The sequence below is a fragment of the Mustela nigripes genome, chromosome 2, assembly GCF_022355385.1.
Source record: "Mustela nigripes isolate SB6536 chromosome 2, MUSNIG.SB6536, whole genome shotgun sequence".
Lineage (NCBI taxonomy): Eukaryota > Metazoa > Chordata > Mammalia > Carnivora > Mustelidae > Mustela > Mustela nigripes.
Window position 1 is genome coordinate 144,503,629 of NC_081558.1, and position 101,587 is coordinate 144,605,215.

At 38.6% G+C, this 101,587-nt stretch overlaps 2 protein-coding genes across 8 annotated transcripts; one reads left to right on the top strand and one right to left on the bottom strand.

Annotated features, from left to right (window-relative positions):
• The first annotated feature begins 13,051 nt into the window (after positions 1-13,051).
• On the top strand, positions 13,052-69,696 carry LOC132012140 (ceruloplasmin). 4 transcript variants are annotated; one of them, XM_059391759.1, is made up of 20 exons: positions 13,052-13,375; positions 20,824-21,071; positions 22,679-22,891; positions 23,650-23,823; positions 25,664-25,918; positions 26,945-27,116; positions 30,172-30,311; positions 31,904-32,056; positions 33,568-33,782; positions 42,692-42,842; positions 44,130-44,342; positions 45,552-45,759; positions 47,331-47,470; positions 48,602-48,730; positions 51,481-51,587; positions 53,034-53,250; positions 53,647-53,786; positions 54,874-55,036; positions 66,237-66,341; positions 69,608-69,696. In XM_059391759.1, the coding sequence occupies exons 1-19, from the start codon at positions 13,233-13,235 to the stop codon at positions 66,338-66,340; spliced, it is 3,285 nt and encodes a 1,094-aa protein (XP_059247742.1). In that variant the 5' UTR covers positions 13,052-13,232; the 3' UTR covers position 66,341; positions 69,608-69,696. The 4 variants fall into 4 exon arrangements, with proteins under 4 accessions (XP_059247742.1, XP_059247743.1, XP_059247745.1 ...); XM_059391762.1 differs by lacking the exons at positions 66,237-66,341; positions 69,608-69,696 and adding exons at positions 58,894-58,955; positions 59,761-60,186 and having other exon boundaries at positions 13,054-13,375; XM_059391760.1 differs by lacking the exons at positions 66,237-66,341; positions 69,608-69,696 and adding an exon at positions 59,761-60,186 and having other exon boundaries at positions 13,053-13,375.
• Positions 59,723-98,992, bottom strand: HPS3 (HPS3 biogenesis of lysosomal organelles complex 2 subunit 1). Of its 4 annotated transcripts, none has more exons than XM_059391763.1 (17): positions 98,519-98,963; positions 90,631-91,122; positions 89,652-89,823; positions 89,461-89,546; positions 87,090-87,282; positions 81,616-81,697; positions 78,869-79,023; positions 76,524-76,632; positions 73,841-74,022; positions 72,797-72,977; positions 71,615-71,848; positions 70,169-70,354; positions 69,616-69,804; positions 68,970-69,077; positions 65,012-65,218; positions 64,246-64,336; positions 59,723-60,560 (listed from the first exon to the last, which is right to left on the bottom strand). In XM_059391763.1, exons 1-17 carry the CDS (start codon positions 98,733-98,735, stop codon positions 60,433-60,435), a joined length of 3,012 nt encoding a protein of 1,003 aa, XP_059247746.1. In that variant the 5' UTR covers positions 98,736-98,963; the 3' UTR covers positions 59,723-60,432. The 4 variants fall into 4 exon arrangements, 2 of the variants coding, with proteins under 2 accessions (XP_059247746.1, XP_059247748.1); XR_009402535.1 differs by having other exon boundaries at positions 60,471-60,560; positions 64,246-64,340; positions 98,519-98,985; XR_009402536.1 differs by lacking the exon at positions 65,012-65,218 and having other exon boundaries at positions 60,471-60,560; positions 64,246-64,340; positions 98,519-98,987.
• Positions 98,993-101,587: the final 2,595 nt, after the last annotated feature.

Genomic DNA, 101,587 nt, shown 5'->3' on the forward strand with positions numbered 1-101,587 from the left:
AGTACTTCTAAAAATTAATATGCTAATAATGCTATGATAACACTGGACAAAATTAACAATACTACTTCACTCTATGCTATTGAAACTAATAAGAACCTGCAAAATATGGATGAAACTAGCCACCCCTTTTTCCCATGAGAAGCATCCCTTTCTGAGAATTTTAAAGGTGCGCCTGATAAAACTACACCATTGTGTAAGAAATTGCTAAAGCTGTTGTCCAAATCTCACCAAAAGTAATACTTAACTTCATCTACTCATTCACTTATGAACACAATCTTAGACTCTGGGATTCAGAGATGGACAGGAGTCATTGTGTTGTAAAATGTACCCTAATTTAATGGATACATGAAGTACGATTTGATGAATGGAGTTGTATGGAAAGGTAGTCAATGGCATACATCTTAACAGGAACAGTTGAAGACGAAGAATGCATCAGTGGGATGTTTCTTCTGCACAACTATTGGAAGGTCCTCTCATTGTAATGATGAGTACCCATCATTTCAACAGAAATATTGTTAGTGCAAAAATTTTTTTAAAAAGGAATATGCTTTAGGAATATACACTTTCTTGGCCAAATTCTATACTTACCAAGAAAATTTTGTTCCATAACTTGATTTTCTAAGAAGATCTATAACCAAATTTTTTAAAAGATCAATAATATATGGCACATCTGATTGGCTCAGGTGGTAGAGTATGCAACTCTTGATCTCATGAGGGTCAAGTTCCATGTTGAGTATAGAGATCACTAAAAAAAAAAAAAAATGAAATTAAAAAAATAAAAGACAGATAATAAAAATGTATTCTCCTTTACTTTTAAATGAATACATTACTATATTGACTAATTACTCAAGTTGGCAAAATTATCCAAAGTGAGCCCTCTAAACCTAGTCATCTTTTTGTGAACTGACAAAATGAAGGCTCTGAATCTTCCAACTGCCAGCCAGACCCTGGCCTGAATCCTTCCACAGCACAGAGAGACTGGGAAGCTCAGCCCAACATGGTCTCAAGCCATGTTCTAATGCCCTCAGCCCAACATGGTCTCAAGCCTTGTTCTAATGCCCTCAGGATCATAGTGCATCTCTGGGTCATGGAGGCCAAACCTGAATTCCAACCACTCTACTCACTAGCTACTCACAAGGTATAAAAACTCTCTTATCCATAGTTTCCTCACCTATAAAATGAAGATAATAATAATAATACCTATTCATGATATTCTGTATGCAAAATAATGGCCTCCCCCAAAGCTATCCTCATCCTAATCCTCAGAACCTATGGCTATGTTACTATTAATGGCAAAGGTAAATGAAGGTTGCAGATGGAATTAAGACTTCTCATCAACAAACCTTAAGATAGGGAGATTATTCAGGGTTATCATGATGAGTCCTTAACAGTAGAAGGAGGCAGAAGGGGAGGCCAGAGTGATACAATGTCAGGACTCAACCTGCCATTGTTGGCTTTGAAAATAAAAGGGGGCCACATAAGCCAAGGAAAGTGGGCATCCCCTAAGAACTGGAGCAGGCTAGGAAATGGATTCTACTCTAGAGCCTCCAAAAAGGAATGCAGCCCCACTGACACCTTGATTTTAGGCTAGTGATGCAAGGGTCAGAATTCTGACATATAGAACTATAAAATACTAAATTTATGTTGTTTTAAGCCACTGAGTTGCTGGTGATTTGCTAAAGCAGCAGTAAAAAAATTTATTTTTAAAAAGGAAAACTAATGCATCTGCCCAATTGGTTATTGTTAAGATAAAATGAAATAAAATTTATAAAGCTCTTGGCACTGCTCTGGCATACTATAAAGCTCTACTTGATGTTAGTGACTATTCTTATAGTTAGTATTTACTCACTCTCTTTTTTAAATTAACATATAATGTATTATTTGCTTCAGGGGTACACAGATCTGTGATTCATCAGTCTTACACAATTCACAGCACTTACCATAGCACATGCCCCCTCCAATGTCCATCACCCAGTCACCCCATCACTCCCACCCTCTTCCCCTCCAGCAACTCAATTTGTTTCCTGAGATTAAGAATCTCTTATGGTTTGTCTTCCTCCCTGGTCCCATCTTGTCTTATTTTTTCCTCCCTTCCTTTATGGTCCTCTTTCTTGTTTTTAATAATCCTCATATCAGTGAGATCATATGATAACTATCTTTCTGTGATTGAATTATTTCATTTAGCATAGTGCCCTCTACTTCCATCCACATCATTGCAAATGGCAAATTTGGGGGTCTTTTGATGGCTGCATAGTATTCCATAATATTCAATAGTATTCCATTGTGTGTGTGTGTGTGTACCACCTCTTCTTTATCCATTCGTCTGTTGATGGACATCTAGATTCTTTCCATAGTTTGGCTATTGTGGACATTGCTGCTATAAACATTTGGGTGCATGTGCCCCTTCAGATCACTACATTCATATCCTTAGGGTGAATATCCAGTAGTGCAATTGTTGGGTCAAAAGGTAGCTCTATTTTCAACTTTTTGAGGAACCTCCATACTGTTTTCCAGAGTGGCTGTACCAGCTTGCATTCCCACCAACAGTGTAGGAGGGTTCCCTCTTTCTCTGCATCCTTGTCAACATCTGTCATTTCCTGACTTGTTAATTTCAGCCATTCTGACTGGGGTGAGGTGGTATCTCACTGTGGTTTTGATTCGTATTTCCCTGATGCCATGTGATGTTGAGCACTTTTTCATATGTCTGTTGGCCATTTGGATATCTTCTTTGCAGAAATGTCTGTTCATGTCTTCTGCCCATTTCTTGATTGGATTATTTGTTCTTTGGGTATTGAGTTTGATGAGTTCTTTACAGATTTTAGATACTATCCTTTGATCTGATATGTCATTTGCAAATATCTTCTCCCATTCTTTTGGTTGTCTTTTGGTCTTGTTGACTGTTCCCTTTGCTGTGCAAAAGTTTTTTATCTTGTTGAAATCCCAGTAGTTCATTTCTGTTTTTGTTTCCATTGTCTTTGGAGATGTGTCTAGCAAGAATTTGCTGTGGCTGAGGGCAAAGAGGTTGCTGCCTGTGTTCTCCTCAAGGATTTGATGGATTCCCATCTCACATTTAGGTCTTTCATCAATTTTGATTGATGTGTATCAATTTTTATGTATGGTGTAAGGAAGTGGTCCAGTTTCATTCTTCTGCATGTTGTTGTCCAATATTCCCAGTAACATTTCTTGAAGAGACTGTCTTTTTTCCATTGAATATTCTTTCCTTCTTTGTTGACCATAGAGTTGAAGGTTCATTTCTGGGTTCTCCATTCTGTCCCATTGATCTATGTGTCTGTTCTATGCCGGTACCATACTGTCTTGATGACTAGAGCTTTGTAATAGAGCTTGATGTCTGGAATTGTGATGACACCAACTTTGGTTTTCTTTTTCAACATTCCCTGGGTATTCTGGATCTTTTCTGGTCCATATAAATTTTAGGATTATTTGTCCCATTCCTTTTGTTGGTTTGTTTTTCTTTTTTTGTTTATTTGTTCTTTTTTATTGTTGTTCTTTGTTGTTGTTGTTGTTGTTGTTGTTGTTGTTTCATCTCTTTGAAAAAAGTTGATGGTATTTTGATAGGGATTACATTAAATGTGTAGATTGTTCTAGGGAGCATAGACGTTTTCATAATATTTTTTCTTCCAATCTGTGAGCATGGAATGCTTTTCCATTTCTTTGTGTCTTCTTCAATTTCTTTCATGAATACTCTACAATTTTCTGAGTACAGATTCTTTGTCTCTTTGGTTAGATTTATTCCTAGGTATCTTATGGTTTTTGGTAAAATTGTAAATGGGATAGACTCCTGAATTTCTCTTTTTTCTATCTTGCTGTTAGTATATAGAAATGTAACTGATTTCTGTGTATTGATTTTATATTCTGACACTTTACTGAAATCTTGTATGAGTTCTAGCAGATTTGGAGTGGAGTCTTTTGGGTTTTCCACAGAAAGTGTATCATCTGCAAAGAGTGAGTTTGACTTCTTTGCCAATTTGTAATTCCTTTTATTTCTTTTTGTTGTCTGATTCCTGAGGCTACAACTTCTAGTACTATGTTGAATAGCAGTGGTGATAGTGGACAGCCTTGGGGTGTTCCTGACCTTAGGGGAAAAGCTCTCAGTTTTTCCCCAATGAGAAGGATATTTGCTGTGTGTTTTTCATAGGTGGCTTTTATGATATTGAGGTATGTACCCTCTATCCCTACACTGTGAAGAGTTTTGATCAAGAAAGGATGCTGATGTACTTTGTCAAATGCTTTTTCAGCATCTATTGAGAGTATCATATGGTTCTTTTCCTTTCTTTTATTAATGTAGTGTAATCAGATTGATTGATTTGCAGATGTTGAACCAAACTTGTAGCCCAGGAATAAATCCAGCTTGGTCATGGTGAATAATCCTTTTAATGTGCTTTTGGATCTTATTGGTTAATATTTTGCTGAGAATTTTTGCATCCATGTTCATTAGGGATATTGGTCTGTAATTCTCCTTTTTGATGGGTTCTTTTTCTGGTTTGAGGATCAAGGTCATTCTAGCCTCATAAAATGAGTTTGGAAATCTTACTTCCGTTTCTATTTTTTGGAACAGTTTCAGAAGAATAGGTATTAATTCTTCTTTAAATGTTTAGTAGAATTCCCCTGGGAAGCTCTCTGGCCCTGGGCTGTTGTTTTTTAGGAGATTTTTGGCGACTACTTCAATCTCTTTACTGGTTATAGGTCTCTTCAAGTTTTCTATTTCTTCCTGGTTCAGTTTTGGTCGTTTATAGTCTGTAGGAATGCATCCATTTCTTCTAGATTGTCAAATTTGTTGGTGTATAGTTGCTCATAATATGTTCTTATAACTGTATTTCTTTGGTGTTGGTTGTGATCTCTCCTCTTACATTCATGATTTTATTAATTTGGGTCCTTTCTCTTTTCTTTTTGTAAGTCTGGCCATGGGTTTATCAATCTTACTAATTCTTTCAAAGAACCAGCTCCTAGTTTTGATGATCTATTCTACTGTTCTTTTGGTTTCTATTTCACTGATTACTCCTCTGATCTTTATTATTTCTCTTCTGCTGTGTTTAGGCTTTATTTGCTGTTCTTTCTCCAGCTCCTTTAGGTGTAGGGTTAGATTGTGTATTTGAGACCTTTCTTGTTTCTTGACAAAGGCTTGTATTACTATATATTTTCCTCTCAGGACCACCTTTGCCATATCCCAAAGATTTTGAACATTGTGTTTGTGTTTTGAACATTGTTGTGTTTTCATTTTCATTTGTCTCCATGATTTTTTTCAATTCTTCTTTAATTTCCTGGCTGACCCATTCATTCTTTAGTAAGATGCTCTTTAGCCTCCATGAATTTAAGTTCTTTTCAACTTTCCTCTTGTAATTGGGTCCTAGCTTCAAAGCATTGTGATCTAAAAATATGCAGGGAGTATTCCCAATCTTTGGGTACCGGTTGAGACCTGATTTGTGAACCAGGATGTGATCTATTCTGCACATTTTCCATGTGCACTGAAGAAGAATGTGTGTTCTGATGCTTTGGGATGAAATGTTCTGAATATATCTGTGATGTCCATCTGATCCATTGTGTCATTTAAAGCTTTATTTCCTTGTTCATCTTTTGCTTAGATAAGCTGTCCATTTCAGTGAGGGGGTGTCAAAGTCCCCTACTATTATTGTATTATTGTCAATGTGTTTCTTTGATTTTGTTATTCATTGGTTTATATAGTTGGCTGCTCCCATGTTAGGGACATAGATATTTAAAACTGTTAGGTCTTCTTGTTGGACAGAACCTGTAAGTATGATAAAGTGTCCTTCCTCATCTCTTATTTCAGTCTTTGGCTTAAAATCTAATTTGTGTGATATAAGGATTGCCACACCAACTCTTTTTTGGATGTCCATTAGCATGGTAAATTGTTTTCCACTGCCTCATGTGAAATCTGGAGGTGTTTTGGGGTCTAAAATGAGTTTCTTTAAGACAGCATATCAATGGGTCTTGTTTTTATCCAATCTGATACCCTGTGTCCTTTGATTGGGGCAGTTAGCCCATTTACATTCAGGATAACAATTGACAGATCTGAATTTAGTGTCATTGTATTGCCTATAAGGTGACTGTTACTGTATATTGTCTCTATTCCTTTCTGGTCTGTTACTTTTAGGCCCTCTCTTTGCTTAGACTACCCCTTTCAATATTTCCTGTAGGGCTGGTGTGATGTTTGCAAATCCATTTAGTCTTTGTTTGCCCGGGAAGCTTTTTATTTCTCTTCTATTTTCAATGAGAGCCTAGCTGGATGCAGTATTCTTGGCTGCATATTTTTCTCTTTTAGTACTCTGAATATATCATGCCAGTCCTTTCTGGCCGTCCAGGGTTCTGTGGATAGGTCTGGTGGCAATCTAATATTTCTGCCATTGTGGGTCAGAAACCTCTTGTCCCAATCTGCTTTCAGGATTTTCTCTTTGTCACTGAGACTTATAAGTTTTACTATTAAATGGTGGGGTGTGGACCTATTTTTATTGATTTTGAGGGGGTTCTCTGTGCCTCCTGGCTTTTGATGTTTGTTTCCTTTCCCAAATTAAGGAAGTTTTCTGCTATAATTTGCTCCAATATACCTTCTGCCCATCTTTCTCTTTCTTCTGGAGTCCCGATTTTTCTAATATTGTTTCATCTTATGGTATCACTTATCTCTTAAATTCTCCCTTCATGTTCCCGTAGTTGTTTATCTCTCTTTTCTCAGCTTTTTTATTTTCCATCATTTGGTCTTCTATATCACTAATTCTTACTTCTGCCTCATTTATCCTAGCAGGAAGAGCCTCCATTTTCTATTGCACCTCATTGATAGCTTTTTTATTTCATCTTGATAAGATTTTAGTACTTTTATTTCTCCAGAAAGGATTATCTAGTATCTTTTATGCTTTTTTCAAGCCCAGCTAACATCTTCGTAATCATCATTCTGAACTCTAGTTCTGACTTCTTACTAATGTCCTTATTGATCCCCAGCAGTAGGTACTACCTCTTGTTCTTTTTGGGGGGGTAAGTTTTTATGCCTTGTCATTTTGTCCAGAGAAGAATAGATGAATGAAAGAACAAAATGCTAAAAGGGTAACAATGATCCCACAAAAATATACATTAACCAAATTAGAAGAGACCCAAAATTAGGGGGCAGAAGAAAGGGGGAAAAAAAAAATATATATATATATGATTAGGCTAGTGAATAAAATGAGCCACACACTAGATTTTGTGTGTATTTTGGTCTGTTAGAAGAAACTCCCAAAATTTTAAAGAAAGAAAATACGTATATGTATATATATATATATGTACATATATATATATATATATATATATATGGATAAACATGATGAAGGTATGTAATATGACTGTGAAGATGAAAACTAAAAAAGATTTTAAAGAAGGAATTGATAAGATAGAAGTTGGTTGAAAAAGGAAAGGGAAAAAAAAGGAGAGAATGTGATCAGGAGGGAGAGTAAAACAAAGCCATATGCTAGATTTAGGGTATATTTTGGTCTGTTAGAAGAAACTGTATTCCAAAATTTTAAAGAAAGGCATATATATATATATATATATATATATATATATATATAACAATGAAGGGAGAGAATATGACTATAAAAATGAAAATTAAAAAACATATTTTAAAAAGTTATTGATAAGATAAAATAGTTAAATAGGTTAATATAGGAAAGAGGAAATTTTCAAGAAAAAGAAAAAATAACAAAAACTTTAAAATGTTTGACTTTGAAATACTAAAGAATCATGGGGGGAAAAGCCATAAATTCTATGGGGTGTATTCCCCTAGCACTGAAGTTTTGCCATTCTCATTGATTGGTAAAGTTAGTCTTGGCTGGATGTTCTTGCTGATCTGGCAGAAGGGCCTATTGCAATGATTCTCAAATGTCTTTGTCTGAGGTGGAATTGCACCTCCCTTGCCAGGGGCGAGGCTAAGCAATCTGCTCAGGTTTGCTCTCTGTAGCTTTTGTTCCCAGAACGCTTTCCAAAGAGCTTTGGAGGAGGAGAATGAAAATGGTGGCTTCCCAATCTCCAATCCTGAGAAGCTGAGAGCTTGGCACCCCACTCCTCAGTGCACCCTTAGAGAAAAGCAGTCAATCCCTCCTATCTCCCTGGTCTCCAGCTGTGCTCTGTACTCACCTGGCATGTGATTGAGTGTTTCTACCTCTGGCTCACTCACCCATTTGGGGTCTCCAAACCCAGCAGATTCCTGCAGCACACTCCCGCACCACTGTCCCAGGGGAGTAAAGAGGGGAGGTCTCTGGATCTGCCACCTCTGGCATCCCTGCTTGAGGAGCAGTGGCCCAACTGTGGCTTGGATCATGGTTTAAGGTAACCTGAGCTGAAAATCCCTCCTCGACTCTGTCTCTGCAGACTGCTTCCCAACTCTGATATCTGGGAGCTCTGCCACACTCAGATACCTCCAGTCTTTCTGTGGCCTCTCAGGTTCTGAGACCACACTGTCCCTGTGAGGATTCTGCCCCTCACTTAGCCACTGGAGTGACGCCCTCCATGGAGTAGACTTCTAAAAGTTTCGAATTTTGTACTCCACTGCTCTACTGTTTGCAGGGTGCCAACCCCTCCCCCCATGGTCTATCTTCCCATGTATTGCCTCAGATTCACGTCTCCTCATGTCCTACCTTCCAGTAAGTGGTCCCTTTTCTTTTCATAGAATTGCTGCTATTCTTCTCTTTGTTTTCCTGTTCAGTTTGTAAGTGTTCAGAATGGTTTGATAACTATTTAGCTGAATTCCTGGGACCAGATGAAATATAGGTCTCTTACTCCTCTGCCATCTTGCTCCTCCAACATTTATTCATTCTTTCAATTTTTATTCAGCTGTGTGTTAAGTACTATGCTAAGTGCCAGGGATTCAAGACAAAGTAAGGTATAGTCATTGGCCCCAAGAAAGCCCAGTCTAATTGAGTGGACAGTCATGTAAACAGATAATTCTGATATGAAATTTTTAATTTTCAGTATTTTATCATGTCGTGACATCTTTGGGGACCTTGCTAACTGGGAAAAGACTGCCCCTCCCAGAGCTAGTTAATTCCTAGAGATAGTGAACAGCTTTCCAATGAACCAGTCTTTCATATGTGAAACAACCAATCCCTGATTTCATACTCCCAAACACCTCCTCTACATAACCCACACACCAAGTCATTAGTTCTTCTGTCCTAAATCAATCTGAACCTACTATGAAACATCTAGAGACTGTTTCTGTGCCCCAAAGCCTGCTGAGATGATTCACACTAGCCAGTCATAAGCTATTTACTCTACCCTGCCTTGTTTTTCATACACAAACCCCAACAAAGGCTGTGGCCTGTGCTTTCTCTTTATCTGCCTCTGCCTTCTGAACAACTCTGGTCCTGCATGACATGTGTGTCTCTTGTGTCTAGGGGAATTGTGACTTTTCTTTCAATGGTATTGGCCTCTGTGTGTCATCACAGAGTCATTTTTTATAAATTAAGACCCAGACACAAATCAAAGTGTTAAGACCTACACAGTATATATTGCCCCAACATGGAACAGAAGGCAAGAAGGAATGAGGTTAAACATAACAAGAGAGGAACATGTTTCAGGAAGCCTGCACAATATGTGTGCTTGGGTGGCTCAGTCTCTTACGTAGTTACACATCTGCCTTCTGCTCAGGTCATGATAGCAGGGTCCTGAGAAAAGGCCCCCATCAGGCTCTCTGCTCAGCGGTGAGTCTGCTTCTCCCTCTGCCCCTCCTCCTCATCCCCCCCCCCCACAGTCTCTCTCTTTCTTTCAAATAAATAAACAAAATCTGTTTTTTTTTTTAAAGTCACACATTGAAGTTGTATGTTATCAAAACTTGTGAATAAATTATTCTTTTATAAAAATAAGTCTACTATTCTGGTTCTCTCTTATTGTTAACAAATCCTATGTTTTGATTTCGACATTGTTCACCACGTAAGAAAATAAAAACAGAGTAATTGAAATCCTTATGCCATTAAAAAAAAAAATCTCTTTTCTCATTGTAATGTAGACTTCAACACCATCAAGTTTTTTGCTAATGAGAGTCTACGCTATTCTCTTCCGCTGTCTATGACAGCTGTCCCTGTGAGTATGTGCTGGAGAGAACCTTGACCAGCCAAAGGGGATGGAACAACCAAAGCCCAGTTTGTGTGATCATTCCCTAAATAGCCATGAACTGAGCAGTAGAGAACAGGATCAGCCAGGTTTGTGCTAAACTAGTTCACATCAAGGGACTTGTTATCAGAGTTCCATATGGAACCACACTCACTGATAAAATTCCAGAGTTGCACAATTTCCTGTGAAAAAGATAGCTTCGTGGTGGTCTGACTGGTCCTCTACAGAATGACCTGGGATTTTATACTGTTTCCTGCTGTCACAAAGGGAGATACTGTCCTTAGTGGTCTGTTTCTTAGTAATCCTTCTATCTTACCTTAAAAGGCAGTTTTCATGGATCAACCAAAAAGAAGCTAGAGGGTACAAGCAGGAATAGTGGAGATAAGGAGAGATTGAATCTTGCCAGACAGAAATAAGCTAAGCTAAACTTCCTTGATTTTAGCCATTATCAGGCCCAGGATATCTTTCTTAACTCTTTTTTTTTTTTTTTTTTTTTTTTTTTTTTTTTTTTTTTAAGATTTTGTTTATTTGAGAGAAAGAGAAAGAGAGAGAGTGCATGAGTTGGGAGGGGAGGGGCAGAGAGGGAAGCAGGTTCTCCACTGAGTGGGGAGCTCAATGCGGGGCTCTAGCCCAGGACACTGAAACCATCATCTGGGTTGAAAGCAGACTCTTAACTGACTGAGCCACCCGGGCACCTCAAGGCCTAAGATCTTAATTGCTAAATGCAGGTAAGACTCACCCTATCCAGAAATCTTTAAGAGAACAAAAAAAGAAATTATGGAAAATGATTAAAACTTGTGCTATGTCTCTACTTAGGTCACTAAGCAGTTAACCTGGCTGTGCAGTAATTATTTATAACAAACTATAAAGGGGTACCTCAGGGTTCTGAGGTTACAGCTTTCTAACAGACACAGGTAAGTGGATGAGCTATTTGGTCCCATCCAGGTTCCTCTCTTCTTTCTTGCGATGCTCTAAGTCTGCTGAGACGCTCCTGTGGGCGCCCCACTCTTCTTGTCTCTCCCCAGTTTATGCTGCTGTGACACATTTCTTGAGCGCAGAAGATCTCAGTTGCAACATTATGCAAAGTTCACTTTTGAGGTCCAACCTTGGATTCCCTATAAGGAGATTTGCAGTAAATGACCTGTCAGTGGCCTGTCAGTGGCCTCTCTTGTTTAGACAGTACCGGGGCTCAGAGCATTCTCCCCACTTCCCGCCATTCAGCAGCTGTATGCCTTTTAACGGGAAGGGTAACTGTCACAAAACAGGACAGAAATATGGACTTTGTGACCCTTCCTGCATTGCAACATAAAATATTTACTCCCACTGGGCAGGGTGTTACTGTTTAACCATTTCATTTTGTCCCCAGTGTATGGGATGCTACCGATATACATTCTGAAGCCCTCAGTAACTACCTGAGCTGTTTTTTTTGTTTGGGGAGTTTTTTTGGGGTGGGAGTGGGGTAGACCAGCTGAAAGAAGGACAGGACACTTGCTGTGATCTGATCACTGTCCTCACGTCCCTCAGGGCTGAGTTTGAGCATGGAGTAGAGGATGAGAAAGAAGCAAATGTCCAGAAAGCTGCTGGCTCATATAGTGGCTTTGTGCCATTCTCCCTTTGGAAAGAATGCTAAAAGATGTCCCCTCTGAGTAGACCATTTGGAAATAGGAACCTCCCCGAGGCTCTAGTATTTAAAAGGAACAGTGTCTTACAAGGCACAGATTTGGGCCAGGGGTCCTCTCAGTGGGCATGAAGGCACTACAGTTAAAGGTAGCTCTGGAAGGAGGTCTTGGGACATGCTGGGCAATGTGACTCGGTTTTCTCTATCAGGGCAGTTAGGTAAGATACTATGACCCGGTGAGAGCAGCATCTCTGTGTGATTTAACATGGTGGGTCATTTCAATTACCCTGTCGTCAACAGTCCTCTGAGACTGAGATTTTACAGGTGAGGAAACTGAGTCCAGGGTTAAATATCATGCCTGATGTGACGTGATGTGCCATTGGATTTTGATCTTCATCCTGCTCTCTTCCCTGGCACTCATCATTGTCCTCTGGTTTATTTTTCTCCCTAGCATTTGCTGCTCATACTAGCTGTTTCACTCTTCATTTGTACATTATCAGTCTTTCACAATTAAAATGTAGGCTGATGAAAGTAGGAATTCATGTCTGCTGTACCCCCAGTGCTTAGAACAGGACCTGGTGCACAGCAGACTCTCTCGGGAACACCTATTAAATTAATGGATTGTACAAACATCAGGGTCCTTTCTCCTATACCAGTCTATTTCTATAAACAACTTTAGACAAAGAATAATGAATTGAAGATTCTAGAGGAAAAGGCTATATTAATACAAAATGTGCAGTGTTACAACCAGAATTTTCTGTTAATAAACTTCTATTTACTTCTGATAATAAACTTCTGTTTACTAAGAGCAACCTTTGCTTTTGCAAACAGATTTACTTATGTCTGATTTCTTTGATGATAAAACAGAATTATCAACCCCTATTATGCTCTATTATTTATTTGCATATAGCAATGCAGAATAATATGGTAAACTTCCTATGTAGATGAGTGCAGAGCATCCAAAATAGATAAATCCTTAAATCCTTCAAAATAAGATTCTTATTGTGGGGTACTTAAATTTGGCACACGAAATATCATGTTTTGTATCACCAAGTTGCAACTAAGTATTGTTAGCTGTTTCAAAAGTGAAGAGTGATATGTTTTAAACTGTTTTTGCATAATTTCCTCCTGATTTTTTAGAGTTCACTGCGTGCAGGGCACTGTACTGTGGCTTATTGTTCGAGGAACAAAGGGAACATTTAGCGATGTTTTTTGCCCTCCTGGAATTTACACAATAAATGGAAGAAAGCAGAGTTATGCACACTCTAGCGGCTCCAACAATAACTGTTGACTTTTTATTTGTAATCAGAGAAGCCTGGCAACGGAAAACTTTTCTTTCTGAGTTTACCAGAACTGAGCTGAAGTGGGAAACGTTATTTGCTTTGACGAAACAATTTACTTTTGTGCAACATTAAGCTGTGTCAATCAAGCAAACAAAGGAAGAAAGCATAAAATTGCCGGCTTCTGATTTCACCTCATTGCTTCTTAGGCTCCAAGAGGAAAAAAAATGAAGACTTTGTGGCTGGGTATTTTTCTATTTTTCTATAGTAACTCAGCCTGGGCAAAAGAGAAGCATTATTACATTGGAATTATTGAAACAACTTGGGACTATGCCTCTGACAGTGAGAAGAAACTTATTTCAGTTGACAAGTAAGTCACTATTTTTCTTGTTCGTTTGTTTAAGACCAAATTTATAAACTATCAATTAAAAAATAAAGGCAATAAGATAAAATATTTTATTAATTTGTAGTGTATAGAAACTTCAAAATGTGGACTGGAAATCCAGGAAACTTTAATAAATCTCTAAATTCCTGGGCATTTTTGGCTGGGGGAAAGTCTGCCTAACTCCTTTCCCCTCAGTTCTGAGGGGATCTCCGGGCACTTCTTCTTATCTCCTCTGGTTATTATTTTGTCTCTCATCAGGATTCAGTCTTATTTTCTGTTTATGCAAAAGTTCCTTAATTTAAATAATGGCAGTATAAAATGTTATGTTTATCATACCACTTATTGATTACTAGTAGGTAAGAATAAAATGTTTTTTAATCCTTTAAAACATCATTTATAGAAATCAAACACTGTTTTAACAAATATGGTGTTACTGTGCTCAGTACTTGTTGGATGACACCGGACATTTAATTCAATTTGTCTCTCTCAGCCTCAGCCTGCTAATCTGTAAAATGGGGATAAAAAATACCTCATAGGGTTCTTTGAAGAGTGGCTGCATATAAAGCTCTTAGTATAGTGCTTGGTCCATCACACAGGTACAAAACATGTGAGATATTTATAGTGATCCCCCCCCTCAAAAAAAACCGTGTAACTTAAAGGTTTTCATGTTTTAGGTGAACCTTCCCCCCCTTATTTCAAGCAAAAGTCACCCTACAGAAATGCAAGAGTATCATTCTTGATGTTTTAATAATGGAAATTTATACTGAGGTCATCACTTTTAATGATGCTAATTAAATATTTATTACCATAACCAATGCTCACTACTTTTAAAAATGTATTGTAATGGTGACAAAGCACAAATGAACCCAATGACCATCAGGTCCTAAGATTATATCTTTAAAAATAGCTAAGCAAGTATACTAATTTTCATAATTGGTGTATAATCAATTTCATTGATTCTGTTGACAGGCATATGCTATTCTCATTCATTTTATGCATGTTTGAAATTGTTCACAATAAAAGATAATGCATAGCTGATGATAATATTTAATCATTATGTTATTAATTTAGTAATGTACGGTACGGTAAGAAAAGTTTCTGACCTAAAAATAACCGATTGCAAACAAAACTAATACACCTTTCAATAATTTCATTAAGTCTGGTTTTTAGGTAGTGGTTTCTTCTTGGGAATGTGACCTGATTTCATGACTTCACCAAACTATTTTGTATAGTGGCAGTATTTTCCCTGATTAAATACAATGTAAATTATATGCAGTTTCTATAGGGAAACAAAACACATTAAAAAAAAAAAGTACTGCTATACTCCATGCTCCCACCCACCATTCTTCTGCTCTTATTCATGATCAAAAATCAAATCAGCTTCACTAGACATAAACTAAATGCAAAACATTGCCCCAAGCATACTTCCATAAAGAAGTCTGTGATTCCAGAAGTGAGGGAAGAGAGAGGGAGTTTATTGAGAATGGTGGGGGAGGGGGGTTGGGGGACAGAGAATTCCTTTGGTTTTAAATACTCTTGTGTCTCCTCTGTGCTTAGGGAAGTTGCACAACATAGGTCTGATAATCTGTGGCTTCAGCAACAGCCTAGAGTCATGTGAACTCTAAAGGGCACTGGTCACTCTGCCTGTGATCTTTTTTTAAAATAAATCTGAGCAGTGACTACTGAATAGAGCTTTAGCCATTTCACCAGTACTATACTAAACTTTTTGTAAAGATGAGTTTAGGTAACAATTTGTCTTTCCCTTCGTTGTCTCTGATTACCAGCATGTCCAGCAGTCTTTGTTCAGGCTGTCGGAACAAAATATCACAGACTGGGTAGCTTATTAACAACAGAAATCTATTTTTCTAGAGGCTGAGAAGTTCAAAGTCAAGGTACCAACAAGAGCTCTCTTCCTGGTTCATAGCCTTTTCATTGCATCCTCACATGGTGGAAGAAGCTAGGAATCTCTCTGGAACCTCTTTCATGAGACACTAATCTCATTTATGAGGGCTCCATTCTCATGACCTAGGCATATCACCAAAGGCCCCATCTCCTTATCCATCACATTGGAGGTGGCCCTAACCCTCCAGAACCTGTACGTATGAAGAGCTATCACTCTCATGGTCTATATGATATTCGATGGTACAGTTGACTTTAAAATAAGGTGATGACCCAGCAAAGGAAACAGTCAACAAAACTAAAAGGCAACCTATGAAATGGGGGAAGATATTTTCAAATGTCTTAGCAGATAAAGGGCTACTATCCAAAATCTGTAAGGGTCTTATCAAACTCAACACCCAAAACACAAAAAAATCCAATCAAGAAATGGGCAGAAGACATAAACAGACATTTCTTCAGAGAAGTCATACAAATAGTCAAGCAGACACGTGAAAAAATACATCACTCATCATCAGGGAAACACAAATCCAAACCACAATGAGATTCCACCTAACAACAGTCAGAATGGCTGAAATCAACAAGTCAGGAAACAACAGATGTTGGCAAGGATGGGGAGAAAAGGGAACCCTCTTAAACTGTTGGTGGGAATGCAAACTGCTACAGCCACTCTGGAAAACAGTATCGAGATTCCTCTAAAAGTTCAAAATAGAGCTACCTTATGAGCCAGCAATTGCACTACTAGATATTTATGCAAAGGATACAAACATAGTGATTCAGAGGGGGCACATGCACCCCAATGTTTATAGCAGCAATGTCCACAATAGCCAGACTATGGAAAGAGCCCAGATATCTATCGACAGAGGAATGGAGAAACAGGTGGTATTGTATATAATGGAATACCACTGAGCCATCAAAAAGAATAAAGTCTTGCCTTTTCCAATGTGGATGGAGCTAGAGGGTATTATGCTAAATGAAATAAGGCAGTCAGAGAAAGACAATACCATACATACCACTTCACTCATGTGGAATTTAAGAAAAAAAAAAAAACAGATGAACATAAGGGAAAGGAAGGAAAAATAAAATAAGATGAAAACAGAGAGGGAGGCAAGCCATCAGAGACTCTGAACTCTAGGAAACTAAAGGCTGCTGGAGGGGCAGTGGGTGTAGGGGTAACTGGGAGATTAAGAAGGACACTTGGGGGCACCTGGGTGGCTCAGTGGGTTAAGCCGCTGCCTTCGGCTCAGGTCATGATCTCAGGGTCCTGGGATCGAGTCCCGCATTGGGCTCTCTGCTCAGCAGGGAGCCTGCTTCCTTATCTCTCTCTCTGCCTGCCTCTCTGCCTGCTTGTGATCTCTCTCTGTCAAATAAATAAATAAAAATCTTTACAAAAAAAAAAAAAAAAAAAAAGAAGGACACTTGATGTAATGAACCCTGGGTATTGTATGCAAATGATAAATCACTAAATTCTCTCCCTGAAAGTAATAATATAGTATATGTTAACTACATTTAATTTAAATAAATAAACAAGCAAATAAATAAATAAAACTAAATAAAAATAAAATAGGATAATGATCTGGGTGCACCTAATCTATACCAGAGAATCCCTAGTGAAAGAAGAGAAAGAGAAGAGATTTGAGGTGATTCAAGAAAATACTGCTGACTTGCATTTGGAAAAGGTCACTTGAGAAGGAGTACAGTGGCTATGAGGAGCTGGGTCAGGTCCTCAGCTTACATCCAGCCTGGTTACATCCAGCCCGGAAGTGGGGGTGTCAATCCTACAACCGCAGTGAACTGAATTCTGTCAATAACCTGACTGAGTTTGGAAGTGGATTTCTCCAGCACCTCCAGATGAGAAAGCACTTTGATGTCAGCCTTGTGATAACCTGAGCAGAGAAGTCAGTCACGCTGTGCCAGACTTCCAACCCACGGAACTGTGATATAATCAGAGGGTGTTGTTTGAAGTTGCTATGTGATAATTTGTTATTTGGCAATAGAAAACTAATGTTCTGTGTCTCGACTGATGAAGCCAAGAATCCAGAAAGTTTTCCCATATATTACCCACAGTTTAGTAATTATGCCTAAACATAAACCAAGACCACTCAAGTGCATTCTGAATTTATGGAAGGATGTAGCATTATTATCATCTTACTAAGGCAGTATAAAATTTTTTTTTAATTCCACTACCATTAAAAACTCACTTCTGAGTGTGAATCTACCAGAAACTGTATTGTTATAGGATTCTAGAAGCTGAGGGGATAAAAAAGAAGGAAGTGATTACTGACAGGGAGGTAGCATCTAGTGGTTGTAATGAGCAAAAAAGAGCCTGTTAAAATTGTCAACAGGAAGAACTACAATTAATATGAATTATCTGGTTCAAAGATCAACTACAATGGATTCTTTTGACTGAATATCTGACTGGCAAACTTCCTGCAGGCTTCTAGTAACTAACTCTTGTCCCTAAGCTGTGCTCTTGAAATTAAATAGACATCTTCTAATGATCCTTTGATGTTCTTTTGGAGACAGAACATAATCAAATAGACCTCCCTCAGAATATCATATCATATGATATGAAATATTTCCCAATTTGGTTAAGTTAATTTTATTCAAAAAGAAAAGAAGGGAAACATATTTCACATATTGCTGTGTATATAAAAGAAATTCCAAATGTCAAAAACCCTGAAAATGTTATAACTTCTGATCAATTAGTTCAAAAGCAGTTTTTGCCTCCCCCAAATCTCTGGGTACAAAGAGTGAATCCCAAGGCTTAGGCCATGCTCCTCCTGTATCAGGAGGGGATTAAGACAGGGGAACTTCCATGCAACAAAGGCATTCCGACAAAACCCACTGCATTTTATTGAAATGGGGTGTGACATGTTCTCACGTGTTTCACAGTCACGCTCAGAAAATACAAGTACACAGTGTATTTGAGTGAAGCCCGAAGAATTTAAGGGCCTTCGTAAAATGTGAATCAAGAGGGCATTTTAGAACACGGATTAGAATCTGAATTTAAATATCAGGACCAATCTCCTACCACTAGGAGACACTGGAGAAAGTTTACCCTCAGACCTGGATGGGCTTGTGTAAGACTGAGTGTGCCAGGGCCTGCTGGGGCGACCAGAGAGGAACTCCATCTCTGCACCGTGAGCCGTGCTTTCACTGTGTGCCTCACGGAAATCGTACTCTAGTGAACCTTCTCACGGCAGTCCCGACTGGATGAATCTGCTTTTAATCTCAGTAGCCTGCAGTGCCTCAGAATTTTGCTGTTGTTAAAACATCTGCTTATGAGAACTCCCCCGTTCATGCTAATGCTGCAGTGTTAGAGGGAGAATTCACCCCCTCTGTCCTGCTGTTTTCCCATGCATTTTGATGTTCTCGAAATCCCTCTGAGCCTTCCTGAATTCGTTTTTCTATTTTATTCTAATGAAATGGAAACTCAAACAATTAGAAAATGAAAACAATTAGGAGAAACTCAGCAAAAGAGGTCACTTCTTTGTTTTCTAACGCCCAGGGTGGCGCCCTTCCCATCAAAAAGGGTTCATTTCTCAGTGAGAGATTTGAGAATCCCGCAGTTCCCGCAATCTGGGAGATACGGCATTGTCATTTTACAGTGACATACTCTTCGTCGTCAGAGTCCTCTGGTCAACCCAAGGCATGGTGCTCTGCTGTTTTCTGCACCTGCTGCTGCTGCCGGAACTCAGCCCCTGGAGCCCCAAGCAGCTCCGCTCACTGGATCCCGTTCTCAGAAGTACTCAGATGTCCTCATGCAACTATACCACTGGCCTGGCCACTACCATGGTAGGTTCTGGAAACAGAGCCTGCACCTTTCTGTCTCGCCTTCCCAAGAAATCCCACTGCATCTGGGATTAGGCAGCTCTCTTCCCCTTCACTTTGGAGTCTTCAATATTCAGGTTACCCACGGCCCAGTGCTGAATGCCTGCAACACAACACACCGGGGTGTTTCTTAATAACTTTGAATGCCTGAGCCCCTGCCCAGATGCACACCATCAGAAACAATGGCGCTGGGGCTCAGGAGTTTGCCTTGCATTAAGGTCTTCAGTAGATCCCCAGGCACATTAAAACTTAAGAAATATCAGGCTGCGGGGAGCCTGGGTGGCTCAGTGGGTTAAAACCTCTGCCTTCAGCTCAGATCATGATTTTCAGGGTCCTGGGATCGAGCCCCGCATCCATGCTGTGCTCAGCAGGGAGCCTGCGTTCTCCTCTCTCTCTGCCTGCCTCTCTCTGCCTACTTGTGATCTCTGTCTGTCAAATAAATTTAAAAGAAAAAGAAAAAGAAATATTAGGCTGCAACCCTGGAATTTTGAACAACTAGGCCTTTAAACTCTGTAGCAACAGTAGTCCAGAGCTCCCAGACAAGCCCTCCTCTTCTCCTGAAGAAAAGAAGGAAACCTCTCTCTCACTCTCTCCGATGAGCTTACAGCTGTGGAAATAAGACGAAGTTTATTCTCCATTCAGACTTCCGGCGCCACGGGGGTTGAGTAGCAACCGTAAGAATCAAAGGTCACTGTGGTGAATGTTGGCAAGACACACACACACACACACACTCATAGGAAGAAACACAAACCTCAGATCATTAGCTTGAGTGTTAGCGGTTTTTATTCTCCTGGAGGAGTTCCTGTTTGTGGCGGGGCTTGCCAAAGTCCAGGTTTTAAGTGCGTCCTCCTCAATGGGTAACACTAATCACTCTCCCTGAGCAATCCCGAACCTTCTGTTAAGGACAACGTAAGCATCACTTTAATGTTTGAATACCAAACTCACTTTCTTTTCCTTTCTTGTCTTTCTTTCTCCTCCTCTTCCTGCCCGGTTATAATTTAATTTGCTAATATTTTTAGAAGAGTTTTGAGCAACTATGAGTCAGCCACTAAGCAGAATGTAAATATTCAGTGTTCAAGTATTTTCAGTAGCAAGGGATTAAAAGAACATAAGGGTAATTTGAATCCAAAGGTAATTTTAAAACCCACACATATTGCATGCATCAATGCTAATCTTGGTTTAGTGATGCTAAAAGAAATACAAATACAAATAAAACTAATTTAGCATCATAAATTTTATTTATATAGGAAAACAAAACATATGCATACACCAAAGTCTCAAATATCCAGATTAACTGCTTATAAACTCGTTTTTTTCTAGTAGCTGAAAGAGGCATACCGTGAGTAAACTCTCAACTGCTTTATCTTAATATTTCGCTTTAATTTTGTATTCTTTTTCATAACACCTCTGGGTTTTAACATAAAAATCCTGTAGAAAAATACTCTGGTAAGATATACCATATTTTATGGTGCCTTCACACATGATTCTCTGCTACACACCTGAGGTGGGACGCCTCACAGTTAAAATAACAGGATGAGTACCCTCTCTCCTCTCCATTTTTTGGGAAGCGTCCATACAACAATAGGCAAACATTTCATGTGATGTGGTTATTAATTTCTCTTTAATCAGATGAGATGTTATAATTATAACGTTATCCCCTGAAATGATGGCTTCTGATAGAGTTGTCTTCTTTTCCTTTGCAGGGAGCATTCCGATGTCTATCTTCAAAATGGCCCAAATAGAATTGGAAGGATCTATAAGAAGGCTCTTTATCTTCAGTACACAGACAAAACCTTTACAACGGTTTTAGAAAAACCCATCTGGCTAGGGTTTTTAGGCCCTATTATCAAAGCTGAAACTGGAGATAATGTTTATGTACACTTAAAAAACTTTGCCTCTAGACCCTACACTTTTCATCCTCACGGAATAACTTACCGTAAGGAACATGAGGGTAAGTTCAGCTCATACTCTAGCTGGAATTTCCTCTAGCTTCTCTGTAGGAGCACTTTTTTAACTTGTAAATTATGGTTTCCCCTCTGGGATAAGACCTATCACTGTGTCAATTAGCTTTAAGCGATTTTATTAACAAGTATTTTGGTTCATCATAATAAGGCTGTTTCCCTCGATTGCGCTTGCATTTTCAAGTGTGAACATAAGGGGACTTCTGGGCAGACTGATAGAATGAGTGAGTCAGTGAGAATGAGGACTTCCCTCCCAGCCAAAGAGAATGAGAGAACTAGGCAATGGGCATTAAGGCCTAGAAAAGGCAAACATCCAGAGGGAGGAAACAGGACTTGAAAGAGGGATTGTCTCACCTCTGAAGTTCCTATGTGTGAACATACTGTGGCCTTTGTCCCATACCCTTCTAACTTGGGATAAACTCATTTTTAGTACTCAATGATGGTAATGATGAGTGAAAGAGGTGGTGTTTTGTCGTGGATAAGAGCAAGGGCTCTGAAAGTAATAGACCAAGTTTCAAGTGCAGCTTTGACTTTTATTGGCTGAGTGATCTTAAGCAAGTTCTTAAATTCTCTTAAATTCTCTGTGCTTCAATGTCCTCATATATAAAATAGTGACAATAGTACATAATAATAACTCAATGAACATCAGATATTATCATAAGCAAAAATGCGGAGGCCATGCTAACTGAAATTACAAGGATTAAGTCTAGAAATGAAAATAAAATTAGATTTTTTTATTATTAATTTTCTTTTTTAAAGAGGTATTGCTTTAGAAGGTGATTGTTTTGACCATATATCTTTGTTTGTTCTTCTGAAACAAACAAATATGTTCCTAACATGGAGGTTGACTGCTGTCTTATTTCTTTTTTTATGATTTAATGGTATATTAGGGCATTACTCATTTTTAAGTTATGGTAGTTATATTGTGTTGCTGTGAGAAGAAAAAAGAGCTCTTATCCTTTAGAGGTACATATTCAAGTATTTATGAATGAAATTATATGATGCCTGGAATTTGCTTTAGAATAATTCGATGGTGATGGAGATAAGAGTAGGTGAGGGTATAGGGATAAGGATTGGCCTTGAGTTATCATTGTTAAAGTTCAATTGACAGGTACGTGGAAGTTCATTATATTATTTTCTCGGCTTTTACATGTTTCTGGAAATTTCCAAAATTTAAAGTACAAAATTTTTAAAAATCTGTAGTTACTTCATGGGCATAAATTTGATATCATATAAGATGTTCCAAATTATAATAGAGAGTAGCCATTTTGCTCATGCTTCCATACCATGACCCCAAAGCAAAAGTCGTTCTTTAAATTGTAAACCAAAAGTCACTATTCTCTATTACTACTCCCTTAAGATTCAGTGAGTATAAAAAATAATAATGACCAAATTTTCTGTGAAGCTTCCAGACCCCTTAGTCATTAGCCTCTCACTCCTTCACTCCTCTGTGTCCAAACAGGACATCACCAGATACACAAGAGGGCACATACTAGAAATTGTATAAATGTTTGCTGAAAAAATTAATGGAGCATCTATTCTCTCATTTAAGTTCAAATACATTCACATTGTAACTTTATTGCATATTGCTTCCCAGGGGCCATCTATCCTGACAACACGACAGATTTTCACAAAGCAGATGACAAAGTGTATCCAGGCGAGCAGTACACATACGTATTGGATGCCACCGAAGACCAGAGTCCTGGTGAGGAAGATAGCAATTGTGTGACCAGGATTTACCATTCCCACATTGATGCTCCAAAAGATATTGCCTCAGGACTCATCGGACCCTTAATAATCTGTAAAAAAGGTACATTTTTTTCATTGTTGATCACAATGTATGACCAAAAGGCAAGAGATGGGGCAGTTTGTTTTTTTTAATTATAAGTCAACTCTTCTGTGTTATGATTGAGTAGGTAAGGTTGAGTGGGGGGGGGGGGTGAATCCAGAAAAAAAGGAAAGAAACAGCAAGACAGGAAAAAAAGAAGGGATAAATGGAACAAGCATTCACACACATTGCTAAACAGTAAGAAACATGCTTTCCTGGAAGATAGGTTTTGCTCTATGTAATTTCCAACAGTGATGTTGAAGAGATGTATGACTTTACTGAAAGTGACCCCCTTAGCAGCACTCCGTGGTGATAGTTCTATAGCTATCTGTACTGTGTTGGTCAATACAGGATCACAGTATCTATTTCTAGCATCATGACAAAGATGACATAATTCAGTAGCTTGAAACCTAATTCTTACTGGGATAATGAGTTACCTGAAAAGACTTACTGTCTCAGCTTATGGGACCAGAACATATACACACAACTTTAAATTCCAACCTTTACATCTGCCAAAGAGTATTGAATAATTATGTGGTCAGTGGATATTCAGATATATGAGGATCTCCATGCCCTGGACACTGACCATAAAATTTCCTGGTGTTTTCATGTTTGTAAAACAGAAGTGACTAATCCAGATTTGTGCTTTATAAGAAAAATAAATCTTTAAAGCTATAAATCACCTGCTAAAAATACATGTTAAAGATTAACTTCTACTAAAATAGTAATTTTCACTTCAGATTCTCTGGATAATGAAAAAGAAAAAAATATTGACCAAGAATTTGTGGTGATGTTTTCTGTGGTGGATGAAAATCTCAGCTGGTACCTAGATGACAACATTAAAAACTATTGCTCTGAACCAGAGAAAGTTGACAAAGATGATGAAGACTTCCAGGAGAGTAACAGGATGTATTGTAAGATTATAGAAGATGTTTTAATTTTGGTCTTATTTTTCTTGATCTATTAGGTCTGCTAGGTTTATCCTTCACATGAATAGGTAGTGTGCTTCTTTATTTTTTTTTTTTTAAGATTTTTACTTATTTACTTGTCAGAGAGAGAGAGAGAGAACATAAGCAGGGGAAGCCGCAGGCAGAGAGAGAAGCAGACTGCCTGTTGAGCAAGCAGCCTGATGCTTGGGATCCAAGCAGGCTGGATCCCAAGACCCTAGGATCATGACCTGATATGAAGAGAGATGCTTAACAAATTGAGCCACCCAGGCATCACTAAGTTGTGTGTTTCTAGTATGGCCTTGATAAAAAGGCATATTAAATGTGCAACTTTATATTCAGCTAGATCAAATCAAAACTCTGTGCTTAGTAAAACTGGATACACCAAATTATTCCCAAACTAATAAGTAGAAAACATCGTCAATTATGGTTTAATGTATATGCATTTTATATTTATTTATATATTTGTTTAACCTCCAAACTCATCCCAAAAATTATTTGAGGCAGCCTAAAATTATTAAACTAAATGCTTAAAATTATACTTATATCATAAAGCATTGAACTGTATTTAGGAAAATAGTTCAAACCACTACTTCTACAAGGTATTTCTTTTACTCATACATTTTTCATCTGCATCATTTTTCTTCTAACTTTTAATTCACTTTATTTCTTCTAGAAATGCTTTGTTTATTGCCTACGTTTCTCCTTAGCTCTTAATTGTGCCCCCAGACACAAAATAATGAGCTTAGTAAAGTTTTCTATCACTCAGAATTTGCATTAAAAAAATCACGTCTCTTAACATCAACTAGACCAAGAAGTATAGATTTTGTTTGTGTTTAGCTTCTTCAAAATAATCTTTACTCAAATCGGTAATACAAAAAATAACTACCAAAGCAGAAAAATAACTGACTAACAAAGTACAGAATTTTTTCACCAACTTTTGCTTATTTCTGGCTGGAAGGCCCTCTTTCTATACTTCAATCCTGCCTCTGTTCTGCAGTAATCAAAAATAGATGTTAGAAAAAGATACTCAAACATCTAGTTTGGGTCAGTCTGGTTGTACCGCTGTTGTATAATTCATGGTGCTACTGAGAAGCAATTTTCACCGTACTTCTAGGACCACCGAGTTTGAATAGTGATCCTAAATTTCTTCAAAAGGCTTTACATCACCCTGCCTTTGGACTTAGGGCTTTGTGGCTCTGGTACGGGTGCCTACAATCCTTCCCCAGCATTTCTTCTTTCCTCCTCCACATCTCTTCTAATTTTTTCTGCCAATCTTTTAAAAAAAGAAAAGAAAAGAAAAAAGCTTTCCTCGTGTTATTACACAAGTAATTCATATTCACTGTAGAAAATTGGCAGAGTTCTGATAGGCAGAAAGAAAACATTAAAGCCATTCATATTACCCCTGTCAATATGATACATGATTGATTACTAAATAAGCTTCAGTCTTTTAAAAAATTTATGTGTAGACATTTTGTATGTGTATGAATATAAACACATATTTGTATTTATAAATACACATATTAATGAGGATAGCTCCTAATGGAGAAAGAAAACAGGTTTCATCTTCAGTGTTATGTTCATCTACTAATGCTGTGTTGACAAAATTCCTGAGGCTGAATTCAGGTCTAAAATAAGAGCGCTGTGATTGATTAGTGATGTCTGATGTGGGTACAGGAGGGAGGAATAGCAACAGGATATATGTCATGTATTTTCCATCCCAAATTCATTCTGTTTCTATAGAGATAACTATTACTGTCCCAGGCACCAATGTCTGTGAGTCACAATCTCTGTTCTTGGCTTACAGCTGTGAATGGATATGTTTTCGGAAGTCTCCCAGGACTCTCCATGTGTGCAGAGGACAGAGTCAGATGGTACCTTTTTGGTATGGGTAATGAAGTGGATGTGCATGCAGCCTTCTTCCACGGCCAGGTGTTGACTAATAAGAACTACCGAATTGATACAGTCAATCTCTTTCCTGCTACCCTCTTCGAAGCTTTCATGGTGGCCCAGAATCCTGGAGAATGGATGCTTAGCTGTCAGAATCTTAACCACCTGAAAGGTAAGGCATCTTTACCCAAAATGAGCTGTCAGCTAAAATAGCATCATGTCTCAGTTACACCACTAATGAGGTAATTATGGGGAATCAGGAATAATCTGAACCTTGAACTGGTAATGTAATTTCATTCCTATGACAGTATGCATCATAATGTAATAAAAGGGACTGAAAGACTAGAATTTTATAAAGTAATAAAATGTGAAATTGTACTAATTTGGGGAAAATAACAACTGGTTCTGATTGTGTACTCCTGTCCTAAAAGTTTAATTCCCTATATAACTTCTCAGCTTTGTAAAATACACATTATCGTAAATGCCAGAAGATTTGCATGTGGTGCTGAAAGATAGTTTTTTTTTCTTGGTTCTATCAAATATAACCAACTTTGTTCTTTGAAGTCCAGCTGTTCCTTGGTTTAACTAGCTAAATTCCTCCTCTATCTCTTCAATATAAGAACATTCTTAGTTCTTAAAAAAATACTAGTTTGTAATATTGATCTACTGAAGAAATTAAATTTAACCTGGGTCTTTTGGTATGTTAACTCTGACCTTCAGACATAACCTCACCTATTAAATATGACCTTGGCCTCAGAAGACCCAACACACTGGGAACATAACCATTTTGATATTGTCTGAGAACAATAATCATATATGCTCGTTCTATTCCTCCTCCTCCACTCCACCTTGGCCCTTAAAATATGAAGTGAGGCCAAACCTCTCTTCATTAATTATCTATTAATGTGTCCCAAATTTCCCACCAAAAGACCTCCCAAGTGAAACCACAAAGATTGGTACCACATTTTTAATAATACTAGTGTTTAATATCTCTTTTCTGTGCCATATAGAGAAGTTTTACTGCTTGAATTTTCCACCAGTAATTTAGTTACTGCAGTTTACTCTAATTTTCAGTGTTGTTTCTAGCTGTCTATTTCTTCAATTCCCTTCTGTTATTTCACCGGCAGTATTTACAAGGCAATAGGAGGGAAAAACCACTGGCTCCATTAACCAATGTCTCCTTCCATGTGGCTTTCAGCTGGTCTCCAGGCCTTTTTCCAGGTCCAAGACTGTAACAAGCCTTCATCAGAGGACAATATTCGTGGGAAACATGTTAGACATTACTACATCGCTGCTGAGGAAATTGTCTGGAACTATGCACCTTCTGGAATAGACATCTTCACCAAAGAAAACTTAACAGCCCCTGGAAGGTAATTCAGGAAAAAGACTATTATTTCAAAATAGGACTCGAAAGAAAGAAAGAAAGTAGAAAGAAAGAGAGAAAGAAAGAGAGAGAGAGAGAAAGAGAAAGAAAGATCCACAAAAGATGGAATCAGGAATTAACATTATAACTGGTACCTGAAACTGAGTAACTACACTGCTAAATATTTATTAAAGTGTTTGGTATGAGTTTCCCTTTAGAAATATGACTTTTGAGTTCATGAAAGAAAACGATTTTAAAAATTATCAGATACTTAACAAATTCCTTAGAAAATACCAAGTATAATGAGACTGATCAATGCATTAGCTTTCCTTTCATGAAAATACAGCACTATACTTTCGCTAATTGAAGTCAAATAAAAATTAGTTAGTTAATTAATTGGCTAATTAATTAATTTTTTTAAATAAGAGAAAATACAGCATTGTGCAATCCGGCAGTATTAAATACGTTCACAAAATTGTACCATCATCCACACTATCCATTTCTAGAACTTTGCCATCATTCTAAATAGAAAGACTGCATCCATTAAATAGTAGCTTTCTAATCCCTGATAACTTCTACTTCCTATCTCTATGAATTTGCCTATTCTGGGCACTTAATACCAGTGGGATGATGGGAGTATTTGTCCTTTTTTGTCTGGCTTATTTCACTTAGCATAATGTTTTCATGGTTCATCCATGTCGTAGCATTTGTTCTTCTTCAAGGCTCAGTAATATTCCATTTTACACATGTATCACATTTTATTTATCCATCTGTCTGTTGATGAAAATTTGGGTTGTTTCCATTTTTGGCTATTGTGAATAATGCAGCTATGAACATGGAAGGATGAGCATATTGTTTACATCTCTGCTTTCAATTCTTTTGTGTACATCCCAGGAATGGAATTGCTCAATCATGTGACAATTGCATTTTTAATTTTTTGAGGAACAGCCATATTGTTTTCTACAGTGGCTGTACCAGTTTACATTTCCCCCAGTAATGTACAAGAGCTCCAATTTCTCTACTTCCTTGCCAATATTTATTTCACATTTTTTTATAATAGGCATCTTATTGGTTGTGAAGTTGTATCTTATTGTGGTTTTGACTTGTATTTTACTGATGATTAGTGAAGTTGAACATCTTTTCATGTTCTTGTTGATGATTCAGAGAAACATCTCTTCAAGTCCTCAAGTCCCATTGTTGAATTGGGTCGTTTGTTTTTGTTCTTGTTGGTCGTGGTTGTTAAAGCCTATGACTTCCTTACATATTTTGGATATTAACCTCTTACCAGATATATGGTTTGCAAATATTTTCTCCCGTTCTATAGGTTTTCTTTTCACTCTCATGACAGTATCCTTAGATTCACAGAAACTACTGTCCATTTCTAATAACTTCCACAGCCTCCCAGCTGTTCTTCCCTGCTTAGACTTCTTTCCTACTATCCATTCTCTATAAAGCACCTAAAGTAAGCTTTCCAAAACGTTGATGAGATTATGCCACACCCCTGCTTCAAGTCCCTGCTCAAACATCACCTCCTAAGGGGAGCTTTATTTGCCCCCAAGCTCCTTGGAAATGTTAAGTAGCTTACTCAATGACACATGCCATGTCCATGGCCAGGCCTGCCTCCACCCAGGTCTGTGATTCCTGAAGCAGATGTTTAGGTCCCAGTCTACACTGACATCCAGATGCAATGACTCCAAAGCTGCATCTTGTAAATTGTAGATTTGCATTTAAAATTGTTTAAAAGACACCCCACTTGGATGAGGTCCCTTCAAATCAGTATGTCCAATCTGAACCTATTGTCTTCCCCGTATGTCTGAGCTTCCTCCTCTGTGTGAATAGTATCAATCACTGTGCATCCCTCAGTCAAGCCTGAAACCTGAGCACCATCCCTGTCTCCCCACGTTACCACTCCCTCCTTCTCTCTTCATTATGTACTGCCTCGGTGTATCCTAAATGTCTCCAACAGTTGTCTACTTTTCCCCGACCTGAGGGATCCTCTTAAAATACTACTCCTGAATGCTCACATCTTTCAGAGCTTTCCCACTGCTCTGGGATGGAGTACTGAAACTTTAACTGGGTCCTGCTACCCACTCCTTTTCTCTCCAAGTTTCACTTTCTCTCTTCTGCCTCTTTCTCTCTCTTTTGCCCTGCTCCGTTCACCATGCTCCGGTCATATTTCATAAAACATGCCGCATTCACTCTTTCCTCTGAACCTTCCACAGTGTGTTGCTTCTTTGTAAACACCCACCCCATTCTCCCCACCACATATATTTCATCTTTCTAACTTGACTCTCTCTCTTCTAGATCATTTTGAAAAATCACTTTCTTTGGAAAGTTTTTGGGGCCTTTTCCCAACGCTTCCCTTAAGCCCAGGAGAATGTTCCATAACACCCTGTGCTTATTGCTTGTTATTATGTTGATCAGTTCATAGTCTGTCTTCTCTGATCAGTATAAAGTCCCTGTGGACAGGGCTGGGTCCAGCTTGCTTCTGGTTATACCATCAGCACATAACAAGTTTCCTGGTAAAAAGCAGGTGTCCAATACATTCATCAAATGGGAGAAGAGAGGAATGGGTTGACTCTGGCAAGTCAGATGCCTTTCTGAAATTTAATTTCTTCATTTATAAGAATGAAGGGGAGAATAATACCAACTTTGTTGCCATATTGTGTGAGTGTCAGATAATAAATGAAAGTTCCTAAGTACCTGGCTTGTGCTAATATGCAATGAACAGTAGATCCTGAATTTTAAACATTTTGTAACTTGTTTTAAAGATTCCATTATAGAACAATTAATGACTATTAGGGGTTGATGTGGGTCATCCTAAAATTTTCCACTTCACTTGAAAAAAAGGAAAACTCTACACCATGATACCCCACCCATTAATTGAACAGCCTTCTACGAGGTGCCTAGTACCAGCTGCTTCTGTCTGAATATTTAGCAAATCATAAATAAGCCTTGCCTCTGAGCACTGGTCATAATTTTGCTTTGCAATTTCTCCTATGTGAATGCCTGCTGTTTGTTCTGCTCTCAACTCCAGTGTAAAACCCTTTTTCTTTTGGCAGTGCTTCAGAGGTATTTTTTGAACAGGGCACTACAAGAATTGGAGGATCTTATAAAAAGCTGGTTTATCGTGAGTACACAGATGCCTCCTTCACAAATCGAAAGAGGAGAGGCCCTGAAGAGGAACATCTTGGCATCCTGGGTGAGTCCATGCAGAATATCTGTGACTGTTGGACTCTTGTCCTGGACTACCTACCCAGTCTCAGAAAGAACAGAAACTTCAGGACCCACAGTATGATTTCTACATATAAACTAAGGATGTGGAGGGTCATTCAATAATTAAAGGATAGCAGCTAATTACTTTTCCAATGTAAATTACCAATAGTAAATCTTCATCATTAAAAGCTCTGCTGACTTCAAATGATGATTTTTTGTTTCCTTCAAGAGGTAAGGAGAGTGGCACCTGGGTGGCTCAGTTGATTAGCCTTCAGCTCAGGTCATGATCCCAGGGTCATGGGATCAAGTCCCGCTTTGGGCTCTCTGCTCAGTGGGGTGTCTGCTTCTCCCTTTCCTCCCCGCTCATGCTCTCTGTTGCCATTCTTCTCTCAAATAAGTATATAAAGATTTTTTAAAAAGGGCAAGGAGAAATGTGTGTTTATGACTTGGTTTAAATTAACAACAACAAAAATAAAATAAATTGACAACAAAGCCATTAGCCTCTATTCTTAACTGAAAGTACATTCCTCTAGAATTAAAGTCCAGGCTACTAATGAAAAAGGCAGAGTCTGTCTTAGAACCTTGGGCACAACCCAGAGACCTGTTCTTGCTCAAACCTTCAGGCAGAATATAGTGGGTGAGCACACAGAGTCTGAATTCAGACTGTCCTCATGCCTCGCCTATGGGCTATGTGACCTCTGAAAGTACTGTTTACTCTGCCTGCTCTCTTTGTGTAAAATGGGAACAATAATAACAATAATAGTCCTGGGCCACCTTTGTGGTTCAGGCAGTTAAGCGTCTGACTCTTGGTTTCAGCTCAGGTCATGATCTCAGGGTCCTGGGATTGAGCCCCGCATCCACCTCTGCACTCAGCGGGGAATCGGCTTCTCTTTCTCTCTCTGCTCCCCGGCAGGCATTCGCAGTCTATCTCTCAAATAAATAAATAAATCTTTAAAAAATTAACAATAACAGTTCTTATCTCATAAAGATGCTGTAAGGATTAAATGAGAAGCACATGAGAAGCTCTCAATAAATACTATTTTATGTATTGCATAAAATATCTACTATATATGTTTTTATTCTATATTTGGTAACAATATTGATTTTGGTGAAAGAAAATCCATAAAAATGTTACTCTTCACATCCAAGACAATTTAACTTACCCTATTTGGGTGGTCAAGGTTTAACTAGCAGTCCCCCTGACTCTTAGGACAAATATCACACATCTGGCCAGCAGAAGGCTAGGATGAGGAATATAGACTCCTAATAATTTCTTGTCGATGTATAAAGCTGGTGAACCAACTTGGATGAAAATGATAACAAATTTCCTTAACCTGAAGATAAATCAGAAAGCCCTTCTTCTTTCTAGCCTCACCATGTCAAGTTGATAACAGACTTTAAAACAAAAAACAAAAACAAAACAAAACCAAAAAAAAAGCAGGTGTTCCATTTGCCAGAAACAAGATGTTGCTGCCAGCAGTTCCTGCCAGAGGACAAGCCAAAATAAACAACTGTGTTACGTATTCTGTTTGTTATACGCCAAGGAAGACTAACAATGCTCTCTTTGTCCCTACCTAGGTCCTGTCATTTGGGCAGAGGTGGACGATACCATCAGAGTCACTTTCCATAACAAAGGAGCATATCCCCTCAGTATTGAGCCGGTTGGGGTGAGGGTCGGCAAGAACAACGAAGGCACATACTATACCTCACTTCACAACTCCCTGAGTGAAAGTGAGTACGACATTCTGTAACCCAACTACATTTAACAACCTACTGTGCTGGTCGGCCCGGGAAAACTGCCCAGCAAAAACTCTAGGCAGAAACCTCCAAGGAAGCCGCTCATATATCATTCTTAGGCATCGTGCCAGGAAGCAAGTTAACCTCTTCTTCCATTTCCAACTGGCATATGGAATTTTGTCCTGCCTGAATTGGATGATTTTTGACAATGCTGGTAGGAACTTATTGAGATTATATCAATTATACATTTCCGGGGTACAGTTTGGGTGAATTTTAGATTTGAAAAATGTTCTTAAAATTGTAAGATTAGATGCTCATTAGAATATTTGAAAAATAGAAAAAGTACAGCCAAAAATATTATCTATAGTTCTATGGATAACCACTATGATATTCTTATGTAACCCCCCAGTCTTTCATCTGTGTACATATAATATATATTTGAATGTAGTTGAAATCATAGTATATAAATACTTGTCATTGTATTTTTATACTGTTTGTTTCCTTAGCATTATAAGCATTTTAATATAACTTTAATAATACAAATATTCCATTTTATGCATGCATTTGGGTATTTCTATATATCAGGCTGACAAATGAAGACAAGTGCTTTTGCCACCTCTTACAGTGTGACTGTGGGCAAGTTATTCAGTCCTTCTGACCTCAGTTTCCCCAAGTGTAAAATCAGGATATTTGAACATGATCATCTGCAGTTACCTTTCAGTTCTGAAGTTATTTTTAATTCAGTTTTGTTCAATAGAACATGTATGGATTATACCCTCTTTTCAGGTGTTGTTCTAGCAAAGGAAATATAGAGACACTGCTTCCTTCAGGGCACATTCCTTCAGGTACATTCTGTTTGTGGGGGAAATACACATAACCTAGCATGAAAGGTACTGGGGACATCATCAGAGGCTTTGAGAGCAGCCCTGTCTTAGTCCGTTCAGGCTGCTGTAACTAAATTCCACAGACTGGGTGGCTTATAAACAACAGGACTTCATTTCTCACAGTTCTGCAAACAGGAAGTCCAAGATCAGGGGGCCAGCGTGGTTGGATAAGGACCTTTTTCTGGGTCTTACACTTCTTGCTGTGTTCCCATGTGGTAACAGGGGCTAGGGAGTTCTGTGGGATCTCTCTTTAAGGGCACTAATCCAATTTAGGGGGTGCTCTAGTCTCATGGTTTAATCATCCACCAAAGTCCCCACCTTCTAGGACTACCTCATTGGGCATTAAGATTCCAATATGTGAATTCTAGGAGGACACAAACATTCAGACCATAGCAGGCACCAGTCACAGACCGGTTAAGAGGAGGCTTCCTGAAGGAAATCACACCCATCCGTGACCTGACACAGGAACACAAGTGGGACACCATTCAAGTAGGATTTCATTCTAATTCGTAATAAGGAACTGAGAAGTGGGTTGTCTTGGACTAAACCCGGTCTACTTGGTAGCTCAAATGACCACATTAGAAAGCATACTTAACCTCTCCAATGTGATGTTTCTCACAGGTGTGCCTCCTCCTCCAGCTTCACATGTAGCACCCAAACAAACATTCACCTACGAATGGACTGTCCCCAAAGAAGTGGGACCCACTTACAAAGATCCCATCTGCCTATCTAAGATGTATTACTCTGCTGTGGATCCCACCAAAGATATATTCACTGGGCTTATTGGGCCAATGAAAATATGTAGGAAAGGAAGTTTACATGCAAACGGGAGACTGGTGAGTCCAATGAGGGAAAATTTAAAGGACTTCCCAACCCCTTTGAATTATCATTATTATAAGAAAAATTGTGGGTTTTGAGACAGTGAGGATTTAATACATAATATTTATTACAAATTTTTCTCCAGCTCATAAGAGCTCTCCTATGCATAAATTCTCCGGCTAACATGATTATTTCAAGATGAGTTGGAAACAGACTTTTCTTAGAATCGAGGCTCTTTTATGATACTTTTAGACTTCAACACACAAATAAAAAATGATAATTGGTCACTCAGCATTCACTGAGGAAAGTACTGCTTAAAGCATTTTTAAAAAGGAGGAAATGACCATTTGACCAGGAAAGAGAAATACCTAACTCCATCATGTTTTTATCTCTAAGTATTATAATATGAACCTATAAAAGATAAGGACTCTTTAAAAAATAGCCCCCAATATAATGATCATAACTTAGAATCATCATAATAATGTTAGTATCATCAATTTTTAATCAAATTTTTTCATCACATTTCTAATCAGTGTTCCCGTTTTTCCAGCTGCCTCTTAATTGTTTCAAGTTTGTTGTTTGAATCAGTATGCAAATAATGACACACATTGTAATCAGTTGTTGTGTTTCTCAAGGTTTCTCAAGGTTGTATTTTTTTCCTGTCACAAGGGTCATTTATCTTATGGAAGTTTCCCTTGCCTGGATTCACTGCTCATACTCCTATGGTGTCATTCAGCATGTTTTTTTCTCTTTCCCTCAATTTCTTATAAATCAGTGGCTAGATCTACAGATTTGATCAAATACAGGTTAGATTTTTTTTCCCTCAGTACTGCCTCATGTGTTCTACTGGGTACTTCCATCAGCTGGGAATGTTGTCGGCCTCTGAGAACCATTTCTTAGATTCATAAACTAATCAGGGATTGTACAATAGTAACATCCTGATCCCATCATTCTTTATTTATTAGCCAGTATGTTTCCATAAACAGAAACTTCCCTTCATGGATTGTTTGGTTAGCCTGAGGTACATGTTCTATAAGAAAGGAGTGACAAATGCTTGATTCTTTCCCTTTATTTACAAGTTTTCAAAGTAATAGTTCTCCTCTAACATACTTCAAAGATTCTTAATAATTTTTTCTTGTTAAGTGCTATTGTGAACTCATGGATTTAAGAATATATGGTATGTTTAAAATCACTAATATTATCACTAGAGATGCCCCCCAAATTCTATTTCTTGCCATGGAGGAGATTTGTTCTGGTTGATTCCTTCATTTTCAGATGAACTTAGTAGTCCTTGAAGCTTCCTTGATTTTTAGTATAAAAAGCTATTTTAGGTTCATATTATACACTTTCTGAGTCAGACCTAGAATCAAAAAGCCCTAGTTCTTTTCAGTAAGAAATTATATTCAGAACCACAATCTGGGCACTATGGGTATTCATTTCTATTGGCTTAATCATTGTTCCTAGCCCTTTTCTATGGGCAGAACTAGAAAACGTACTTTTTTAAGAGAAAATTTATCATGAGTTCATACTGATACTTTCTATTCAAATTCAGGTCTAAGGATTCTTATTGTTTTTTACTTAACTTTATTTATCTTACATCAGTACTCCCTTCAGCTGCACTGAAAAATCTTAGTTCTCAATGATACCAACATAAACATTTACTCAATTCATTCCACACTATGCATACAATAGCCTCAGAATCATAATTACAATACTACAGCCAGAATATAATTACTGAAAACAATTTAAGATTTGTTTGCTGCCCTTTTGGTCCTTAGAGTAGATCCCACTGGGGATGTTCTGTCAAATTACAAAGTTAAAGTCATCTGGAATAGTTCCTCGCTGTGTAGTTTTGCTATCCACCAGATACACAGGTTTATTGAATTTTACTTCTGTTTCTTTTAGGGATTGCCTTTAAAATTGTAATATTATTTATAATAATGTAAAATATTTCCTGGTTCCACATCAAATCTACAAAAAGAGACATATTCAAAGAAGTCTAGCTCCTATCCTTTCTCCCCTCTTATTTATTCTCTTATTATAAGCACCTTTTATTTTTAGCTTTAGAGTTTTTTATTTTTCCACTATTATTTTTGTCAACTTAACTTTTCAGCGCACTTTAAGGTTAACAGCAAAATTAAGAAGAAAATGCAGATTTCCCATATATCCCCTACCCACTCCCCCACCCGCCCCCATACACACAGCCTCCCTCAGGATCAACATTTCCAACAGAGGGCACCTGTGTTACAATTGATGAACCTACACTGATACATTGTTATCATCCAAAGTCCATAGTTTACTTTAGAATTCACTCTCCGTGTTTACATCCTGTGGGTGTAGACAAATGTATAATGGAAATGTCCACCATTATGGAATCATATAGAATATTTTCACTGCCGTAAAAATCCTTTTCCACTTATTTATCTCTTATTACCAATCCCCAACCCCTGGTAACCACTGGTCTTTTTAATAATTTATAGTTTTGCCTTTTTCCAGAATGCTGTAGTTAGAATCATACAGTATATAGCCTTTTCAGACTGGCCTCTTTCACTTGGTAATACACATTTAAGTTTCTTCCAAGTCTTTTCATGGCTCAGTAGTTCATTCCTTTTTAGTGCTGAATCATGTTCCATTGCCTGAATGTACCAGATTTTTTATCCATTCACCTGCTGAAGACCATCCCGGTTACTTCCAAGTTTTGGCAATTGTGCATACAGCTGCCATAAATATCCATGTGCAGGTTTTTGTGTAGACATAAGTTTTCAGCCACTTTGGGTAAATACCAAGGAGTCCAGTTGCTGGACTGTATGGTAAAAATGCATTTCGTTTTGTAAGAATACCAAACTGTCTTCCAAAAATGGCTATACCATTTTGCATTCCCACTAGACATGAACAGGAGTTCCTGTTGTGCCACATCTTTGCCAGTATCTGGTGTGGTCAGTGTTCCAAATTTGGTCATTCCAATAGGTGTGTAGTGGTAACTCGTTTTTGTTTTAATGTTTGTTTCTCTAATGATATAGGAAGTAGAACATTTTTTCAAATGCTTGTTTTCCATCTGTTTATCTTCTTTGGTGAGGTATCTGTTAAGGTCTTTGCCTATTGGTTAATAGTGTTGTTTGTTTTCTTAATATTGAGTTTTAAAACTTCTTTGATATCTTGGATAATTGTTCTTTATCAGATGTGTCTTTTGCAAATATTCTCTCCCAGTCTGTGGATTGTCTTCTCACTTATCTGGACATTATCTTATATAGAGCATAAACCGTGATTTTGATGAAGTCCACCTGATCTATTATTTATTTCATAGTTTGTGCCTTTAGGTATTATATCTCAAAAGTTCTAGCCAAGGTCATCTGGATTTTTCTTATGTTGTCTTTTAGGAGCCTTATTTATTTTACATTTAGGTCTGTGATCCATTTTGAGTTAATTTTTGTAAAGAGTGTAAGATCTGTGTCTAGATTCTTCTTTTTTTTTTCCCGCTTGTAAAAGAGCAGTTGTTACATCACCATTTGTTGAAAAGACTATCTTTGTTCCTATGTATTGCCTTCGCTCCTTTGTCAGAGATCAGTTGACTAAATTTATGTGAGTCTACTTCTGGTCTCTCAATTCTTCCCATTGATGTTTTGGTCTATTCTTTCACCAGTAGCATAGTGTCTTGATTGCTGCAGTGTTATAGTAAGTTCTGAAGTTGGGAAATGTCCAGTCTTCTGAGTTTGTTTTTCTTCAGTATTATGTTGGTTATTCTGGGCCTTTTGCCTCTGTACAAACTTCAAAGTCACTTTGTTGATATACACAAATAATTTTCTGGTATTTTTATTGGGACTGCATTGAATCTATAGATTGAATTGGGAAGAACTGACAGCTTGACAGTATTGAGTCTTCCTATCCATGAACATGGAATTTCTACTTAGGGTAAGGTAATAGTAAACAGAAATTCTAGTTTAGATAAGGTGAATATAATATTTGAGGTGAGATCTAAATTTCAAGAAGGAAGTCTTGCAAAGATCTCGGGGAAAGTGAAGGGAATAGCTAGTCCCAAATGTATAATTTTATTTAAAAATTATATTTAAAACATTTTTATTTAAAAATTTGCTATGTATCTTTTTTCCTTTGATCTGTAAGCATGATGAAATACATTAAGGATTTCCTAATGTTGAACCAGTCTTGCCCTTCTCAGGAAAAACATTATTTGAACACTGTGAGTTTTTTTGTTTGTTTGCAAATTTTCATTTAAGCTCTAGTTAGTTATCATACGGGCAATACTAGTTTCAGGAATAGAATTCAGTGGTTTGTCACTTATAACAACACTCAGTGTTCATCATAACAAGTGCCCTCCTTAATACCCATCATCCTTCTAGTTAATCCCCTGCCCACCTCCCTCCAGCAACTCTCAGTTTGCTCTATAGAGTCTCTTATGGTTTCTTTCCCTCTCTATTTAGCTCCTCCCATATGTTCATATGTTTTGTTTCTTAAATTCCACATGTGAGGAAGTCATATGGCATTTGTATTTCTCTGACTGACTTATTTCACTTAGCATAATACCCTCTAGTTCCACCCACATCATTGCAAATGGCAAGATTTCATTCTTTTAATGGCTGAGTATTAGACACACACACACACACACACACACATATGTAGGTATATATACGTATACATATATATATATACCACCTCTTCTTCATCCATCCATCTCTTGATGGACATGTGAGCTCTTTCCATAGTTTGGCTATCATTAATAGTGCTGCTATAAACACTGGGATGCATGTACCCCTTTGGATCTGTATTTTTATATCCTTTGGGTAAACATCTAGTAGTTCAATTGCTGGATAGAACAGTAGTTCTATTTTTAGCTTTTTGAGGAACCTCCATACTGTTTTCCAGAGTGACTGCTCCAGTTTGTATTACCACCAGCAGTGTAAGAGGGTTCCCCTTTCTCTGCATCCTTGTCAACACCTGTTGTTTCTTGTGTTGTTGATTTTAGCCATACTGACAGGTGGGATCTCATTGTGGTTTGGTTTGTATTTCCCTGGTGATGAATGATGTTGAGGGTCTTTTCAAGTGTCTCTTAGCCATCTCTATGTCTTCTTTGGAAAAATGTCTGTTCATGTCTTTTGCCCATTTCTTAACTGGATTATTTGTTTCTTGGGTGTTGAGTTTCATAAGTTCATTATAGATTTATCAGATATGTCATTTGCAAATATCTTTTCCCATTCTTTAGGTTACTGTTTTGTTGACTGTTTCCTTCTCTGTGCAGAAACTTTTTATCTTGATGAAGTCCCAATAGTTCATGTTTGCTTTTGTTTCCCTTGCTTTTAGAGACATGTCTTTCTTGTAAAAAGTTTCTGTGGCCAATGTCAGAGGGGTTGTTGTCTATATTCTCCTCTAAGATTTTGATGGTTTCCTGTCTCACATTTAGGTCTTTCATCCATTTTTGAATTTATTTTTTTTGTGTATGGTGTAAGAAAGTGGCCAAGTTTCATTCTTCCACATGTTTCTCTCCAGTTTTCCCAACACCATTTGTTGAAGGGACTGTCTTTTATCCACTGGATATTCTCTCCTGCTTTGTTGAAGATTACTTGACTGTATAGTTGTGGATACATTTCTGGGTTTTCTATTCTGTTATATTGATCCATGTGTCTGGGGTGTTTTTTGTTTGTTTGTTTTTTGTTTTCTGTTTTTTGCCAGTACAATACTGTCTTAAGGATTACAGCTTTGTAATAATAGCTTTAAGTCTGGAATTGTGATGCCTCCAGCTTTGTTTTTCTTGATCAGGGTTGCTTTGGCTATTTGGGGTATTTTGTGGTTCCATACAGATTTTAGGGTTGTTTGTTCTAGATCTGTGAAAAATGCTGGTGGTATGAGCACTGTGGCTTTTTAATTTTTTTCCAATATATTTCTGTGCAGAATTTGATAGTGTTTTATTTAGAATTTCTCATTTAAACTGTAAGCAATATTATTTTAGATTTTGTGTGTGCTTTTTTAGATATTAAATCATGGTTTTACTATCTTCATCAAACAAATTGAGAAGATTTATAATTCCCAATTAAGTAAATTGGGAAGATTTGAATACTTTGGAACTGTTTAAATAGATAGGAATCATCTGCTCCTTGGAGATTTGAAAGAGATATCTGTAAAATTATTTTAACTGTGTGACTTAAAAAGAAGTAGTTAGGGTTTCTTTCTTTCTGTCTGTCTATCATAATATGTTTTAATCACATTTTCATTTCACCTATGGATATTGGTCTATTCAGGTACCTTCCTCTAAGTCAGCTTATCACACTTATTGTACATAATGATATTTTGTTCCTTCCCCATACATGTGGTTATATCCTTTTCTCTGTTTTATTGTGGTATATTTGGGTTATCTCTTTTTTTTTTTTTAATTAGACTTGCCAGAGATTTGGGTATTTCATCGGTCTTTTCAAATAATACATTTTTAGGTTTAGCCATTTAAATTTGTGCTCTAATTTATTAAACAGTTTCTCTTTTGCCTGTATTAATTCTTTTCTCCTTTTTTCATTTCACTTTTCTAAAATTTTCAGATACTTACAAACATTTATTTTTATTTGGTTTTACTTTAAATAAAAAGTATTTCAGGGGTGCCTGGGTGGCTCAACTGGCTAAGCATCCAACTATTGATTTTAGCTCAGATCATGATATCAGGGTCATGAGATCGAGCCCTGTGTCAGACTCCACACTGGGAGAGCAGCCTGCTTAAGATTCTCTCTCTGTGGGGAACCTGGGTGGCTCAGTAATTAAGCATCTTCTTTTGGCTCCAGTCATGATCCCAGGGTCCTGGGATTAAGCCCCCATCGGGCTCCCTACTCAGTGGGAAATCTGTTTCTCCCTCTTCCACTCCCCCTGCTTGTATTTCCTCTTTCACTCTCTCTCTCTCTCTGTCTCTCTCTTTCTGTCAAATAAATAAATAAATAATATGTTTTTTAAAAAAGATTTTCTCTCTCTCCTACTGCCCCTCCCCTTCCCACCCTGTACACACATGTGTGTTGTGCTCTCTTTCTAAAAAAATTTTAAAAATAAAAGTATTTCAGACTCTCAGTTTATATGTTTCGTATATCCCATGCATTTTGCCTTGTTGTCATGGATATTGCTTACTAAATATTTAGTAATTCATGTTTGCTTCCTCTCTAAGAGTTACTAGGATCAAATATGATCAATTTAATTTTATTAACTTTTTTCCTTTATTAGTACTTTTTAGTTTTGTTGCATTATTATTGGAAAATATGGCCTATACACATTTCACTGAAGTTTTCTCTATAGATCAGAATACAAGTGAATGTAGCAGTCCTTTATTACAATCCCTACACATGTGAGAATGTATTTTTGTTGTTCTTTGCTAGGTATAGAATTTTTCTTTTTCCCCTCAAAAATGTAAATGCTACTCCATCTTCTTCTGACATTTATTGTACCAGAGAAGTTCAGTGTTTGTGATAACATTTTTTAAATGACTTATTGTAGAAATTTGTCTATGTCTGAAATTCAGAAATTTTGCCAGACTATTTTTTTTTAATTTATTTATTTTGACAGAGAGAGATCACAAGTAGAGAGAAAGGCAGGCAGAGGGGGGGGGGAGCAGGCTCCCCGCTGAGCAGGGAGCCCGATGCGGGGCTTGATCCCAGGACTCTGGGATTATGACCTGAGCCGAAGGCAGAGGCTTTAACCCACTGAGCCACCCAGGCATCCCGCCAGACTATTTTTAAGCATAGATTTCTATGACTACTTTTGCCTTGTTTTCAGTGAAGCTTTTGAATCTGAATTTTCTGTTTCTGGTAGTAATCATTTCCACTATTATTTATTATCATTGCTTTTCCCCCTTTTATAATATCTCTCTTTCTTAAATCGTTACTATGTATGTATTTTTCATCTTTCAATCTTTTCTTCTGATTTATGGGAGCTTTCTTAAAATTATACCCATCATAGGGGCACCAGGGTGGTGCAGTCAGTTAGTTGTCAGATTCTTGGTTTCAGCTCAGGTCATAATCTCAGGGTCATGGGATCGGGTCCTACATCAGGCTTCATGTTCAGCACAGAGTCTGCTTGAGACTTTCTCTCCCTCTACCTCTCCCTCAACTCTCTCTGTCTTTCAAATAAATAAAAAATAAAAAAAAAAAATTATCCCCATCAACGATTCAGTTTTCTATAAGATCTAATCTTCAGGTCTCTGCTTTAGTTGGTTTTTAAAAATTTGATAATCGTATTTTTCATCTGAAAAAAATTATCTCAGAAAAAAGATGTGCAATAATCTCTAAACTTTTCTTTGAGGAAGTATCTAGTTTTCAGGTGCTCATATGTTTTGATTTCTTAGACTGATTGCCTTCTTCTGAACTACTGACATATTCCATAGACCAGATAGCATTTCTGCTCATTTATGTTTCACGAGGGACAGCGAGAGAGAAAGTGAGAATGTTTGTCAATGTGACTGAAGATTGTGTGAATTCCTGTTCCTTCTCAGTCAGAAGGCTTTTTTTTTTTTTTGACAGACTATTTCTTCACTTAAGAGGATTTCTCCCTCTATCTGCTTCCCCTGCTCTGCCTTACAGAAGTTCTTCAAATTTTCATGAATGCAGATGACACTTTCCCCAATTTTTGGCACAGGCAGCTTTTCCCCCTATTTTAGTCACTGTGTTTGGTGTGTTCAGTGGTATGGGCAGAGCTGGAAGGAAGGTGAGGAGAGGAGTCAGAAGGTGTAGGTGCAGAGAGAGACTTAGATCATGTTGAATCAAAAACCTACTACAAAGATAGGAATGAAAACTCTGGCAATCAGCTGGACTATTTCATGAGCCCCATCTACAAAGAGGAATGGAAACTTTTTATCCTTCCTTTGGTGAATTTGTGCCCAAATAGTACTGTGTGCTGTCTTTCTGCTTCACTTGTCCTATCTTCACATCATTATTCTTGTCTCAATTTACAGAAAAATGTAGACAAGGAGTTCTACCTGTTTCCCACAGTGTTTGATGAGAATGAAAGTTTACTCCTGGATGAGAATATTAGAATGTTTACAACCTCACCTCATCTAGTGAATAAGGAAGATGAAGATTTTCAGGAATCTAATAAGATGCACTGTGAGTATGCATCACCTGCCAATATTGAGTTATTTCAGCACGGCCCATGTAACGCTTTTAATGAAACCAAAATGCTAATTACTTTGCCCATTGATTAATTTTCAACAAATGATTAAATACAGCTCTGAAGGTAATATTAATATTTAAGGTATCAGTCAATTATTTTTCATTTTGCTTAATCTAGAATAATAAAACATAAAATCTATCAATTAGATACCTGGTCCTTAAAATATAGTCCCTGGATCAGCAGCTTTAGCATGACCCAGGGACTTGTTAGAAATGCAAATTCTGGAGCCCCAACTCTTACCTACTGGATCAGAAACTTTATGGGTGAGGCCAGCAATCTCTATGTAACAAAACCTTCTACATCATTGTAATATGCCTAAATTTGAGAACTACTGGATTAGATGCTTTTCTCGTCTGTGGTTTAATAGCAACAGCCTCATTTTATTATTCAAAAGAAAGATGTGGCCTCTGTTGTCAACGAATTTTAATGAATCTCACCCTTGACTACAAATTAGAATTCCCCTGGGAGTTTTATTAGAACTGTTAAAACTATTTTTTAAGTGCTCAGGGCAACCTCCAGAAATTCTTATTTAATTGAAACCTAGCATCAGATTTTCTTTTTCGTTCCCAGAATAATTCTAGAGGTTTAGAGACAGTGAACTAATTGTTCAGAATGCCCACGCTGCTAATGGACTACATGTGAAAATCACCATAGTAAGAAGAAACAAATGTAAAGTTGTGTTAAAAACTCATGTTGCTTTTTTAATTGAATCAATACTGGTCACAATCATGATAATATTTCGAGTTTGCATTTTTACATTTTGGAGAGGTCAAGAGTATTACCTATTAGTAAGAGCAGTGAAAGAAAACTTCCTGCATTTACTCTGTTATTCAAGATGAATCAGACAATTTTCCATCCAGAGCAACAAACACATTCCCAGTCTGCAGTGCCCAGGAATAGCTGTTATTATTCATTCATTTGGGTCCTCACAAATACAACTCTTGAGAGAACTAAGAAATGGTTAGCTGGGAAGAGCATTGCAGAACTTCAAGAACCCTGCCTTCAGCTCTTCCTCTTTTAGCCAGGGATGTTCTGAGGGTGCTGGGTACAGCAAGAGGTTGCAGAGACACTCCTGATGCATAAAGGGTTGGGGCAGCATGAATGGGTCTTTCAAAAATTAGATCAAACCAACAAAGTTGGCTCTGGAAAATCTGAGAGGTTGTCACATAGGAGGACATATGACAAATCACTTTCAAAATATTATTTCCCAACTTTTACAGCCATGAATGGATTCATGTATGGGAATCAGCCTGGTCTCAACATGTGCCAAGGAGATTCAGTCATGTGGTACTTATTCAGTGCTGGAAATGAGGCTGATGTACACGGGATTTACTTCACAGGAAACACGTATCTGTCAAAAGGAGAAAGAAGAGACACAGCAAACCTCTTCCCTCAAAAAAGTGTTACACTCCTCATGCAGCCTGATACTGAAGGTACATTTCTTTAAGGCCAAGACAAGTCTCTGCTAAATGGATTCATGTCATTTTGGCTTTAAAAGCTGGGTTGGATGATCAACTCATCCCTTCCCCAAGCTCCCAAGTGTGTGCCCTTCCCTCCCTTGAAGAGCATGTCTGGGCCACTGTTAGCTAAGCGTGTGCCAGATAGGTCTATTTCCTGCCTGCTGAAGGGAAGGGAGGAAGTGACAAGTGAAGAGCAGACTGTGGTTTTTTCCCATTTCCACGTAATAGAGTCCTCGGGATGTTCTCTTGTTAAGTTATGTTCCTTTTAACGATAGCTGGCAAATCAGACTAAAAAGGGAATGACTTCTCTAACAGCTCTGCAGTTAGACTTTTGGTAATCTCTCTGAAGTCTTCATGTATTGTTGGCTTGTTGGCTGTTTGTGTTGAGTGTCCCATGCTAGAATGATAGCCGTGCAACCTCAGAGATACCCGTGGCCTGGTTCTGAATGAGTAAGACAAACTGAAACAAGAAAGAAAGAACTTGAACTGAAATGTAAAACACACTAACTTGCTTCAGGCTTTATCTGGTTCATCATATACCACTACAACGTAAGACAAGTCCAGTGTCACCTCTTTCTTCATTAGACAGGTGTAAATACAACCGTCAACAAAAGACATAAAGTGCCTTTTCTTGTGAAGTGGAAATTCTAATGCAGGGAGGCAGACAAGAAGCAAGTATATTTTTATATATAAATATGGTTATAAAAATTATCAAGAAAAATAAGGCAGAAAAAGGGGCTTGTGACTGATGGGGGAAGGTGGGTAACAATTCTTTGAGATGGTGACAATTAATGAGAAGCTTGAATAAAGTGAGGACATAAGCTATGTGGATATTTTGGGGAGGAGTATTCCAGGCAGAGGAAACAGCAAGGGCAGAGGCCCTGAGGCAGGCACACACTTGACCTGTTCTAAGAACAGCAAAGAAGCTTCTGTGACTGGAGCAGAGTTGAGTGGTAGCTCATGTGATCATCTAGGAAGAGGAAAGAGCAAGGGCAAAGGCCCTGAGGCAGGCACACACTTGACCTGTTCTAAGAACAGCAAAGAAGCCTCTGTGACTGGAATAGAGTTGAATGGTAGCTGAGGTGATCATCCACCTGAGCCACGTGTTGATCCTGAGTGAGCTGAAGAGCCATAGAAGGTGCTGAGCAAAGGAGTGACACGCTTCCTTATTTACCATTCCAGGGACTTTTGATGTTGAATGCCTAACAACTGATCACTACACAGGAGGCATGAAGCAGAAATACACTGTGAACAAATGCAGGGGACAGTCTGACGACCCAAGCTTCTACCTGTCACACAGGACCTACTACATCGCGGCAGTGGAGGTGGAATGGGATTATTCCCCAAGCAGGGAATGGGAACGGGAGCTGCATCACTTACAAGAACAAAAGTAAATCTCCAGACTCGGATTCCCAGTATTTTTTTTAGTTTTCTCTTTCAGAGAATTAAGAATTATGCTAAATTTTAGAAACACGAACAGTTGCACTAAACCGTAACAACAGAACTATAGCAGAATGCCTCCCAGGAACATTTCCTCATTAATTTCTGTTCTGGCATTTTTCTCACAGGAAAATTTCCATCTCTCTCATTTGATTCTTTGTAGTCGCTCTTTCTTTCTTTTCTGTTGGATTGTCTTCTTAAGCTCACATGTCCTTATCTTGCTATTGATTGTCAAACTTAAACAAAAATCAATGCCTAAATTCAAACCTTAAATATTATTTCCTTATCAGCCGTTTGCTGCTTTTCTTATTTTTCCTTCAGAGGGTTCCTTATCGGTTCAGTAATCTGTTCTTTTACATTCTTAAAACCATTATGTGTGAAGAATATTTTAAATTCTTGAGGGCGGTAGAGTAGACATGGTCTATGTCCTCTAAGAAGTCATAGGAAAATACACTCCAAAACCACCAACAACATGAACATTATAGAAATGTAAAAAATAACTTCATTGTGAATAAGTGTAAGTAAAGGATCATTATTGGAGCTTTGCAAACTGCACATTAAGCAGTATCACCAGACACTTCGTGAAGACTTTTCCAACCACTCTTCCCTCCATCATCTCACACATCATGCACTAAGCTTTCACGGATATGATTTGAGAGATTAGACATGTGCTCGGATCTGGGGTGCCCAACATCTCTGGTAACCTGTAGCTAAACAAATGTTAGTTGGCTAGTCTGACTGACTAATGGGGAGTATGTTTGCAGTATAAAGTAGTGAAAGGTAATTTCAAGTGACAGGAGTAAAATAGTCACAAGGCTGCAGGAGTTGGGGCATCAAGGTGACTCAGTTAGTTGAGCAGCCGACTATTGATTTTGATTCAGGTCATGATCTCAGCGTCCTGGGATCGAGCCCTACTTCAAGCTCCGTGCTCAGTGAGCAGTCTATTTGGGATTCTGTCTCTCCCTCTCCCTCTGTCCCTTTCCTTGCTTGCAATCTCCCACTGTCTCTCTTGCTAAAATAAATAAATAAAAATCTTTAAAAAGAAAAAGTCTACAGGGGCCATGAGGAGTCATTGCAGACTTAAGATAAAAGGATTGGTTGAAAACACTGGGCCATTTCAGCTCTTATAAGCCAGAAATACTGCAGGAACCAGAGATCTGGGCTCAGAATTTTAGGGCTATAAAGAAATTTTAAAGATCATCTCATCTCATACCTCATTTTGGGGGTGAGGAACCTGAGGGTCAACCAGGCAATGACTAACTGGAGGTCATTTTAGCTAGTGGAAGAGTCAGCACAGGTCTTGGATGGCTCTCCTCCCAGCAAGGAGCACTTTCTACCATGCCTATCTGTTTTCAAAGTCTTACTCTTTCTTGCTGGAATAGGAGAATGCTATTAAAAATTTGCATAATTACTTAAATGAAAACTGTGTTTTTAGTCAAAATTTTAAACTCGGTTTCCACTTTCATTAAGACAGTTACTAACCTTAGTGTGTGTGTATTGGTTTTTTTTTTTTTTTTGAAGTGTTTCAAATGCATTTTTAGATAAGGAGGAATTCTACATAGGCTCCAGATACAAGAAAGTTGTGTATCGGCAATACACCGACAGCACGTTCAGAGTTCCCATGGAGAGAAATGCTGAAGAAGAACATCTGGGAATTCTAGGTACTCTAATCATCTGGTGTGGGGTAGCTATGTGTCCAAGGGTTTAATTTCTCAGTTCATAGTTGAAGGTATTCAAATAAAAAGAAAAGTTACGTAATAAAAATGAGAAGCCTGTATTTTCTAAAAATATTTCAAAAATATTGCTTATTTTTCTCAGAAACAATGTATTATCCTGCATGCTGGTGAAATTATATGTATCTGGTGTTCTTCAAAATGATGCCTGTGAATTTTGGTGAAATTCCTAGAAATTATTTTCTAATGAAAATCTTCACCAGATTCTGTTATTCCACCTCTCTTCCAGCTCCCAAATCATGTTATTAGTTTTTTTTTACTTGCCATCTAGTAGTTAACTCCAAGAGAAAAAAATGTACACATAGACAAGGAAATAAAGAAAGAAAAAATTGTTACCATACACAAGGTATGGGAAAGGTTGCTTTTGATTTTTCAGGAATCCTTTTAAGAGAGAATGTCTAAGAACTTGACCAACAGTTGTCTTGGGAATTTTCTGGAAAATCATCAAGTGCAGGGGACATCACTCCCAACCCCACCATATTTCCATACTAACAGGATACCGTGAGGAATGTTATCCTCAGCCCCTGAAATAAGACACCCAAGGGAGAATGGCATTGTTACTGGTTGTGGAAATTCTTAGCAGCAGACTAGCTAAGATTGGCTACAGAAGGAGGTAGAAATGGGAGGGGTGGTGCCACCCACCCTTCCAAATGCTGTACTGCCACAAATTCACACTCAGGAAGGTCTGGAAGTCCAAATGCAGAGAAATGAGAGCAAATGCTGCCCAATGACTCTTGGTCAAGGTAGGGTCATAGCTGATTCAGCAGGATTAGGCCATCGCCCTACAAGGGACTTTCAGGCCAAAACATCCTGTAGGACTCTTGATGAGAAATGCACCCCCGGTTTCCATATGTGGAGGCAACCATTCCTAGTGTTTTTATTCTGAATCCTCTGAGACCAGGTGTAAATCCAAAAGTAATTTAGTATGAAGCAATTTGGCAATTTAGTATGACTCCTGCCTTCATGCTAAGGAAGTTACCTGATCTTTGCTTCTGTTACTGAGTTAGAACTTCTTATCTGATAGGTATATAAGCCACTCTTCTTTTTTGCTCTTGCCAGGTCCACAACTTCATGCAGATGTTGGAGACATAGTTAAAATTATCTTTAAAAACATGGCTACAAGGCCCTACTCAATACATGCCCATGGGGTGAAAACAGAGAGTTCTACAGTTACTCCAACTTTACCAGGTACTCATGGCGGGGGGTGGGAGGAGTGGGGGGGTGGCATTTTAATAGACTTTACAGGCGTCCCACAAATGACTGTTATCAGAGAAGTATTCCTTCCAAATGAGTGTCTTAAGGAAGTGAAGAAAGAGGTGGTTAAGATGGCATGCAGGGGGGCGCCTGGGTGGCTCAGTCGGTTGAGTGTGCCTTCAGCTCAGGTCTTGATCTCAGGGTCCTGGGATCGGCCCCCCTATCGGGTTCCCTGCTCAGTGGAGAGTCTGCTTCTCCCTCTTCCTCTGGCATCCCCGCCCCCCAGCTTGTGCTCTCCCTCTTTCTCCCCCTCTCTGTCTCAAATAAATAAAATCTTTTAAAAATTAAAAAAAAATTTTTTAAAAAGAGGGCATGCAGGGGGGTGTATCTGTGCGTACACCTCCATGCACATACAAGGAGAGGGAAAAGAAGGGAAGGGAGAAAGAGAGAGAGAGAACGAGAGAGGGATGCACAGAACTGTAAGGAAAACATCTGTGAGTACTGTATCTGCAAATACTCAAGGTGGAATGAGCAGAGATGATCTCTCCACACCCACACAGCATTTACTGCATACTGTGTGTGGTTGAATGCTTCCATGCCAGTAGCTGAAGGCAAGGTCCTAAGGGCAGAGACCACCCCATGGAATTTTAAATTCCCCAATTCTAGCCCAATATCTGGCATGTACTGGAAACACAATAACTTCAGTTAGCACAGTGCAAAAGCTGGAAGAGTTTAAATACACATCCTTTAATTAAAAACTATATTTTTCTTCTTTCAGTTGTAAAGTTGGCTTCTAGGAAAGGGCTATTTCTTAGTAATTTAGCAGTTCCCAAATTTGGCAAGTGAGAAAAAAATGGGTGAGAAAAAATAAATTACACTATAAAGTAGGTCGTGTGAATTCAGGGGGTTAGAAATAAGAAGCCCTGCCCTTGTGACTCTCATATTCTTTCAAAAGAGATAAATATACATAGTATCAATGTATAAAAGGTGCTATGGAAAAGATTAAAGTGAATGAGAGAGAGAGGAAGTAACAACACTGTTTTAAGTACGGTGATCAGGTGGGCTTCTTTGAGGAGGCACCACTGGTGAAGACACCTAAATGGTAAGTTATGAGCTACAGGGAGTTACGGGGGGAAAGCATTCCAGGCCCTGAGATGGGAAGAGCAAGGAGGCTAGAGGCCAGAGCAGAGCAAACAGGGGACAGAATGTGAGATGAGATCCAGGGAGGCTAGGGGGCTGGATGCAGGAGGAGGAAAGGGAACCTTAGAGGCCATAGTCGGAACCTCAGATTTTATACTAGTAACCATGTGAGGGCTTGAGCTGGAGAGTGATGATCTGATGAATACTCTGTGGAGTCCTCTTCTGGCTGACATGTGGGTTAAGTGACTTCGGAGGACAAGGGCAGAATCAAGGATCAGTTAGAGTACTATTGCAATAATCTGAGTTTAAAAAAAAATGAGACTTGGACCAGGGTGGAAGCAGCTGAGGTGGTAAGTTATCATATTCTGGTTGTATTTTAAAGGTGGAACTAACAGCCCCTGCTGAAAAATGAAGCATTAGGGAGCATTAGGGAAGGAAAGTCAGGACAGCGCCAGCCTTTTGGGAAGCCACCATGGGTGGCAGAGCAGGTTGGAGAATGGAGAAGAAAAGGAAACATTATTTTTTGGCTGATGAGATTGTAAGAGTGTAGATGAAAATATGATAAGTTCAGGTGCTATATTCTCAGTGAAAGGTTTTGCTTAGAAAAAAGGTGATGATGTAGGGGTGGGTAAGATGGAGGACTTGAGGAAAAAAGAAAAAGTCTACTACATCTCTTGAGGCCATCCTTCCTGTCCTGTTTGATTCCCTAGAAAAGGCTGGCCAGACTCTGGCTAATGAAAGTCTGAAAGCATGAATATGTAACAGCCAGACTCTGGCTAATGAAAGTCTGAAAGCATGAATATGTAACAGTGAGGTCTACATAAAGGGAGTAGATGGTTAAGAGGCCAAATAGACAGAGCACACAAGTCAAGGTCTGGTGAGGAGCTGGATAGGAACCCCTGAGATAACTGGAAGTAGAGATCAGCCTGGAGAAGAGCCCAGAGCACAGGGAAGAAGGGCAAGGCCTTGGCAAGTTAGGAGGGTAGAGCAACTGGCTATCTTCGAAGTGTCAAGGTCTAGGGTGTGGTAGTGTCCCGTAAGTGACCGAGCTGTGTATGGTATGACAGAGTGGGACAAGTCAGTGACCCTAAGATCCCATGAGCTAATGGCTCTGCACCAGGAATTGTGGAATCACTTGGGATTAATGGTGAAAAAGGAGAAAAGGAAGGCCAAAGTGAAACCGAGGGAAGGACACACGGCATGCAGGTACAAACACAGAGAAGGCTTGGGGAAGGTGTTGCACTGGAGGAAATCACTTGATGGTTGACGAGTGTTTTACAGGAACAGACTTAAAGCTAAAAAAATATATGTTATAAAGTTCCTTCAAATTGTGATATTAGTATTGCCAGGTTCTGGCTTGGTGGTATTATATGTGTGTGTATGTGGCTAGTTAATCCCTGACTGACAAAGAAGATCTAAAAGTATATTTTAGAGTTTGTCTTAAGACTAAATTCCTAAAAGCAATTTAGAGCTCCACTACTTTTTAACACTAATTACCTTGACATTTCCAGTTTCTAGGTCACAGGTTATTAAGACTCAGTGTATATTTATATATCAAATATATACCAAATATAACCAGATACATTAACACTTGATCAATTCAGGTGAAATTCGCACTTACATATGGAAGATCCCAGAAAGATCTGGAGCTGGAATAAAGGATTCTGCTTGTATTCCGTGGGCTTACTATTCAACTGTGGATCAAGTTAAGGTAAACTTTAAATCATTTGTATTTTGTGAAAACCCCCAAATTAGACACACAGTTGAAGGAAGATGAGATCAGAGTTTTCTTGTGATCCAATTTGATCTTAAAATCCCAGGAAAGGAAGCTTTTCTACAATTCACTTTGGTTTCATTTTTTTGGTTTGTTTCTATTTAAGGATAAAGTTGTAATTGTGTTAACCCTATGACTTCTTATTGTTGGTAACACAGAATTAAATATTAATGCAGTAATTTTATTTCCTTTTTACATAAAAATACATTAAACCCAAAGAACTGAGGTACATGATTTCAGAGCTCTATTAACGATAATGGAAGTGTTGATCTCAGTAGTCAATCTAGCACAACTAAAGCTACTTGATTGAAAATTTCAAAGCCAACAAAACACTCAACAACTGAGAATCAAAACTTGTTCATAGATTCATTTATAGAATTAAATCTCAAGTCCAAACCTCTCTCCTAAACTCTAGACCTGGCTATGTATCAGCACTGAACATCTCCACAAGCATGTCCCACCAGCACTGGAAACCAGCCACTGTAACATGGAATTGAGATCCATCTCCACCTCTTGTCTTTCTGATAGCAATACCACAAGTTCCAAATCTACTCATTTGTTCAGGCTGGAACCCGGGGTATGAAGTATCTAGTTCTTCCCCTTGGCTTACATAGGCAGTCTACCCACCTACATACAATTCAGTCTATTTCTTCTCTCTATCCCAAAAGATTGGGTCTTTGTAATTTGCCTAACTACTGCAATGGCCCCCAGGATCCAGTCTCTTCCTCCTTCAATCCTTCCTTCACTCACCACCAGGACGACTGGTCTAAAATGCAAATATGTTGCCATGCCATGTTCAATTTTTCAGTGGCTCCCTATGACCCACAAGATAAAATCTGAAGTTGCTGAACATGATAGAGCTTGAAGGCCTTCCAGACCTAATCAGCCATATACTGACACCCCCAAACCAAACATCTCATAGATTTGTCAATTGTTCTCTTACTCCTCTGTGTCCATTTGTACTTTATGAACCTCCATCACCACAAGTGATTCATTTCTTCCATCCTCTGTTTTCGCTACTAGACTAAGTTCCTGGAGGGCACAGGCTTTGTTTGATTCATCTCTGGATTTTGAGACTGATATAGCGCTCAATTTATGGAATAGGCAATCCAACACCATCCATGGGGTTCTTTTACATTGCTGTTCATTAGCTGAGCTAATATTTGGCTTCTGCATGTACTTCTGTTACTTCAGCATCACCCATTCAACCTACCTACCATTCACCATTAGTCCAACTTATCTACAAGTGGAGGTGATGATCTGACAGCACCACATCAGGCAAAGTCTATGACTTAAATCAGTCCTTCTAAAATTCCCAAGGTCCCAGTTGTCTGAAATGCTGATTTTATCGCAAGGATCACTGATGTTTTTGCTTGTTTTCAGGATCTCTATAGTGGATTAATTGGCCCACTGATTGTTTGCCGGAGACATTACATGAAAGTATTCAATCCCATAAGAAAACTGGAATTTTCCCTTCTGTTTTTTGTTTTTGATGAAAATGAATCCTGGTACATAGATGACAACATCAAAACATACTCTGAACACCCCGAGAAAGTAAACAAAGATGATGAGGAATTCATAGAAAGCAATAAAATGCATGGTATGAAACATTATTTTAACCCTAAATTCCCCCTTTTCTTCCTTCAAATGAAATTAGTTTGGAGACTATTCATTTTATAATAAACCAGTTCTGCCTTACTCTGTATGTGAGTTAGAATTCTGTTCCAAGCAAAAGCCACCTATTAACTCCTTTGCCCATTCCAAAGTCTCATTCCCTTTTAAATTCACACTTAGGATTATGGATTTTGGTACTAAATGATTAGAGAAGTGTGACTTTATTGACCTGAAAGTATTCATTTCCCCATCTGTTGTGAAATAACTTCTATTACCTCAAAAAGCTCCCATACATTAACCTAGTAATCATACTGTCAGTGAAACAGCTACTGATTTAAAATATCATGAAAAATAATTTTTAAAAATCATGTGATTTCCCCAGCTATTAATGGAAGAATGTTTGGGAACCTGCAAGGCCTCACGATGCACGTGGGAGATGAAGTCAACTGGTACCTGATGGGAATGGGCAATGAAATAGACTTGCACTCAGTACACTTTCATGGCCACAGCTTTGGGTATCAGGTAAGAGTGATCCACGGTCATTATTCTTGCCCTGCTGGAAAGTGTTTTAACACAAATGAAGAAAATATTTCCTTAAAGACTTATGAAAAAAAAGTTTTAAGAGACTACTAAACTATTTCCAAAGAGTGTGCCATGCAGCAATTTCAATTGTTGTCACCAACTTTTGTTACACATTGGGCTCTTCATTGGATTTTTAGTGGGTTTTCATGGAGTTCTGCTCACATATTTGCTGGTCGAGGCATTTGAATAGACTCATTAGCAGAGAGGGTGGGAATGTCCATATGGTGGGTCAGAAGGTAGAGCCAAGACTTTATTATAACTTTTACCTGTTCTAAATTCTGAATCCTGAAATGGCCTAAAGTGAACAAGTTTATCATTTTGGTGTGAGGCAACTGATCGGTCCCAAGATCTCAAGGCTACTTCTGCCTCTCAGCCAATGCTGATTTCAGCAGGAGCCAAAAGCTCTCTTTCTTACCTTTGAGTTAATGTAAAAAATTCAAAAACTACCACAAAGCTCATTGCAGAAAAGGCCATTCTGCTGTCTGTATCTTGGTTTACGCAGATGTTATATTCTTAGGGGACTTTCAATTCTGTTCTTGCAGAAATACCACCCTCCCCCCACAAATACTCTGTGTCTAGTCTAGCCTCTACCTGAACTGCCTCAGGTTCCGGTTTCTCCCTGGGCCTCCTTTCCTGCTCCCAGCATTACCTTCCCTGCCATAAAGCTTCACAGACCAGCTAATCTAGATGAGGTTCAGCAAAAGTGAGATTAGGACTGAAATGAGGCACAGCTAAATTCTCTTGTGTAACTCAAGTGCAACGATAAAAGGCAAACTGAAGTTGAAGTGTAAGAGGTCCCACATGATCCAAATGGGGGAGTGGACTCTCCTTACATCTTCCCTTCACACACACTTCGTGGCCATCCTGCCAGGCACTCAGCAGTACCAAGACAACATACCTCACTCTCTCTTTTTTTAACATATTCATCCACTTTTCTAATATCCCTGTGCTGGCCAATGAAAGATTATTTGAATGAACTCTCACATACAATAAGCATTATATAATATTTGTCATTTTTCTAATTAAGCACAGGGGCATTTACACTTCTGATGTCTTTGACGTTTTCCCTGGGACATACCAAACTCTAGAAATGTTTCCAAGGACACCTGGAATCTGGTTACTCCACTGTCACGTGACCGACCACATTCATGCTGGAATGGAGACTACTTATACGGTTCTGCCAAATGAAGGTGAATATCGAGCTAGCAATTCTAGAAGTCATATATCACCAATATAATTAAGATGCACTACTTTGCCTAAATATTTCCCGCAATAGGAAGCATTCATAAATTTGCTGCCCTGATCTCTTCTTTCTCTACCTCGAAATAGGATTTTTTTTTTTTTTTTTTTTTTACTGCTAAATGGTGTGGGATACAGCTTATCCTCTGATCGCTGGTACTAATAACAGCACCAGAAGTCTCTCAGTTAATACAAACAGACACCACTCTGAGGCAGTGCAGTTATTCCTAAAGCTGATGTAAGGGAGTGGTCATGTTATTTACTGAAAGGCTAACAAAAGACACACTTAGAATTTAATTTCATTTTTATTAGGACACATTTAAACTTTTTTCATAGTTGTTCTTCTGTACTTGGCACACAAGAAGGTTCTCCCCACCCATCCCCCCCAAAACATCAATATAATTTCAAGTAGTCAGGCAAGTAGTCAGGCAGAAATGATGTCATTCTGTACTTCTAGGGGTGAGGGAAAGTATTGTTGATCACCGTCAGAGATTGTTTTAGTCCATTCAGGCTGCTCTAACACAATACCGGACTAGGTAGTTATTAAACAGCATATATTTATTTCCAGAGCTGTGAAAATAAATATATGCAGTTTAATAACTACCTAGTCTGGTTCCTTCTCTGGTTACAGACTTCTTACTTTATCTTTGTATGATGGAAGGGACAAGCTAGCTCCATGGGGCCTCTTTGACAAGGGCACTAATCCCATTCATAAGGGCTCCACCTTCACGACCCAGTCACCTCCCAAAGGCCCTACAAAGTTACTCTCAACCACAAGCATTAGGTTCTCAATGTAGGAATTTGAGGGGACACCAATGTTCAGACTATAGCAAAGATCCAGGGGAAAAAATGGAATCTAAATTCCCTGTTTCCCCCAGCCCATCAATAATACTCCCTCCTGAAGCACAGGAAACACAGGAAAAGAAACAGCCCTTTCCTGGGTAAATAATCACAAAATGTATTCTACATAGTGAAATTCTGGTGTGTGGTTGCAGCCTTTGGTGTTTCTTGGGTCTTCTGAGTTCGGAATTATTGGAATTGGTGATGGCCAATCCAACAGGGGGAAATGATGTAGAGAAAACAATGCTTTGTGTTTCCTCTTCAAAATGGGCATTAATGGGGACATATAAGTGAAAGAAAATATAGAAATAAATCTCCCCCGAATTAAGTCATTCAAAGATCAACAGTGAGTGCAAACGACGTTTTCATGTCTGCTCCTGGGTTTTACACAAATACCTGGTAATGTAAAAACGATTCTCATAAAAGCCTTTATTACAAAGAGTGGGACTGAGAGCCCCAGAACACCGAAGATGGGAAGAGGCAAATAAACCGCTGGGTCAACGCCAGTAACTCCTGAACAAGATGAAGAGACAAATATGAGAGAGAGGCAATTTTCTCCACAATGAAAAACATAAGAAAAGAACTGTAGATATTCTGACATACTTAATGTAATGCTTCATTTCCCCTACAAGAGGAGGCATAAAAGACCATCCTTTGATAAAGGAGACTGTGACATTTCTACTACAGTCAGATAGTTTTTTGTCTGTAGGAAAAAAAAACTTGCCTAGCTTTCAGTTACTTACAGGCAAGGACAATATATTCTGTATTTTAGTAACTAGTGCAATCCAATCCAATACTCTGAATGGTAAATACCTAACCACCTGTTAATTCAATGAAAAGGAATTTTTAGACTTTTTTGGACATAATTTCAGACTTAGAGAAATGTTGTGAGAAGAGTACCAAAAATTCCCATATACCCTTCACCCAAATTCCTCAACTGTTAACATTTTACATAGCCACATTTGTTTCCCTTTCTCTCTCCTATCTGCCCCCCCACCTTCTCTAACGCACATACACTAGTAAATACATATAAAAAAAGTTATATGTAAAAAGTTATATGTATATAAACATATAGTAAATAAATATATTTCCCCAAATTAAGAATATTATATATAAATACAATATACCTATCAAAATTAGGAAATTAAAGATGATTTAATAGTATAGACCCTTTTCAAATTTCACAAATTATTCTCATCACGTTCTTTACAGAAAAAGAAGATCCCACTCATACGTTGTTTTTAGTTGGCTTGTATTCTTAGTTGGAACAGTTTGTCTTTTATAACTTTCACTTCTTTAAAAGATTTATTTTTTTGAGAGGGAAAGAGCTGGGCAGGGCAGGGATATTCTCATGCAATATCTCCACTGAGTGTAGAGATTGGCGCAGGGCTTGATTTCATGACCCTGAAATCATGACCTGAGTCAAAATCAAGAGTTGGTCGCTCAACAGACTGAACCTACCAGGTGCTCTCAGTTTGACATTTTTAAAGAATATAGGGCAGCCACTTTGTAGAATGTTCTTTAATTTGGGTCTATCTGATGTTTCCTCATGGTTAGATTCAAGTTATGCATTTTTTGGCAAGATTCTCATGGAAGTGATATTGTTTTTCTCAATATACATGTCAGGAGGCACAAGATACTGATTTTTTTTCCCTTACTCATTATGTTAACTTTGAGCATTTGATTAAGGAGATTTCTGCCAGTTTTCCTTATTAGAAAGTTAATATTTTCCCTTTATAATTAATGAAGATCTTGCAGGGAGCAAAGTAATTTTTCTTTACTTAAAGCAGTACTAGAATGAGACATGTTTTTAAACATATTTCAAAAATGGAAATTTCTGCCAGATATCCATCAACAGATGAATGGATAAGAAGATGTGGTATATATATATATATATATATATATAATGGCATATTACTGAGCCATCAAAGATAATGAATTCTTGTTATTTGCAATGATGTGGATGGAACTCAAGGGTATTATGCTAAGCAAAATAAGTTAGAGAAAGACAAATATCATATGATTTCACTCATTTGTGGAATTTAAAAACAAAACAGATGAACACAGGGAAAGGGAAGAAAAATAAAATGGGATGAAATCAAAGAAGGAGACAAACCATAAGAGACTCTTAACTCTAAAAACAAACAGGGTTGTTGGAGGGTAGGAGGGAGAGGTAAGGGTAACTGGGGGATGAGCATTAAGGAAGGAACTTGATATAATGAGCAATGGGTGTTTTATGCAACTGACAACTTACTGAATTCTACCTTTGAAACTAATAATACACTCTATGTTAACTAACTGATTTTAAATAAAAAAGAAAACAAGCAAAAAATGGAAAAATAGAAATGAATTGAGAATAATTAGAACACTCATCAAAAAACTAATGACATACTGTATGGTGACTAACATAACATAATACAAAAACAATAATTAAACAAAATAACTAATATTAAAAATTAGAATATAGTTAAACCACATGACATATATAGTAGTCCCCCACTTATCCACAGGGAATATATTCCAAGACCCCCAGTGGCTGCCTGAAACCCTGGATAGTGCTGAATCCTATATATAACTATTTTTTTCCTATACATACACATCTATGATAAAGTCTAATTTATAATTAGGCACAGTAAGAGATTAACAACAACAATAATAAAATAGAACAATTTTAATAATGTACTGTAATAAAAGTTATGTGAATGTGGTATCTCTCTCTCTCTCTCAAAACACCTCATCCTGATCCTTCAGGATATACTAATCTTTCTTGTTCTTGTTATGGTATAAGAAGATAAAATGTGAAGTAAAGTGAATGACATAAACATTGTGACATAGCATTAAGCTACTATATTGACCTTCTGAGGAACATCTGCCTCTGGACTAATTGACCGTAGGTAACAGAAACCATGGATAAGGGGGGACTACAGTACTGTTTTTAATAATGGTCTTAAAATTTCTTTTTCTATAGAGACCAAGTCTGGCTGAAAGAAATAAATTGGTGATAAGTGGAAAAAAAATATTCATAACAATGTACGTGAAAGTGATGAAGAAAAAGTTCACTTTGGAATGGCTATAAGCATTTAAAAAAAGACTGAAAACATATACTTTCATGAATTTGTGGGGGAAACTGTTACTTTGTGTCATATGAAAAGATCAACAGATACATGACTGACTCTAATACAATTATAACTAATTTACATAGGTCCTTCATATCACCACCAGGAGTTTATAAAACTGTATTCTCCAACCCCACCCCCAAAATCTATGCCCACATGTTGTCCCTTATGGTTCTTAAAGCATTGCTATTAAGATTCATTGAATTGTTTCCAACTATTGGTTTCCTATTAATCCCTATAACATGGTGCTATCATTCTTAATGAATCAGCAGACATGAGGGCATAAGTGTCAAGAAAGTAAAATATTACTTTAAAATAATAAATTAAAAATTTAAAAATTTAAATGAAATAATTTTAAAATAAATTAAATTAAACGAGGTAAAATAAAAAAATTAAAATAATGCCAATCCACCTGGATTTTGTGAACCCTTGAAGAGACAGTCAAAAGGAGAATAATCTGGAACCAGAGAATGGCAAAATTGACAAACAGTTCTACAGATTATATCCTGGTAAAGATGAATACTGACATCAGGAGAAAAGTTTAAAAATACAGTTGTGGCAGATGTGTGGTGAGTAGTATTTTTGCCCAGCCTTAAGTAAAGTCGAAGCACACTATTGATGAGCTGACCTTGGACTCAAAATTGTTTAATAAAAGGTTAAAAAAGAAGATACAACTGTGAATACAATGATATATTTCTTTATTTTCCCATATACTCTAGCTAGAAGAGCTAAAGTACACATCAACAAAAAATAGAATCAAGGCTTTGGCTGAAAAACATGCATCCAACAAATTATGTTAATGGCCAGACAAGAAGACATTTAAGTTTGAAAATTTCTACTTTATTGGTTCATGGAGAAACCACAGCATGAGTTTTAAAAGTAACAAAAAAGTAAAGTTGGAAATCTTTTACTGTGGGAAAACATTAACCTCTTTCTCAAAGAAAAGTATTCAAAAAAGAAGAAGAAGAAGAAGAAGAAGAGAAAGAAGGCATAAACTAATAGAGAAATCTGGAAAAAATCAAGAAGAAATATTCTTTCAAATATACCTACCAAATGTTTCTGGGGTGAAAAAGATTGTCACTTCTCCAACAACACTGATTTGATATTACTTGGAATAAAAGTCAGTGTCTACTTTTAAAAACGTATATACCTTCTTTGAAAAAATTCTTAAGTTTTGTGGCTTTCTTTACATTCTGGACAATTACGTGGATGCAGGTCATAAAGTACCAAACTAATAATACCACCACAGGGTAAGCAGCCTGAAAACATCTGCAATAAATGTGCTTATTCGATATGAAAATCCTTTATTTACATTTTTACTGGATATTCCGTTGTTGTTTTTTTTAAAGTCAGTCTTCAATGGCATTGTGGTATTTTTCCAAATGATACCTTCAAGTCAATGATTTCTTTCGACAGCAATAAAGAAGATAAGGCAAGAAAAACGCTGCAGTGCCATCTTCTGGGAGGACATTCAGGAAATCTCGTAGTTCTAGCTCCACAGCAGCAACTGACAATGTTTCTGTTGGTAGGACATTAGTATCTGAGTTAGAACTGCATGTCTGTCTTTCATACAATTTTCTTAACACTCAACTAACTAGAAGCTCAGTCAGGCAACAAAATGTTATAATCACAAAAGGAAGGAAAAAAAAGATCAGTCTTTAAAATCCACAGACTACTTATGGTTTTAACAACTTCTCATTCTTTCTAAAATGCTTTTAAGTTTATTTTATATTAGTTCCCTGAAATTTTGATTTACTGTTTCATTGCTGGATTATTACATCATTTTTTCAATATACTTCTATTAGCCTCTAAAGAAAAATAAAATCATGTGGATACTGTCTTTAATGTTAGGGCTGTATTACAGCTAATTTATAAAGATTGCTAGGAAAGGAAATACTATTAATTGATGGATGGCATTTTCCTAAATTAGTTTCTCACTATTATGAGATTTTCAGGTTATCAAGAAGCACAAATCTGTCTTCACGACCATTTTTTCCGAAACTGTAAAATAACGTACTCATGTGTATATCTTTAATTACTAATGGATTTAGGAAACATTTTTATAAAAAGAACTATGTAATTTTATGATTCCATTGCTTCTTGATCCTTACATGCTGCCCTCTGCTGGGAAGAGAGGGGGTGACCTTTCAGAACAGTGTTGGTGATAAACACCAGCGACATTCCCTGTGTGATCCTCCCCTGCCCACCACTTACTCTATCTGCAGAGTGACTAGAATATAAAATCTCCTGCTCAGATGTGTGCGCATCCATCCAAAGTAATTTCTCTAATATTCAGCAACCTAAATCAACCCTTACACAAAGGGCTGACATGCCCATGTTGCTAAAAAGTTAATGAATGGATCAGCAGTGATGAATGGGAAAGATCCCTAACTCTGGAGTCAGACAGATTCTGTGACTTTAAGAAAGTCACTTAACCTAAGTCCCAGTTTCTTCATCTATAATGAGGTGGTACCATCTGCTAGCTTCTAGGGTCCTTTGAGAATTAAATAAAATACAATGATGCACATCTAAAATATTAATAGAAACTTAATAAACAATGACTACTAACTAGTTTGCAACACCTATATGAAAAACATGAATTATCAATACTTCCCTATCAAACCAGTTTATTTAGCTTAAATGTGGAGCCTATAAATAGTATCCTAGGTATAAAAAGAACTGTATCAAGGTTATAGAGCCAACAAAAATCTTGTCACTGCCCAATTCTCCTCTTCTGCCAAACAATGAGGGGCTGATATAGGTTCTAACTCCAAGTATAAGGTCACTATCTTAAATACATAGAGGACTTTAAATCCCCCAGTGTGTCTAGAAAATATTTATCAGATGCTGAAAATAGTTATTTCTGGCTGATGGGATTTTAAATGACTTTCTAAACTTCATTTTTGTAATTTACTACAGTAGTAACATTTTTAGCAATAAGCATAGTTCATTACCACAAAAACAGTAACAAATATTTCCTGGAAACAAGCCAATCATTAGCTCCAGTTTCAATGGCTCTGCATTGGTGCAATGGTTCTCAACAAGCATCATTTTGCTCCCAGGGACACCTGAAGCTGTCTGAAGGCATTTTTATTATACTGGAGAAGTGCTCCAGTATTTAGTAGCAAGGAACGCTGCTAAATGTCCTAAAATGCATATACACAAAAGAATTATCAGTCCAGGGGCGCCTGGGTGGCTCAGTGGTTAAGCCGCTGCCTTCGGCTCAGGTCATGATCTCAGGGTCCTGGGATCGAGTCCCGCATCGGGCTCTCTGCTTAGCAGGGAGCCTGCTTCCTCCTCTCTCTCTCTCTCTGCCTGCCTCTCTGCCTACTTGTGATTTCTCTCTGTCGAATAAATAAAAAAAATCTTAAAAAAAAAAAAAAAAAAAAGAATTATCAGTCCAAAATGTAAATAGTGCCAAAGCTGAGAAACGCTGCATTGGATATACAAGAAATCAAGCCCCTAAGTATATATTATATAGATTCCTGACTACCACCTCCAACTTTACCATCTTATGATTTTGCCTTATGTTTGTTCTAGAATCAATACGGAACTTCTCATTAGTCTCAGGATACTAAAACATTAGGCTGCTTCTGGTCACTCCATACATCGCAGACCTGGAACTCAGTTCCAGATCTCCAGACTCTAGTCTTGGTGTCCTCTCAGTGCACTACCGCTCCCTTGGAAATGGACCTGAAGTTATTTAGGTATCTTCCCTTCAAATCAATTAATAGAGAATGCTTCCTATGGAGAGGCATATAGCTGGTTAGGAGGGCACAACAGGAGAAATGAATAAAATGCTATACCAGCTCTTGGGGCTTTGGGGTCTAATAAACATAAATCACACCCTGCACTTAGTTCTATGAGCCATACAAATACAGTCAAGCACGTGTGTATGCACACACATGGATATATTCTGATGATACAGGAAAATGGAACATTTGGAGGAATGATTACGGGTGGGTTGGGGTAGAGGGGACATGGATGTGGATGGGGAAAGGATGAAGTCCTTTCAGATAATGATGCTGCTGAGGTACGGAGATGTGGGATAGTTGCTCTGCAAAGTGACCCACACAAATAATTGGTTCCAAGTTGTGTGATAAACGTGACACAATGGGGACAAGGCAATCAAATATTTGACGTTTCCACCTTCCAAAAACCCAAAATTCACTCAGGGAGATGAGTAGGACAAAAAGGTAGTATCAAGCCACCACATCTTCCTGGTCACAAGCATGCAACTTTACTTAAGGCATCTCCGGAAAAACACCCTCCAATCGCCATAGGTTCTGCCTAACACTTTAAAAACCAGTCACATCAGCTGGAAAACACAATTCCAGAACTGTCCATTTCTAATCAGTTATGCACACTGAAATCAGTATAACCACACCCTTTGTTGACAGTAACACATAAGACTAGAGAAATTTATAACCACATATCTATCATGATTTATAAGTGACTATGAATTTTGCAAATTCAAACAATGCCTATGCTGTAAAACAAATTTATAGATACTCAACTTTTAAAAAAAAAAAAGATTTTATTTATTTGACAGAGAGAGAGAGACCACAAATAGGAAGAGAGGCAGGCAGACAGGGAGGAGGAAGGCAGCTATGCTCACCATTATACCACCAACACCCGATCAGAGAGAGAGGAGGAAGCAGGCTCCCCGCTGAGCAGAGCCCAAAACGGGGCTTGATCCCAGGACTCTGGGATCAGGACCTGAGCCGAAGGCAGAGGCTTTAACCCACTGAGCCACCCAGGTACCCCTAGATACTCAACATTTAAATCTTTGGGAACCTTGTTATTCCTCAATACTTGCTTACAATTATAATAAATAATAATAATAATCTTAATTTCCTATATGAAATAAATTAAGCACTCAGATCATCAATAAAAATATAACTGTATTAATGGCTATTCAAGTTTTTAAAATACTAAGGTTCTGAGTTTCTATGACTATGTTAACTTCTTAAGTGTTTCAAAACATTGGCTTAAAAGCATCAGCTCCATGACTAGAAGAGATAAATGAATATCTAATGTGACGAGAGAGCATATCAATGCTGAACTAAACTCTTGAGATGATTCTGCTTAGCCCCTCTTCATCTCATTTGAGACTCTCAGGACTAGAGAAAGCAAGACCTCAGCAAATTATGGAAATTAAAACTAAGACTCATTTATAATCAAACAAAAAAATATCATTTTACCTTTTAACGATGACAGGTAAAGCTGACCTTTCTCTCCGCCACATTTTATTCTATGACAAAGTTCAGGCAGCAGTTTTTTCCACCACAAGGTCTATCTTGGGAAAAAATGAATACATTTTAAATTTGATGCATTTTACATTCAAACTTCCAACAAGAATAAGATTGTGCAGGAGAGCACAGGGCAAAATATATCATCTTGGTTAAGATGCCAAAATTTGTTACAACAGAAGTTATATCAGCAGCCAGTCTTCTGTTTAAACTATAACATAAATCAGGTTTGTAACTTGAAAATCTAATGACATGTATGTTGTACATACGTACTTGAATATTCTGAAGAAGAAATGTAGACATGTTCTGTTATCTTTATGTGAAAAGAAGGCAGGCCAGAAGGGAGGGAGGGAAGGAGGGAACAGGAGGGCAGGGGAGGGTACAGTACTCAAGTTTAAACTCTTCCCATTTCTCAGCTAAAGATCATATAGTCCAGATAATATTTTCCTATCATACATCATTTCCCAAATCTTCAGGTAATATCCTACTTTATTTCCAAACAAAAGGTTTTTAATAGAGATAACATATAATCACCATACATTTTAATGGCCTCTAACAGTACTCAAAGCACATAACATATTAAACATATAGGCTCCTTTGACCCACCCAGACCTGTGAGGTTGGACTGATATAATTTGTCCCCATTTTGCAGATAAGACAAGATCACCAATTCTGATTATCAGGAATCAAGCCTAAAAGACATAGCTGAAAAGCGTACCCGATTCTCTTCTTTCAGTTCATGATTAGCATATGGAATGATCGCCTCCGGGCATCTTTCTAACAATGTGTCTATACACTGTTCATACTCTTTCAAACGCGTCTGACACAGGACATGGACACTGAGGCCAGCGATAGTGTCTTCTGAGAGTGGCTCCAGGAATGGAATAATGGAAGCTATGTCAAATGAAGGACCACATATAAGAGACTATGAACAGAAAAGTGAAATGTTATGGAATGAGGCATCCAAAAAACTAAAGCACAATATATAGTATAACATTCTTTTTAAAAAGACCAATATCCCTTGCCAAAAAAAAAAAAAAAAAAAGAAAAAGGAAACAAAAAGATGAATGCAATACAATATTTATTTATAAGTCTAAGCGGACTAAAGTATTAAAGAAGTTTGAAACCACCTCTAGTTTAAAGAATAAAAATCTGCTTAATAGAAAGCAATCTTTTCTAAATTAATATGGTTTTAGTTGCTTTGGATAGACTAAATTAAAACTAATGGGAATATTTTAGGACTCTATTTTAGGACTCTATTCTAAGGAAATAATCAACATTGTGATCAAAGATTTATGTTCATTTCACTGTAATTGTGAATTGTAATTCACAGTAATTGTAATAATGAACAAGTAGGATCTATGTTAAATAAGGGATAAGTAAATTATGGTACATTCATATGGTGGACTATTATATAGCCATCAAAATTTTTTAAAAAGTCTAGTTAATGAGAAAATGCTCATAATAGAATGATGAGTAAAAAATATCAATACAAAATTATATTCAGAACAGGATCAATTTTATAAAATCTACACAGGTACATGCACATAAAGAAATGCCTTTGGAAGATCACTGAGATTTGAAATAGAAATCAGATCACTGGATGGAAGGACAAAGTCCACTTTTTATTTTTTCACACCTGTATCTTCCAAATGTTCTATAATAGGCATGTACTACAAATATAACCAAAAATAAAATTTAACATTTAATAAAACTAAAGCAATTGTTAATAACCTAATAATTTGTATCAGTACTATTTGCCACATGCTGAAAGACAGAGTAGGCAGTATTTGAGTATTCAGAACTTTACTAGTATTTTACTTTTAAACATTTAAACTATAAATATTACTACCACCAAAACATCTCTACTTTCACTTTCTTCTGGATAAAGATAAAACGGTCATATCCTGACTTTTTTTCTTCCTGTATCCTTTTTACTACAGCATCTTCTCAGACGCACAAGAGGATATGGAATGTGAACTATTTGTTTACAGTCAGCATGATTATTTTATTCCAAATATCTACCAAGGAATGGCTAGGAGTATAAGGTTGGTCCCTTTCCTTCCTGCAAGTTCAATAGTCATCTTCATCTGAATAATTTTCTGACAACAAGAGAGCAAGTATGATAATTGACCACTTGTGGGATCTCCCACATGAAAGAAAACACAGATTATTTCTACTTTCAACTTTTGATTAATTTGGATAATGGGCAGGGTAGGAAGGAGCAAGGCATGGGTAACCCAAGCCATGGTTAAATGAAGCTAGTCAAAGCTTGGTACAAAATTGATTACCCATGAACATTTACTTAGTTTTATCCTTCAAAAAGTTTAAAAATAAGAAACACCAGACAACACATATATCACTGAATTGAAAATGCTCCAAAAGTTATTACTACTCTTTACTCTTAATGTCATCTGTCTCTTAGCAATATTGTTTTCATATTGGAAATGACCTTCTTTTCCACACCCAATATACACACGTTTGTTTCCTTCTGTGATCTAGGTCCCTCATTCTCAGCCAGCTCTGCAGGGCTAGAACCCACAGACCCTGTCTTCTCTACCTACACAATCTCAGGAGTAGTGGTTGGCAAGGAAGTGGGGGAGGGGACTGTGACAATTATGGCAGAAGGCAGGGCATTGACTAGTTACTGTGTCTTTCCAGATAGGAGCTTTTTGACATTAGATGATTTATAGATCGTTTTTTAAGTTTTGCACAAATATACTATTACAGTGATTGAGGATAAGAGACAAACACTTATCAAATCTGTGTGGTGACAGCGGGATGCGGGGCGGAGGGGAAATCACACAATTTTGGAACGGTTCTCCAGGTGATTCTAAATCTCCTATTCCTCTAGGTGAAAACAAATGAGATCTTTTTGTTTCTTGATGGTTCTTTTTTACTTAATGACTAAGACCAATCAACCCACTGATAATCTAGAAAGATATAAAATTAGGAAAACAATTTTTTAAAGTATAGGTTGACTACATTTCTATCCTTTAACAGCAAAGATTGCAAGAAGAATGTATTCTTTTTAAACACTTTAAAATGAATTTTAAAAGATCACTCAATTACACTTTTTCAAACAGTGATTATAAATATGCTTTGAAGCTCTATCTGGTAAGATTTAATAGCACTAGTTACAATTGTGATTTTATTTATTTATTTTTTTTTAAAGATTTTATTTATTTATTTGAGAGAGAGACAGTGAGAGAGAGCATGAACGAGGAGAAGGTCAGAGAGAGAAGCAGACTCCCCATGGAGCTGGGAGTCCGATGCGGGACTCGATCCTGGGACTCCAGGATCATGACCTGAGCCGAAGGCAGTCGTCCAACCAACTGAGCCACCCAGGCGTCCCTCAATTGTGATTTTAAATATGTAATTAATACATATATTCTGGGAGGGCAAGGCCCTGTCTGGCTTATCCAATGCCACACATGCTTGAGGAATAATTGTTTAGTGAATGTATCAGAGGCTAAGTCCTAAGGAGCCTCTGTACTGTAAGGGGACTAGAGATAAGAACCAACAAGAATTTTCTCTGGCAATTCTTTATGAATGTAAGTAACTCTATCTTTGGATATGCAATTCAGACCTGTCTAATGGCTGAGTCTAAGCAATATGGGCTCTTCAGTTTCCCTCCTGGACCCCATCCCCAACCTGACATTTTGGTTTCTATAAGCAGTAAGTACACTTATACCAGCTCCCGATGTAAATCAAGGAGTTACAAACTCTAAAGTCTAAAGAGGCCAAAACAGATGATGGAAATGAATGAAGGCAGCTGGAGGTAAGGGAAATGGACACCAGGCACCATATCTAGACCAGGAGGACCCAAAGATAAGAACCATGGCAGACAGGACAACATGAGCACTGACCACGGAGGGGAGCCACTAGTTTGCTCTAACTCTCAGATTGCAGAGGCAGTGAGAGCCCCCGCGTTACCAGTTCTGCCTAATCTTTCAAGAAAAAACTTGAAACCCAGAATTCTTCATTTGAAATTTCAATTGTATATGTTGGCACTACATTGGGCAGACCAAACAAAGCAAATGTGAGGATATATTCAGTCCTTGGGCCACAGGCCTCCCTGAAATAAAATCATATCCACATCTAGCCCAGCTTGGTCTACCACATCAAAGATGGACTTTATTTCTCATTTGTGGAAAAAACAGTATCACGGTCAGAATTCTCACAGGATGATCTATGTTTTCTGATCACACTTTTTTTTTTTTTTAAGTTCTCCTCAGGAGTCAGATAAACAGGCTACTTTAACCTACTTTCTATAAGACAGAGAGTGGTAAGCTTGGGCTAGAGGTCTAACATGTATGAGTGAACACAAAACAAAAAATAAACTCCATCAATAATCGCTAAACATTTGCCATACTTCCATTTCACAAAGTGTTTCCAAGGACATTCTGAAAATAAGGCAAGACAGTCCCATGACCTGGTGAACTCACTCTCGGCAGGCAACAAAACCAGCCTCTGGAAGCCGCCAGCCTTCCTCTCAGCAGTTTCAAGCAGAGGCAGGAATGCCCTCCAGAGCTCCTGAGTATGCCTTACTATGGCTTTTCTCCCCGCAAAAAAGTATACACTCTGGATTAACAGGACAACTGAGGTTTTACCAAATTTAAATCTGATACTCTATGGTAATATGCATAGTCATAAAAAGAAGCATTCTTATTTACCTGTAATTTTGAAAGGTCTTCTGTATAACTTTTATCCACTAAGGAATCGGATGATATTAAGACATTAACCCAAGGATAAACTAAGCCATAATGACTACAGGCATTAATCTAAAATGTAAAAGAAATTTAACATAAGCAAAATACAACAAAACAAGATTCTCTTCATTTATTCCACCAAGAACAAGCAACTGCTAATCTTCTGCATGTCACAGAGTTAGGCATACACTTTCCTGGGAATGGGAAGAAAAGTTTCAGCCTTGCTGATTCTCACTGAATAAAACTGAAAAATTCTCTCCCCAGCCCCAAAAATGGGGGGGGATGCACTAAGTATTTCCTTATAAATTTTTTTAAATTTTTATTTATTTTTTTAAAGATTTTATTTATTTGAGAGAGAGCACATGCACAAACAAAGGGGCATGCAGAGGGAGAGGGACAAGTGGACTCTACCCTCCCTGCTGAGCACAGAGCCCAACAGGGGCTCCCTCCTAGGACCCATGGACAAGATTTAAGTGTATTTTTAATTCCTGCTTATAAGATATCTGATAATATAAATTAGGTTTGATTCTAAGCCATTAAAAATCACAAGGTATACTACTGTAATGTGTGGTGTACAAGTTTAATTTAACATGTTATTCTAGTCTCTCACCAGATCCTCTGATGTTCTCAGTGGTACGGTGTCAGGGAGCTGCCTCTTGGATAATCTCCAGATGTACTGTGATGTGAGCTTGAAAAAGAGTTCCTGGAGAACCACATCTGGGAGACCTGCTAAGAGCTGAGCTTCCCAAAGGTCTACCAAGAGCTGAGGAATGATGTCCTCGTCCTTACCACAAAGCACCTTGAAAACAGTGAAACAAGCCCCCATAGCCCAGATAAATACAGTATTGATCAAGTTATAGCTAGTCTGAGTAGCACTCTATCATGGGGACCATGCATTTAATAATTTATCATTAGCATTCATGCCATGGCAAAGTAGATTGAGATGTTTGAACAGAAACCAGATTCCAGGATGCTGGAATTTGGGACTGGGGAGAATGGAATTTCTCTAGATATATCCTTTTAATGTATACTTTTATAAATTTGTGATGTGTAAGTCTTCTTTTGCAATAAACAAATGAAAACACAGTCTCTTATTCTGCTTCCTGTCCCGCACCAGTTTTATCAGCCTGTCCAGAGCCACCGCATTTTGAAAAGTGACAAACCTTAAAGAAGGAATCTGCTTCTTCAACTCCAATTTTGTTGTTCTTCTGTAAGCCCAGGACTGAAGCCACAAGCAGGCCAGGCTGACTGTCCTTCAAGTGTGCTGCAAGCTCGGTTGGAACAATCTGTCCCTTTCTCTGTTGAATCAATAGCCGGGGTTCCAGAATGAAGCCACACACCAACTTCATCTTCAGATAAACAAGAAATTTAGGGTCAAAATGTACACTGCGTTCATTTTGAAAATACATTCCAGTGCATTCAAGGTTCATGGTTAAGCTATTAATACTTCAATCTCAATTTTTTCTCTAACTACAAAGTTCTCGTTCTAAGGAGGACATCACTGTTAATTGTCTTTGAAGAAGTTATTAATATTTAAGTATCAGGATATCCTATTTTTGTAGAGAGCTTTATATTTAAGTCTACTTGTTTAAAAATAATATACCTTGAGAATATAAAAAGACTAGACCTTAAGAAAATTCATCTTTCTAAACTTGTACTCTTCAAAGCAGAGGATACCTCGATGTTGACTCGTTCTCTTCATCGTAACGAAACATGTCATTTGTACAATGATAAAGCACTTCTGCTGTCTTGTTTTAGAAACTGAAGTCATACTGTGGGCATCTGACCACAGGCAACAAAATAAGAGTCTAGAACCACAGTATCCAAAGCCATATTGCCTGCTCCAAACCCTGGCTTGAACACTCACGAGCTATGTGGTCTTGGACGACTCCTTTCTCCCTCTTTGTCCTAGTTCCCTCATCTGTATGATAGGTATAATAACACATGTAACTTAGAGCACTGTTGCAAGAATTAAATAAGATAGCATACACAAGGGGCTTAGAATGGACTGGGGGCAAAATAAGTGTTCATTTAACATTACCTTTTAATTTCCTCCTCTACTGGATTAACATCTGTGGCTCATGAACCTAAATGGGCTCTCTTTGAAGGAAAAGCTACCTTTTCTTTAATACTGTCATTCAATATCAATCTTCCTTAATGTCATTTGTGATTTTTTCAAGTGCAGGCCATTTCCTCCACTACTAGACTCCTAAGGCTCATGGTTAACATCCCGCTTCCTGTACTTGAACACAAAGCACTCTGTTCTGTTTCAGTGGACATATCATATCCCTCACGCTAGATCAGACTGTCAGCTCAGGGCAGATGCTATATATTCTTTAGAACCAAGTACTGTGCTCTGAAAGCACCTGATGCAAAGTTGAGAGGTCTTTGGATACCCATTGCTACCACTGATCACTCTTATTTCTTTTTCATTCACCAGATCAAAGCCCGCATACTCCCACTTTGGGTCCCTTCTATTCTAGCATGAGGTCTATTCTCCTTTATGACTAAGAAGAAATGAACTAGACAGAAGCCAGAAGAAAACTAAACACCTTAGGGCTACCAGGTCCTGTTTCAGCCTGCCGTTAATACCAAGCAGGGCACTGTACCTCTGGATGGCTTTTCATTTCGTTTCTGTGCATGTCAAGATCTCCCATTTTCAGAGCCATTGCTGCTTTGGTCAATGCCACTAAGATCGATGAAAACCCAGAAGTATCCAGCTTGCTTAGATGGCTTATGGCAGTTAAAGGGTTAATATTCTTCATAGAAGGACTACAGAGAATATGGGGCAGTTGCTTTGGCTCAGCTACATGGAACATCTGGACCACTTTTGCTGCTAATTCCTTTAGTGAACATCAATAAGAAATAAAATGTCAGTTAACCAACACAGAGCTACAAAATCAGCAAAAAAAAAAAAAAAAAAAAAAGAGAGATACAAAACCAAGATGTAAACTTCCAAATGTGACACAATTGTAAGTATTCTTACAATTTAAGTATTCTTAAGTATTCTTAAGTTTGGATTTAAAAAGACAGAGTTCACGGTGATAATGTGGGAGACCTGAGATGACCTGAAGTGATCTCTTTGCTGAGGTATAATGCAGAAAAAGTGGTGAAAATATGTACAGAGTTGTGGCTGGCATTTCTAATTTTAATAAGAGTTCAAAAGAAGAAAATAACTATTTGATTAAATTATACTTAAAAGACATTTAAAAATTCCAGCTTAGTATAAAATATACTTAATGAAGTAATTTATTAAAAAAATTCATTTCTCTCCAAACCTTAAAGTATTTGGTCTTGTAATGTTCAGCTTTGGATATTTGACTCAATTCTTTTTAAAAACACAGGACGGGCTATAAACAAGCCTTAACAATGTGTTAAGGTCACTGGGCCAGGATTTCCTAAGTGAAGCTTCGGACACTGGAGTTTGGGAGAACTAGGTTTGTGTTGTGCAAAGAGGTACAGATGAGAAGGAGGGCAAGGCCCAAGGTGTGTGTCGCTCTTCTAAAGATGCATGCCTGTCACACTGGGCGGGTCGCTCAGCCACAATGAACCACATTCCCCCATCGATACAATGAGAAAGTAGGAGAAGGTAATTATAAATTCTTTTCCAAGCTATAATTCTAGGATTATTAATGAAGAAAAGGACATTTCAATAACCTTTTTAGGAAAAAAAGAAAATAATCCCAAAGAAAAGCATTTGAAACCTGACTTCTAAACAGTATCACATAAAATAAATGGCTAAAATGAAAAGTTAGGAAGATTAATATAAGTAAATAGAAAACCATAATCACTTCACTTAATTCTTCATCCAGGTTTTCATAAAGTGAATGATTAAGGTAAAAGATTAGTCCCCTCTCGTATTTCTGTGATCCATCCTCTAGTAGCCAGTCTGCTCGGGCTAAAACTTCAGCCATAGACAAACCAGACATCTTATAATATGGTAAGGCGAGGTGGGAATACTGGGTATCAAGCCTAAAGGGAAGGAAGTAAAAAAAAAAACCCTCAAATTTGTCATTTTTAGAGCCTGGATGTCTAACACATTTTGATAATAAAATAGATAATGCTTTCCAAAGACATAAATCTCAAAATACTCTTCTACTGCCATATGTCGTTGGAACAAGTTCTGAGTTTTATTCTGTAAAGTCATTCTAATTAACACAGTTTCTTTTTGCCTGCTCACAATAAAAATAGAAAAATAACTCATTAAGTGAATTTAGGATTTATAATGTGGCTCTAAAATAATGGTGTTGATAGGAAAGAAAAGTCTATTTTATTAATTTATAATCATTCCCATGGGTCAAGTAAGCCTTTGAAATAATCATATACAAAAAAATCTATAAAGTCCATTCTCAAAAATAAAAACCACTATTCATCCCACTCCTTTTCTGAACTCATAAAAGCACTGACTACAAAGATTAAAATCCCAGACCACCAAAATAGTATCTCTCTTTTAAGGCTAACAGGCAATAAACCAGTAATAATGCCTGTCTCTGAGATTTTCATGGTCATGAGCAGGTCCTGAAGACCTGAAAGAAATTTAGTTCCTAAATTAAGCAGAGGGAGACTCAGGAACTGGAGAGTCATTGTTTGTCTAATAAATTGTAACTCCTTGAAGGCAGGAAACAGTCATGTTCACCTTTGTGGCTCTAAGCTTAGCACAGTACCTGGCACACAGTACGTGCTCAATAAATGTGTATGGAATACATGAAGAAATGAACCACTTCCCCTCAAGCATTCCCCCATTCATCAGATAGCTACCAGCAATGGGAAAGCTGGCACCTACACCCAAAGCTCCAGATGGCTTCTTTAACAAGTTTCCAAGAAGCATCACCAACCTGCTGTAGCAGTCTCCAAGGTGCCCACAGCTTTCTTTAAATGCTTCCAAGAGCTCCGCTTTTTCTCCAGGTTCCAAATTATTGGCATCCATCAAGGCAGCCCTCACTAACAGGTGAGCCTCGCTAAGAAGGTGGATACAGCTCTGGGTTTTTGCAGTCTTATAGGTATTACTGTAGTCTACCTGAAACAAACAAACAAAAAAGGCCAGCCACTAATATTGCTGCAGAAAGACACCCGCAAGTTTCCTGGTTCTTAAGAATATCTAGACGGGGCACCTGGGCGACTCAGTGGGTTAAGCCTCTGCCTTTGGCTCAGGTCATGATCTCAGGGTCCTGGGATCAAGCCCTGTATCAGGCTCTCTGCTCAACAGGGTGCCTGCTTCCACCCCCGATGCCCCTGCCTGCCTCTCTGCCTACTTGTGATCTCTCTCTGTCAAATAAATAAATAAAATCTTAAAAAAAAAAAAAAGAATATCTAGACATTTTGTTAGTAAAGTTCATATTTAGACAGATTAAATCATAAAAGACTAAAAAGAGGTTATTTATCATTTGGATAGGCCTAGCTGAGGTGTTCTTTTCCCTCACAATCCATGAACCAGTTTAATACATACCTGATTGTAAACATTCCCTTGTTAAATCGTGCTAATCACTAGAGAAGGTACAAATAACGTAATACTAATAATACTGTTAACTTAGCAATATTTGGATCACAGTTCAATAAGGCTAACAAACATCTGAAACAGCTAACTTTTTAAAGTTTTATGATTGAAATCTTTCTTAAATTTAGACTGAGTATGCTTCCCTTATTGTAGTTTCAGTCAGTAAATTTAGGCTCTACTTGGTCTATTTCTGTAACCCACCGTGGGCTTATTAAAATTATCACTAGTTAATCTGAGTCAATCAGTATTTTCAGATTCCAGCAAACAAATCATCTACATGAAGTTTTAAGACTTTCCATTAAGCAAGATTAAAAGGACAGGGCAAAGCTGATATAATTATCGGCATTAAAATGCCAGGGACAAAACAGGCAAAACCTTGACTTGATGATCAAAATTAATATCACCAATAAGGGCACAGGCGTCATGTGTCTCCTGGTGTAACACCCTGAGAAAGACACAATGTTACCTGTGCAATGTTCTGGCTGAGAATGAGCATGCACAACCTGAATCTAAACAAGAAAATATAAATAATAAAAATTTTAAAAAGGTGGAGGGGCATAAATTTATTTTCAAAAATGTCTATGCCATTAAAAAAAAGTCTATGAAATTATTCTATATGAAAGAAGGTCAAGGAGATATGACAATTATATGTACCACCTGATGTTAGACTCAGCCCTGTACTGGAGAAGGGAGATGCTAGCGAACTGACAACATTGGAATACGCGTCCCATATTTATTCATTTATTAAGCATTTCACGGTACTTCAGTGATGTAAACAAATACCCGGATTGTAGGAAACACACAATGAAGTATTTAGAGGCATCAGGCTCTGATGAATGCAAATTACCTTCCAATGGATCGCAGTGTGTCAGGGAGGGGTGTGGGAGGGTGTGTATGCCTTTAGAAAGTACAAGAGCACAAAAAAAAAGAGAGAAAGAGAGAAGCAAAAGGGGTAAAATGTTGATTATGGGTGAATCTGCGTGGAAAATATACAGGGTTTTATTTCTACTATTCTTAACCCTGCAACTTTTCTGTAAGTTTGAAATTATTTTATTTATTTATTTATTTATTTATTTAATTTTAAAAGAAAGAGTTAAAAAAAAATGCTAGTGATGAATGGGCAGCTGTCGCTCTTAGAAAAGGTAGAAGGGTGCCCCCACCCCCCACCCACCCCGGGCCACTACCCACAGGACAATGAGGCAGGTGCGCAGGGCCCTGAGACAATCTGCTAATATTTCAGAGTGAGATGGGGATAAATGATCTAAGATTTCTCTCACCTCCATTTCCTGGTTCTCTTTGCTAGGGTTGAAAGTAAAGGTCAAAGGCTATTTATGTTCAGACTGGTTAATCGATCCTCTTTGGAGGGTGGGTATGAGTAAGTCAGTCTTATTTTAGTGAAGGGAATTTCTACTGGCTCCTCAAATGTCAGGAGCTGTGAAAATGAGAAGGTGACTGAAGATCCACACTCTGCGTTCAGACAGCCTGCAAGCTGGTTGGCTGTGGCATTCTGAATGTGTGATGATTAGAATCAACATCTGGTCATGACTTTGACTCTAAATTTCTACCAATAAGAACTGCAAGTATGAAAGGGACACCTGGGTGGCTCAGTCGGTTGACCTAACTGCCTTTGGCTCAGGTCACGATTCCAGGATCCTGGGATTGTGTCCCGCATTGGGTTCCTTGCTCAGTGGGAAGCCTGTTTCTCTCTCTCTCTGCCTCTGCCTGCTTGTGCTTTCTCTCTCTCTCTCTCTGACAAATAAATAAATAAATAAATAAATAAATAAAATCTTAAAAAAAAAAAAAAAGGATTCAGGATCCAATAGAGTTTTTGGGAAACCTGGGTGGCTCAGTGGGTTAAGCATCTGCTTTCAGCTCGGGTCATGATCCCAGGGTCCTGCTCAGCAGGGCGCCTGCTTCTATCTCCCCCTCTGCTTGCTGTTCTGCCAACTTGTGCTCTCTCTGTGTCAAGTAAATAAAATTTAAAAAAACAAAACAAAACAAAACTGGAAGTGTGAAAGGAGTACCATTTCTTTGTACAGTTGCACTGGTGAGATCGTATCCACAATATACAAATTCCACCCAGCCTCAGCTACAGGAGGTGTTTTAAGCTTACCACTGGTTCCTTTTCTAGAACTGAAAGCAAAACAAAAGATAAGAATTACAAGGTAAGACACAGAATTAGTATATGGTAATCTTAAAAACCTAAGAAGAATTATGCAATCATTTGCATGAGTATTTTCTTCAGTGATTAGCTCTACAGTGGATTTTTATTCTTTAGTTCACAACGCTACATAGCTCTACAGCATTTAAAATTCGACAACTCTCATGCACTGGTAAACCAATTGCTTCCAATTCACTCCACAAGAATTCTTAAATGGGCAAAATGCTCAAAGAACAGGCAAGACCCCTCAAACGGAAGAGAGACTTGGCTGTGAGAGTGCCTGTGCCCACTGTCTGTCTTGCACATGGCCTTCAGGAGTGCCGCTTGCCTTATGCCACCGATCTAAGCAGAAGCTGCAATAGAACACTAGGCTAAACACTTGAGGCTGCTGGGGAAATGCAGAACACATACATAACCATGGTCCACTTCAAGCACTCTCTTAGCTCTGGCTTTCATTATGTGATGCATTTTCTTTAGCATAAGATCTTTTTAAAATGCAGACCTCTGACCAATGAAACTTTCAAATAGACTAGAAGTTTTTTAAAAAATCATTTAAAAATAGAATTTTTAAAACTGTCCAATGACAAAAAATGTTAATAATTCGCAAGACAGTGAACTGTTCTTCCTCTTGCCAGAAAGCTTTTAGAATTAGTCAGTCTCAGGCCATTCTGTACATGCTCTGAGTGACTGGTTACCCAAATCAACCTCTGATTATTCCTGTTGGTGGGACAAAGCACAGGCACAAAAAAATGTGAAAAAGCAAAAACTCATGTTAAAAACAAAAACTGTTGTTTGACTCGAAATACAACTCCTCCTTGACTTACAATGAGGCTACCTCCCAATAAACCCAAGAAAAATTGAAAATACCATAAATCAAATACACCTAACCTCCTAGACATCATAGCTTAGCCTAGCCTACCCTAAACTTGGCTCAGAACACTCACAGAAGCAATCATCTAACACCAAGCCTATTTTATAATAAAGTGTTGAATATCTTATGTAATTTACTGAATACTGTACAGAGTGAAAAACAGAATGGTTTTCTGGGTACAGGATGGATGTGAGTGTATTGGTTGTACACCCTCATGATCATGTGGCTGCTGGGAGCTGCCTCTGCCACTCTGTAGCATCACCAAATACCATACCACAGGTTGCTAGTCAGGGAAAGAGCCACATTCAAAATCTGAAGTACAGTTTCCAGTGAATAGGTATTGTCTTCAACCCCATTGTGAAGTTGAAAACTTGGAAGTCAAACTATCTAAGTAGAGAACTATCTGTACATTACCTGCTTCTCTTCCCCCGGAATGGATTTCTTTCCTGATTAAATTATTCATAGGGGGCGCCTGGGTGGCTCAGTGGGTAAAGCCTCTGTCTTTGGCTCAGGTCATGATCTTAGGGTCTTGAGATCAAGCCCTGCATCGGGCTCTCTGCTCAGCAGGGAACCTGCTTCCTCTTCTCTCTCTGCCTGCCTCTCTGCCTACTTGTGATCGCTGTCTAATAAATAAATAAATAAATCTTTTAAAAATAAATAAATAATTCATAGGAGAACACACAAAGTATCAACCTCATCCTCATTGTCATCTAATTCCTACCACTAAGTTCACAGAACAGGAAATGTTGTACAGACGCAGAACTAGTCTAGAACTAAGCGTTTAATTCCAAACAACGTAAAAGCAGAAAATCTAAGAGTCAACCAGAGATTAGTGTTATCAAATGCAACTTTAAGGTCGATCAGCACATATCTATATACCATGAATGTGCTTTAAGGTAAGAAATGCAGTACTAATTTCTTTTGAATTGAAATACCAGGAAATAATACCTGGATAAAAATGTAACTACTGGAAGGTCAAAGAAGAAAAGAAAAAAAGTAGTAAAGAGCCTTGTAGTCTGGATTAGCTTTAGAGGCTCTGTCTTTCCTATTAATTACACCAAAGAGCATGTCCTTTAGCTTATCTCAAATACCACAGATTATTACTGAAACTATTTTATAATTCATTATCTTCTAAAATTCCAAGGTTAATATAAAGGATAGTATGGAGATCACTAGGACCTTCTTTTCCTTCTCTGGAAAAAAAAACATAGACAAACCATTTAATCATTCAAAGTTCTGATTTTTAAGAAGATAAACTAGGACACACACAGAATATACCAGTAACAATGCATTCCAGAAACGTTGGCAGGAATGGACGGAAGTGTGGGGATGCTTACAGAAGCCTCTTAGGTGATTCTCTTCTTTCTGGAACAGCCTCAGGGTCTGCCTTGGTCAAAAGTATGAGGTGGTTTTTAAAGTGACAGATGGCTTTCAAGCCTATGAAAAGCTGTATTCTTAAAGCACAGACATCCATACTGACAGGTGGGCAAGCCTAGTGAAGGAAACATCACAGATTTAACCAAGAAATAAAGGTACAGGAACTTTAACCTTCAAAAGTCAGTCTGTTTATTTGTCCTGCTCCCCTGCCCACCCCCCCTCCAAAATAAAAAATCTGAATTCCTATTCTTATCAGAGGAGGAAGTTGTTCTGTCCAAAGTTATGTAACCAACTACCTATTTCATGTGTGCCTGCCGAAGAGCTACTCAGTATTTGCTGACTGAGTGAGTGCGGGCAGCGGGTGCTCTTGAGCTCTCGAGGCTGTGGGAACTCCTGTGTGGCTGACAGAGCAGCTCTCGGAGCACAGCTGTGGGCTCATAACCTGCTGGAGAGATCCCCACTGACAGTGGGCTGGTTCAGGGACATGACACAATGTGGTTGCTAGGAAAATAGACACTATCAAAGGTCATTCTACTGCACAAAGAGAAATCAATGGTTTCTAAGTGGATGGGTGAATAGAAGATAAATGCTTGCTCTGATGGCCTCTCACTGCTAGCTCCTTAGGTGGGCACATTGCCTGGAATGGATGACCGGCTGAGTGTGTCAGGTAAACGGAAGGAAATACTGGACCAGGAACAGGCTCCTGTCCCCGTAAGGGAGCACTATTCAAGTAGAATGGGTAAGATAATAGAAGCACTCTTTCTGGGAGCTCACAAAATGATGCTGCCAGGCCTGTGCCCTCTCATCCATTAACACTATTTTGGTTCTGAGTCATCTTCATTGTCCTTTTGTATAACTGAGGAAACCCTTTCATCTATTTTTTTGTTCCTAAGAATAGATGAGATGGCCTTAACTAGTGCTGAGGAATCAGGCTCTCAGAGGAAGGAGAGGAAAAATGTACACTTTGGACATCCTGAGGTCGTGAAATCTTTCTCAGACACCACGGCTTGCAAAGTCTGAGTTGGCAAGAGGCTACACATGCGCTGGTTCAGGTGGTATCTAGCATTTCAGAATGGTAGCGTTGCAGGAAAGGGGGAGCCATGAGGTGTGATCATCACTGTCCTTCCTTCTGCCACCTTCAAGAGGACAGGCCTCAAGGGCAGCTTCCCCCACCAGCAGGCTGCCCATCTCTCTTTTTCTCGCCCTTCCTCTCTTCCTTGTTCCCTCCCTCTGGTTTTAGGAGACACTGAGAAGACCTACAACACGATTTAATTTCAAATGCAGATTGAACCTACCTCAATCCATGATGTACCCCTCACTCCAGCATCACCACTTATGTTAGGCCTATGTCTTTCTTAGGTTTGAAAAATAGAAAACAAAAAAGCAAAGCAAGGTGTTGGGAGGAGGGAGGGACAAAGAATCTGTTCGCTTTCCATTTTCACTAGGGAAATAACCTTTATTTCTAAAATATACTTTTGAAGAGGCAATGTGTGTATCTTAAATACAGAAAGGCATGGGGAAGCTGTGAGTCGGGTTTCTCAAGAGGCTGAAGGTAAACAGTATGCCTGGTCAGCAACAGAAAGCTATACACAGCCCATTGCATGAAAGAGTTACAGAGAACTCAGATCACGTGAAATGCTATCACATGTCACAATTTGGGTGACCATGATAGTGGAAGAGGACCTCAGACATATTAAACACTACAAAGCAACCTAACCATCAGTACTGACCACTTACTTTTCCAGGAAAAGGTGTTTCAGGTGCCAGATAGACATTAACTTATAAAGTATAGACCATAATGGGGCTCCTGGGTGGCTCAGTAGGTTAAGTGTCTGCCTTTGGCTCAGGTCATGATCCCAGGGTCTTGGGATTGAGCCCCGTTTCTCCCTCTCTCTCTCTCTCTCTCTCTCTGCCTCTGGCCCTGATCATGTGCTCGCTGTTACTCACTCTGTCTCTCAAATAAATAAATAAAATCTTTACAAAAAAAGTATAGGCCATCATAATTTGGAAGTTTCCTGCAGCATGTTGCTTTATAACAAATATCCATTCAAGTAGTTTATACCTGAGAAGTGGAATAGCATCTGATGCATATCACACAAAGGATCAGTATATTTCTGAGAACAGAAATTCAAGGTCAGAAAATATAGAATTTCATCATAAAACTGCCTATGGTTATTTTGTGGTCAAGAGCTCTTCAGAGAATAAGCATATTAGTTCTCACTCAAAATGAGGTTAATAATCTAGCACATCCATTAACTCTCAGTTTAAGACGATAGAAATATATCATAGGCATATCTGGTAACAGTAGAAATCAATTCTTTTCATGCGTTTGTGTCCTTGAACACACAGAGTTCTCTAGTGCTTTGTTAATAGCTATATACAACTGTCACCAGTATTCCCATTAAAAAAGAGTAAAATTGTAGTATACCATAGTTGTAAAGTACTCTCTCTGAAATTACCCTACACATATTCTTTACCAAATTTTAAAAACTTTGCCCTTCACCTAAATTCTTAGTGAAATGTTTTCAAAGTAATCTTAAAAAGTGTCACAAAATGCTTACTACTTTATGTCCAAAAGTTCTGCTTTGATAAATAAGACCTTCAGACCTCTAACGATCATCAGTTTAGACCCAAGAACAAAGCTGTAAGCATTCCTGTACCCCTTTTTGATCATAAGACTTTACTGTCATCTAAAACCAGTTCTAACCTTCAGGGTGGTGTCCACGTATGGATCCTCCTCACGAGCTGCTGCCGCACTGCACCGCACTGTGAAACACTGTAGGTTGTTGCTAAGGAACAGGAGAGACACAACTGAGCAGAGCAGAGGCCAATAATCAACATGCCCATAGTTGGGAGGAGTTCACACAGGCAAACAGAGTAATGGTGGGTAGGGAAGACCCCCCAGCATTTGACGATTAGTCTGCTTCTTAACAAAGAGAGCACCTCCGAATCCCCATAAAGTGGTCCCCATAGTCCCTACCTCAGCCCTACTGAACCATGATCTCTAAGAGCTGAATCTAGACATGTATAATTCTACAAAGCTCTATGTGTGGCTCTGTTGTACATGCCTCATTAAGAACCATGGATGTGGGTCAATATCTCATTTTACAGACAAAACGATGTCCCAAGGAGCTTCCCAAAGCCCAAGTTACAAAGAGGTGACTATCGAAGTCAAGATTAGAACACAAGTTCCTGACTACTATCTCTATCCCACTCATCTCAGGATGTATTTGAGCCTAGATCAGGATGGATAACATACTTAGATTATGCAAACACATATCTGATGGTAGAACTGAAAATTATAGACTAGCTGAAGGAGTCTTGAGAATTATCCACTCCAGAAGCTTGTTTTAAAGCTGAGGGCATGGAAGTCTTATGACTGGTCTAAGACATCTCTGGAGGATGGAGCCTAATTAGACCCCAGGTCTTCTTACTCCTCACACTCCTCTAGCTCTTTCTACAACCTCAGGCTGCTTCTGCACTGTAAAATGACCTAGAGACCGCACAGTCAGGGCACAATAGATGCCTGGTGACTAGTGGATAAATCAACACTCCAATACGGACATTAAAAACAGTTAACTGGGCACCTGGGTGGCTCAGTGGGTTAAAGCCTCTGCCCTCGGCTCAAGTCATGATCTCAGGGTCCTGGGATTGAGCCCCTCATCAGGCTCTCTGCTCTGCAGGGAGCCTGCTTCCTCCTCTCTCTCTCTCTGCCTACCTCTCTGCCTACTTGTGATCTCTGCCTGTCAAATAAATAAATAAAATCTCTTAAAAAATAATAAAAATAGTTAACTTAGAAATTGCTACAAAACCCATCTTATAGCAGGTTCACGGGAATAATTTTTCCCCCACAGGAATAATAAAAACAAATTAAAAAGTTGGAGAATTAAAAATGAACTATGTTGAAATAAAGCAAACCTAGCACTGATCTTATAATAGAAGAAATACTTCTTTTTTTTTTTAAGATTTTATTTATTTGACAGACAGAGATCACAAGTAGGCAGAGAGGCAGGCAGAGAGGGGGGAAGCAGGCTCCCTGCTGAGCAGAGAGCCCAATGAGGTGCTCCATCCTAGGACCCAGAGATCATGACCTGAGCCGAAGGTAGAGGCATAACCCACTGAGCCACCCAGGCACCCCTAGAAGAAATACTTCTTGGCACAGTCAGTTAAGAGTCTGCTTTCAGGGTGCCTAGGTGGCTTCGCAGGTTAAGCATCTGCCTTCAGCTTAGTAATGATTCCAGGGCCTTGGGGTGGATGCCCCCCACCCCCACCCCAGCAGCAGGCTCCCCACTCAATAAGGAGTCTGCTTCTTCCTCTCCTTCTGCCCCTCCCCACAACTTGTGTGTGCACACCTGAGCTCTCGCTCTCAAATAAATAAATAAATAAATGAAATCTTTTTAAAAAAAAATAGAAGAAATCCTTCTTTATAAGGAAGGCATTCTGATATTTCCACAGTTGGGAGACTTTGCACAATGTAGGTACGATGTATCACTCAGGGGTTTTTTTTCTCTGCTTTGGGGGGTTTCCACTGCAGCCTCAGCTCATTGCCATCTCTGTCCATTCCACAACATTCTAGGACATGACCTCTAGAGTCATGATAATCACTAGAACAATAGAACCACCACTTAGAAATCTAGAATAGAGAGCACCAGAAAGTAAAAATGAATAGAAGGGACTTTGAGATGGTGAGAAGCAAAAAAGCACCTATGCAAAGACAGGTAAGAGTAGCTATGACCATAAAGATAAATGAGTAGCAGATTCCAGAGGTTAAAAAACTGGTCCTCTGACTCACTTCCACCTACAGTAACCCAGCTGCTGGCTATTGCTAAAATACTAAGCAGCAGTACAAGAGAAGAATAAAGTGAACTGAAGTGTGCTGGCATGAAAAGATGCCCAAGATACGCTGCTAAGTGAAAAAGCAAGGTGCTGAATGGTGGATGTCATATGACCCACTTCTATAAAACCAATCATAGTAGTAAGTGCACTGTTTTTTAAAATAAGTTGGGTGAATATACACCCATTGTTCTTTTTAAAGATTTGATTTATTTGAGAGAGAGAGAGGGTGAGAGAGAGTACAAGCAGAGGGAGGGGCAGAAGGAAAGGGAGAAGCAGACTCTCTGCTGAGCAAGGAGCCCGATGTGGGGCTCCATCCCAGAATCCTGGGAGCATACCCTGAGCTGAAGGCAGAGGCTTAACCAACTGAGCCACCCAAGTGCCCTAAATATACGCCAATTGTTGACATGGTGAACTCGGAGGACTAGGATTATTGGTGGGGGAGGGGAGGGGGGACTTTCCTATTTAAGTATTTCTATAAGGATGACATTTTACATGATTTTATATTGTTCTTAGATTCTTCAAAAAAAAAAAATTTCCTTTTTTTTTTTTTTTTTTTTTTAAAAAAATACCAGCCTCTAAGGAACTTTTCAAGACAAACTTACAGGTCAGGATATTTCTAAAACATGTATTTACTGGGTAAAATAATATGCAAAAAGTTCAACAAATATAGGATTTTTAAAATAGGGGTGAGGATCTTTATTAAGAATCTGAATTTACATATAGCAACTGCTATTCTAATGTCTAGTGCTTCCATGGTCAAGTTAAGGGTGTCAGAATGTATTCTGGTGCTGATATTAAGAAAAGCTTCAATAATTTCTTACCTGGAGACAGGCAAAATACAGTCTCTTCAAATCACCATAACTGTGTTTTCAGGACTCTACATTCTAAACTAAATCATGACTTATATTTAAGAAAGAGGGGGGAATAAGTTTAGGGAATCAAATCACTAAATTCTCAGTGTCCTTTACATCTATGCAATCAGAGAAAAGATTAATAGACTTTAGCATCAATATTTTGGGAGAGAAAGTAAAACTTTACTCTTTCTCCTTCTAGTTTTTCCTTGGTTTCTAAGATGCTGTATGTATTTCTTTAGGTTCTTTTGCATTCTTGAAAATCCTTTTTTCTTTCTCTACTCTCCTAAACATGACCTTCACCAGAGTTTAGTTTTCCAACTACTTTTCTCTGCTATACACTCTTGGGGCCATGCTCTCTATTTGGACAGTCAGCTCTTTCTTGATGGTAATAAAGCATCTACGTTTCCCTTTCTTTTCTGATCTTCAGTTCTGTGTCCAAAAGCCTACATAACATTTCCTCTTGATACTCCCTAAGCTCCTCAAATTCATAAACCAAACTTCTCTTTCGCCCCATACTTTGCCAGCCTCTACTTTCATAAAAGCAGCCTCAACACTCAGGCGGGGTTTCCTCATGCCTCCGCCACTCCCACCATCCCGACAGACACGAAGTCTGACTTTCTCTTGCCGAAGCCTCTTCCAACCATTCTTCCTCATCCTCTCACTGCTGTAGGCCCTGGTTATCCTTCCCTGAACCATTTCAATACCTGATTTACCTGTGTTTAATCCATCCTGCATAAAAGCTACAACTAATTTTCCTAAATGAATGCTCTTATCACATCACTGTTATCAAAAACTTAAAGTCCTTAAAATTCAAAGCCTTGAGCTCTCTCCCAAGCATCATTTGTACCACTTCTGTGCATTTCAGCTTCTTCATAGTTAAAGAACATCACTATATACAACACAGAAACTGAGACTAGCTACTTCCACAGTGTTCACTTAGGAAACACATAATAAATAGCATTTCTCCCTACACCAAACAGGAGGAGAGGGCAGCAACTACATGATGAGTGAGTGGCGAATCTTCAGGGGAATATTATGATGTCTGAGTATACTCTAGCACCTGCTGTAGTTACTGATACTACCACTCAGGTGGAATTAGTTATTAGATGCTCTGAAATTAGTTATTAGATGCTCCTACAATACTAGACATAGCCTTTGTTTATAGTCTTCACTCTATCTATAATGCCCTTCTCTTCTAATCTACATCTCTAGATTCTAACTAGCTTTTCTCACTCCAAGCACAAAAAACTTCCCTGTATGACTCAGACAGAAGTAATTTCTCTCCTCAAAGTGCCTACACCACTTTCACGAAGTCTAAAGATATTTGTCACAAATCCCCTAGTGTCTGTGCCCGCTGCCTGCATCTCTGGCCTTATTTCACGTTGTTGCTTTAGAAAGCAGATGGTGTACCTTATTCAAAGTGCTTGGCCAGAGGGCCCAATGCAGTGTCTTGCACATAACCAAAGCTCAAAAAACAGGAAACAGAACCAGAAGCATTGGTTAGGGCTGAGATAAAAGGAAATGAGATTAAAATCCTACTCAGGAACCCAAGTTACATGCCAGCATATTAGGGTAAGGCAACTCAAAAGGCATCTGCCTCCAATTAGCCACATGACCTTGCCAATCCCAACCTCTGGTTTATTTCCCCATTTGTACTAATCAGAGGGTAGTCTTTCTGGCTCCTTCACAGTTCTAAACCATTATGAAAAAACTCAACTCACACAGAAAGGATAGGGCAGCCGAGAAAAAAATTTAAAAATCTAAAAAGAAATCCAGAGATGTCCTGACTGGCTCCACTGACTTTTCATTAAAATTCCCTATAAAAGTTTTCCTCACAAAGACCCCTATCCAATCTAAGAAAATAAAACAAAGGCAAAACCAGAATCTAAATCTTTGACATTGAAAAGGTAGGTATGGGGGCACCTGGGTGGCTCAGTGGGTTGAGCCTCTGCCTTTGGCTTAGGTCATGATCTCAGAGTCCTGGGATCTAGCCCTATATCAGGCTCTCTGCTCACCGGGGAGCCTGACTCCCCCCCTCTCTCTGCCTGCCTCTCTGCCTACTTGTGATCTCTCTCTCTGTCTCAAATAAATAAAAATCTTTAAAAAAAAAAAAAAAAAAGAAAAGAAAAGGTAGGTATGGGCCATCAAAAGACAAATATACCCCGTTAATTTATAACACTATATATCAGTTCATACAATTCTAATTTATTTTGTTAAAGATTTTATTTATTCATTTGTCATAGAGTGAGTGAGAGCATAAGCTGGGGGAGAGGGAGAGGGAGAGGGAGAAGCAGGCTTCCCGCTGAGCAGGGAGCCCAAAGGGGGATTCTATCCCAGGGCCCTGGGATCATGACCTGAGCCAAAGGCAGAGGCTTAAACGATTGATCCACCCAGGCACCCCCATACATTCTTAAATTCTCTGATTTAAGAAGCAACCCAAAAATATGCAGAATAAGTGACTCCAGGTCCAGCAAGTAACACTATAACATACCTTGCGATGACATGCAAAAATTGTGGTGTAAGCACTGCCTGCTGAGACTTCTCAGGATACTGGTAAACTGACATTAATTCAACAGATTTGACAACCATGTAGAGATAGCCCACGTGAGGTAATGAGAAGAAACAGAAGAGACTCAGCAACTCTTTTTCCTGAGACAAATTTTTTCTATCAGAAGTAAGGGAACCTGCATGAAAAAAATGGGGGGGGGGGAACCCATGAAATCAGTAAATAAAGGAAATCGATATCTTAACTTTTCTAAGGAAAAGAGTCTATCAGGGGATAACCAAAGAGTTGTTTAGGGAAAACTGCTCTTTATAGAAGAATGCCGGTAGGAAATGAAAAGGGAGTGATATAATTAAAATATCACCTTTTGCAACACCTAATAAATTAACAGATTTAGGTAATAATCATCACAAGAAGAGTCACCAAAAGAGTCAGTACCTTCCAACAGAAGTCAGCACTACTTGTGCTACCAAATCATCATCTTCATAATCATCTCCACCATCGGCATCTAATCAAGACTTAGTCTAGACCAGCATTGTTGACAGAAATATAACATGAGCCACATATGTAATTTCAAGTTTTTTAGTAATCACATTTTGAAAAGTAAAGAGAAACAGGCAAAATTTTCATAGTATATTGTATTCACCCAATATATCCCTATTACCATTTCAACAAGCAGTCAATAAAAAAATTAATGAGATCTCTTATATATATATATCTGTACTAACTCTTCAAAATATGGGGCACCTGGGTGGCTCAGTGAAAGCCTCTGTCTTCAGCTCAGGTCATGATCCCAGGGTCCTGGGATCGAGCCCCGCATCAGGCTCTCTGCTCAGCAGGGAGCATGTTTCCCCCTCTCTCTCTGCCTGCCTCTCTGCCTCCTTGTGATCTCTGTCTGTCAAATGAATAAATAAATTCTATAAAAAAATTTTTTAAATGGTGGGAATTTTACCCTTAACAATGTATTTCAATTTAGATTAGTCACACTTCAAGTGCTGAACAAGAGCTGGTAGGTAATGGCTACCAAAGTGAACTGTATGGCTTTAGATCAAACTACCAAGTCACAGGGAAATATAGGATACAGGAACATGTTAAATGACACTGTGGGGACTCAATTAGCAAAATTCGGATTATGGGAAATTCTACGGTATTAGTCCAGCACATTGCTACTGCAAAGAGAGAGAAAGGAAGAAGCCATTAGTAGTTGACCCCCTAACCTGGCTCTGGGCCCTCTCTGGTCTCCAACTTTGCCTCACGACCCTCTCTGCCTAGCTCTACCTCTCAGTCTTGCTTCTCTCAGTTCCTCAAACATAAGATTCTCTCTCTACCAAATCACCTTTGTTGCTTCCTCTGCACCCAACCATATTTCCAAATCAGCACTGATTCACTCTTCAGATCCTCTTTCCTAGGAAGCCTTTCTTGACCCCTAAATGAGGTTAGTATCTTTGCTATAGGCTCTCAAGGTAGGGTTCTTTTCCCACAGAGCACTCATTTCAGTATGTAATTATATACTCGTTGATAATAATCAAATAATTATTTGATTAATGTCTGCTTCCCCCACGCCAAGACAATAAGCTCCACGAGTGCAAGTACTTTGCCTACTTTCCTCATTATTGGTTCCCTAGCATTCAGCACAACACCCAAAATACTAGGTAATAAATGTCTACAAAAAGAAAGAAAAAAATAAGGGAGGTTTATAAACACATTTAATCAGAATAATATTTATATTGTCTCAGGCAACATCTAACGATGTTAGGCAGGCCAGGACTAAGTACAGAACCCAATGGCAAATTCTCAGTCTTGGCTGCCCACTGGTTCCAGGGGAGCATTTAAAAAACTAATGATGCCCAGGCACTGTAGTTGATTAATTAAGTCAGAATCTCCAATATGTAAAACCTGGGCATCAGTATTTCTTAAAGCATCCAAGTAAGCCCAATGTGCAACAAGGTTGAAAACCACTGCTCTGAATGAACTTCCCATTCAGTCAACATTTTCCCACCTTGCTCACAAGACCATCAAACGAAGCTTTGCCACATACCCAGCTAAAAACCCCCAGCTAGGACAAGGCTCCAATTTCCCTTTTCGGGCCAAGTAACCATTTCAAAAAAGAGAAATGCGTTTTGCCTGTCATGTCCTCTCCATGGCTTCTCCTAAGTAGACACAACTTCCCTTTCTAGTGCTCACAGGAGCAATATTTAGCATTATTTGCTAAGGAACTTGGCATTATTCACCACAGAACCTGTCCAAGGGCAAAGGGAGACTCAGCAGAAGAACCTAATGTATTCGCCATTATCAGTCTCCCTTCCCAGGCCGGAGCCTTTTCAACTCACTGCACTGTAGAAATGTGATCCTTACTTACCTGTTTGGTAAATGGGTAGCAGCTGAAGTGAATGTAACTTGATGTCATCAGAAAAGACATAGGAGGAAATATCAGGAGCAAAACGTCTGCGAGTTTAAAAAGAGAAAGAAAGAGGAAGAGATCTAATTTCCATGTACTTCTATGCAGGTAAATAGATCTTAAAGGCTAGTGAGTGAAAAGCGTTGTAATACTTATAGAGCAGATGCTGAACGTGGTAATAGTTTGTTTTTTCATCAGCTAATCCAGTGGACTCCAGTGTAACAGATATTCCAGATTGGCTACTTTTTTCCCCGAGAAGTTCCATGGGCTTTTGACAGATAACAAAGTCATCTGACTCAAGCTGCAAAGTTTCATTGTTGACATCTTAAAATATAAAATTTGAGAAAAGAATTTAATAACTCCAAGTACTACTTGAATGAAAATTAAATTTCACAATACCCCAGACCAATTAAATAAACATATGGTAATTTTATTTATTCACACACAGACATCTCATATATTTGCAAGGCACTATGGTTTTGAAAAGCCTTGGCCCATCCTCATTTTTTCCTCACAACTAATAAAGTACCTAAGGATATTACCATCCCAATTTTTTACATGAGGAAGTTGAAACTAAGAGAGATTGGGGCACCTGGGTGACTCAGTGGGTTAAAGCCTCTGTCTTCGGCTCAGGTCATGATACCAGGGTCCTGGGATTGAGCCCCGCATGGGGCTCTCTGCTCAACGGGGAGCCTGCTTCCCCTCTCTCTCTGCCTGCCTCTCTGCCTGCTTGTGATCTCTCCCTCTCTGTCTAATAAATAAATGAAATCTTAAAAAATAAAAAAAAGAAACTCAGAGAGATGGTATTCCTAACCCAAGACCATTCAACTTCTGAGAACTGGGGCTAGAAACTTGTCCTAGCTCTTCCATTATTTCTATTGACGAGTATATGCTGAAACACACTGACATGCTACAGAGTACATAAACCCAAATCCCATGTATCAGAAATAACTGAATCTACAAATAATGTGGCTTGGTGATATATACACATAAGTGTACATATACGCACATACTATACACACACACACACACACACACACACACACACACACTATCACCCCTCAGAGATTGCCAGAAGTAAGGATTTTCTCTACATCTAAGATAAGAAAGCAACCTAAATTCATTATTTACCTTCTGTCTGTTTCATTGAATTGTTGGTCTTATGTGGCTGGTGGTTAACACTCTCTCCATTTTTAGGGTCTGACTCCAGTTTTAGTATTAAGACTTCTAAGTCTGACATGAGAGCAACATAACCAACACAAAAAGAAATTTCAACAGGAATGATATTATCTATGTGTATAATTAAAGAACGTTCAAAGTCCAATATTGAGAATTCTTCATTAATGATCTGATACTTCAAACTAAATAAGACTAACTTATTGGAGCAACCAACAAGAAGGTCTCCTTTCACTGGACAACAGGAGATGCACAAGGGGGCCTCAGAAAGCGGCATTTCAACGATAGACATCTGGTCTTTGTAGGTTTCACTGAAAGGTGCCTCCACATTGTGTCCAACCATTCGGATACACACGCGACAGTTTTCAGTCCTTTTACTTCTCCAGTTCACATAGGCACGTAGAAAAGTAGCTTTGTTTTTCTCCTCAATTGTTGCCAAATAGTCTCCTGAGAATGAAATAGAGTATACTAAGAATTTTTCATTAGAAATAACCACTTACTGTGTGCCATGAAAAGGAACTATTAGTGAATCCTAATGTGACTGGCTGAATTGAAGACTGACGAGAACAAAACCCTAATTAATAGGATCTTAGGTATATTTTTAACTGACTTTAGGCATTTAGGCTCCAAAATAAATCTCTCCCCATCATATCTTAAGATAATCTATTAATTACTCATGCAGCTTACACAGAAATTGTACATATTCCTTATATTAGCCCTGAGTGTTTCCTGCAGCTCTGAAACCCCTCTTCCCACAAGTCGCACCTTCATGTCAACTCTGAGAAGTAGCCTAAAGCTATACATAGTAAATGAAACTTAAATCCAAGTTAATTTTACCTTACTTGTTGATTTTATTATATTGTTTAAATTATAATTTTATGGTTACTCTCCGTTGTGAGAAATCAAAAGCTGTGAAGAGATGCCAGATGAAAAGCATAATCTTTTTCCTGCAGTCCGATTCGTGAGGAGCCAACGTTAACAACACAGAGCTCGTTATGGGCCCTTATACCTTTCTCTCATATAAACATGGACTGTAGACTAGTGTTTTGTCTTTTTTTCCCCACCAAAATGGAATCACACTGAAAATATTTAACAATTTACAACTTCAAAAAATTACTAATAAATCTTAACTCGCCAAGTCAATACATGGGTATCTAACATTGTTTTATTGAAAATTATCTGCATATCCTATGTATCCTATGTGCCATAATTTATTCAACAATTCCCCTATTAATATATATTCAGGTTTTTTTGCCACTATACTTCATGCTGTAATAATACTATACCTATGTATTTATTTTCTAGAGGTTTGTTTCAATGGCATAGAATCCCAAAAGTGAAAAATGTTGGGCCAAAAGGCAGGTATGTTTTAAATCTCAAGATATTGCCAGAATCTGGGGTGCCTGGGTGGCTCAGTTGTTGGGTGTCTGCCTTCATGCGGCTCAGGTCATGTTCCCAGGGTCCTGGGATGGAGCCCTGCATCAGGCTCCCTGCTCATTGGGAAGCCTGCTTCTCCCTCTCCCACTCCCCCTGCTTGTGTTCCCACTCTCACTCTCTCTGTGTCAAATAAATAAACAAAATCTTAAAAAAAAAAAAAGATATTGCCAGATTCTATCACAATTACATAATAGGAACTCATGTTACCAGCAGAACTGTTTGAACATGCTCATTTCCCCATATCCTCACTAGCACTGACTCAGTGTGATGGGGAAACAACTATGATTATTATAATGCATATTTTCCAGACCATTTCTAAAGCTGGCCATCTTTTCCCATGTTTATCAACTATGTATGAGTTCTCTTCTGCAAGTATCTACTTTATTAGGATGTTTGACTTGTTTTCTTATAAGAAATAGCAGCTCTCCGGGTAAAAGTGATATTAATCTTTGTTTGGTCATGAATAGCAAATTGTTTTTGGTAATCTATTCTCTGACATTTGATTTCGCTTATGGCATCTTTTACCATAGTAAAAGAGTCAGATATGCATATAGTCAGACATAATATCGTTTGCTCCTTGGCCTCTGGGTTTCCTAATTGGCTTAGACAGTATTCTATGCCCTCCAAATTATATAAATATACTCTTACATATTCTATGTTAGTGGCTTTTTTATTTAAATTCTTCATGTTTAGACTTTGACGGAAAGGTAAGACAAGGTTTTTTTCAAATGTAGAACACACTGTTTACCAACATTATTTGCTATGAATAAGCCCTTTTCCAATGAACTGAAACTGAAACACCAAGCTGTCAGCATAATGACTTCCCATATACTAATGCAGCAATCAGGCAGTCAGTCCCTTTTCCACAAACACTCTCTGGGCTGGCCAGGTTCCCTCCTTGTCCGAAATGAGCCAGCTTTCCAGAAAGCCACCTTCTCTTGATGCTGGTCCCTTTGATACCACAGAAATGGAGTTGCTCCTGTTCATTCCCTGGATATCGTGGCAAAACACCTAACTGTACCCTACACGCTCCATGAATTTGCTCACTCTGTTCCAGAGAAGCAGTTTGGATGGAGTCAGGTCAAAAGATCCCTTGCTGCCTTCTATCTTCCTAAAATTTCCTCAGTAAATAATTTTTTTCAAATTTTTATTGTGATAAAATATACATAATGTAAAATTTTACCATTTTCACCATTTTTGAGAATACAGTTCAATAGTCTGAAGTATATTCTTATTGCTGTTCCTGAATCACCATCATCCCTCTCTAGAACTTTTTCATCTTCCTCAAAGCACTGTATCCCTTAAACAAGAACTCCTCAACTCCCCCACCCCCAGGCTCTGGCAATGACCATTCCAGGTTCTGTCTCTATGAATTCACCCACTCTAGATACCTCATATAAACTGAATCATACAATATTTCTTCTTTTCTGTCTGGCTTATTTCACTTAGCATAATGTCTTCCAGGCTCATCTGTGTTGTAACATGTCTCAGGATCTCCTTCCTTTTTAAGGCTCAATAATATTCGATTTTATGTATATACCACATTTTATTTATTCATGTTTAAGGACACTTTGGTTGTTTTCATGTCTTGGCTATTATTAATAATGCTGCAACGAACATGGGTACAGAGATGCCCATGCCACATTTTGTTTATCTTTTCTTCAGCTAAGGGACATTGGGGTGCTTCCACTTCTTGGCCCTCATTTAAAAAATTTGTACATGGGGAGTGCCTGGGTGGCTCAGTGGGTTAGGCCTCTGCCTTTGCTCAGGTCATGATCCCAGGGTCCTAGGAACAAGACCCGAGCTAGCGCATAGGGCTTTCTGCTCAGCAGGGAGCCTGCTTCCCTTCCTCCCTCTGCCTGCCTCTCTGCCTACTTGTGATCTCTGTCTGTCAAATGGATGAATAAAATCTTTTTAAAAAATGTAAATTAAAAAAAATTTGTACACAGATGTACGAATATCTGCACAAGCCCTTGCTTTGTTTATAGACTTCCAAGAGTGAAACTGCTGGATCATATGGTAATTCATTTTTGAGGACCACCGTAGTGTTTTCCACAGCAGCTCTATCATTTTACATTCCTGCAGTACGCAGGGTTTCCAATTTCTCCACCAATGTTTGCTATTTTCTTTCTTCTTGTAAATAATAGCCATCCTAATGGGTATGAAATGGTATCTCATTATGGGCTTGGTTTGCATTTCCCTGGTCACTAGTGATGTTAAGCATCCTTTCATGTGCTTGTTGGCCATTTGAAGAAATGTCTATTTGCCCCATTTTGAAGAGGCTTTTGTTGTTGTTGAGTTATACGAGTTCTTTATATATTCCGGATATTAATCTCTTATTGGATATATGCTTTGCAAGCATTTTCTCCCATTCTGTGGATTGCCCATTCAATCTGTTGTTAATGTCTTAGTGTCTTTTATAGATGTATGAAGGTTTTTAATTTTGATGACATCCAATATACTTTATTCTTTTGTTGCCCATGCTTTGGTGCCATATTCAAATTAGTAAATGAATTTTTAAAACTAAGAATATTTGTTTGGTTAAGTAAAATATTTTTCATCCATTTATAAACATATACCTATTTCACTGATAAAGGCTATTTATCATTTAATATATATAATCTACAAACTGTAAATAGTGCCTTGTATGTTTTCAGATTAGTTTTATAACGATGCACTAGAACTTGCTAAAGTAAGTGTGTTTACCTGACAAGTATTATGGTCAGAGATTTAGAATTCTCTCTGTTAATCTTCACAACAAACCTTCAAGATATTATCTCATTCTCCATGTTATAGATCAGGAATCTGAGGCTCAGACAAGCTAGGTAACTTGCCTAAGGCAACACAGCCAACAAGATAGAGCTGGGACTTAAACCTGGATCTGGTTAGTTGGAAAGCTGATGCTCATTCCCCAATTATGCTATTTCTCAAAATGTTAAAAAGGAGATATAAGTCTAGAGGATTCTAGAGGTTATGGCTCTTTATGGAGGTTCTCTTTATGGAGGTTCTATTAACCTCTTCTGGAGGTTAATAGCTCTTTATGAAAGAAACTTTAAAAATTTTTTAATTTATTTAAACAAACAAAAAAAAAACAACAGTTCACCTATTTCTCCCACTGCTCCCATCTCACCTCTTGCAACCATTAGTTTTTGTTTTTAATTTTTTAGATTTTACATGTAAAAAAACCATATGGTATTTGTCTTCTTCTGACCGACTTATAAATTTTTTTTAAGCATTATATATATGGTCAGGGCTTTATTCTACTTACTTTCCAACAGCTTCTGTCTTCATTAAGTAAATTTAAAAATCATTCTCATATTTATTCTTAAACTGAGATTATTGATTTTTTAAAATAATAAACTTCCTTTTATACAGCAAGATCATAAACCTGGCTAACACTAATACCAGTTAAAGGAAAAGGTTGCTCCTATGACAAAACTAACATCAGAAGGTAGAAATAATATGCAACGCATTCAAAATATGTTTTATGGCTCTAGAAAAGTAAAGAAGACAGTAGGGTTTGGGGGGATGTAATAGACAGAGTCACTTAAGACTCTTGTGCTAGGGGCGCCTAGGTGGCTCAATGGGTTAAAGCCTCTGCCTTCAGCTCAGGTCATGGTCCCAGGGTCCTGGGATTGAGCCTGCTTCTTCCTCTCTCTCTGTCTGCCCCTCTGCCTACTTGTGATCTCTGCCTGTCAAATAAATAAATAAAATCTTTAAAAACAAAAGAAAACAAAACAAACAAACAAAAAAAACAGCCATGTGGTCTTGTCCTCCTAGCCCAACCACCTTCAGAAACCCCATAAACAAATGTCCTGTACCAGAGCTCTCCACACTGCACTCAACCCTGGCCACCAGGTCTTTCTCCTTTGAGAGCAGTGAGTTCTCAGGTCTCCTTTTCCTTACTTCACACACAAAGCCTAAATGAATTTTCCATTACTGATGATAATGTTAGAGCCCTCTATCCTTCAAAATTTCTACCTACTTTCTTTCTCCCTAACGCCTCCAAATTTTATAAAGGGAGAATAGCATCCTGCTAATTAGAGATTTTAAAAAATGAAAATATTGGGCGCCTGAGTGGCTCAGTCAGTTAAGCATCTGCCTTTGGGATGAGTCTGCTTCTCCCTCTGCCCCTCCTCCCACTTGTTCTCTCAGGCTCTCTCTCTCTCTCAAATAAATAAATAAATAAATAAATAAATAAAATCTTAAAAGAAAAGAGAAAAGAAAAAAGAAAGGAGAGGAAAGGAATATTTTCTACTTGGGTAAGAGACTTGCAAAGCAGTTACAGTAAATATAAATGACTGATATAAGATTCATTCTGTTTCTGACAGGGGGAGATTTATTACAGAGAAAGACATTGGGCTCATAGAGCCAGAATCCCTATGTCTAAATTACTGTGGATGGGAGGAAAGAGACCAAAGAAAAAGCTAGGTGAGAAGTGGAAGACAAGTTATCTGGCTATCAGCATAGCTAGGAGTCAGCTATGTGTGGGTTAATAGAAGCTGTACCCAGGGGTTATACCCAGTCTTCAAGCTGAGGACTCAGAGTTACCCTTGAGCTGTCTGACTCATGCTAATGCCATAGCACATGACTCCTGAACTTTCTTGAGGACAGCCAACTTGATTATAAAAAGTCTTTGTTTTTAAGGCCTCATTAATAAGGTTACCATGCTACTTACTGCCTACAGGAACCAGTATGGCACTAGGTCAGTGGTTCTGAATCTTGGCTAAATATCAGACTCACCCCAATGCTGGGGCATACCCCAGGAAACCGACAGTTTCTCTGTGGTTGTGGTCCAGGCATTAGCATATTTTCAAGCTCCCCCAGGTGATTCCGAAGCACAGGTAGTGATATCAAGGATCCCAACAATCACTACTACTGATGGGGAAGAAAACTAGAGGTTCACCTAATGTCTGCCACTTCCAAAGCTAGAATAATTGTCTGCTTAGAAGAATGGGGCAGATCATGTAAATATGTCTGTCTCTCTGTCTCTGCCTTTCTCTCTCTCTCCCTCTCTCTCACACACACACACACATCACACCTTGAGACTGGTGAGTTTGCCATTCAGTAGAGCTCTTGAAGGCAAGAACTTCCATGTTTAAAAGGAGGGTGGGATGGGGAAAACCACCAATATTGACAAATGATTGAGAAGTATTTCTACTAAATTCCAAAATCAGAATCTTCTGCTAAAAGAGAATATACAGATCTAATGAGTGGTTCTCAAACATTATCTGTGAATCAATGCAGGCTTCTGTTGATGTCTTCACTAGTCAAAAAGAAAAAAAATAACAGCATAGTAAATTGCTCATAAAGCAAAGATATCCGATATTTAGAACTAAATGCTTTTTTCTCTTTGGTTAGAGTAAATAGCAGGGCTTTTCACTTTTAAATATATATATTTTTACTGGACAAAATGAATAGTCAGATACTAAGTATGATGATAGCCCCATAGTTTTTTATGGACCCACAAAATCCCAATGCCTGGAAATCTCTGATCTAGTAATTCCAATTTTTTTTTTTTTAACAGAGACTGAGATCCAAAAGTTTCTACAACTCACATCCAACCAGTAGCAGACACAGCAGGAATTAGAAGGAGATCTCCAATCCTCCAAGTTCATGCTCTCCACTTCATTAGTATGCCCCTGAACCATGGGCTTTTCTACCATAAACACTGCAGTTTATGCCTTTATATCCCTCTTGAGAAGGAGGAAACAAATTCTAAGGGCATTATTAAGCAGTTAAAAAAAAGCCTATGGTAAATCCTTCTGTAATCTTAAGGACCTATTTTTAAATGTTGGATTTTTCTAAAACAGAGATATACCCACATAGTAGTTCCTTGGTACTGCTTCACATTTCGGTGGCAAATGGGTAGTGGAGGCTTTGGGTGGGAGAGAGGAGTTTATGACCGGAGTTCCACTTGCATAGATTTAAAAACCAGCATATAATATAGCTTTCAAAAACCGACAAGAAGTGGATACAAGTATAGATGTGAAAGAACTGGCCATAAGTTGGCATGATTGGTGAAGCTGGGAGTATCTGGGGTTCAGTATACCAATCTCCCTACTTTTGTAAGTGAGATTTTCTATACTTCTGAGTTTGGGTTTTTTTGTAGTTGTACTGTTTGTTTTTAAGTGTCTGGGTGAGTAGAACCTCTCGGGCGAGCGAGCGAGGTAAGAGCGAGCAGACAGCGTCCCCCGCCCCCTAGAAGCCAGCGCGCACCTGTGGTTGCCACGACAACCGCACGGCTCTGCTCGCCTTTAGTAATCAGTAGCCAGACCCCGCGAGACCCTCCAGCAAGTTCCGGGAAATCTCTTCCCCACCCAGAGTACCGCGGGGGACGCTGAGTCCTCTAGGAAGGAGGCCCCAAGCGGGGACCCGGGCTCCCCCTGGCCTCGCTGCTACTCACCGGCCTCGCTGTAGGCCAGGCACAGCACCCTGCCGAGCGTGGAGAAGGCGCACCTCGGCTGGCACAGCTCCTGTCCGGTCACGGCGAATGCCTCCACCTTGCAGCCTGCCGCCACGAAGAGCGCGTCGCGGCCTCCGCCGCAGAACCGCTCGGGCTCCAATTTGCAGGGCACCACCTGCTGCGACCCGAACGGGTGCAGGTTGTAGAGCTGCACCATCCCGACCACCGGCTCCGGGGCCGCCCGGCGGTGCCCGCTCAGGTTGCACGCCCCGCAGGGCGCCGGAGACCCCGCTCGGGTCGCAGAGGCTGGACCACTTCCGCCAGCAGTTGCTCAGAGCCGAGTCACGTGAGCGTCACCCGGGCTGCCTGCGGCTCCCCTTCTTAAAGAGGCTGTTACGAGGCGAGGTTGGGGTCCGGGGAGCAGTCGCCTCCGCCCGGTGCGCCTGCGCCCCGAGGGCCTCTTGTCCCGGGGCCTTTGACCCAACCCTGTAGTGCCGGCCGCTGCTCGGCGCCCCGCGGTTGGCGGCGCAAAGAGCGCTGTGTCCTTTTTATTTTTTTTTCGTCACTTCACATTACTGCACTGGGCTAGACGAGATGTGTAGGCCCTTGAATACGTCTCAACATTTGATTATCTGCTGTCTTGTACCATTTTGTACTCTCCCGCCCCGCCCCACCCCACCCCGGCGCCATAGCCTCGGAGCTTCAGGAGGATAAGGGCTGTGAAAGGTGAAGTGCACTGCACAGGGCTCCACACCGGGCTAAACACTCTGAAGAGTTGTTCCAAAATCCTGGAAATTCTAGATGATTTCTTTGGAAAGAACAACACTTAGAATGTGCTTCGCAAAAAGAAAGGAAGGAAGGCAGGGGAGGAGAAAAGAAATGTATTTATTTATTTATTTACGGAAGAATGGTGGGTATCACCTAGTGAACTCCAGGCATTTGATAGTTTGAGCCTCAGAGGATGGAATGACTAGGGGTGAAATCCACTAACTCTCAGTCCAGTGCTCCTAAAACTAATCTATATCCTGTATCCATTCCTGATGTCTCAAGGTGGAGCTCATAGTTGCAATCCCAATTAAAAAAAACAAAACTAACCACCCCCGCCCCCGTACATTTAGATGAAGTGAGCCTTAGAGCTACTCTGTACAATTTTATCCAGAAAACAATATATGTAAGTTTGGCTTGTGGGATGTTCTCTTGCCTTCGGTGTCCCTTTACTTATGTAGGGACAAAACTAAAAAAGAGCAAAAAAATAAATTTTTTTAAGATTTTGTTTATTTATTTGACAGAGAGAGAGAGCACAAGCAGGGGGAACAGCAGAGGGTGAGGGAGAAGGGGACTGAACACAGACTGAGCAGGGAGCCTGAGGTGGGACTGGATCCCAGCACCCTGGGATCCTGGCTTGAGCAGAAGGCAGACACTTAACCACTGAGCCACTCAGGCATTCCTGAAGAGCAAATTTTCCTTTGGTCAGTTTCTAGTTCTCACCCTCATGAATTTTTTTCCTGGAAGAATTTACAAATTAAGTGCAATTTGTTTGAAGTTAAACCTCTATTGAAATTATACCTCCATTTCCTTTGCCATCTAGATGAATAAAGTACCTCTTAGTAGTCTCCTACTGTCCTTCACCTAATCCAACCAATAGGGACTTTTTGGGATACAGTCATTAACCAAACTAAGTGAGACTAAGAACTGGACAAGGAAGTCACAACCTAGGGTTGAAAACTCATAGATGGCTCCTATAGAAAACAGACTAATAGCTGCTTACAACTACTCATTCGGATACAACACTCATGAACACCCCTCTCCACAAATACAAGCCATGTGTGTCCTTTTTTTAGTTCCTCCCTCACAACTGAAAATTACAATTCCAGTACTAAATTAAAATTGCAAGACTAAACTTAAAATTTTATTGTAATTTCACCTACATTAAAAATGTTTTGGAGAAAGAAGTGATATTTGCTCACGGCCTGGAACCCCAATCTCTTCTAGAGATAGCCAACTCTGCCTTAAATAAACGTGGCTCATTTAAGATTCATAGGGAGTAGACATGCTAGCCAAGGGAAGGTGAGGGATGTGCTTGGTTTCCATATATGTCAGTAGCTAGGTAGCAGTATGCTAGGGTAGCTATGATAAAATAGCACGGACTGGATAGCTTAAACATAATTTTTTTTCCCCCTCGTCTGGAGGTTGGAAGTCCAAGATCAAAGAGCCTGCAGTTCTGGTTTTTCCTAAGGCCTGTTTCCTGGGCTTGTGGATAGCCACTGTCATCATCCATCTGGGCTGTTAGAACAAAAGACCACAGACTAGGCAGCTTCTAAGCAGCAGAGTGTTATTTCTCGCAGTTGTGGAGTTGAAGGTGCTAGTGTATAGTAGGGTTAGGGTCCTCTTTGAGGTTGTGGAGAGCTCTGTGGCATCTCTTATATAATAACACTAATCCCATTCATGAGGGCTCCAACCCTCATGACCTTATTACCTTTCAAAGGCCCTACCTTTTAACACCATCACGCTGGGTATTAAGATTCCAGTATGTGCTCAGCAGCATTAGTTCTTAGGGAAATGCAAGTCAAAACTACCATGAGAGATCACTCTACATTTATTGTAGTAATGAAAATTTAGAGGACTTATCATAACAAATGTTGGTGAGAATATGGAACAACTGATGTGGCTGTCAAATGCTATAACAACTTTTGAAATAGTCTGGCAGTCTCTTAGAAAGTTAGACATATGCCAACCATACCATCCAACCATTCTACATTTAGGTGTTTACCCAAGAGAACTGAGGCATATATCCTTAAAAGGACTTGTACACATATTCTCATGGCAGCTTTTTGTGTACCTGTCAAAACCCAAAAACAACCCAAATATCCATCAACGATGAATGGGTAAACAAATTTTGTTTTATCCATACAATGAAATACTACTCAGCAATGAAAAGGAATGAACTGTTGATACATACAACAACATGGCTAGATCTCAAAATAATTATGCTGAAGCAATGGCCACGGTCGCCATACTGTGGAAAGAACCAAGATGCCCTTCAACGGACAAATGGGTAAGGAAGATGTG

Bases quoted from the DNA above. Each gene is read 5' to 3' on its own strand.
- HPS3 (XM_059391763.1), bottom strand. From the start codon at position 98,735: ATGGTGCAGCTCTACAACCTGCACCCGTTCGGGTCGCAGCAGGTGGTG. The intron at 87,283-89,460 runs GTAAGTAAGGAT...TTTTTCATGCAG, and splicing joins GCTACCCATTTACCAAACAG to GTTCCCTTACTTCTGATAGA. The intron at 60,561-64,245 runs GTAAAATGATAT...TCCTACCAACAG, and splicing joins TTACCTGTCATCGTTAAAAG to AAACATTGTCAGTTGCTGCT.
- LOC132012140 (XM_059391759.1), top strand. From the start codon at position 13,233: ATGAAGACTTTGTGGCTGGGTATTTTTCTATTTTTCTATAGTAACTCA. The intron at 27,117-30,171 runs GTAATTCAGGAA...TTCTTTTGGCAG, and splicing joins AACTTAACAGCCCCTGGAAG to TGCTTCAGAGGTATTTTTTG. The intron at 55,037-66,236 runs GTGAATATCGAG...TTTTTACTACAG, and splicing joins TACGGTTCTGCCAAATGAAG to CATCTTCTCAGACGCACAAG.